The sequence below is a fragment of the Chrysemys picta genome, chromosome 13, assembly GCF_011386835.1.
Source record: "Chrysemys picta bellii isolate R12L10 chromosome 13, ASM1138683v2, whole genome shotgun sequence".
Classification (NCBI taxonomy): domain Eukaryota; kingdom Metazoa; phylum Chordata; order Testudines; family Emydidae; genus Chrysemys; species Chrysemys picta.
The window spans coordinates 34965263-35108314 of record NC_088803.1 but is presented as its reverse complement, the minus strand read 5'-3'; the positions used below and the strand labels follow the sequence as shown (position 1 = coordinate 35108314).

Below are 143052 nucleotides of genomic sequence, written 5' to 3'. Positions count from 1 at the left end.
TTGATTGGCGCTGCCATTTACTTTGGTGGCAAAACTCCTTTTGAATTCACTGGGAACAGGATGGTCATGACTGGCGTCAGGTTTCGTATAATCTCTCCTGATCACTGATCCTGTATGAGGAGCTTACGTGATTGGGCCAGGAGCTCTCCCAGCAGAAATGGATCCAGTCATATAAGTGCCAACTTTGTGGGTGCTCCGGGGCTGGAGAACCCACAGAAAAAAATAGCGGGTACTCAGCACCCACCAGCCACAGCTGTTTGGTGCAAGATTGGCAGCTTGGGGAAAGGTGAAGAACAGCAAGCTGGGGCCTGGGGGCGGGAAAAGGCAGAGTGAGGGCAGGGGGTGGAGCCTCATGGGAGGGGCCAGAGCACCCCTGGGGAAAGTAAAAGTCGGTGCCTATGGAGCCATGCTTCAGTACTGGGCTGCATGGGGAGCTCAGAGCTACTTCTGTGTTATCCCAGGAGTCACTTGAAGAAGCTGTCTAGGAGCTCAGTTATTCATGTGGTCGCGCACAAGTTGCTGGCTGCAGCCCTGGTGAGATGTGGTCCATAAGCTTTATGTGAAGCAAGCAAGAGGCACACAGCAGTTGCTCCTGCTCCATGCAGTGCGTGCTCCTCTCTCTCTCTCTCTAAATGACTAATCCTGAAAGCACTCCCTGAATGCCAAGGTGGTTTGGAATGTCTTTATCTTGCAGAATTTCACAAGTGAGGCCTCGGCTGCTGGGTAGACAAACTCTCCGTGTGGTTTTGAGAACACGTTTCCTCAGAACAGAGGTGTCTCAGACTCCACCAAGCTGTTTCATAGACTACGATGACAGCACAAACTCCCCCAAAAGACCTCCTCCCTGCACTTTGAAAGGAACGAGTGTATGTACCCCTAACACAGCACTTACACAGATCAGATGGCACGGCAGCCTGGGGAAATGGGCAGGAAAATTTTCCAGTCCAGACACAAAGCTCAAATATTCCTAACTGCATGGGCAAAAGTGCATCGTTTGCCCATGGGATTATGCATAGCCATTTACACATACAATTACTGCTACTGTGCACACATGCTTAGTGACTAGATGTACAAGTTGTTAAAATCTACTTTAACAAGTCTACTTGCTCACCTACACCAGGAGGATGGAGCCAATGTATATGCCCACAAAAGTGTTACTTGCCCCAAATACAATTTTACAAGGCTGGAATTTGAGATGAGCCAATCTAGATTATGCTGATTCCTCACTGTAGTGTCTAAACACATCTAGGGCTATGAGATGGATAATGGGATAGTCAAGCCCACCATCTTGTCACAATAAAGTACGGCCGTCATTTCCATTAGCAGCAATCTGTGATGAGCAGACTGGTGAAGTGAGAAAACAAATCCAGGGCAACGACTTCGTCGCACCAGTTCCCAGATTTTCACTGGGGTCTCAGGGGATTCTTGTAAGTGGGTCACAAGCAGAAAGGAATGCCAGAAGACTGGGGAAGTTTTGTTCTATGGGAGATGGCAGTCACATATTACAGAGACTGTTCTATCGGAGTCAGATGGGAGGGAGGAAGGACGAGCATGTGTCTAATTTACTGTGACTGGAGGATAAACAAATCTACAAGAACTCTGCAGATTCCTGATAAGGGTCTTGAGAGACTTTACCAGAGGATTCATATTTTCAGAACAATGTTTCAAATGAATGGATAACTTGAGGTTTTTTTGAAGGCACATTTTAAGAGATGGTCTGAGTTAACAAAAGAAACCCAACCACACATCTTCCAGATCTGAACTCTCCACCTTAAGCATGGGGAAATTCAGATCCACTGCTAGTCCCTCCCTGCACAATGGGCTAACCCAAAACCTGGATCCAGACCCCTCACCCTTTGGTGGCTCAGGCCATCTCATGACCCATTTTGCAGGTGTTTTCACTCTGTATAATGGTGAACTATGGTGCATCTGCAGGTGCACCAATACTGCCCTGTTAGCAAGCACATCTATTTACAAGGCCAGTGCAGTGGTGTTTAACATATTTGTGACAGTCACTTGTCCCAATGAAACTGTCCACACAGCAGCTTTTTCTAATAATATGACCATGTTTGCATCTACCATGCTGCCCAATAAGATCTTGGAGCACTGAGAGAAAGTGACTTGCCCACCTGCAAAATAGCACTGCCCTGTCTCTCAGGGGTGTGACATACACATACATTGAAGGTTGTGAGGTGCTTAGATAACACAGGAATGAGGGCCAAATAAGTAGCTAAGATAGATAGCAACAGTGCATTCTGGGAAACTCATGTCAACTATGCCATCCTGCCTCAGCAGAGGCTACAGTGCCAGAGGAGATGCATGTAGAGCAATCCAGAGGGCAATGCACTCTGGGAGCTCTTACTAAAGAGGGAGGAGGGGATAGCTCAGTGGTTTGAGCATTGGCCTGCTAAACCCAGGGTTGTGAGTTCAATCCTTGAGGGGGCCACTTAAGGATCTGGGGCAAAATCAGTACTTGGTCCTGCTAGTGAAGGCAGGGGGCTGGACTCAATGACCTTTCAAGGTCCCTTCCAGTTCTAGGAGATCTCCATTAATTTAATTTAATTTAAAAAGAGAGCTGGGAGGCCTGGCCAAACTGCTTACACACCCATGATCGGGATCCAGTCTGCACTGCAACACCCAGGACGATGGCAGATGGTGGCATCCTACCAAACTGTTCCCTAAGTAGGTAGGTGTGCTGCCAGTGGGCCACTCTGAAGAGAGATCCCTCTCCATGGAAAGGCATGGGGAATAGCTCAAGGGATTCCACACTCCCCCCATGCCACGGGTCCGTGCTGTACTGAATCCATTACAGGGGGGACAGAGACTGGGCAACGAGGATGAACAAGAGCTGGTTGAAAAGTGAAACTGATGGGAAATTCTGAGATTTCAAAATTTGGTTTATTCTGGCAGTTCTGAAGCAGGGGCGGATTTCTAACCACATCAAGTTTGGGCGATCCAATTATTCATATGGGGGGGACATTATTTGGGGGGCCATCTCTACAGTGCGTATCATGAGCATTTGAAATGGTCCAGTCAGCCCTGACATTAACCTCTCATTAAGGGGTGGTAAATGGAGCGGGGCAGCTCTCGTTGCAAACTTGCTGTGCTATTCCACAGTGACTTTGGCAGGCCCACACACCTTTTATACGAGCTATGGCTATAGGCTACCAAAGCTCAGGGGCAGAGGAAAGGCCTTGCCACTTACTATCTTCCCAGCTTTGCAAAGGTGTAGTCCCCTCCTGGCTAGGCACCTGTCTCTCTCCTCAGGTCCCAAAGGGGTCCACGCAATAGTCCTCTCTCACTCCAAGCATATGGATCCTTCTCAAGTTTAACTGAGTCGAAACAAGGTCAGCGACTCCAGAAGAAAACTGCTGAAGACACCGAGCTCTGTGTGGTTTCGGAGCAAACCTATAAACCAACCCAGATTGACTGAAAACCAAGCGTGGGTGGGAGTTTGTAACCCACGCAACCAGACACATTTCACGAGAGGTTACATGACTCTAGTTCCAATACCAAAGGGCCTGGATGTATCGCCAGGCAGGATTTTCCATCTGCCACATATTTTTCTAATGATACTTTGCAAAAGGAAAACAAAATGACTAGGTTTCGGGCTAACTGCATTCAGAACATGTGGCTAGAATGCCAGCTCTACTGCTAGGTCAGCGAGAATGCTTGACAAGATGGGTGGTTATCCCAGGAATGTCTGCACATCTCAGTGTGTTAGGCAGAAGATTACGTTTTTTTCAATCATCCAACATGTATAGGTTAGTCACTCCCCTAACAGCACTGCGTGAAGCTGCTTTCTAAAGGTGTTTTTTAACTCTGATAAAGTGAAGGTCACAGCAATGCGGTTACACTGGATACTGTGGGGTATGTTGTTTGAAACTGATGTCTTTTCTCCTGCGCACTGCACCTTAAAAGTTCCAAGAACTTTACCCACCCTGCAGAGATAGCCATTTTGTTCTCAGAGTTCCTGCAGCATGTACAAAGGAGACACACGTACTTTGGGATAGTGAGCAAATGTCATTCAGATGGAAAGCAGAGGTGCCTTTTGTGCATGGGAGTGGGGGGAACCTCCCCCAGATATTTGCACAATCCAGAATCCCCAATAGGCAGATTCCTCCTTTTAGGAGTACTCATTAGAAACCAAAGCTAGTGTTAGTACAAAATTAAGATTCCAAAAGTCAAACGTTCAAAAAGGGGTCAGGACACTCCCAAAGTTAAGGTTTCTTCTGCAACATTGAACTCCGCCACTTCGCACATTAGATTTTATGGCTTGAGTTAATAACCAAAAACACACAGGAGTTGGGAACTGAAAAATTCCATTTGGGTAACACTACACAAGTAACATAGCAGGAGAAACCTCACACGCAGGGAGTTATTGGACCTGCCAGTGCTCGATGTTGCAATCTTTAAGTGTTCCCTTCACATTTTAAGTTTCCTTAGTTTTAAGAAAGTGGCAGGGGAAAGTGTAAGAACCCAGACTGATGCGTCTCCCACAGCACAGCCTTTGCCAGCAGAGCATGCACATTCCTTGAAGCATGGTTATTCGGCCAGTGCACTTTAAGAGCTCTGAAATGTACCTATTGATAGGCTTGTCTGTGCATGCACACTTATTCAAAAGCACATACTTGGTTCCAATGAAGAACAAATTCAACACCTCTCCTACAGCAGCCCTTTGCACCATCCTACTTCCAACTGCATGCAATGAGCTGGCAAGAATGGCCACCAGGGCAGCTGAAGTGATCAAGGGGTGCAGCGCCAGGAATTTCAGAGAGGCAGGGTGAAAGCAGTCCTCACTTGGTCCTGCCTGCATCCCCCATTGCCATTGGAAAGCAGGGTGCACTGGTGGCTTGGATGAATGGGAGAAACAAAAAAGGGGGAGAGAAAACAAACAAGTAAGAAGTGCTTTGTTGGGAAGGGATGAGGGAAGAAGGTGCCAGACCTGGATGAGAGGAGGGGACTGAATTCACACCACCGCAGTATGGGCACATGGATTTAGGCAGGGCTATTTAGTAGTTAGAAAATGAACCTATAAAAGCGTCACTGGGGGGAAAAACAAAACAAAGGGGCCCAAATGCAAACTGTGACCGACGACCATAAATGGACCACAAAACAACCCCCTCCCCAGCTGCCCTTTAGCTCACCCGGGAAGGAAGTTGGCTTTAAACAAAAAAGTAAAAACAGATACACACCTGACATCCACTTTTCTCCTAAATGAAAGCATGTTGTGCAGGAGAGAAAGAGACAGGGCTTAGATTAGAGGTACCGCACAGGCGCTGGCGTGGCTGGACAGTGACTGGGAAAATTGTGCGTGGAGAGATCTCACAAGGCAATCGAAAGGGATTTGAGATCCTGTCGCCTCGAGTGAGGCTGTCAGCAACAGAGTCAGGAAAGCATAATAACCCCCCTGAGAGGTGTGATTTATTTAAAGACGGGGGAAGTTGATGCTACTAGACAGAGGAGAGATTTGGCAGCCAAGGGGCACCACGAGTAACAGGACAATACCTCCCAATGATAGTTTGTTTTGGCGAGTGGTGGTGGTAGGGCAGGGAGAGTGGAAGCCAGTTCTGGCTCACCCTAGAGGCCTATTAGGAAGAGGCCTGGCCCCAACACTAGGGCAAACTAAAGCTGATCTGGACAATGCAACTTTCAATAAGAGCCTCTAGGTCTAGCTCACCCCAGAAAGCACCTGCCACAGACACCTCAGATGCTTCCAGCAGCCAGAGAAACAACCAACAATCCCTCTCCACAGCGTCAGCAGCAGAGGGCTGTTTCACAGCTTATGGAGGGGAACTGTGAAGTGGTCCGAGCACAGAACTGGGAGCCAGGGACTCCCGAGTCACACGCCAGCTCTCTCTGTGGCCCTGGGCACAGCACTTAACCTCTGTGCACCTCGCTTCGAGGGGACTGTGGTGACTTTAGTGATTGTTCTAAGGGAAGACGCCATTTGCATTCTATCAGTGGGCCCTGTGCATGCTCGCTGCTCACCTCCCTTGGCTGTTCCCCTCCAGGACCTTCCCAGAGCACAGACTGCCTCTAGCTCCATACCACCAACCCCGCCCGAGCAGTGGGGAGAGCAGGCCAGATGCAGGACCCAACTCTAGGAAGAGAGCAGGACTAACTCAGTAACCCCCAGGATTTCCCAAATGCCTCATTCTGCTGCCCAACTCCTGCAGCGCAGGCTGCCTGGGTTAATGCGGTTCCCTTGGCACCTAAACCCCCCCACCCTGCAGGGCGTCACATCAAGACACAGAGGGCTTCCCAGTCTTCCCAGTGGATCCTCTTGCAGGGCTAGCAGGTGTTTGTTACCCACTTCCATGGGAGACCCTCTGCATGGACCATAGGATGCCTGTCAAACTATCTGAGGTGCATTCACTGCCTCTGCCCCTAGATACACATCACATCCAGTGCTCAAGGGATGGGCAGGACGCTGGGGACTGAGACCTGGGGGCACCATTATTTCACAAAGGAGAAGAGAAAACACCACATGACTCCAGTCACAGGTATGCTCCTTAGAGCAGGTCAGTTTCCTTTCACTGCCTCCTTGAAGGTTGGGACTGGAGCCTCTCTAGCAAGACACCTTTGGCCAGCGCGCTGGGCAGCGCAGCAGGGAACCATACCCAGCCCTCCCCAGTCCTGGGGCGGAGGGCTAGGGAGGTAAGAAGGGAGGCTGCTTGAATGGGGCAAGTTGGAGGATCTCACCAGCTGCCCATCACCACGTAGTGCTGCACGGGCTGCTACATAGCCCCCAAGCTCCCTGGCTGGCAGCAGCCCCAGGAGACAGAAACGGCACCTTGTGGTGCTCTTGATAAATCCCCTGGGTCTAGCTCAGGGGCTCTTTGCTAGCACAGGAGACACAGCCCAGCCCTCCTCAGGCAGACAGCCGCACCACCGGGCTTTGGGAAGGATCCCAGAGGAACCACGTGCAAACACCAGGCAACAGACGTGACCAGCCGGGGGTTAAACATGGAAGAAAGGGGAGAAGCAAGAGGGAGAAGAGCAGTTTTGAGGCAAGAACGTTACCAGCGGGGCTCCCCTGAGCAGCAAGGGTCAAAACCCCTCCAAGGGAGACGCCAGCCCACGCAGCACAGGTGTCTCCAGCCCAGCGAGCAGGCAGACACACTTACGTGTTGTTGACAATTTGGAGGCGCTCCCCTTTCTTGAAGGAAAGGTCTGTTTCCGTCCGTGACTCATAGTCGTAGAGGGCCACAAAGGTGGTGACTCCACCTGAAACAGACCCAAACTCATCCTGTTAGCCACCCTCCTGCTCCAGGAAACATTTGCCCCTCCATGGCAATTAGCCATGAGCCGGGTGCGCACAGCCTCTGCTTTCCCCATGGCATTTGCAAGTCTGGATTCTCCACTGCAGCCTTCCTCACACCTGGCAAAAATGGCCCCCACCTGCCATACGCCCCCTCCCCCCCCAGCCTAAGGCTCACGGTTCTTCCTCATCGAGCGCTTGGCTCCCTTCTAACACCCTCCCTCCTCCAGATGCCCCTCCCCCTCCGGCAGGTCAGAGCTGACGTCATACTGACCAGCTAAAGCCCCTGAGCGCTGCGGGGACATGACTGTGTCGGATGTATTGAAGCCTCCGAAGAGCTTCGGCTCAGCTGCCATGCTCCCAAAGGAGCGGTTGGGGGTCCGATGGGCGTCTGGGACAGGCGTCTTGCTGGGCGTTTGAGAGGAAGGGTAGCCACCATGGTGGGCGTTCTCAGCAGATTCCAGGCTGCGTCTCCTCTGGCTGGGGTCTCTGGGTTTGCTCTTGCTGCTCCCCATGGTCCAAAACTGGAGGAGAAGACAGTGGGGTTAAGCTGATCCCTGTGGTCTGGGTGACACGAACGTCTGCCCATTAGGGTCTGGACTGAAGCCTCCAGACCCCTTGTGTGCTGGCCAACCAACCACTGCTCAGCTGGCAAACCTCGCATCACTATTGCCCGGGGATGGGCTCTACTTCATTATATTCAGGCACAGTCTCCCACTTCCCTGTATTAGATAATGAAACAGACCCAATGCACTCGGTAAGCGATAGTCCAAGTACCAAAGAGAGGCAAACTCAATAGCATTACAGTAGAATGAATAATGCAGAGCACACGCCTTTCATGAGTAACCAATTAGACAGAGACTAGCTACAAAGATCTGGTCCAGAGTCCAGGAGTGTTCAGATCCCTCTGTAGTACATGGGGATCATTCTCCACCCAAAACTGCTGAGAGCCATCTCTAGGTGGGATGATGCATCAGCAAACACAGAAGAATGCTATAGAAGATCTAATTTCACACTGCAGCAGGCACTTCAACTATGCTGAACGTACTTACCAGAGTTCAAATTTGGCCCGGGCAATAATAGGACTAGACACTCCAGGAACTCTATGGGAAATGTAAGGTCTACAAGCAATCAGGACTTCAGGTAGAGGATCCGAAGACCATCTGCCCTCGCTCAGCTAAGGGAAAAAACAAGTCCTAGGCTCCAACATTAGACAGCTCTGAACTCTGCTGCTCCCCTCGGACCACCCCCACTCAATAGGTGAAGTGTTCAGACACCAACTCCCTTGTGGGCCCACTTTCCCTAGCACATCTCCTCATACCCACATCCTGCAGCGGGCCTGCGGGTCCCAGCATGTTTGTGCATTACTCTGTGGGAAAACTGGACAGCGAGAGCAGATTCAGAATGGTCAGCTGATGGCCAGAGGTTCACCATTTCCTTTGGGGGCAGGTAGGATAGCCAGCACCCATTGCTCATAGGGCATCAGACAGGCACTGGTCTGCAGATCATGCCAAGGCTGGGGAGGTGGGTCTCTAAAATCCTAGAGTCATTCAAGATGTGCTACCACTATTGGCTTCCAAAATAAGCCTTTTCCATAATCCTCCTTTGACTTTCCGCTCCCCCAAAGCTCGCCTGAACAGCAGCGAAGGGTCCTGCCTGTCCCATAGCTTGCAGAATTATCCCAGTTTCAGAGAGGCATTCTGAAAGCAGGGCTCACAAGACCACAGAGGCATCACTAGCACTTCATATGACGACAGTCATTCCACATCGCAAAGCAGCATGGTGTCCGACAAGAACGTTACATGAGACACAGCAAAGGGTGATACAGTAATCGCAACCAGCAGGAGACTTATGTACAAACGCTCCATCCTATGTCCCTATTAGGGGACAGGCAGGAGCAGGGGGGCTGGAACAATTTGTATCGTGGGGGTGCTGAGAGCCATTGAACCAAACTGTAAACCCTGCACATGATGGAAACCACTTTAAGCCAGGGGGTGTGGCAGCACCCTCAGCGCTTTTCGTTCCAGCACCTATGGGCAGGAGGAGAGGAGTCTGATCAACTTACACAAGTAATAACTGCATCAGAAGTTCAGACACAACTGCTGGATCATCACTGGAAAGATGGGATTTTAAAAATTCCTAAAGATTGTGGGAGAGACCCTACTACCCATAAGTAGCCCATAAGATGCAATAGTTGAGCATTAACACACATACTGCGTGCAGATGTGGTCACCCCATCTCAAAAAAAAAAAAACAAGATATATTGGAATTGGACAAGGTTCAGAAAAGGGCCACAAAAATGATTAGGGGTATGGAACGGCTGCCATATGAGGGGAGAATAAGAAGACAGACTTTTCAGCTTGGAAAAGAGACAACTAAGGGGGGATATGATTGAAGTCTATAAAATCGTGACTGGTGTGAAGAATTATTTAATCCTTCACATAGCACAAGAACCTGGGGTCACCAAATGAAATTAATAGGCAGCAGGTTTAAAACAAACAAAAGGAAGTATTTTTTCACACAATGCACAGTCAATCTGTGGAACTCCTTGCCAGAGGATGTTGTGAAGACCAAGACTATAACAGGGTTCAAAAAAAGAACTAGATAAATTAATGAAAGATAGGTCCATCAATGGCTATTATCCAGGATGGGCAGGGATGGTGTCCCTAGCCTCTGTTTGCCAGAAGCTGGGAATGGGCGACAAGGAATGGATCACTTGATGATTACCTGTTCTGTTTATTCCCTCTGGGGCACCTGGCATCGGCCACTGTCGGAAGACAGGATATTGGGCTAGATGGACTTTTGGTCTGACCCAGTATGGTCATTCTTATAGTCTTAGGTAACACACACAGTGTTCTGATTCTGAGCATTTTAGGCAGTTAGTGGCTGAGCTCCTTGTATATATAAAAACCCTCTGTCAACTCAAGATCACAGTCTATAAATACCTTCTAAATAGCTATATAAATGAAGGACGGGAATTAGTTGTGGTCTCTGAAGATGGCAGGATACATAGCAATGTCCTGAAGCTACAGAAGGAAGTATTTAGGCTAGATCATTTGGGGGAGGGGGCGGTTCTTAATAAGCTGAGCAGTTGAGCAAGGGCCAGAGAAGATGGCAGAGACGTGTGGTGCAGAAATCTGAGAGCAGGTTAGATGAAGCTGTGCAGGAGGAAGTAACAAGGGATCCTGCAAAATGCATGGGGCCAGGTGGGAAGCCCAGAATGATCTTTTCTGAGCAAACTTCTCTCTGACAGAAGCTTAAAGAAGGGTGTGAGCCAACAAGTTCAAGTCTAGATTGTTATGGTCATGTCAGACAGAGAAATTCGATAAAAACAAAATACTCTGGCTGGAAGGTTGCAATGTAACACTACTTTATGTCTTAGAATTCAGAAATAACGCACAAGAACCCAAACAGAGAAGACGGGCTGCTCCCTCAAGGTAGCGATGCACAACTCAGTGCCCTTTACTTTAAAACAGACTGACACCAAACAACTGCACCTTTGCAGTCACATGCTTTGCTACAGAGCTCCCTAGCCTGCAAGCAGGATCAGGAACCCTGTCCATCTCCCTTCTCTTAAAGTGACAGCTTGCAATTCCAGCACTGTCTTCAATACACAAGACACCTATACAGAGCCAAGGAGGTTCTGAGCCAGTGTTCCAGTTGAGGAACCTCATCTCCACTTATGATTTCTGCGAAGTGGGATTAGATAGGCGTGGGTGTATGGGTCTTTGCTTTAGGGAGCTACCTGCACCTTAAATGGAAAATCCTTCCTTCTAATGAAATGAGTTCTGCTTCTGGTCTTTATTATTAGATCCTGTCTTCAAAATAAACTCCTTTGTTTCTGAAAAAGCCGAGGTTGTCTGCTCACTTCCAACCTCTAGATCGAGGGAGCATTTTTGTTTTTCTACAAAAAAACAAAACAAAAAACAAAAACAAACAAACAAACAGACACACACACACTTACACATTATTAACCTTTACTATCATGAATAACTCCACTGATTTCAATGGAGCTACTGATGGTAGTAAAGTGGAGCATACATGTAAACATTTGCAGGATCGGGACCCTCATCAATAGCTAAGGAACTAGGTGTCAGGAGATGAGAGTTTTCTTTCTGACTCAGACACTGGGAGACCGTGGGCAAAGTCACTTCCCCTCAGTTTTTCCTCCCCATCTGGGAAGTGATGATAGTATTTCTTTACTTCAAACATTAAGCTGCGCAAAGTGCTTGGAGACCCTCAGGCTGAAGGCACAACAGGAACACAAAACAGAGTCCTTGGGCAGGCCAAGAGATTTCTGTGGCAATGGCATCTCACAAGGGAGGCATGGTCATGGCAAGGTCACAGCTTGCCCTGTGCGTGGAGGGAAAACAGGAGACAGACCAAGGGAATAAGGGTCTTTTAAAAATAAATAAATCATGCAGAAGAGCGATACAGAAAATATGATCTAGGACAGTGGTTCTCAAAGCTGGTCCGTCGCTTGTTCAGGGAAAGCCCCTGGCTGGCCGGGCCAGTTTGTTTACCTGCCGTGTCCACAGGTTCGGCCAATCGCGGCTCCCACTGGCCGCGGTTCGCCGCTCCAGGCCAATGGGGGCTGCGGGAAGGGCGGCCAGCACATCCCTCGGCCTGCACCACTTCGTAGTTCGCCACTCCAGGCCAATGGGGGCTGTGGGAAGTGGTGCAGGCCGAGGGATGTGCTGGCCGCCCTTCCCGCAGCCCCCATTGGCCTGGAGCGGTGAACCGCGGCCAGTGGGAGCCACGATCGTCTGAACCTGTGGATGCAGCAGGTAAACAAACCGGCCCGGCCCGCCAGGGACTTTCCCTGAACAAGCAGCGGACTGGCTTTGAGAATCACCGATCTAGGAGACTGCTGTTCCTCATGCTCTGGAATACTTGGCATGAGGAACGGCAGTCTCCTAGATCAGTGATCAGACAGGGAAAGACAGAAACATTCCCTCCTCTTGCCCCCAGTTCAGCCTTTTGTTTTTTCCTACCTCTGTCTCAGGTGATTCAGGTCTCCCGCCATTTGTTCCCATTACTGGATTCTGCCCTGCTAAATTCCATCTATGGGTGAAGGGAGGAGGAGACACGCACAATGCAGGGCAGGGCCTAACCGCACTGCTTGTTTTCCACCATTACATAGGCAGTCACAAGTACCCAAGTCGGCTCAGAATTTCCCCTGGAAACAACACTTCCCCAAACGGAAAAAGACTAAGTCTCGTAATATGGTCTGTGTGTAAGCGTAGGGATTTTTCCTAATCATTCTGAGTCACTTTCTTTTAGCCTGGTGAGCGAGTCTCTGAAAGACAGACATAATGGGCCTAACTTAACCGCGCTATAATGCATTGCAGTGTCCCTTTTCAGAGTCCCGCAAGAGCCTAGTGTCAGAGTATTCACTGGGACTTGCCCAGATCAGTGTGTAGTGGTAGGAGAAGATAGAAAGACAATGGGCCAAATTCTTCCTCGGCTGAAATCACTTACACTAGCAGTGAACTTGGCCCAGCCAGATGACTCCTGGGGAAGACAATGGGCAAAGGGACAGCAATTGGGTCCCACAGGAGCTCGTGTGTACATCACCACCACAACTCATTGAAATAGGCTTCAGAAAAGGACCAGGCCTTTTACATGAGTAAGACCGGCCCCTGCAGTTGCACTAGCTAGAATACAATTGAACAGGACCAATCATCCTCTTGCTTCAGGAGCCAACCCCCCACCTTGTATCAGAGAACTGGTGTATTGGGGGGGGTGATGGAGGCCTTCATCTAAAGCACCCAGAAATGGCCACTCATGGCTAGTCCCATGGTTACTTGTCACCTCTGGAGATACTTTCTGATCTGCTTAGGCCCCCACAGGCAGCACAAGTTTTGATGCCCTTGTTTCAGACTCCTGGGGATGTTTCTTTCCCCCGCCCCGCGTCCATTCACAAGTGGGGCACGCTACGGCAACCCTACTCTCAAGAGAGTGCTTGTCCATCTGCAGGGACTTCTTTGGGAGAGAGGAGTCCTGAACTTTCCCTTCCCCCACCCACTTCGAACCACTGCCCCATGTCATGAGTCCTGCTGGTAGGCTCCAGCTGAGAGCGCTGCCATGCCAGGCTGGCATACCTGGCAGCATCCGTCGGGAAGTCGCCTATGAGAGCAAGAAGCTAGTGGCAGCACACTACCCACTGTGGAAGTGTATCAGGCGTCTCCAAGTCAGGGACTATCCAAGTAGCCTCTAGACTAGAGGGAGGGCTCCACCCCCAGTACACGGTTTGTGCGTTGGCTTAGAATCCCGAGTGCTGGAAACCCCCACCCCTCCACGGGTTTACCCTTTTGAAAAAGGGATCCTTCAGACTCCTCCTGAATCACAGCGTGCACTGCTTTGATGAGGCCTAATTTGGCCTCTCGCTCACACAAGCTTCTAGGGCTTTGGCTGCAGAGCTAGAACACACAGACCAAAAAGGAAGTGCTGTAGGGCACTGCCCTTCGTTATACTGCTCCACTGGAGAGAGGGAAACAACGGCACATACAGGGCCACTGGCCATGAGACACAGAAGAAAGGTAAGTCAGACACCAGGCTCAGAGTGGGACAGAATTCAGGGGTGTGGAGGCTGAGAGGTGAGCAGCTCAGACCTATCCTGGGGCCGTCGTCCTTCCTTTACTTATGCTACATACTTCCCAAGCTCTCCTCTGCCCTGTGTTCAATCCTATCCCCTACTCACCTATCACCAGCTCAGCCCCGCTTACATTGGCTACCCCAACTAATCCAACAGCAGGTCCTCTCTTGGAGCCCAGCCTTCTCTGGCAACCCAAACTAGAAGGAGGGGCGACAGAGAGGAGGATTGAATGGCAAGTTCACTCAGGTCAGGTGTGCTTTTTATAATGCCCGATTTGTAAGTCCTATATGAGGTGCAGGCAGCTAGCCCACCCTCCCATCCCCCACTCCCCTCCTCCCAGGAAGTCTCCGCCTCTTACGCTGTAGGATCACAGCATAGATAGGGAAGGGCCATCGGCATAGATAGGGAAGAGCCTCAGCGTTCCTCATATACCCACTGGCTTCTTAGCAGGCCCAATGTCCATCCCAAGGTAGTGCCCCAACATCACTCTTCCCCGCTGGAGATGCCGCCAAAACCATTTATCTTCCTCCCCTCCCTGTGCAAAACAGAAGTCATAGAATATCAGGGTTGGAAGGGACCTCAGGAGATCATCTAGTCCAACCCCCTGCATAAAGCAGGGCCAATCGCCAATTAAATCAGCCAACAGATTTTTGCCCCATATCCCTAAATGGCCCCCCTCAAGGATTGAACTCACAACTATGGGTTTAGCAGGCCAACGCTCAAACCACTGAGCTATCCCCCCCATGTTGAGTCATCCAATCAACCTTCGGGGAAAGAGCTGTGCCTCTGAAAGAGTGAGAGGCAATGCCAACCCTCCAGCTAACAGTGGCCCATCAAGAACTGGCAGTGGGCAATAAGTTGCCACATTGGCAGAAACCTGACTGCCAACAGCTGGCAGCAGCCACGCTTCCACTCTCAGGCAAGGGCAGGGTTAAAATTCCAACCTCTGCCTGCAATCCAGGAGGATTCAGCAGCAGTACAAGGAGATCTCCAGCCACCCCCTCCTGATAAAACCAGGAGGGTCAATGCCTATTCACTAGTCTAGCAAAGGAATTTGTATTGCCAAAGAGTGGCACAGGGGAGGCCTGGGGGAAAGGAGTTATTAATGACCTGTCCGGGAGTGTGCTGTGTACAAAGGTCTCGGGGGTGACTGTGAGAGATCAGACACACTCTGCCAGGAGGGGGAGAGAAAGAATGAACCACGAAAGAAAAGGGAGGAAAGACAGGCTGCGGGGAGGAAGGAGAGAATACAGCTAGTTGAATCCACTGCCCAGTTAGCCTAGAGCCTCCAGGAGGCTGGCTCCTCCGCTCCCTCCCACAGCTAGTTCCATCTCTTCTAGCCTTGTTAAATGAGTTACTGGGCTTAAAGGAAGCTACCAAGCTAAGCTTGTAGTATCAGCCCCAGCAGGAAACAGATATTGGACGCTTCCCTGGGGAGCCTTTAGTCCTAGCCACAACAAGATCAGAACTGTGCCAACTTCAGTGTGGTTGCAGCTGAACGTGGTTGCTTTCACCTCATGAGAGAGGCCTTTTGCCTTGAGAGCACGGCACGTTACAGGCAGAAATTGGGAGACAAACGTCTGCACAGCACCACGCTCTCTGCACTGGTTTCTAGTACAGTTTTCCAGCCTCCCACTACACTACCAAGGAGACCTGCTTGGATAACTGGAAGCTGCAAAAATGGGTCCAAGCTTCAGGTGCAAGAAGGAAGCTGCCTAAATCATCATCATCCCCAAAGCCGTTCCTACATCCTGCCTTTATTGCGGTAGCACCTGGGAGCCCCAATCCTGGAGCAGCAGCCCATTGCACTCGGCACCGTACCACACACAGAACAAAAAGATGGTCCCTGCCCCAGAGACTTTACAGCCTGAGTCATCCGGGTTCCAAACCACGTGCAGAGCCATACAATAAGGAAACAGAAAAGCATATTGTGGGGTGGGAGAGGGAACAAAGTGCTGTCACTTTTCGGGAGAGGGACCAGAATCTGTTGACTTGTACATTTCCTGCCTCCCACACCCATCCTCCCCCCAAACAAAAACCCTATTGTTTTTCACATCATTTCCCCCAGTTTAAAAATAAAAACAAACAAACAATGGCAGCACTAGATTGTCACAGGGAAAAACATATTTGTGGTTCCAGTTCACATCTGGTTTGTCAGCGATTAGGATCTCACAGAATCTTTAATTTGAAAGCTCCCGTTCCCCCTCCACACCGAGTGCAAAAGCGGCCAGCATTCCCAAACGCTTGCTCCTGGCTGATTAGACCTGGTATAAGGCAGCAGGCTTTTCCGCGACTGGATTAGCAGAGAAGGCAAGTTCAGGCACACAGGAGCTCTCTGATGGTTTCAGCTCAAGGGAAGAAATCACAATGGATGAGTTTGAGGCCATTGGTGGGATGAGTTTAAGGCTTCAGCTATGTGTCCAACAGGCCAGTTAGAACTAAAAGCATCATGCCCAGTTTAGCACAGCCAGTGGGGTCTGCTCTGGAAGCACCAGCTGATATGGAGACAAACCAAACCAATAGATGTACTTTTCTCCACAAAGCTTCCACACCGGGCAGGACCAGGTAATGTGCGTCATTCCCATGCACTGGGACGAAGTCCACCCAGCTAAAGGTGCCTATTGCTTAGGGATCTAAGTGCCTCAAAGCAGAAGATTTCGGTTTCACTTTGTGACCTGTTGAATAGTCACTGGCAGAACTCTCAGACCCTCTTCTCCCCTCTGCCCAAAAAGGAAAAGGTCTTACCTCGATGTGTCCAGCTACAGCCTTTCTACAGGGGCAGTGTGGCCGTGTGTGAAGTCACCTCAGCTCTTCAGGAATCTGAGACACAAATGAAGTGAAAGGTTACTACAGAATTCTCAACATGCTGCTCACTGCATGCTGCCTGGGCACCTTCCCAGCACAGATAGCCCCATGCTTGCAGCTTTCAGTACTCCAGCTTGAAATCCGTTTCACACCTCCTCCCTCTACTCCAGTCCTCCCAGGAAGGGGGCTTCCCATCAGACTCCTCATCGGGGCAAGAAGAGCTCATGGGAAGGGCTAATTAAACCCAGTGAGACTGTGATCTCCACCCTCCTCACCTTCCCCAAGAACTTTCTAGCTTGGTGGATCTCTGAAGTCCACAACAGCCAGCCAACATCTGCTTCTCTGATCGGTCACGTGTAAAGAGGGGACAATTCTCTGCTCCACTTAATCAAATCAACAGGGTAAGGAAGGGGAGGTTGTCAGTGGGCAGCCCAGGGCTATCCAACCGAGCTTGCGCCTGAATGGGTATCTGAGTCGTCACCAGTGTGAGAAACTGCTCCCGGCGTGAGCTAGGTGGGCCAGCGCAGTACCCAGCGCTGCTGTGTCTCTTCCGAGGAATTGTGGGTTTCATCTCAGAGGGTTTAGACACAGATCCGACCCCACCCCCCAACTAGCCTGCACAGATCAGCCTGAGCAGCCCTGTGCACGGATGTAGGTTTCCTACTGGGCTGGCTGGGGGAGGACATCATAGTGCTTGTGAGAGATGCCGCAAGTCCTGCCCCCAGATAGAGCACAGGGACAGCACAGGTAGCGGCAGAGCAGATAGGCCCAATATGCCATCCAAAACATCCCAAAATCCCCGGGTGAACTGGAGGCTCAGGTTTTAACTGGTTTCTACCACCTAGGTTCCCTTTCTTGAGCATGCTCAGGCTCTTGGACCCCTTTCAGCTGAATTTCTTCTAGTCTGAAAGCAAATCCTTTCAGAAGCGTCACCAGTGCTCTCACTGACATGATGTGGGTCCAATCACATCATTGCCACACAGGTCACTCCTTGGAGTAGTTATTAGTTGGAGTTCCACCTTCAGAGAGTTATTCCTCTAACCCTCACCCCCAACAGGGGCACAAGGAGTTTAAAAAAAAAATCCACTAAGTCACTCATTTTGTACTTCTATAGCAGCTTTCAGAGGCTCCCAAAGCAACACACACACACACACACACACACACACACCCCTTCAATCCATGGGCAGGAGGGGGGGGGGGGAATATACCAAGAACATATATGCTACCCTGAAATGCAGCCACTTCTGGGATGAACGCCGCAGCTATTAACAATTTAAGGCTTAGTGGAGGTACAACACCACTACCTATTTGAAAATTCAGGGGAAACTCAGATTATAATTACTGAATTTGGGGTTTAACTAGGGCATCTCGAGCAACATCCTTACTCTTAAAGTGCTGTGGGATCATTGAGCCCGAGAAATGGCCAGGCCCATGATTTCACATTTCATCCAAATGACAAGACCTGTATCAAAAAAATCTAGTGTAGACAAAGCCACAAAGTGCCATTGATGTTAGCAATGGTCGGTGAACTAGAATAGATCAGTCACTGGTGTATTTACCACAGTATCATCTAACTTGGCTCAGAGCTGGGCTCAATACCAGTGGCTGCCTGTACCTTTTACCTGAGAACTCCCACCAGCAGAGCTGCACAGGTCAAAGGTTTTAGAAAGAATCGGTGTAGACAGGGACCAAATGAGAGCACACACTGCTTCTGAGCATCTAAGATTGCCTTTGAAATCTTCCATCAAAAACCTGACCCAGCCCCTGCTTAGCTTGAGAATTAACAGGATCCCAAGACAAGGGGGTATGGCAAAGGCTAAAGTTGTGGGGGGAGGGGAGGGTGTTTTTGTTTTTTTAATATTCTGTTGCACTGGGGTGGATATGAACAATGGATTTTATTGCCAGGATCTAAGCAGACCCGGCCAACCAAACATCTCCTCTCAGTCCCACAGGGGTATTTTGGCTGGCAGTTTCTGAGTACATTGCTTAACATGCAGCAGATGCGCTACAGTGCAGTTTGATATCCCTCCCTTCTCCCTGCTAATAAGTTTTGCCACTATTTTTAGTGAGGTTGATTAGAAGAACAAGCAGCATTTGACTGACAGCTCTCTAAGACAGAACAGTTTGTAATTCGTACTTGACTAATATTTGCTCGATGTAATTGCACAGCAGGATGCTTGGATTTCAAGTTACAGTCTCAACTCAGGATTGCAGTACATACAAATAAGATTCCCTTCCCACACCCATACTCCACTGCATTTGACAGGTCTACGGAGGCTGCATCCCTTGGCTCTGTCTGATTCTGTTAGAGCCGCAGTGAAGTTCTGGAAAGGGAATCTTCCTAGTTGCATTTTTTTTGGCTGATGCTCAGTATTTGAATTTCACTGTATTTAGCAAGATGGGTGACTAGTCTGAATCACATTAAAAAAAAAAAACCCTCATGGCTTGAGCTGCTCAGCATGTCTGATCAGATGAGATGCTACCAGTGAATGAGGGGATATTAAAAAAATTCCACCAAGACACAGAAGAAAAGCATCCATGGGAAAAGAGATGGATTACAGGTCTGGTCGGGAAGATAGACAAGGTAGTAACAATTCAGGCACTGGACTAGGACTGTAAAGATTTGGAGTGAAGTCAGTTGGGCCAAGACGTCATCCTGGGTTCTATTCCCATCTCTGCCACCGACCTGCTGTGTGACCTCTGGCAAGTTACTTCCCCTCAGTGTCATACCCCCCTACCCTATGTCTCTTGGCTGGATGGTTAGCTCTTTGGGGCAGGGGCTGCCCCTCACCAAGTCCATACAGTGCCTCTAAGTACTCCTGTGGTACACAATATTACTAAGGGTGGGAGGATGGCAAAGGAAGGGAAGAAGTTACAGGAGGAAATATTGAAAACCCTAGACAAGCTGTACAACACCTCCTGCCCCCAGCACTGCTGAAGCCTCTATATGAGCACGTAAGCATTGCCTACCCTAGCTTTCCGGGGTCTCTCTCTGTTTGGCATCAGCCACAGTGGGAAGTGTTTGGGAAGTTTGTCTGGCATAGACCAGGCTAATCATGTTCTGGAAGCGGACACCCTTAGGGCTCTAACTCCTGGGTTAGGTGGGCTCATCCCAGGGCAGATGGTAACACCTTTTCAGAATTTCCCTCTTGCTAACATTGTACTGTCCACTCTTTGCAGGTCAGGTTGGAGGTGTAGAAACAATTTTTGCACCATCCTGTCTGGGGATTTCGAGAAATTCTGGACTCTTCTTTAAGCTCAGCAGAAGCCAGTGTACAGAATATTGCTGCCTGCATCTATGGTGCCAAGTGACAAAAGCCCATCTCAAGATCTCAAAGCACTGGAAAGTCTCCCCCATCCCCCCCGCTTTAAAAAAACAAAAACAACAACAACAAAAAACCCAGAAGGGGACACAGAGGCAGTGAAATGACTTGCCCAAGGTCAAACACTACATCAGTGGCAGAGTTGGGTTCAGATACGCACTCAAGGACTTTGAATTCCAGCCCAGCACCTCTCTACCAGACCATGCCACAGATGCAAGTTGGTCTATGCTGAACTTGAAAGACCTCCATTCTAATTAGGGATGGTTGATAAGCAGAGCAGTACAGGTCTGTCTCATCTTACACTGGGGTTATGTTCTGCAGTCAGCGCGTAAAGCGAAAATCGCGTATAGTCAAAATTACATTGAGGGTAATGGTGGGCAAAATCGCCCGCACTACAGGTACAGTATTAAAATTGTTATTTTTCTCTTTTTTTTTTGGTTTTGTTTTTGCCGACCGCGTAAAGCTGAAATCGCGCATGTTAAATGCGCATAAGATGCGACAGACATTTTAATAAATACTGTACCTGTAGTGCGGGCAATTTCGCCTGCCATTACCCTCAATGTAATCTTGACTATATGCGATTTTCGCTTTACGCGCTGACTGCGGAACATAACCCCAGCGTAACATGCCGCAGACCTGTACTAACAAGTAACGCAGGCCCGTCCCTAGCACCTTCCACCCAAGGATCTTAAGCACTTCAAACTAACAGATTAGTCACCACCACCAGGTTTAAGCACGATCCCCATTTCGCACAGAAATCTACGAGGCACAGACGGGTTAAGAGACTTGCCCAAGATCACAGTAAAGCAGTGATGGGGCCAGGATTAGAACAGGCAGTTGCCCAACTCGAGTCTTGTGCTCTAACCAGACAGACAACCATGCTGCCACCCTGCTTGGCATTAAGTCATCAGAGCCTGCTCTGCCCATCTTTACTCTGCCAAATAATGGCAGCTTGCAATCCCCTCTTCAAGAGGCTTAAAACGGCCCGCTCCCATAGACACCGTTGGAGGGGCAGGAGGGAAGCGAGATACCGAATAGCGAAGGCGTTTGTGATCCATGAGATCTGCCCTTTCCTTGGAGCTTTGTAGCATTTTCCAGCAGCCAAGAGGAACGTTTCCCAAATATCCAGTTCCAGGTTTTCACCACAGCTCTTCCCTCCATCCACTACCCTCCACCCACCCCAAGCTGTGGCACTGATTAAGACCAAACAGAGGGGAGGGAGCTGGAGAGGGAAGCGATGGATAAGCTGAGACATGCAATTCCTGCCCTCAGGAGACAGAACAAGACAGATCTTAGCAAATGGCCTCCACCCCCCCAAAAAGCAATTAAAAACAAGGCACTCAGCTGCATAGTTCAGCTTGGTTCAGATCATGGTGCTTAGACAGCATTTCCTCCTGCCCGCCCCCCGGCCTCATCCACAGCAAATCTGGAAAGCTGTGGGGTTGTTAATTGAATGAGCCACAGGGTGTGAAAAGAAAGCGTTGGCATATGGAGAGTAAAAATTAACTGTCGGGGAATGCCTCCAGACCTGGCCAGCGCTGCTTCCACTCCTTTGGATCGGCCAGCCCCCGGAGGCCCTGGAGCGGGCGGCGTTTCGGTTTGTGCTCTGCATCCCATCTGCAAGCCCATCGCCGCATTTGTTCTAGAGAGATTCCGTACACGTGGCACGGAGCCTCCCGCCAAGGAGAAGGGCGCACCGAGCTAGCGCCTGTATCGTGCGCTCCCCTCCGACAGAGCCAGGATAGCCCAGGAAGGGGAAATGGTGGAGAGGGCGAGAAAAAGAGCCCTTTGACGTGAAGGCATCACTATCAAATCCATGGCCATTAGCTAGGTGTGTTGTGGTAGCACGTAAGAGTCTCAATCATGGTCCAGGACCTGCACGAACATGGACAAGGCAGTCTCCGCCCCAGAGAGCTTGCAATCCACTGCTAAGACAAGAGACCCCAGGCGGATGCAGATACAGGAGAACCTATAAGTTCTGGTGTGCAGCATGCTGACAACGGTCACTGGTGGGGTCAGAGCCTCCTGCTCCAAAGCAGAGCCCCTGCCACCTGAACCTAGGGGAATCTCCACTAGCTGGTAACAGAATGGGGCCTATGGCACAGTGCAGAGGGCAGCAGTCTGCACTCTCACACTACAACATGCATTCATCACAGGGGCAAGAGGCTGGCTAGGTGCCTATGGGTCTCATCTGGTGCCTCCTACAGGACCCATGGGGAAGAGAGAATTTCCCTCACAAGTTGAGAGCCACCCCATGGTGAGGCAACAAAAGGGAGAGCCTCCCAGCAGTTCATACCGAGCCAGGATCTCCTGTCCTGAATTCCCCCTGGAGCTGCTACCCCGGGAGTTTAAAAGGGGCAAGAGAATGACACCAGTGACTTACGTCTCCCTTGGCAGAGCAACACTTCGCCAGCTGCAGCCCGAGGAAATCCAGCTGCATTGAAGCCAGTCTGTCTCCTTGAGAAAGACTCGCCCGCCCACTGCTCCCGAGTAGAGAGGCTCCTTGTACCCAAATATCTCAAGGCCAGAGTGCTATCAGTGTGGCTTTTACAGCTTTCCAGACTGGTGGAGGAGGGGAAGCGGTCTCCTTTCCAGAAGGGCTAAGGAGAGAGACACCCACACACCATGTTACCAGACCAAGATCTGGAGATACCACATTCTTGTTTCTATTACAGGAAAGCAGAGGCCTTGGCAAATAGTGTCATCTACAAAGCAAAAGTCCCAAAGTCCTAGGAATGGTGGGGCTCAGGCCCCACAAAGGATGAGATCATGCTCCTCCCCTTGGGGTACTGTACTTAGAGCAGCGCGCTAGGCTGGAGGTGTGAATCCTAGCACTAGTACGCGGATCCTATGCAGAGCATGAAAATCCCCTCTCCTCATTACTGGCAAGTGCAACCCGTGCCTTCAGCCTGTGCAGAACTGAAGCTTTCTGCTAACCAAAAGTCCACGTTTCTAGCCCCTCTGGTTGGCAGGGACATTTTATATATGGGAGCCAAGTGTGAACGGATGCAGTGTTGCCTTCCTGAGTCAGCAGATAAGCAGCTTTAGTGCCTCTGCTGCAGCCTGGGAAAGCTCTGAGCAGCAACAGAGTGAAACCGTACTAATGTCTTGCTGTTTTCATGGCTGCTGTTCAGAAGAACCCTGTAGTAGGCAAAGGGTCAGTTCCACTTGGAAATAAACACCCAGCAGTAGCTGAAGCAGGCACTGGAGAGGACCTCTAAAATGCCACTGCATTAGCAAAGACACTGCCTATTAAAGCAGCCAGGAGGCAGGGGAGGTGGGGGGAAATAGAGATGGGGAAACCCTCTGCCCTCCCCAGTGCCGAGGAGATCAGGGAATGAGACCACCCTCAACCTTTCCAGTTGTTGGGAGACAGCTGGAGGGGAGGAAGCTTTTGAGTCAGCACACATCTGCTAGCCCCAAAGAGGATGGAGGCCCCAGTCAGGTCCAGCGCCAGCACCCTGGTAAGAACCACAGCATCTCCCTCTTTTCAGTAGCTTTTTTGTGAGGAGATGGAGAGAAAAGGGAGACTTCTCACAAGGGCAGTGATTGCCCCTGGATAGAGCTGGTTGGGAATTTGACAAACCCCTCTTCACTGAAGAGCGTCAATTCCTCGACACTGAAACTGACCCGGTTTCACAAACAAATAATCAGGTGACTTGGAAAAACTTTTTGGAAAGAGCTTCAAGATTGGAAAACATCAGAATGGGAGACTTTGACAAACAGCTTGGTTTTCGAGTCAATGACTTTCTGTTTTGAAACTTCAGTAAATTAGACAAAAAAAAATCAAAACGGAGATGTTTTTATTGATCCAAATTAAAAGCTTATTTTTGGATTTTCAGTGCGAGGTTGAGTTTTTGACCCAAATTTGGATGGTTTCAGATATCTCAAGATGTTCACAGAATGGGACAATAGTTTCCAGCACAGCTCTACCCCAGTACAGTAGGCTCTGGCTAATAGGGGCAACTTCAGCTCTTTGGTTAACTGATGTCTGGGAAGTTTTGAGTACTGATCACATGGCTGTAATACTAAAGTCACAATACTAAAATTAGAGCAGTTGCATCCTCCTATCTCCCCATCCCTGGGATGGGCGGTGGGGAAAGAACAGTGAGCATGGCTCCTAGCTAGGCCCTGTTCAGAGCCTAATTCTGAAGGTAAATATAGTCAGTCAAACGGAGACAGGCTTTCCCCTTTAATGGTTTGCAAAACCAGAGGTTAATAAATTCACCTGCTTCATGCCAGACTAAGAAGTGGATCTTTTAGGCTGGCAAGAGGGACAGAAGAGACTATAGTTATGTCACACTACAAGCGCTATGCAGACATTTCCTACATCGCAGAAGGGGGTTTTACTGTCACTGTCCATCTCCCTCAGTGGCGGTGGCTAGATGAATGGAAGAATTCTTCCATTCATCTAGCTACATCTATGCTGGGGTCCAGGGCAGCATAGCTCTGGCTCTCCGGGGTGTGAATTCTCTCCCCCCCACCCCACCCCCGCCTCCTGGAACGACATAGCTAGGTTGATCGAAATTTTAAGTGTAGTCCAGGTCTCCACACAAGAGCGAGTGAAAGTACAAGTCTTACACATCAGAGAGTCTGAGGCAATAGAGATTTGGGGGGGGGGGGGGAGGGAAGAAGAGAGAAAGTATTTCTCACCCACACACTCAGAGTGCTAGAACTATACAAGAGAGAGTTCCAAATGTTGCATGGCTGATCTTGTCTATTCCATCTCTAAATCTTGAACTTTTGCCTGTTTGGGTCTCAGTCTTCACAGAAGAGGCCAGAAGAGAGAATTGCATGGAGCAACTCTAGCCTGTCAAAGTGGAACGGGTGTAATTAAAGGGCAGGATTTCCGATTACAGGTGGGCATGGTGCCAATCTCCCCAGTGCAACTCTTGCAACATCCAAGGCAGTGGCTCCAAGGGAACAGACATTTTTATGTCTTCTGGTCTTGCAGACCATTTGTTAGGGGGAAGTGCTGCAACTGGAAACTTGCTATCCTGTTTCAGGATGCTGTTGGGATTAACAGATTTCAGCGTTAGTCCCTAACATTTCAGGGTCTCTCACCTGCCACATGAAGACATCCTAGTGCTTGCAGTCAAAGAAGCTGGATGGTTCTCAACCAAATGCTCGGATCTAAGCTGCTGCCAAGACCTTTGGGCAAGTTTAGATCCACACTTTGCAACCCATAACCAGGGGAAGGGCCACACTGGCCCCATCACAGTAAGAGACAAGACAGCATGTTAGGTCAAAGGGTTCTCGTGCCAGAGTCATCTGTAGAGTGGGTTGTTCCCAACCTCTCTCGCATCATCATGATGGCTAGCTCAGTCCAACAGGAAGGATGGGCCAGTAGTTAATTTTGCCTGGGTCTTGGGAGACCTGGTTCAATTACCTGCTCCACCACAGACTTCCTGTGTGACCTTGGACAAGTCATTTAGTCTTGGCGCCTCAGTTTCCCAACATGGGGGGGACTAGCACTGCCCTGCCTCCCAGGGGTATTGTGGGGATAACTACATTACAGATTGCGAGGCGCTCGAGTACTATGGTGATAGAGGCCACGTAAGTACCATAGATAGAAGATCACATTGCCTCACTTGCCACACAGGCCTGATGAGATTCCACTCTGACCTTGTGAGCTGACTGGCAGGGATGCAAATCTGTGCCAAGAAACATTACAAACCAGGCCATGACGGTTCACAGCATGGCCAACCCCAGGCATTCAAAAAAATTCATGAGTCAGGCTCCAAAATACCACAAGGTGTTTAGAGAGGAAAAATTGCTTCTTTCTCTTGGCACATTACAGGCTCAGACCTGAAGGCACTCAGGGCACATACCAGCTTTTCTCCACAACCATAACAGGCTAGAAACTTTCTTTTTCAAATGCAAAGTGATTCGGGGAGACTCTGCTGACTCCAGGAGCTAGGGTTTTAAGAACACACCAAACATCACAAAGCCGCAAGGGTGGGCAACAGTGAGTTTAAACAGCCAGCTTCCTGATGAAGCCCACCGTTCCCTGTGCTGCTGCCTGGAATGCGAGCTTGGCTTTCCGTAATGTTCAGCAGTTACCCAGCGAAGAGGCGAGCGAAGGAACCCCATTCATTACTCATTCATGGCAATGTAGCTTTCCTCCTCCATCCCCCTTAATCCAGCTACAATTTCTCCATGATAAAACAAATAGACGGGATGGGGGAATATGGTAAATTACGTTCCTGGAACTGTCTCACCTCTCACAAGACCCAAACTAGTGTATTCAAGAGCCAGCCCCACTCACCAATCCTGTCAGCTCCTGTTAAATTTAAAACCATCTTAATTAAAGCTACATAACCAAACCTAGCAGGGGCCAATGGGTCATGGAAAGGAAAGGGATAATTAAATTAACAAGCAAATTCACTCCATCCCCTCCCCCATGGAGGGAGAAAGAGGGGCATTCAGAAATGGGAAGGAATTAAATGCCTTAAAAAAATAAAACTGAAGATTGAATCAAGAGTTTTGGATGCTTTATCTGACTAAGCAAACCGTGAACACAAACACACACAAATCTGCATATTCAGGCAGCAACAGATTGGAATCTTCCTCTATTGCATGAGCATGTGTTGTCTTTGTAGGTTCTGGGCCAATCCTGGCAATTATTTTGGCTTGTCGAGTAAGTTATGAAACTACTTGCCTAGGCGGGCAGGGTTCCATGGAAGTTATCTGTAAACACCCAGCACTGACTGCAATTGGCAGAGGCCCAAGTGAAAACAAGAGGCAGGGAAACATGCACTATCCTCCTCTGGAGGAGGGTTCCTTTCCCAGCAGGAATTTGTGGAATGAGAGTCCCAAAGCATGGGCCAGGTGCGTAAGACTGCAAGGGAGAGGAAAGGGTTTTGAGTGGCTCATAGGAGTTTTATTGTACACAATATTGCCAAGCCTATACAAGCAAAGATTATTAGCTCAGACCCTAAAGATCATGACATTTAAAAAACCCGGGGGTTGCTTTCTGCTTTCTGAGCCCTTAGGGGTTAGAATCCAAGTAGGGACCGCAAGGGGCATCTAGTTTAACCCCCTGCCAAGTTGCAGGATTTATTGTGTCTAAACCATTCAAGACAGACGGCTATCCAGCTTCCTTTTGAAAACCTCCAATGAAGGCGCTTCCATGACTTCCCTAGGCAGTTTGTTCCAGGGTTATATTTTGAGCTTTACTTCACAACCATGCAGGCCTGACTTTTTAGGGATTTGGGGGGCGGGGGAAGAGGCAGGAATACGAGATTCTCATATCCCATGACTCCAGGAGCTGGGTGTTGTGTGTTTGTTTTTTTTTATTAAAGAGCTCTGAGTGGCTGGGGCTTGTACAAAAGGGCTGTGCACACCTGGGAAGCAAGGATAAAGGGGACAGCCAGAGCCCCACCATCCCATTCCCTCACGCCCCTCCCCCCCAAAAAAACCCCAAAACACTGTCGGGGGAGAGGGGAAGAAATATCTTCAGCCTCTCTCTTGCGATAGGGGGCAGTGTCACTCCCTGTCACAGTGGCAGGGCAGCTGACACAGGCCTGGGATACAACGACAGCCGTCTGTCAGTGCCTCTGTTTCTCTCCCCCCTTCCCAGGGCTGGGAGCTAGGGTTCTGGCAGCTGTTGATACAGGGGAGGGACAAATCGGGTCTCTTTCTGAGCCACAACGTCTGCTTGCAAAAATCCCAGACGTTGCTCTTATTTGAAAAATCCACCCGACCAGAGGATCAAAAAAGAGGCAATGTCCAGGAAAACCCGTATGTCCGGTAACCCCACCTGAGCCCTTTGCCTCTGAAAAAAATCAAGCCCCTTTAAAAGGAACCTGAAGTTGGGTCCCCAAAATCATTTTTGAAAATTTAGGACAGGGTTTATAAACCCCACAAGTGCCAAGGAGTGTCACCTAACCAGGGAAGCTGCTGTATTGTGCACAGCTGTTTGGAGAGATGCTGTGGGAGAGCTCACAACTTAAAGAATTTTTTCACTTGACCACAGTTCGGAGCAGAACGCTAGGTGAGAGAACTTGTCAGGATCGGAGACCACAGTTCTTCCCTCCTTAGTCCTTTTGCCACTGTGAAGTGCATACAGGCAGATTAGAGACCACAGGAGATTCCATGACAGCTAGAAAACAAGCCTTACTGGAATTGCTTATAACGTATGCAAGTACATCCAACCCTCACCTAGAGCAGCCACTGAGTCTCTCCCCCTCCTCGTAAGAGCCACCATGCTGGTCAGACCAATGGTCCTTCTAGCTCAGTATCCTGCCTTCTGACAGAGGCTGGTGCCAGATGTTTCAGAGGGAATGAACAGAACAGGGCAATTGACTGATCCATCCCATCATCCAGTCCCAGTTTTGGCGGTCAGAGGCTAGGGATGCTCAGACCGTGGGGTTGCATCCCTGAGCATCTTGGCTAATAGCTATTGATTGACCTATCCTCTGTGAACTTATCTAATTCTCTTTTGAACCCTTTGGCCTTCATAACACCCCATGTCAATGAGTTCCACAGGTTGACTGTGTGTTGCACAGAGAAGTAACACTTCCCTATTCATTGCTCTGCACCATTCATGGTTTTATAGACCTTTATCATATTCCCCCTCCCCCCCCCCCCTTAGTCATCACTTTTCCAAGCTGAACAGTCTGTCTTTTTAATCTCCTCATAGGGAAGCTGTTCCATACCTGTACCTTTAATCATTCCAATATTGCTTTCTGAGATGGGGCAACCAGAAACGCATGCAGTCTTCAGGATATGGGTGTACCATGGATTTACGCAGTGGCATTATGATATTTTCTGTCTTATTAGCCATCCCTTTCCCAAGGATTCCTAACCTCATTAGCTTGTTTGACTGCCACTGCACATTGAGTGGCTATTTTCAGAGAACTATCCACAATGACTCCAAGATCTCTTTATTGAGCAGTAATAGTTAAATTAGACGCCATCCATTTGTATGTATATTTGGAATTATGTTTTCTCAATGTGCATTACTTTGCACTTATCAACATTGAATTTCATCTGCCATTTTTTGCCCAGACACCCAGTTTACTGAGATCCCTTTGTAACTTTTTACAGTCAGCTTTGGACTTGGCTATCTTGAATAACTTTGCCACCTTACTGTTCATATATGATCTGGAAAAGGGAGTGAATATGGTGAACAGTACTGGTCCCAGTACAGATCCTTTGGGGACTCTGCTATTTACCTCTCTCCACTGTGAAAACTGACCATTTATTCCTGCCCTCTGTTTCCGGTCTGTAACTGCATAGTGATCTGTGAGAGGACCTCCCCTCTTATCCCATGACTGCTTAGTTTGCTTAAGAGCCTTTGGTGAGGGACCTTGTAAAAAGGCTTTCTAAAAAGTTCAAGTATGCTATATCCACTGGATCACCCTTGTCCACGTGCTTGATGATTCCCTCAGAGAATTCTAATAGATTGGTGAGGCGTGATTTCCCTTTACAAAACCCATGGTGACTCGTCCAACACATCATGTTCATCTGTGTCTCTGACTGAAACTACAGTGAAACAGATTTATCAGTTTGCCTAGTACTGAAGTTAGGCTTATCAGCTTGTAACTAGCAGGATCACCTCTGGAGCCTTTTTAAAAACAAAAAAACAAAACCCCCACAGTATTACATAGGTATCATCTGGTACAGAGTCTGATTTAAGTGATCGGTTACAGTAGTTTTGCAATTTCTATGTGAGTTCCTTCAGAACCCTTGGGTGAATCCTATCTGGTCCTGGTGACTTATTACTGTTGAATTTCTCTCCTTTCAACAGAGTTCAGAGAGACCGATGGATGGAACGCTGGAGCTAAAGAGCAATGAAACAGTGGAAGCTAGGCCATGGGGCCACTCAATGGCCCTTTGTGCACTTAACAAGGGACTTGAAGATGGAAGGTTTGATGGAATGGTTTTTGAAGGGGGAAGAGAGGCCCCTGGGGTCTCTATGAGCCAAAGTGCGGAGACTGAGCCCCTCATACTCTGTAGAGGATTGAGTCAGTAATCACTAAAGGGAATCCAAGCAGCTGGCTGCTGCCGGGTTTACAGGAAAACAAGCCATAAACTCTGCCCGCTTTCAATTGTACCAGGTCAGAGCGGCAACACCAACACATTTTCACAGCAAACAGCCAAGCTCCACTGAAATGGCCCCCTGGGTGCGAATGTAGAGACTGCGTTTCCCCTCCAGGGGGGCTGTGTTCTGGCAAAGCAGTCTATGTGTAACACCGACAGACCCTGGTCATCGGCAGGCGGGATCGAACCTGGGACCTCTGGAGCTATATGCATGAGCCTCTACGGCATGAGCTCAAAGCCATATGGCCTTTAGCTAAGGCTCTAGAGCAGACTCATTAATCTCGCTCTCTAAGTGGGCTCATGGGACAGAACACCACACCCAGCAGGTGTGTGGGTTATATATGCAAAGTGCATGCAGCCATGCAAGCTCTTTGCAGACACCAGCTAATCTAATCCACACAACACCCACACGTGTGAGCCAGACACAACTGGATGCCACATAGGCGGGGAAGATTAAGAGTAGGTGACGAGGTCGGCAATAGGGAGGGAGAAGAAAGAGGCTTTGCAGAGTGAGATAGTTACTAGGCACAGATTTGTGGGGGGAGGGAAGGTGGGGAGTGGGGATTTCCCCCATCACCAAGCCAAGCAGTCTTTGGGCTTGAACCAGGAAGGCTGTACAGCCACAAGCTTTGCTTGGAGTTCCAGGTTTGGCCACACGACTGAACAATTTCAACACAAAGCCAGGTGAAACTCGGCTGGCCACTTTGGCCAAGCCAGGAGTTATTTCAGGGTTCTGAAGTGAAACCAGCCCAGTGATCCACAAGGATCTGAGTTTCACCTGCCTCACGACGTTCTGAAGCAGTCCCAGTTTCCTGCAATTCACTATGAAAACATTTTGCAGGGCTCTGCAAAGCCCAGCTGCCTGGGAACAGCTGACGGGCCAGCAAAGCTATCTTTAAAGAGCATCATCTCAGGAGACAGGCTTTAGCAGCCAGGAATGGGAAGCTATAAACCTGTCTAAGAGCAGCTCTGGAATGCCAGGAACAGAAACGGCCCATTCAGACCACCAGAGAGCACAGGCGCGCAGTGGGTCCTGCACTCAGGATCCTGTAGTATGCAGCTATATTTAGAAAAACCTCCATTTTGTTCTTGTTTCTCTTCTAGCCATTTCCTTTCCCCAGTTTTTGCCTTCCTAATAATAAGCTCCTATTCCCCATGTCTTCACTCCTTCAAGGGCCTGCCCAGCTCCTGTCACACCTCAAGCAGATGGTGCAAGCCAGTAATGCCAAGGATACCACAAGGTTTCCAGGAAGAACAAGAGTGTGACTGGAAAACACACAAACCCAGAGGAAAAGCAGGAAATGTGACCTGGGACCTTTAGCCCCAATGACATGTTGGTTACTGCAGCGTCATTAGTCCAGTGCCAGAGGGGAGGGTTGAGGGTAGATGGCTTTAGAGCCTCCGTTACTGAGCTTTTCCTACCCAGTTGGTGTTGATTTGGAGTGAGGAGGCGTCTCACCTCTGCTTCAAGTTCCAACCCCTTCACACTAGGTGAAAGGGCTAGAGAAGCATCAAGGGGCTCAAAAAAGTCTCCGAGGTGGCTAGGCAAGGATTCTCCCAGTGAGGAGCTGCAGCGGACAGCCTTCCAAGGATATCCTTGCAAGCCCTGGCCTAGGAAATGCAGCACTGTTGAGATTCTGAGCAGCTGAATTCTTAGGGCAGTCCAGGAGTAGTCCACACCGCACACAGGACACCCCTCTGTCTCAGATACCAATGGCAGGGTTAGAGGCCACAGGTAGGCTGGGTCCTGGAGATGAGGCTTTCCTCTCCCATAAGCAGTCCTTATAGGGCAGGGCTAAGGCGCACAGATGGGTTGTGTCTGGGGAGGGAGCCCCTCCCAGCACCTGTTCTAAGAGAAAACCACAGATCTCAGGACTGAGATTTTGGCACTCTGTTCCCTTTAGAAAAGTGGTTCTCAAGCTTATTTGATCAGGCTCCCCCCTTCTTTGTGTGTCTGCAGTCAGTCATTCAGCCCCTCCCTCCCCCACCTCAAAGAACATAGACCACCACCCAGCACTGAAGGCAGTGCCATGCCAGCAGCAGCACAGAAGTAAGGGTGGCAATGTGAAAAGTGCTATTTGTCAATATAACTTTTCACAGCTGACTTAGCACCCCATTGCCACCTTTACTTCTGCGCTGCTGCTGCCACTCCAGGGCAGATACCCAAAGCCCCTCCACCTCCCGGTGAAGGAATGTGATGGTGGGGCTCTAGCTGTCCCCTTTATCCTTGCCCCCCAGGTGTGCAAAGCCCTTCTGTACAAGCCCCAGACACCCAAAGCTTTAACAAAAAAAAAAAAAACGCAGCGCGCACACCTTATGCCTCCCTTGACACATTCCGGTGCCTCCCTTGAGATGCCCACCCCATAGTGTGAGAACCATTGTTTTAGAAGAAGGAATCTCTTGGTCACCATTCACACCAGAGAGAGCACACTTCCCTGGCAAGGCGTCCCATCCCCCTCTCCCAAGAGCGGACAAGTGGCACAGATAGCAGACCCATGTTTTGGCACTTTCCACCAGTGGGCCCATCAGCTTTCCCAGCCCTCCTGTAAACAGGCCCATCAGCAGGCTCCAGAACCAAGCCCAGAAAGACTGTCAACTCAAGGTCGAGAGAGGAAATAAGAACATCAGTGGAAGCTTTGAGTTTAATACCGGTCCTTGTGGCACATGGGGAAACTGCTGAAGCTCCAGTGAGCTGTATTTTACATGCTTGAGTGAGGTAACAGACGTTCACTTGGAAGTGGGGAGAAGGTTGGGGAGCAAATCCAGATGGAGGTTCCAAGCAAAGCGAGTTCAGTCATCCCAGCCCAGCCCACAGCAGAGACACCCCCTGCCCCCCAAACTTCACCAGCCAAAATGGGGCCAGGCAAGTTCCAGGGACCTTTCCTTCCTGCCACTTCCCTCATCCTTCAGGCCAGGGTGTGCCTGCAAGCAAGACAGCACAGGGAAGTGTGCACTGCAGCTGGGTCAGCTGCACCACCAGGCCTGGGGATTTCAAAATAAAACAGAAGCACTTTCAGTTTCTGGCCATGGAAGTCCCTTTGCTGCCAGCGGCACTAGTTTGCTAAGCAAGAATCTCACACGTGTGTGAAAAGCCAAGAGAAGTATATCCATTCAATGCAACCCACATCATTTTAGCTGGTGTCCACTGATTATGATTAGCATAACAATCATCTTACTGTACTCTAGTGCTCCCCCTTCCCCTGGCTGTCCGTATCCACCTGCTGTCTTGTTTAGACGCAGATTGTCAGCTCTTTGGGGGCAGAAACAGTCTTTTCGTTCTGTGTTTGTACAGCACCTAGCACAAGGGGGTTCCGATCCCCAGTTAGTGCCTCTTGGTAGTACTGTAACAATATTCCCTTCCCAGGGAGGGTGTTCAATTGCAGAGACCTCTTCCGCCCCCTTGCTCCTCCCAGGGAGTTGTGTGAACAGCGAAGCCTATGGAATGAGAGCTTGTAGCAGCCAGCCACACACAGAAATCAAACCCTGAATCACCTTGATCCGACACACGAGTTTAACTCTCTAGCGCTGGTAAAAAGTGACCTCATTTACTCGGTGCAGGCAGACCAGCTTCTCTCTAATTCACCAGTTCAAGCCTTCTTATCCCTCCCCTTTCATTTTAATGAAGCTTTTGTTGAGTGGAATGCATTCAGAGGGCAGGAAAGAGCTCCTTGAAGGCTGCACTTGATATTTTGAGGCCCTCATAGACGAGCTCTGTGGAGGAATCCTGCTGTGAGCAATCTGGAGCATCTCCTCTTGCTGAAGGCCCGGACAATAGGGCTTTCTTTCCCTTGTTTACTGCAGAAGATTAAAAGAAAAAAAAAGGGGGGGGGCTCACTCTGTCCTTCCCCTCCTCCCAGCATGCAGGCTTTGATCTCTGAGCTGGAATACAGAATTGAAAGGCAGGCCATAACCCTACTAATGTGCACAGCTCAGCTAAGCCCAGATTTCACTCATGCCACCTTAGAGATTCCACTCCCCCCCCCGCCCATGAATGGTACCCATCATTGCTGCTTTCTTGGCAAGGGTTCCCATCACCCCTCCTCCGCCCCCCCCCAAGAGAACCCCCTCTTTTCCAGCAGGCTTGGCACAGCCTCACTTACACTCACGCTCAGGAAGGGAGAGAGGCTAGAGCACAAGCACGGCAAGCCAACCAAACGCAACATGGCTTTTGCATGCAGACAAAGTCAGCTGCAAGAGGGGACAGTTTGTTGTGCCACTGGCTCACCCCATGCAGTTTCACCCCAGGAAAATTCTGACCAGCTCATTTCCAGCGACAGTCAGAGTGATTGAGATGGAAGAGCCCTATTGGAGCAAGCTAGCCCCTTCCTAGAAGAGAGCATCTCCACTAGCAAGTTGATGCTAGGTTTGATCTTAGCCAGCTGAAATAAGTCCCATGTACTTCTACCACGCGGCATGTTTAAAGCCCTTTGCAAACAAACTGTTTTTGCAAACCACCCCCCCCACCCCACCCCTGTGAGGCAGGTGAATATGGCATCCTCCTCCTTTCACAGATGGGGGAAGTGAGGAAAAGGTTTATGGCCTGGTTTAGGACAGGGCTGAGCTCCTGCGGAGACTCACCGTGGCCCATACCGAGCCAGCAGCAGCATCGGAACAAGAAGCCCGACTCCCCACTTCCAGGCCTGTGCTCCGAACACTGGACTATGCTCCCTCACAGAACGCCACCTCGAAGCTCCAACCATCCCGGAACCTGGGCTCTTTCGAGGGTTTAGTCCATTCTTTCCATTAAGTTTTTATGCCACACCCTTTGCTATGGTACCCGATTCCCTTCAGCCTCCACCCGTTTCCATGGGGATCCCACTGGGTGACCAAGGCCCTAGCTAAACTAACAATATTCCCCCTCCCCCAAAGCCCATGGCATCTACAGTGAGGATCCAAGGGGCCTGTGCTCTTTGGTGCGCTCGCTCCTTGTGCATTTCGTGGTTCTCTTTGCTAGAGCCCTGTGCACATATTCATCTCTCCCTTTGCTTCGGCCTCAGAGGAGTCCAATGCTTGATTCCTCTCCCCCCAAGCCGCTTTCTCTCTTCCACTCTCAGGAGTCAGTGTCAGAAACGCTGGAGGGGCGTGTGAGGTGCTGCTGAGAGCTGGGTCAGGAATGGATCCACCCTTGGAGCTCACCTTGACCTGCTGTTGCTTCTCCCCACTTCCCCCGGGTTTGCATAGGCAAATGCAGCTCGACTGTCAGTGGTAAATTAAAGCTTTCAATGCACAAAGGGACACTTTGTGGACTAGTCCTGCCTGGCAGCCGGCACCTTCTGTTTCACTTCTGTTTGCTGTGCTGAGCAGCTGTGGTGCTGCACCCATTCCTGCTCCTCTAGGAGTGTTCTCTTGCCCTTCTGGGTAAAGGGTGTTGTGTTGTATTTCCGCTGGTGACTCGTCCTTCCTCACCCCACTATCTCTTGACTGCATGCCAGTGACAAGGTGTATCACTCCTGTTTGGAGCCAGATCTCTCTCTCTGCTCATGTCAGCACAAAACTGCTCAGAGCTCCCTTTGATTCCTGCTAGTTGGCACCTGCGATGGGATATCTTGACCCGATGAACAGAAAACGTTCTCCATGCCCCGGAGGGGAATCCAGTATGGGTTCAGAAATCACCTGTCTCTGCGGTGACCTCTATTTGGATCTGTCACCTGCTAACAGTGAATGCAGCACTCTTATAGTGCGGTGCATGTGCAACACAACAGCTTTGAGATTCTTTGAGTGTTTTCTGCTGATGGAAGAAGAACAGGAGTACTTGTGGCACCTTAGAGACTAACAAATTTATTAGAGCATAAGCTTTCGTGGACTACAGTGGGCTGTAGTCCACGAAAGCTTATGCTCTAATAAATTTGTTAGTCTCTAAGGTGCCACAAGTACTCCTGTTCTTTTTGCGGATACAGACTAACACGGCTGCTACTCTGAAACCTGTCATTCTGCTGATGGGTGGCCTTGCAATCCTTATACAGAGGGGGAAACTTATCTGGGCCAAGGCCACATAGCAGGAGAGGCAAATAGAGAAGTGACTTGCATTAAACCCACGTGACAAGGAGGATGGAGCGCTCTGAGAACAACTTCCCTATAGAATGGAATAATCAATAACCTTATGTCCTTTGGGGATCATCTTTATCACTGCTATGGGTTTTGAAGAGTAATTCCTATAGATCCCTATTGCCTTAATCCCCATTAAATTCTATAGGGCTCTTCCATAAGGGATCAGCACACTTGTGATGTATGTGTTCCCCCATCTCTGGATTCATGTCTCTAAGGGCTGGTCTACACTGGGGGGGGGGGGGGGGGGGGGAGGGAAATCGATCTAAGATACGCAACTTCAGCTACGTGAATAGCGTAGCTGAAGTCTAAGTATCTTAGATCGATTTACCTTGGATCCTCACGGTGCGGGATCAAAGACCACGGCTCCCCCGTCGACTCCGCTACCGCCGCTCGCTCCAGTGGAGTTCCAGAGTCGACAGGGAGCGCATTCGGGGATCGATATATCGCGTCTTAACGAGACACGATATATCGATCCCCGATAAATCAATCGCTACTCCCCGATACAGCGGGGGTAGTCTGGACGTACCCTAAGAGCTGGAGTTGCCAGCAGAGGATTTTTTTGAAGCCTGCAGGAGTTCCTCTCCTTGTCAGACTGGCCTGGCTGGTTTCTGGTATGGAAATGCTTGGGCAGTGACGCCAGCACAGCTGGGGATGGTTAGCACTTGCTCAGACCTGGAACTTCTCTTCTACGTGGCCCTGTTCTTCTTCCCCCTCGAAGGATTCTCCCGCCTGGCTGAGCTGGTATCCTTGCTCTGGCCCAAGGCTTTCAAGCACACAAAGTGGCTCCAGTGATCACTAGTGTGTCATTCCCTCTTGGCACTTCACCTCTGCTTAAACAGGTAGAGAGCAGCACTTTGGCTGCCCACAGGTAATACCGCGGCTGAGTCACTTCCGCCCTCGTTTGGAGTGTGTGCTCCCCATAGCTCTCAGGTGTAGGGAGGCATCTCAGACTGAAAGCAGACACTTCCCCTGTGGGTTCCTGTCACTGCAGTAGCCTGTCAGTAGCTCTGGGAGAGAGCTTGCTGGCATGTGGGTCTCGGCTCTGTCGAAGCAGCTGCAAGTGGAATTTGCTTCTCTCCTACAGCTGGGAACTAGTTAGCGCTGGAAGGAAGTTTCTGCCTCCAGAACAGAAGTCCACTCCCCTCCGCCTAGAAATCAGATTCTAGTTGCTAGGTTGCTCAGGTCAAGCTGTCGTGTTGCATCTCCATGGGCCACATCACCACCCTAAGAAAGGGATGGCTGCAGTTGGTTCTAGGCCCTGGCAAGCTGCCAATATTATCCCTTACCGTGGGCAAAACTGGGCTCTAGATGGACTATTGGTCTCGTCTGACCCACTATGGCCATTTTATCTATATCTATGGCCTGATTTTTCAGTGTCTCTTATATCCTATACATCCCTAGCCTCCAGAACACATCAGAGGAGCCAATATCGTACCCAAGTGTAATTAACAGATAAGTCTGGCAACGGATATGGGCGCAGTGAAGATTTGAATGGCCATGCAGTGCAGCACAGAGACCACCGAGTCCCTTAAGTGGCCACTGATTCTTTGCATAGTGATAGCAGAGAGAACACAGATCCTCCAGCTTCAAAAGGACAGGCCTCTGCCACTGAAACTAGGAGGAGAATCTTCACTGGCTGGTGGCAGTGTAAGGTCTATGGCAGAGTTTCGCATATCCAGTTCAGGGCAGTGGTACACAGGCATAACCAGCCAGTTTCAAATCAATATTGTACATGCAGAGAGAGAAAGGGAATCCGATCTAGGTGTTTGCAGGGGTTCTACTGCACCCCCTGGTTGGAAGTAGTTTCCATTCTATGCAGGGTTTACAGTTTGGTTCAATGGCTCTCAGCACCCCCCCCACCCCGTACAAATTGTTCAAGCACCACTGGGTATTTGTGTACAAAACTACATAAGCCAAGAATCCCATGGCTGCAGACTTCAAGGGGGTTCTAGGCACGCAAGTGGCTGGGTAAAAGTGAACATCTTGCCCCTGATCTCGTGGTAATATGGAAGCAACATTACAACAAAGACAACACAATGACTGCCTGTTGCAAGGCTGGAGCTAGTGAAATCAAATTGAGGAACAGCATGAGCCAGTGGGTAAGAGACGCAAGTTCTATTCCCAGCACTGCCACCAGCCAGCTGTGCAACCTTGGGCCTCTCTCGGACGCTGCTTCTACGCCCACCTGTTGTTTGTCTTATCGATTTGGATAGTACACTCTTTGGGATTGTCACATATGTATTCGTACAGCACCTAGCACAGAAGGCCTGATCTTAGCTGGGGCCTCTAGTGTCCCTGATTTGCATCGTGTTTGTTGCCTATATTTCCCCACATGTGCAGTATTTACTCCCTCAGACGCTGTATCAGGGAGGGAATCTTTTCCTATATTGCAACAATAGCACAGATGGACTTGTCTGAGCTAGCTTTCCTGCCTTGGTGATGAATTGTTTGTTACTGAGACAGGACAACTCAGGTGCGTAGGCCATCCTGGCCCACCAGCACCTGCATCTCTAGCAGATCATGCTTGCTCATAAGATGAGCAAATCAACTTCCTGGTTGCATCAGATTCCTCAGAGCTGCTCTGGCTTAGAGAGCCTTGAATGCTGTACCAGAGTGTGGCCAGGCCAACCTCAGAGTAAGAGACAGTCAGAAAAGCTGAGAGTTCGTTTCTTTTCCTCCCCACCCTTCCTCCAAGATAAGTCAGCTCCATGCACTTCCCAAATGCAAGACACACAGGGCTCCCGTGCCAGCCACAGCCGTGAGTCAGCCAGTAGATGCCGTGGCAGGACCTAAAGGGGATCCAGAGGTTCCAGCAGCACAGGGCTGCCTGGAACTGAAGAGAGGGGAGGGTTTCTCTGAGTGACGTGAGCCGCACTTAACCAGGAGAGCTTTCACCAAACTAGCAATGGCAGCAGCTTGCTGCATAGGGGCTGGCAATGTGCTGGAACCTGTGGGGTGATGAGAGTTGCAGTGACAGGCTACAGACATGGCCTCTCTCCCGGACAGTCCCTGTATTTAAGGCTTTCTGCACTAATTGGGCGACATGCTGCGGAGAGGTCACCAGCTAACAGGGCACCAGCGTGGGTGAGGAGTTTGTTAGACCACTCCCAAGCCAATCCCTCAGTTCTACCACAGTGTCTCCTTCCATGTCTACTGCCTTCGTTCATGGTGTCCATTGTGCCCAGCACAGTCACACCCGCACCTCTTGGGCTTCCAAAAAAAACCCTGCTGACCCATGAAGCCATGCATCCTGTTTGCTTTGGAAAAGCAGGCACGGCAGGGCCGAGACCCGCTCTTTGATCTCTGTGCAGCACCATGCACATAATCTGCAGCCACTCTCCTCCCAGCCTGGAAGTTCTACTGTGCTCTCTGAAGAGAGAAAACTCCCACCTTCCCCCCATTCATGCCTCACAATTTCAGCCAGTCTCTCAAGGGTGAATACTGCTGCCTCAGTTCTCCCCCACCAGTCTGCAGCTGGGTGACAATGGCTCCTTGCAGGCCAGGAGTTGAGCTGCTCAAGCACTCGGAGGGCTGTGAACGCATTAAGATTTCCATCCCTTCTCGTTTATGCACCGGTATCACTGATGAGCTCTAATGAGAGCACTTTGCCGCTAGCGCTGTTGAAGGTGAACGAGGGCACCCAGTACTGTTTTGGTGCAGGGCAGACAAAGAGCAGCGTTCATTGGCGTTTCTCAAATACCTACTACAAAAAATAACGCTAACGGGGCTTCCCACTCAGACCTCTAAAGCACAGTTAAAAATTAACCCTTATGGAGAAGTCTATACAATGGCATAGGATTTTCAAACCAGCCTATGCAACCTATAACCGGGATCCAATTTCCTCAGAGTCCACAGGATGGTTCCGGCTCATTTCCGTAGAACCCTGTTGGGTCAATCTCAATCCTCATCACAATCAAGGGGATTTCTCCTTAAGGGAAGGGCCCAACTCATTGCAGTCCCTTACAAGCTCAGGGATAGGAGGAGGGGTGCAACATGAAAGGCAGGCGTGTCAAAGGCAGAGCCGTCTACTCAACCACTGCAAACAGGGTCAAACCTGCCCTCCTGTTTATAGAAATCAGATCTGCTACACCTCTCTGGAGCCAAACACGGCTACAAGCAGCAAGCAGGCTGTACCCACAGGAAACCTTCAGTCCCACTTGCTCAGGGATGTCATTTGCCATCAGGTACTTCCAGGGCTTCTGCAGTGTCAGAGGATTGCACAGAGGATCATGGTGCAGAGCTGGAATAGGCAGAGGAGGACAATGCTGCACATGGCTGCGTTCCAGCCCCAGTTACCTCAGTACCTCTATCCACCCTCACTCATTCTTTGCTGTAGTTCCAGGTCTCATGAGGAGAACAGATTCCATCCCCCCCAGACGTTATGGAAGGACCCTATGCAATGCCAAGCATTTCTAGAGCTTCGTCAGGAGGCAGCGAAGCATTTCTGAGTCGGCAGGTACTGGCCCTATTTCACAGATGGGGAATGAGACACAAAGGCTAGGTCTACACTACCGGGGGGGGGGTCGACCTAAGATACGCAACTTCAGCTACGTGAATAGCGTAGCTGAAGTTGCGTATTTTAGGTCGACTTACCTGGCTGTGAGGACGGCGGCAAGTCGACCGCTGCTGCACCGCCGTCGACTCCGCTTCCGCCTCTTGCCGCGGTGGATTTCCGGAGTCGACGGCAGAGCCATCAGGGATCGATTTTATCGCGTCTTCACTAGACGCGATAAGTCGATCCCCAATAGATTGATTGCTACCCGCCGATCTGGCGGGTAGTGAAGACGTGCCCAAAGTGAAGTTAAGTGACTTGGCCACAGTCACAAACCTGATCAGTGTCAGAGTCAGGAATTAGAAGCAAGGTCTCCTGGTCCAGTGTCCCATCCCCCAGAAAATGATTATAGGAAGAGTGAGATTCAAGCCCACCAGGAGGAATTCTACAAATGCTCAAATGCTGTAGCTGTTTCTATAAAGTCAATTGGTTTTCTGCCTATTAGAGTTTCTCCTATTGCATTTCCCTGTCACACAGCCAGCCAGGGCTCAAAACACCCAGTACTCAGACAGAAGGGACCATCATGATCATCTAGTCTGACCTCCTGCACATTGTAGACCACATAATCTTGCCTACCCACTCCTGTAACAGACCCCTAACCTCTGGCTGAGTTACTGAAATTCTCAAATCATGGTTTAAAGACTTCAAGTTACACAGAATCCACCATTTACACTAGTTTAAACCAGCAAGTGACCTGTGCCCCATGCTGCAAAGGAAGGAGAAAAAAGCCCAGGGTCAAACAGGAGAGAACAGGAATAAAGCAGGGCAGGGACAGGGGCAGATGGGTTTCACTTCCAGTGTATGTTTCATGTCATACAGGCCCAGTTTCATGCTGGCCTGCGTGAGAAGAGGGCATAGCCACGCACAGCAGAACTGAGAATGATTCCACAGTTTGCAGAAGTCGAGGACACATTTCTGCACTCCCCAGTTTTGATTCACAAGAGTTTCAAAGTCGGACAAATGCAAAATAAAACTCAGTTGCAGCTGCTTCACTTCATTGCTTCCACATTACAGCCACAGACCAGCAGTCATGCAGTGTCAGTGAGAAACCACAAGCTGAGAAGGAGACATGCAGTGTGGAAGCTATTTCTGTAGCGTGCAGTCAGGTTTTCCTCCATTTGTTTGCACAGCACAGCAAACCTCATGCCAGTAAAGTTTACAGTCACGGAAATGAGACCATAATAGGTCAAACATGAGACATGGCTGGGAAATTTAGAGCCAGCCTCCAGGATTTTCCTACAGTAATAGAGGAAAGTCAGGGAGTAATACTGCACAGCAGAAGTCACAAGCAAGAAGAGAAAATGACCCAGCAAAACCCAAGCAGGAGACGAAGTCAGGATCACAAGAGATCAGAACCTTCACCTTTCTCCCACCCACCTGGAACAGGGGGTCAACCCCAAAACAAGCTCCTCCCACAAGGATATCTGAGCACCAGCATGCCTCTCATTGGGAGGCGAGCTGACATTTTCCTTTGCAGTTCCCCTTGGACAGCACGCCAGGAGCCAGCTATTGTACTGGCCTTGGGGAGAACCATTTACATTACGGAATGTGTAACCTGCAAGGTTAGGGCAGAGAAGCAAGTTGGACTAATCTTTACTGAGCAAGTCCCTGGAGCTAGCCAACCTGGGGAGTGCCCATAACAACATACATGGCACCAAGGACAGGAGTATCTTCCCTCCCCTCAAAACAACATGAGGACCCCATCTTCATTTCTGTTATGATTTAGAATAAATATTCAGGATCCCTCAAGCCCCAGAATCTCTGTCTGCCTCCTACCGCAGTTCATCCCAGAGCGGGAACAGCAGCAAGATCTAGTCGGCTAAGACTGGTCAGACAGGAGCAATGGTGATTACAGTTACCTCAGCGCATCTGGTCATGAAACCAAGGGAGATCTGAGCAGAGATGTTCAGACCCTCAGACTTCAAGGAAGGAATCTGGGGGTGTGGGGGGTTCAAATTGGAGGCCAATGTTTTCTCCTCCAGATGCTCAATGGCATTGTGTTTCCTCTCCATATTCTGTTGCCCCAAGCAACCCTGTCCTCAACTAGTCCAAAGAAACCACCTCAAACAATCGACACGGCCGGCTATTCCAGTTCCAGGCTTCCTCAGTTTCTGGCCACTCACTTGGGATAGGTCTCAGGGAGCAGGCTCCCCAAGACCAGTGGTGAGGAGGGAGGAGCACCAATGTCCTGTATGCAGGATTAGTCTAACCAGACTCCCATTTGGAGCAGGAGTCTCCCCAAGCATGATGTTTTGTAGGTCCCTCCACTGGATAACTGGTCACCTAAATGCCTGATCCTGCAGGGTACTGGGAACCTCCCAACTAGGGGCTCTGTGGAAGCTGAGGGTGCTGAGCATCTTGGCACCCTACGGCATTGGGACCCCATTCTGCAGAGGCCTCAATAAAAACGGACGCCTGCTTTTCTCTTTCTAGAGTCACAGTTCACTGCATCGGCCCCACCACATGGGGTGGCCACATCCCTGCTTTACGCTAAGCCAGCAACACAGTAACATTCGCAGCATCACACCTCGGGAGTCAGGAATCTGCCTGGTTTAATTAAAGAGATTTGGCAAATGGAACAAGAGCCAGACAGAAAGCAAGCATGGGCCAGCTGGTTCTCCCAAAGGGGATATTCATGCTTAGCCTTTATCTGCAAAGCACTTCACAAACATTAATGAATTAAATCTCACCGTGCCCCTGGAGCATCCCCATATTACTCCTGGGGAAGCTGAGGGCAGAGAGGTTATAAATGACCTCCAGAGAATTTGGTGGCAGAGCTGGATTTACATCCCAGGAGTTTCTGGTTCCCAGCCTTGTGCTCAGACCACGCTCTCTCAAAATACCTCCCAAGGTTTGTTTTCAAACCACACTTTGAACATCAGAATCCGCAGCCCAGGCACAGTTTGCTGCAGGGTAAAGGCCTGATCCTGAAATAAGATCTTCACAAGTTGATGTCTACGCCTGGGCAGCCCCAATGGAGCGCTGCCTGTTGCAGGATTAGGGCCTTGATGGGGGTCTGGGCATCTAGGTGAACCCCCTGGGGGAAATGCTGTCAGGCGCAGCTACTAGATGACCTGCAGCTGCATTTCAGAGTTGAATCTCAACTAATTTCTCCCTCCCCCACACAAAAGAAAGAAATCTACATGTGATTTTACTACAGTGCCACGGGCTTACTCTGTTCTTCTATGGAGAGCTCGGAGGCTTCTAGTTATTTTGTGGTTCTGTGCCATTAAAAAAAATTGAAGGCAAGAGAAATTATTTTTGTAAAGTTTGGTTTAAATAGCACCACATACTTTACATTTTTTGCTCCCAGGCAGACTTTTGCTAGCAAATTTCAGCCTGGAGGGATTTTTTTGTTTTGTTTTGTTATGTTAAATGACCCAAAGTTATAAGCCTCAGAAAACAGGGCTTTATTGGAATGGAAACACTGACAATTTTAACTAGAGCAGCATGAATAGCATTAGCAGAGACAGTTATTTCCATGTTAAGTGATTTAAGCTCCTATTTCATTTACAAGCATCAACTTAAATGAATCTGCCTCTTCCCTGTTAAAACAAAACACAACACAACTCAGCAACTTGGGTGGAGGTACCTCATGTGCTTTCTTACGGAGGGGAAGGTTTGGGGGCGGGGGGAGGCAAATGGCCAAGGCAGGGGGGAAGAACTTGTTTCACTCTGGGATGTTCTGCACCAGAGTAAGTGAAATGCATTGGAAGAATTTCCAACTGGGTTCTATGAAACGAGACGCCGCATGTTGAGGAAGTGAGGTCATATGGGAAGTTGTTCCGAGAGATAAAAAGGAGCATGTTAAAAATCAAGCAGTAAGACAGACAGTACAGGAAACAATAGTGGTTTAGATAGGCTTTCAAACGTCCCTAGCAATGCCAAAAACACAGACATGATGTTGCCCTTTATAGAAATGATGCTGCCTTTTTGTGTTAAGCACTCAGAGGAAGCAGACTAAGAAACTGAAGTCGTCCACTTCAGTCTATGGTTCGCCTCAAACTCCTTTCTCAAAACATTTGCATTTGTGGGTAATTAAGTGAGACTTGGGCCCAGGGGTTCTATTCTAGATCATGTTCAGAGAGTTTTACCAATGACTTCAAAGTCCAGGGTTAATCCCATCATTAGCCCTAGCTCCCACCAGGAATAGTGCAATCAGAGACTGGGCAGCTCTCAGCCATCCCCCTCCAGCCACTCTTCTGCCAATGCACAAATGGGCAGCGACAGCCACAGCTCCTCCAGCTCCAGATGCCACAGAGCAGGTTTCATTCTGCTATTCAGAGGCTGCACAATCAAGTCCAACTGGGGAACCACTGTGGTAAGCGGACAAGTGCCCACTAAGGCCTGGTCGGGCCCACTTGGGAAACAAGCGAGGCTTCAGGCATCAAGTGCTGCTGTGGCAGTGACAACAGCATCACTTTCACATGCTATTACATTTCAACACGTGTCCACCAGCAAAGGCCACCACACGCTTCAGTACAAGAGAGTACGTGACTTTGCCTATTAAGCGCAGATTTCATTTCACACGCTCAGACCTTTGAACATACACCCCTTCCCGGGTAAGCAGACTACAGAAATGAATGAAGCAGCTCCTCTGGTTTGTCTCACCAGCCAAGCTTCCCATACACATTGGTCATTTCTAACTGCATACCCTCTTTCCAGGTCTCAAAAGTGAGACTATCCTCCAGGTCTGTATCTAGGTACTTGCTGGCTCCCCCCCGCTCCAAAGCACACCTGGGCAGTTCATCAAGTTGTAGAGCTACTTTTGAGGCAACTCTCCTGATTCTGCACAGTGCACTGGAGTTTCGCATGCCTGCCCAGTGGAAGACAATCCATCGGTAGGACATACCATATCTTTCTCTTAAGTCCAGCACATAGTCACACACAAATCAGCCTCCTAAAATGTCAGCTGATCCACTATTTCAGCAGCAGCCACAGAGAGAGATTCCCCCACCTACCTCCCTTGCTCACAACTTGGAAGCAGATTCCAACTCCAACCTCCCATAGTTCAAAGCAGTTTGGCTCAGGCCATCTTTTTGTTTAACATCATAATCATTAAAGGCCTGAGTGCAGAGTAGCCAAAACTCTCATCAGGCTGGATCCTCAGTTGGTGAAAATGGTATAACTCCATTGACTTCAATGTCTCCAGAGTTCTAGCTCTGCTTGTTGGGAGATCTTGGGTGAGCCTGTGTCACTATAGACCAGCTAAGGATCCGGCCCATTGACTAACAAGTTGTAGGTGCAGAGCAATTCTCAGGACCAAGTCCCCAAACTTAAACATGACATATTTATATTTAATTGACACAGCTTCATCTTCAGATGCCCAATGATCTGTCTTCTTTTGCACCTCCCCCAATCACAGGTAATGGCATTGGGATCATCAGACATCCCATACATCTTTGGGGGCCCCCATTCAGTAAAGGTGAACTTCATAATGTACTTGAGTGCTTTGATGAATGACGGCCTTAGACATTTATAGAGCTATCACCTGCTGAAGGGGAGCTCCAGGCTTGGCAGATAGTTCAAGAACGGCTTTCCAATACAGTATTTGAAAAGAAATAATAATAATAATAAAAAAACAAGAACTTTGGTTGCTTCTATACTGAAGAAGTTGGTAAGTGGTTACCTGCCCTGGTACTGCCCACCATGAAGGCTGTGGTGTAGACAGGATGCAGGCATTTCACCATCATGTCCCCTGATCTAGCTCACAGAGTAGCTGCAAGATGTGCCTGCATTCTGTCCATGCTACAGCTTCCACTCTTGGAAACGCTGGGGCAGGGGTGTGTGTTGACGGTGAGAGGGTGGGGGAGGGGGGAAGAAGGGGGAAATCACCAACAAGCTTCACATGCTTTCCCAGTGTAGGCAAGGTCTTAGACAGCACTTCTTGGAGGTTCTCAAGTTGTTTTACTAGTGTGGGTTGGGTTTGTTATCCCCCCCGCCACCAGCACTTTGTAGGTGGCACAAAGAAGTGCCTCGCCCATGATCCCATAGCAAGCAGGGCTAGAATCCTAGAGACTTCCAAGCAAAGCAGCCAGGTTGAGTTCTCCACCCTGCAGCTCCCACACACAAGCCCGGCATGATGGGGAGCATTCAGAAAGCTAACACTCACTGGCAGCAGACAGGCCTGCCCAAAAAGAAAGCCAACCCACACACCTCCAGGTGAGCATTCTGCCGCATGAGCCAAGAGCAGCTACCTGTTTCAAGCCAGCAGAGGCAAACTTTACCAGGGATGTGTTACATTCTGGGATGACCTAAAATACCCTTCACGGTCTGGTGGGTCACCTGCCATTTAGCTGTTTTGCGGAACAGGTAAAATAGTTAGCCACCTCTTTTGGGGAAGGAGAACACACACACTACAATCACTGACCATCTCGTTTCTTTATGAACAGTAGACTACTGGATGGCTGTTCCTAGTCTATACTAGTACAAAGAAACTGTGTGAGACAATTCTGGGTTCCCAGTGCAGCCTATTCCCCCAAGGGCATTCAGTCACCACAGGCCAAGAAACTAACAAAATGGGCTTCTAAAGCTCTAGGTTTTATAAAAATGGAAACCTATTTGGGGGGGCTTAACATCTGCTGGTCTCTAGGTAAGTACCTCAGCAGAACTAGGGTAAGTCATTGCACAAGTACTCGGGGATAGGGGAGGGGAAGGAATGGGGGAGCCAAGGGAGTGATCCCAGGGTAGAGACAGCAGCAGGTTCTCATTCATTTTTTGCAGAAAGCCGTACAGAAGTTCGCTGGCAGACACCACACAGTACCAGGAACATCCAACGGAAGAGGCACCTCACGCCTTGCCAGGGTCAAGATGTATTAAGCACCTCCTGACTGCCCCTTCCATTAGGTCTACTAACACATCTTCTTCCAACAGGTACAAATAAGTGAATCAAGATGACAGCTGGAATTCTTACAGTGTCTCAGAATGATAAAGCAGAGCATGTGTACCACCCACATCGCATACACCCAGGAGAGCTAGGGAGTAAAACAACAACAAAAGCCAATTGAAGTTTGCCCGCTCTGATCCCAGGTGTTTGGCTTCAGGAGGAGGACTAGGACTCTGTGTCGCTCTAAAGCAGAAGTCAGCCCAATAAAATATATTACCTCAACCACCTTGTGTACCTAGGACTACAGTATTTTGCATGACAGCATCTGATTACTACAGATATGATAGCTCTAAAGCAGAAGTCAGCCCAATAAAATATATTACCTCACCCACCTTGTGTACCTAGCACTACAATATTTTGCATGACAGAAACTGATTACTACAGATATAGTATGAATTATAAAACCTAGCGTGTTACTTTCTTTTTTATATTGGTGTTGTACTGATCTGAAGAAGCCGAAGTTACAGGGCTGGTAAGTAATAAACAGCTTTCCAGTCTTCCACAAGATAAACCCTAGTTAAGACAGGGCCAGGTTAGAAGGGAAAAGAAAGAAAGAAAGAAAAAAAAAAAAAAACTGAGGAGCAGAGATTCTCCTACACTCCCCAAAGTGATGTAAACACACAAACCCCCGAAGAGCACCTACGTGATTAAAAACAAACCACTGAAATGAATATTTAACAAATAGTAAAAGGGAAATGGATCAGAAGACATCAAAGCAGCCGAGTTATTAATATTTCATATTTTGGCCTACATACAGCTCCTGCTCCCTCCCCCCTCTTGCTTCCCCGAGTGGTTTGATTAAATGAACTACAGAAAGTCTTCAGCTAGACAGAGAAGCCCCAACCTGTCAGTCAGCCCTACACCACCACAACAAAAGAAAGTGAGGGGATCTGAACAAGTCCCACATCCCCCGACCGTATCACCCTCCCTTCCCAGCCCCATCAGACAATACCTTTCCCATTTAGCTGCTTCAGCTAATTCATCCTCAGCCGTAAGGAGGCAGCTCCAAGGTGCCACACACAGGGATTGCTGCTGCTGCTGTTGTGTTGTTCAGAGGAGAAGTGTAACGCTCCTACACAACCCCAGCAGACACCCACACACACCGCCAAGGCAGGAGGTTAACAAAGCTCCGGGTCAGTTTCATCCCCGGCTTAGTCAATATCCCCGAGCGTATCACCAGCCCCTTTCCCTCGGCCAGTCCCTATCGCAGGGCAGGCGGCAGCCGGGCGGTTTCTTACCTTCTCTCTCCGCGGAAAACTCCCAGAGCCAGGCGGCTTCCTCGCTCAGCTCCTTTCTCCCAAGCGCCGCAGCCCCCACATGCAAAGCCCTCGGCGGCTCGCAGGCTCCCCGGCCCCAGCAGTTACACGACTCGCCCGCGCCGCTGCGAGACACCATCGCGGAGCGGCAGAGAGCCGGGCAGCCGCGCCGGGGACACACGGCTCATGGTTGGCGCGCCCAGACAGACACAAAAACCCGGCTCTGGCTTTGTCTCTCTCGGAGGGGGGGGGGGCGGAATTAACCCCCTCGGCTGCTCAGTCCCCCGGCCCCTTCCCGGCGCGGCTGCAACGCTAGCAAATGGCTAGAGAGCCGGATTGTAACTTGGAGCCGTGATGTCAGCAGCGGTTCACGCCCGCCTGCGGCTGAGACACCTTCTCCCCACAGTGATTCATGCTTCTGCCTGCTTGGATTTAGCATCGGGGGCCAGGCGAGGCCAAAGCAGTAGCCCCCTCCCTTTCCCTCCAGGTGCCTGCCTGGGCTCGGGCGCTCACGGCCGGGGCGGCTCCTGGTCCAGCCCTGTCCTTCCTCCTCTCGCTGCTGCTACCACCCCAAAGCTAGCATCGATTCCTATTTATTTGCAAATGCTCCCCTCCCCCAACCCACCCCAAAAGGGGGAATATGGCAGCAAACCGGAAACAGATTAAGGAAAAAGAACCAGCCCTTCCCCCCCTAGATATTTTCTTCTTCTTTTTTAATAAGGAAAAAAAGGCTCCGGGCGCTCTGCCAGCGGCTGGAAACGGGCATAGTCCTGAGCGAAGCTGCGACGTTTGCAAGACAGGGCTTGACGTCGCTTTTCTATGTAGAGAATACGGAGCTCCGGCCCCCAGCCCCGGCCGCAGCTAGATGGGTGGCGAGGCTGGAGCTGCAGCGGCGAGGAACAGCCCGCCGAGCTGGGGCGAGCTATGCCCAGCCCTCCAGCCTGCGGGCCATATAGCCCCCAGAGCAGCTACATCTCTGCTGGCTCGCCAGAGCTGGAGGGAAACCCCGGTACTGCTCGCCTCCCAGGGTCCGCAGAGTGGAATTATTATTGTCATTATTGTTGTTGATTTATTGTACTCTCTTAGCAACTAGGAGACCCCGCCGTCATGGACTGGGGCCCTCATTGCTCTCAGTGCTGGAAAAACAGAACAATGGCTTATGCTCCAATACCTCTGTTAGTCTATAAGGTGCCACAGGACTCTTTGAGCTTTTTACAGAACAAAAAGACTGTCCCTGCCCCAAAGAGTTTCCCCGGTAAATATGAGCTGTGCCAGACTAAACCCATGCAGGAGGCCTGTGTGCTTGCCTCTAGGTAGCCTTCTAGAGCACAAATAAATAGTTGTATTTAAAAAAAAAAAAAAAAACCTACCTGCCTGCAGATGAGTCCCCACTGTTCCCTGAGGCATCTAGAGGTACCCCAGTGATTACTGAGCTAAACCTGTGTCCTAAAAGTACTTCCTGTGGGGGTATTCCTGGGCTTTTCTGTGGCACTCATCTGAGCCCATCACAAGCATTAATGAGAAGGCCTGGAATTGTTGTTATAATGCCTCAAACACCTTTAGGGCCTAGAGACCCCTTTACTCTGAGAATTTGCAATTTAAACAGATAAGACTGACAAGGGAGGGGAAATGAGGACAAAGAAAGTGACTTGTCCAAGATCACACAACAGAGCAGGGACTAGAACTCCAAACTCCCAGTTCTATGATGTACTTACTAGATTATGCTACCTCCCCTGAAAGGGCCTCAGCTACCTGTTCCCCAAAAAGGTGGGTGGGTGGAGGTTCTTTGCTTAGAATTAGCATGCCAAGTCATATCTGGTTTTTAACACAAGAAGCTCTATGGGCAACTGGAGAACTAAGCGGTTGATGATATCCCATAAAAGTGGAACCTGATTAATGGAGAAGGGAAGTGATTTCCATGCAGTCTGTTTAAAATTCTTTGGGTTCATTTTTATTATTGAACTCTGACACCAAAAATCAGTTGGAAGCAAAGCTATTTTGTTACTTACTCCAGCCCTTTCAGTTAAGAACTGAGATCTAAAGCCTCCTCTGCATCCTCCAAGAAAGGCCTTCAACAAAAGAGGGAAAACCAGCTTTGATGCTCCTGATATTTCTAAAGTAAAAAACAAAACCTCCCCTCTAGAAACTAGCATACAAAAATAAACCTTCTTTATTCAGGCCTTCTTTATGCATCATAGAGAAATGGAAAGAAGACCAGTCCTAATTGTATGTTATTTTGCAGCTACCTTTAAGGTAGCTAGGGAATCTAGCGCCACCATATTTTGAAGCAATAGTAATGGTACATATCTGAGTGATCTCTAAGACCACTGCTTTAATAGTCTTGTAAGTCACGCTCTATCTCCACTTTATTCTCTTTCCCCACTCACCTGGGATCAGGATTTAAAGAACCTGGAGATCTCATTGCTCCCAGGAGGCTGAGGTCTATCAGTAAAAGGTTGAGCTATCTTTGTGACTCCACAGGGGGAAATCATAAATTGCTCCATAACCAAATTCACAGGCTTGAGTAAACACTGAGACTGCATTCCCCTCTCTGCCCACGTGGCCCCTTCAGGTCAATGTTTGGGAAGGTTGGTAAATCACTGGTGGGAAAGACCCCTGCAGTCAGGCAAACCAACTTCCTCTTGGCCCTGGAGAAATGGCCTTTTTGGAGCCAGGCAGAAGCATTCAGTAGATCAACATGAGGAAGTGTAGGGCTGAATGTACAGTGAGAATAGAAGTGGAAATGAAATAGGATTCCACCCACACAGCTCAATACCTTTTCTCTTTTTAATGCACATGCGAACTTCCCAAAGAGGCAACTTTTTCAGCATCCCACCCCAGCCACTAATTGGCACTAATTTATAGATGCAAATTTAGCCAGCTGAGGGTGTTGGCAACCATGGGGTCTCCTGCACAAGCCAAAACATGGACACATCAAATTATTATTTATATGCACTTTGAGAAAGGTACTTGGATTGACAGAGCAGGAGTCCAGATTCCTCTCGTTCTATACAGAAGAACAGGTACAGCTCAGGAGAGTAAGCTTTTTCCCTGCTAACTTGTCTTTGTGCCTTGCTACTGACCTGGACATACTGTTGTTATTGAGGATTCTGGGAGCTCTTTGAATTCAAGCACCGACATCATAATGATGGTATCTACCTACCCTACTGAGCATGTCTCTGCTGCATGAGTATCTATACAGTGCTGACTAACCCCTCCTTCAACAATTCCCTCCAATCTTTCCTTGTCGTATTATATCCAAGGAAGAAATTGGGTCCAGTACTTAAACCACACTTGTAGCTTTTCTATGAACCATTAAATCACAGGCAGAATGAAACAATCTATTGTCCGTAGCAAACAGCACCTCAGGTTAGGAAATCCCATGGAACCCTGAAGTGGTTTGATGTTTAAAAATCACAGTACTTCAGGCAGGAGCTGACACTTTGAGAAAGTTGGAAACGTTAAAGCATTCCAGAGACCTGCATGGCTGATTTTTTTCTTTTTCTTTATTGAAAAAGCATTTCCTGTGACACGGCAGAAGGCCGACAAGCCTGTGAGTCACAAGGAACAAGGAGTCATACCGAAAGCTAATTCCATTATCTGAGTGTCCAGCACATAGTCACTTGGAGCTATTACACTGAGTAGCTGTTCACTTGATAAGTTCCTTATCAGTTTATCATTGGAGCACGCTGTCTGCAATCTCAGTTAATAGTTTTGATCATTGCCATACTGAGGACAGGCCCCTGCCTTTTCACCAGAGAGGGCTGGCTCCCTTACACTGCCTTTAACTTATGGATGTCTACTAGGCACTGATACACAGGTAATATTTAATTATTTGCCTAGCTCACAGGGTTGCTGTGAGGACCAGAACCATAAAGCAATTTGAACATGAAAAGCACCGCAGAAATGTGCTTATTATTGGATAGCAACTGTTACTTTGTTACCAGAAAGCCAACCAACAACCAGATTTATAAAGAGTTTTGGGTTGGGGTTTTTTTGTGGCTAGGATCATATATGCTGTGCTAATTCCAGCCACCACCTCCCCTAGTTCACTGATGCAGGAGTTGATGACCAGGGGTTCCTTTATCTTTTGGTGACAGACTGTTAGGCTACTATGGGTGCCACTAACAAGTATGAAAGTTAGGTGCTGTGAGATCTGAATGATGAATTCTTGGCTGGGAGCCACAGGATCTATGGGGGGAAGGGGGTATCTTGTCAACGCCCCTCCCATGATAAATACTTAACCACTATGGTGATTATCATTAGGGCCATATAAATACCAAGCTAGACAGGATTTTGTCTACATACATTTCAGTTTCTAAATATCTTGGGTACAGGTGCAGAGTTACCATTGTGATAGCAGGCTCTCCATTCTCCACATTCCCTCCAGCATAAGCCACGGCTACGATTCCTTTTCATCCCCCCTCACAACTTTCTGGATTTTTGGTAACAAAAGGCTGTAGGTTAAGTTGGGCCATTTTTTAGGACCAGATTGGGAGTCCCCATCTTCTCACTGCTCAGACATGTAGTCCCAATGAAGTCAATGGGAGCTACTCAAGCAAGTAACTGCTCGCCAGTGAGAGTGAGGGATTCACCCTCAGGCCCAATATGAAGTGGAGTTTGTACAGCCAGGGATGCTGATCCAATTTAATGGAGAGTCCTTTGGGTAGCTGAATTTTATTTTCTCTTTTGTAGCCAAATCTGTTTCTATAGGGTGTGTTGTCATCATAAAACTCTCCACCTCTGGGAGCTGTTCAGTGTTGCTCAAAGGAGAACAGCAAAGGGTTTTGTCCCATTTAACGTGCAATAACCCAGTTTATGTTATGATGAGGGTGATGATGTGTAGACTTAAAAATCTGCAAATATATACGTTCTGAAATCAATCCACTCCTCCTTCTCTGACCTGCTGAAGCTCCAATTCAGGAACACAACGTAGGCACAACAGCACTTAAACACAAAGCATTGATATTAATGGAACTTAAGCATGTGCTTAAAGCTAAGCATGTACTTCAGTGCATTCCTCAATCAGTCCCAAGTGCGGAGGCTGTCCCTTGGAGCTGTTCATGCCCCTACTAGCACCAAATGCCAAGCATTTTTCTTTGCTTTCCATCCTGCTCAAAATGTTTTTCTTGGTCCTTTTAAAATCTAAACATAGATTATGTTACTAATAGGGGACCCTCAGCTCTTATTTGAACTTTTTTATTCTCGAATGATTCTTCTGTTCACCTTTAACTGGTGGCATTTAACATTCATCTAAACAGTTTTTCATCACTTATTTTTAAGGCCTCTGTCTGACCTGAAGTGCACAGCATCTCATACACACTACACCTAAGAACCATGCTCTCCCCATGCAGGAGGAGCCTTCAAGGTCAGGAGTGAACTAGAGAGCGTAGATATGTGAGCTTTCTTCACTCATTGTACAAAGTGAGTAAGAGGAAGCCTGCTGAGTAAAGTAGCTGAGCGGAGTCCCGAGCTCTCAATCCACAGCTGTGGATTTACACAGTGCATCTATTCTACTCGAGCCAGATTAATTTTTAAGCATCTTGGCAAATTTTAAAGCTTTGGTCGTGTGGATCCAGTTCCTTGGGCTGGTTGTGTTTTGCTCAGTGCAAAGTCCAGACAGCTCTGCACAGATTGTGATGATTATTTAGAGTGTGGTAGTGATGGAGATGCTGGACAGACATTGAGGTAGACAAAGTCCTTGCCCCAAAGAGTTTACACTCTATAATCCTGATCCTACAAAGACTCATGCACATGCTTCACTTTTAGCCCATGAGTAGTTCTATTGAAGCCAAGCTGAGTAGCTGGACTTGTCTACATGGGGAAATTGACTGGAATAGCTTTTGCGGAACATGCTCCACAATTTCTCCTGTGAACTCTTATTCTGTTCAGTTTCCCCAGGGACAAGAGCTATGTTTGCAGGCTCAGGGCTTAAAAAGACAAACAAAAGACAAAGGATAAGGGATTACAACACAGAAGCAAAGTGCTCAAGAAGATGGTTGATGTGCACTTGTTAGTTCCCTTTTTACTTTTGTATATGATATAGAAATAAAACATCCCCCATGACCCTGTACTTCACCTTTATTGGTTTGTTGCTGTCTTGCAGGCGTTGCAGTAGAAATGGGTCTTTAGGAGCAAAGTGAATGAGGAGTGTGGGGCAGCCCAGGAAGGGGTAGGATGAAGGGAGGCTATCATAAGCTTCAGTGGCATGACAGCCCACTCTGTTCTTTCTAATGTCATTAGCAGTACTTACAGGTGGGAAAGCAGTAAAGGGTCGTTACCTCAACAATGATGTTTCACACGGCAATATCAATAAGAGCTGGTGGAAAATTTTCCAGTGGAACATTTTTCCATCAGAAAATCCTGAATCCACAAAATCGAAATGTTTGTGGGCCTGTCGATTTCACTGACATTTTTGATGGGAACGTATGAAAACATTTTGTTTCAATAAGACCAAACCAGTTCATTTGGTCTTTCCCCTGACACATTACAATAACATATAAACCTCAAAATGATAGTCAAACCTAAACATTTCAATTGGGTCAAAATGAAATATTGCAGCTTGCACAAAAATCAGAGATTTTGATTTTTTCATCCTAATTTGAGACAAAAACCAACTTTAAAAATCTCAGAATTCCCTGTGGGACAGAAGTTTTATTTATTTATTTATTTTGACCAGCTTTAACAGGGCTAGAGAAGAGCAATAGCAGAGCCTCAGGAAAATGTTATGGGCCAGATCTTCACCATGTCTGGCTGATTTGCAAACAGTGCAGCTTGGGAGTCCTCTGGGGCTGGAATTGCAGGGTGGCACAATGATGGTGAAGCCAGCCTACGTGACCATCACATCCAGCATCATGGATGTGTCTAGAGTGCATTGAGCTCCAGCAAGCCTCAGACAGCAGAGCCATCCTAGACACAGTTCCTATCAGTATAGGGCTGCTCCGAGTTATGGTAGTGACGGTGTCAGGGAGCAAGAGAGTGGGTTAAAGCCAATTTCCCTCCCATGTTGGGTACTGTGCCAAATGCAGCACAGGCAGGATGTTGCCCCTGAACTATTGTATATTGTTCCTTTGAGCTAGGGATGGGTTGAGGAGACTAGATTCTGGTTCTGTAAACTTGAAACCAGGTGTGGTTTGGATCCATGGCTACTTTCATCTGAACTACAATTTGGGGTGGGGGGAGGGTATATATATATATCATTCCAGCTTTTCCCCATCGCCCTTCTGAACCCAGCACAAATACCACACATCTGCACGGGTGCCTAATCCATGCATCTCCCCACAAGGGTTTTTATCAAGAGACAGACATGTATTTCAGCTACTCAAATCAGTCAGATCCATGGCACCACGGGGAACACAGCCTCAAGGAACTTTCTCTACACAAACCCCAATAGCAACAGTAGATCCTTGCTGCTATAACATCCATCAATTAGTAGATGAGCTGATTAAACAGTTGCCCTCTGAAAGGAGGAGAAATGTGTCCTAACAGGCCCCATACACGTGACCCAGCTCTGTGACTGTACCAGCTCCAGCAAAGAGCACAAATAACAACAGGAAGTTGTCAGCATTGGGACTTGAGTCAGCATTAGTCCAGTCACAGAGTTAGGGAGCAGCTTTGTACTCTAACTGCACAGGGACCTCACATGATTCATTGCATTGGATTTTGCTGGTAGAGTGAGGGGTACGTGGTAAGACAGGAGGTTAGAATGGATCTCACAGCAGCTGGAAGCCAGAAGGCAGTAGCAATGTAAGCAGGAGAGAAGCCTGGCCTGGCCTAGGCACAGGACTTGGAGCTAGGAACTCCTGGGTGCTAATTCCCACTTGGACAATGACTCTGCAACTGGGGGCAAATCCTAATTTCCTTCTTTGACAAGGGCGGGGGGAGCACAGTAGATGGGATATAGCTTGATTTTACTTAGGCTTTTGACACAGTCCCACATGACATTCTCATAAGCAAACATGGTCTAGATTAAATTACTAAAAGGTGGGTGCCAAACTGGTTGAAAGACTGTACTCAAAGTATTTATCAATGGTTCGCTGTCCAACTAGGTGGGGTCCCACAGGAGTCTGTCCTGGGTTCAGTACCATTCAATATTTTCATTAATGACTTGGATAATGGAGAACATGCTCATAAAACTTGTGGATGCCACGAAGCTGGGAGGATTTGCAAGCACAGTGGAAGACAGGCTTAGAATTCAAAATGACTTTGACAACTTGGAGAATTGGTCTGAACGCAACAAGAAGAAATTCAATAAAGACAAGTGCAAAATGCTATACTCAGGATGGAAAAATCAATTGCACAGCAATAAAACAGGGAGTAACTGGTTAGGCGGCACTACTGCTGAGAAGGATCTGGGGGTCAGAGTGGGTCACAAATTGAATATGAGCCAACAATGTGGTACAGCAGCGAATATCGTTCTAGGCTGCATTAACAGGAGCGTCGTATGACGACACAGGAGGTAATTGTCCCGCTCTACTTGGCATTGATGAGGTCTCAGCTAGAGTACAATGTTCAATTCTGGGTACACACTTTAAGAAGAGGTGGACAAATTGGACACAGTCCAGAGGAGAGCAACAAATATGCTAAAAGGTTTAGAAAACCTGACCTATGAGAAAAGGTTTAAAAGAACTGGGCATGTTTAGTCTTGAGAAAAGAAGATGAGGAGAGGGGGGTCTGATAACAGTTTGTAAATAGGTTAAGGGTTTTTATAAAGAGGACAGTGATCAAATTGTTCTCCATGGCAGCTGAAGGTAAGACACGAAGTAATCGGCTTAATCTGCAGCAAAGACAATTTCTGTTAGATATTTGGAAAAAGCTTCTAACTATAAGGGTATTTAAGCTCTGGAATAGGCTTCCAAGGGAGGTTCTGGAATTCCCATCTTTGGAGGTTTTTAAGGACAGGTTAGACAAACACCTGTCAAGGATGGTCTAGGTATACTTGGTCCTGCATCAGTGCAGGGACCTGGACTAGAATCAGTGTTTCTCAGCACCGGGTTTGTGAACCAGCATTGGTCCTGTAGATCTCCCTGACAGTTTAGGAAGTCAGCAATCCGGTCCCTGGTATCAAAAAGGTTGAGAAACACTGGTTTAGATGACCTCTCGAGGTCTCTTCCAGCATTAATTTCTATGATTCTATGAAGTCACTTAGCTTCCCTGTGCCCCAGTTAGTGAAATTGGGGTGCTGATACCCCCTCACAGTGAGGGCATGAGGCTCAATGAGCTATTTGGACAGCACTGCGATAATGGAAAGTGCTAGTGATCATCAGGGCATTTAGGATCAATGGGACTACTTGCAAATTCAGGTACTACTCAGCATGAACAGGGGTGGCAGAATCTGGCTCTCAGAGTAAAGTCTTGGCTAAGCAATAACCGTGAGTTGGAGAATGGTAGTGGGAACATAACAGTTAACATATATTGGATGAGTGGAGACATCAAGAGGGGGACAGGAGTTAATTAGGATAATGCAAATGCAAGGAAGGTTAAACTAGGAGGAAAGACATGAAACTAGGAGACAAAATGTAGGTGAATATCAGGGAAACTTTGAGCTGGTGGGAGGTATTAGACTGTAAGACAGTCTCCCGAGGGAAGAGCTTGGAGCCCTATTACTTTGGGGACATTTCAGTCTAGATGGTAGTCAAAATATTAGCAATGTACAATAGGGAACGATTCAGCAGTGGCCCCTGGGAGAGACAAGATCACTAACCTGGTCTTTTCCCTGTCTGCTTTCTTATGTCTCCTCATTTCCTCATGCGTATCACCTCCAGGCCTAGCACATCCCAGCATTTGAGTCTTATTTTTACATTCCTAGCAGCAGAAATGTAGGCTGGGAAATTATCCCAGGCCATACCTTTTGATTGGGGAAGGGGGCGGATCTGGGCAGACATCAGTCTTCTTCAAAGATGGCCCGAGGCAGTTCATTTCCTATCAGTGGGGAACCTCACCAGGGTGTATCTGAGGCGAACAGAAGTGTGTGCATTAGAATGAAAGTAAATTAGGTCTGAATAAGATTAATAGGGATTTAATTGAACTGTGTGAACAGAGACTTCGGTCATGAGCTACTTATTAGCCAGCCTCAAGGGATTGTGCTACTTGTACTGGAGAAGTACAAGGATGTATTGTTTGTGTAATACCTGCGTTCAAAGGGACAGCAACCACTGTAGCTCTAAAATGAGGGGAGGAAGCTAGGATGGATTTGCTCTAATACAACCAACTGGCAAATTAAAAACAATCCCAACTCACAAATGTATTTCTACAAAACACAGACCTGCCCGATGGAGTGAAAGGAACTCAGCAACCACAATTAACTGAGGGCATCCAGCTCCTACTTCCTGGGCTTTGGGCTCCCAGGACACTCTGGTGCTGACTAGGGCTCTGCGCAGAGATCGATATTTGGATTCAGGCGTTTGGACCAATATTCCTATCTGAAGCCAGGCTCTAAAAGTTTCCTTTAAATAAAACAACAGTGACTTAGGTCGTCAGCCCTCTTTGGGAGGGTAATGACAAACCCACCACAAGGAAAGACTTCACCGATTAAAGGATTTACCACAGAAATGCAGTTGTTCTTTGTACCCTCTCTCTTAGCTTTTCTGCTGAGGGTTTGAGAGGTGATGATCACCAGAACCTTGGCTGAACTACCTATTTCCATCCAACTCAATGAACCGCCATCAGACAGGACTATACTTCAGCCACTATTAAACTGGTCTAGATTCAAACCAGGGACCTAGAGGCAAAAATCCCCATTATCAATCTACTGAGCCATCCGATCCCAGTCAGTATCATTAACAAGCAGTGTTTTAATCATTACTACACCTTCCCTAGAGCTCTCAGAGCAAAAATATCCCACGAGACACAAATTAATTTAGTCATGGTATCGTTTCCTTTCTCGGGGGGGGATGTATATTAAAGGACCGTTTGCCATCTTTCAAAAGGAGTCAAACACAAACATCTACAGTACCTTACAGTATCAATTAACTAATTCCTTACAGGTGAGGAGATCTTAGCAGTTTTTTTCTAACAGTCAGACTATTCTTACGACTAACATTATTTATGCCCCTATCCACTCACTCCCAAATCAGTGGCTATTTTCACACTGAATGCTCAAGGGGAGGCAGCAAAGTTTAAAAAGTCTGTCACTGCATTTTCCCCAGTTATCTTTATTACATACACATTTCAAGAGAAGTTAAAATACAATACATATTGTGACAGGTTTCAGAGTGGTAGCCGTGTTCGTCTGTATCAGCAAAAAGAACGAGGAGTCCTTGTGGCACCTTAGAGACTAACAAATTTATTTGAGCATAAGCTTTCGTGGGCTCAAACCCACTTCATCGGATGCATGCAGTGGAATAGATCTACCAATGTGATATATGCCATCATGTGCCAGCAATGCCCCTCTGCCATGTACATTGGCCAAACCGGACAGTCTCTACACAAAAGAATAAATGGACACAAATCAGACGTCAAGAATTATAACATTCAAAAACCAGTTGGAAAACACTTCAACTTCCCTGATCACTCAATTACAGACCTCAAAGTCACAATACTCCAACAAAAAAACTTCAGAAACGGACTCCAAAGGGCAACTGCAGAATTGGAATTAATTTGCAAACTGGACACCATTAAATTAGGCTTGAATAAAGACTGGGAGTGGATGGGTCATTACACAAAGTAAAACCTATTTCCCCATGCTAATTCCCTCCCTCCCCCCCCCCCATTACTCACACCTTCTTGTCAACTGTTGGAAATGGGCCAACCTGATTATCACTACAAGTTTTTTTCTCCTGCTGATAATAGCCCACCTTAATTGATTACTCTTTTTATAGTTAGTATGGCAACACCCATTTTTTCATGTCCTCTGTGTATATATATCTTCCTACTGTATTTTCCACTGCATGCATCCGATAGCCCACGAAAGCTTATGCTCAAATAAATTTGGTAGTCTCTAAGGTTCCACAAGTACTCCTCGTTCTTAATACATATTGTATTACTCATCTGTGAGTAGAGACTATATGTTTAGCTAATCAGAGGGCTGAACTACGTTACCCTAAGGAATAGACTGGAACCTCATCTATTTTTAAAAAACAACAAACTAAATCAGGGCTCAGCAACCTTTCAGAAGTGGTGTGCCGAGTCTTCATTTATTCACTCTAATTTAAGGTTTTGCGTGCCAGTAATACATTTTAACCTTTTTAGAAGGTCTCTTTCTAGAAGTCTATAATATAGAACTAAACTATTGTTGTATGTAAAATAAATAAGGTTTTTAAAACGTTTAAGAAACGTCATTTAAAATTAAATTAAAATGCAGAGTTCCCCGGCCTGGTGGCCAGGGCCCAGGCAGTGTGAGTGTCACTGAAAATCAGCTCACGTGACCAGTAAAATTCTGACTGGCAAAAAAATGATGGGTTGATGTGGAGGCCTGTCATTTCAAGGCAATGACTGTACAATCCCCATTAACTAGCATGCTATTTAGGCTGCAACACAGCCCCTGCCTTTCCAGCAATATGCATGTTACCACAAAATACTTTGTGCTTCTGTTATAACAAATCAAAAACCCCATCAAATCACAAGGAGAGGGACTGCTTCACTGGGCTAGGACACATGACAAGTGCTGATCTGTCCTCATTTAAAAAAAATGGCAAAACTTAACTGCACCTGTACTGGGACAGCAACAATTATTTTCATTCCCTTGGAGTCTCTGGATAGGAATATGGAGCATACCAAGGAACTCGTGGCCTACAAACAGCAGTGTTCTCTATCATCTGTTTCATAACATTTTTTTGCTGCATCGAGAGATCATTCTAGCTATGGAGTTGGGGTAGAGGGTGGGTGGGGTCTTCTTTTGTCTATTAGTGTTTCATTCGGTACTCTGTTGAAAATTGTCTTTAGAACAAATAAAGAGTGAATTCACAGAGGAATTCTCCATGTCACATTTTAACTACCACTAATGTGCTTCCAGCAACCAACGCCAGTGACAGGCTGTGTAAGCAGGGAGACAGAGCATCTGGGACAGTACCTACAGCACAGTTAAGAAGCCATCAGAAGTTTGAGTCAGACCCCTTTGAGGCCAAAAAACCCCAGAAACACAAAAAGGAACAGGCGGTTCAGTCTCTCTCCTCAGCAGTGGTAATTTGTAGAAGTGCAAACATATTGTTTTGCTTATGTTGTAGGACAAATGCAGTGTAATATCTGATACCCACTGACAGGCATCAGTCCTGCAACTGGATCCATCCTGTGTCCAATAACATCAGAGAGATGCATCAGAGTGGCAGGGATCTGTCCATGTGGCTCTGACTGCAGGACTGGAGCAGTAATCAATAGAACACTTTCCTTCAAAGCAGATCCTAGTGCTGCTCTGAATTCTGAGTGCATTTAAGCAGCGGTTCTCATACTAATGACCCGCTAGTGATCAAACAAGCTGACATGTGAGCTATCATCAGGAGGTAGTGCTGCCCTATTGAGGCTCTGCCACTTTATCACCATGTATGTTTCCAATCTTTTCTAGCCACATTTAAATCTAACATTAGGTCTCTGGCCTCAAAGTGAGAGCCTGAAGGTGCCTGGCTATACAGCAACAGACATGATCATCTCTGCTGTGTTTCATAGCGAGCTTATTGTCCCGTGGATTTTGCATAGTCTCCCAGGGCAGGATAATAGTTAACTTCAGAAGATGTTCAGTGAGAGGAGACACAGGATACCATGCTAGGCAAAGCTGCATGCACACCCAAAATTTGCCTAAGAGCACTATAGATGGGAGGACTGATAGAATGATTTCCATGCTTTGTTAGCAGCAGAACGTGGTACACAGAGTTCTGTTTGTTGCGGGCAGACAGTTTGCAATACTCCTAACCTCTCTGCTGCTGCTTCCTATAATGGAACATCTCCGTATTTTTAAGAGCCCGGTAATCACTTAGTCCTTGCATTTTTTCAGCCCCTCTGACCACAAAAAGTTTTGAAGTTTCCATATTTCTTTCAGGCTGGAAGCAGAGAGGAAAAGTGTTTACATGACTAGAGTGGCTGAAGAAAGCAGTCACAGAGTGCTGGCAATATAGGGGCAGGTGAAAGCCCTGAGCTGGGCGAGTCTGGACTCGGGGTAGTTATTACCTACGGAGAATATTTTTTAAAAAAACGTAACAAAGCCATTACTACTAAGGCATAAAATGCAGTGATGTATTTTAGATGTAACAACAATACAAGTGAATACAAAGCTGGGTAGCGTGATGTCCTTAATCCATTTGAACCGTCTGTCTTTAAAAGAATGACTTAGAAAAAGGTATCCTCAGGGGCACAACACATGCCCCCCATTCCATGCGTCACTTCACATCCCAGCCAGCATGGAGGAGATGCAAGTGTAAGCTTTCCCTCCCCATCGGAGGTGAGATGATCCATGCTGACTAGGACAGTTAAATTAACCATCTGGCTGTGTGCAGTCCACTTGTCTTTAAGGCTCCTTTACAAGGCCTTTTATCTCTTCTTCTTGGTTTCCTTCTTGGGTTTCTTGCTCAGCTGCGGAGCAGCCACCTTCGGCTTCTTCACCACCTCTGAACTTTTAAACTCAAAATTGTCAGAGTCCTACAACAGTCAATTAAGAAAGGAACAGTCAGTAATGTTTTCAGGCATGAGATTTGTATTTCACATCTCATCCCAGTTCAGAATCTGAGTGTCTATACCAAAAGGAGCAAGCAACTAATATAAGGCCTTGTCAACACACACATCGCACCCGTTGGTTTAAACCTGGTCATATTGTTTTAAACATGCAATCTGTAAATTACTGATGCAAGCTAACCCCATGTTATCCAGATTTAATTTGATTTAGGAGTATCCATCCTGTTTCTTACACTGGTTTAAACCACACACTGTTACTGATGCAACTCTGGGTATAGACCAGACCTCAGAAGCCAAGCAGAACCACATTCCATTACCCAGTGAAGTTGTTACACCCCTTAGGGAAGATTTTGAGAAGGAAGAACAAAAGATAGCTGTGACGGAGGGCAGGAAAGAGAGAAGTGAAATTAAAAAAAATTCCAAATGGGAAGAACAGAAAAAGAATCCTGAAATCAGCTGCACATGTGCTTTGAAACATTCAACAGGGATTTTGCAAAAGTAAAAACATCATCATGCAGCAGACAACCCCCACTCCTCCAAAAAAATCCCAAACAAACCAGCAGCAGGAATTTAAAGCTCAGAGTTTGTAATCAAGCCCCCAGATCTAGGAGAGAAGTTAGAGACAAAGGTCTCTTCACCTGGACTAAGAAGGATAGCTTAGAGACATCCCAATCTCTTCCTTCAAGGGAGATGATAGATAACATTTCTATTATGGGAAACAAACTCTAGTCATCTTGGAAAAATGCAAGGGAACAGAGCCAGTCTCATCCCAGAAGGCACACACACGCAGATTGCCTCATTTCATTAAATGAGTTTGGATATAAATATTGCTTACGCTTCTACATTTCTCTCAATCAATATGTGCCAACTGGAAAAGGACACACAAAAATGGCAGAGAAAGATGTGTTAGTTTTAAGCTTCCAAGAGAGAGTTACAGATAGTGCAGGGGAGGGGAGTAGCTGACAGTATCCTTTTAATCAATGAGCTTAGTTCAAATGTTTCTCAAGTTGCTGTGCTATTACTATTCATATCTGTGTGGCCTTCCAAGGGAGGAGTCTTGGCTGGCTTGTTGAAGGATGTAATCGGTGCATGGGGAGCTGGCAAACAGTGCGGCAATACTGTGGAGAAATAGAGCATTATGCAGTTCCTATTCAGGGACACAGAGTTCACTGCTGCCGTATGATGATCACTGCTGCCTTCTAATGTTCAAAGCAAGGTAGTCTTCAAAGCCTGAAGCCTCCTCAAGTGAGAGAGGCTGTTCTGAATTCTACACAGACTCAAGCAGCTGGTGTAACTCCCGTGACCAGAAGACATCTATTCTTGTTTATTAGCTTGTAAATCGATCATATGGGACTTGTCTGCAGCTTCTCTAAGAGGGCAGAATATATGTGTGGAAAATTTAACCACAGCATGTGCACACCACAGGATGGTTTCTTAAGCGTTACAACTCCCAATCAGTGCCTGGCTTTCAGCTCCCTACGCCAAAGTGTGAGCTCTCCTTATTGTTCACTTTCAAAGTTCAGGCCATTAAACGTTCCCCCCAAACATAACAGGGTCAAGAAAATGAAAGAAACCACATCTCCCCTCAAGCTGCAGCTCGCTCTCACACACACAAACACACCTTGAGCAGGTTCGGCATCTTCCAGCTTAGAAATATATCTATAAATCTGTTAGTCTTTAAGGTGCCACCGGACTCCTTGTTGTTTTTGTGGATACAGACTAACATGGCTACCCCTCTGATACTATCTATAAACAGATTCTTTACATTCAATGCATTATTGCAGCATTCCAGGCTTCAGACACATATTGTGGTAAAGATACCCCTCATCTTTTCACAACAAGAATCAGATTTTTCTAAACAAATCTATTGCCAGCTGTAAAGAGAACAAAACTTCCCATGTTAAGTTGTTCCTGTAAATACTGGCCTCCACCCTACACAGCAAGACAAATATAAAATCACTATGCATTGTGGTCTGATTGCCATCAGGAAAAGTTGGTGTAAAGACTGAAGACCCTACAAATACAGGGGTTTCCAAGTGCATTTGAATCTTGTTCTATCAGAATAGCCAGTTGGACTTTGATCACTCCAGTTTAGCCCATGTTTTACATTTTAACTCCATCTCACATTTGCTTTGTGCCCTGTAGTTTACTTATCATCCCCCTCTTGTGCTGACTACAGCCAGGTGGCCTTCCACATGTCTGCACAGAGGTGGGGGTCGGTTCTGAAAGCTGTATTGCTGGTGCCAACAAACACCAGGAAATTCAGCTGTATCGCATGCAGTGATGCCCTTTATCAAGGATTATGCACAAAGAAGAGCTAGCAGTCTCTTGCTGAAAAGGCAGACTCTACTGAGGGTACGCCTTGATTGGCTTCTTGACCAACAGGGTAAAGAATGGACCAGACCCATACTAACATGGCAATATAGATTTGAGACTGAGGTCAGCCCTTTGTTTGTGTTCTGGAAGAAACTGGGAGCAATGCAGAGGCAAGTACACTTAGCCTGCATGGAAAGTGCTGATCCCTTGTGCTGATGCTCAGAAAGGCCCTGGCAGGTTCAGCTGTTCCCACCTTCTGTGGCTGGGAAGTGGGTTGCAGTGACGTGGGACTGTTAAGGCAGAAGAGAGGTAAAGGGAACCTTGCAGGAAAGACAGGAAGTGCAATGAACTACAGAATTACTGATCAACCATTAGGTTCTGGCTACCACCACTCGATTGTGCCCACGCTTGCTGGTACTGAAGAGAACAACTTACCGTCTTATGGGACTTTGAAATTGGGAGGATTATGGCCAATACACAGATCAGCTGGAAAATGGCTCCAAAAAAGAGCCCATAGCGCAGCACGTTCTCCAGGAATGTGGGCTCTGGGACTTCAGGGGGAGAGAAATCCAGCTCGGCAGCCATGGCAGAAGCGTCTTCCTCCTTCACAAACACTCTCAAGAAGTCTGGTTTCTACAGTGAAATAACAACAGCAGATTGTTTATTTTGAGTCATAGTTTCTAGAATTCAGTGAATTTTATTTGCAGTAAAAAAACAACCCCACAGAATAAATTATGTTGGTGCCTCTAAAGGCATTGTCAGGCTACAGAGCCAATAACAAGGAGGGGACTGAAAGTCACACTTTAGATGCTGTAATCTTTTGCAATCTGCTGACTACAACAGACTTCCGATGACCAGAATAGCTTGCTTATGGGTGGGAGGAGGCCAAACAAAGTGTGATGTTTGTGCTGGCCATACAGTGATGGGGGACAGCAATGAGCAAGTATATATTTACTCCTGAAACTGAACATGTGATAACATAACTGTCTATTGTGGGTTTTTAGCATCTTCTGCTAAAGTATCTACTACAGGCCACCGTCAGAGACAAGACACTGGTTTAGATGGACCCCAGTTGGATCTGATATGATAATTCCTCTGTTCACAGAAAATACTCATTTTCCCAGGATAATCCATGTTCTATCACCTTGAAGAACAGATGTTGATTTATATTCACTCCCCCACCCCCACCAAAAAAAAAAAAAAAAAAAGTCCATAGCTAAGAAAGGTGACAACTCCACAGAACTGGGACAGGCTAGAGAATTTGTCTTTGCAGTTAGGCAACCGGTTACAGAGGCCTTCAACTCTAGGGAACAAGTTCCAGTGTGACTAGGTTAGGGGTACTAGCTAGCAGGGGGGCAGGGAATAAGATAAGGAGCATTTTGCACCTAAGGCACTGCATCAGATCCAGTCTAGTCCCAGAGCAGGCTGGAAGGTGACCCAAAAGGCCCCCCTCTGTCGCTGCCCCATGGCCTGCGTGAGGCCAGTTGGTGGGTCGCAGTCCTGTCAGTTCTTGGTGGGCACATGTCCCATTGCAGGCAGCACTAACTCCCCGGCCCCAAGGGCTGATCAGGCCAGAGCAGGGACTCCCGCTGCGGAGAGCAGCGTGCAGACCCAGAGCTGCCCGCAGCGACGGGACCAGAGCTCCCAGCGACTAGGTCCAAAATGGTGTCAAGCAAGGATGCTCAGAAGTAATTTGTTTCAACTTTCTTATTTTAAAATCTCCACCCAAACCAAGCAAAGTCAGCAGTTTTAGTGAGGAACAGAGGCAGGGCAAATTTTAAACTTCACTTATTTTGTATCTGACTTTGTTTAAAAAAGAAAAAAAAAAGTTAGAACTTTTTTTTTTAAAAGATTGTATTCCCTGCCCTCATCCTTCTCATCAAATTGAAAAATAGCAAAAAGGATTTTTGCTCAAACTTTCAACATACAACAACAACTTTTTTTATTTTTAAACACACTCCCACTAACCCCCACTCATACGTCAACCTACCAAAAATAAATGTGCAAAAATAAACCAAAAAAGGGAACTGATACATACAGTGTGAAAATAGAGAACTCCTAATCTCATACTGCACAAATCTCCCTTCCATTCCTACTTATCTATTTCATATCTCATTGTGGCTTAGGGAAGTTTTCTAAAAATTTCCCCGGGCTGTTAGCAGTATCAGGAGCCCTAGTGTAGAAAGTGTATCAGCTGCCACCACCATTTGAAGCACTGTGCCGTTAGATCTGCTCACAACAGATCTAATTTATACAGTAAAAAAAAAAAAAAAAAAAAAAAAATCCCACCACAGAATAGTTTTCTAGTGTAGATAGGGCTCCTGCATCTAACATAAAGCCCAAACCTGCAAACATGTACACATACGTTTAATTTTACACACATTAGTACTCCCAAAGGGTCTAAGTTAAATACATGTCTAAGTCTTTGCAAGATTAGGGCCTTACTGCTGGACAGAACACTTCCAGGCTTTTGTCTTCACTGCAAAAAAAAGTGAGTCTTTACCCCAAGTGTAAAGTCTTTATTTTACACCATGTCTTTACCTCAGTGTAAAATGCTAGTGAAGACAAGGCACAGGTAGTTTTTATCTCAAAAAGCAAGTCAAGCTAAACAGTAGCGGGACATGGGGTTGACTTCAACTAGCTACATCAAGCAGCCACATCAAGGTAAAAACTAGCTGTGCCTTGTCTCATAAGAACGGCCAGACCGGTCAGACCAAAGATCCATCTAGCCCAGTATCCTGTCTTCCGTCATTGGCCAATGCCAGGTGCCCCAGAGGCAATGAACAGAACAGGTAATCATCAAACGATCCATTCCCTGTTGCTCATTCCCAGCTTCTGGCAAACAGAGGCTAGGGACATCCCTGCCCATCCTGGCTAATAGCCATTGATGGACCCATCCTCCATGAACTTGTCTCCACTAGGATTTTACATCAAGCTAGCTATCTCAATGTAAAAACACACTATTTTTGCAGAAGCGAAGACATCGGCACAGAGTTGTAACCCTGAAGCTAACTAGTCACAGTAGTGGATACCATGGGCTTAATCTGGCACCCACTGAAGTCAATGGAAGGTATTACAATTGACTTCACTGAGTGCAGGATCAGGCCCTGTGCCCAATGGTTAAGAGTTTTCAGGATCAGGGCCACAGGTTGTAAGCTCTACAGAGGAGGGAATGAATTTGACTGTCGTTTATAATGTTTATACAGTGCCTAAAACAACAGGGAGGAGGACAATCCCTCATTTGGGGCCTACCACAATATAGCTATACAGCAGCATGCACACCAAAGCCACTAAAAACAATACATCATAAATCCATCTTTGGGTAAAGACAAAGAATGACAGTCTCAGAGCAAAAGGTGAATGTTTCCAGTGATCAGCCAAACTGGCCAGATCTGGGTGTATTTGAAGCTAGTCAGTAGGCCCCTCAATAGAAACAGCCTGAACTTCAAGAGTGCTGGGAGCCAGCAGCTCCCATTGGCTTCAATGGGATTTCAGGGTGCGCTGATCTTCTGAAAATGAGACCACTTCTATTTACAGCTATGGGTTTAGGGGCCTAACTTTAGGTACCCATATTTGACAATTCTGACCTGGGGCTTTAATGGAAACAGCTGAGCAGCCTTATAGCTGAGTGACATGCTTCACGTTCAGGGTGTCTATTCCCTCTTTGATAATGTCAGTTAAGAGCACACCTGGTCCCAGGAAGATTATAAAGAAGAAGCGAAGCAAGGGGATTCATTTGGTGCATGTTTTCAATTGTGAGCCATGCACGGGCTGGGCTGGGCAGGAGGCTTCCCATTAACCTGATGAGACTCCTCCTGTCCATAACACACAAAGGGGAGCCATTTTCCACTCCCCAAATCCCTACTTAAAAAAAAAAAATCCCTTCCTGATTTAGCTCTGGTGACTCAGACCCCTTCCTTACTCCCTGTTCTCCTGCCAGGTGCAGGGCTCTCCTCTGCACTCCCAGCTGCACAAAAACCTTTCTGAGCATCCTGAGTTTGTATCTCACCCTCCCAACTTGTCCTGAGCACCCCCCATCCCTACCCCAATCCTCTGACCCCCACTCCATCCTCTGAGTCCCCCATTCCTACCCCGATGCTTTGACCCCCATCCCATCCTCTGAGCCCCCTTATCCCTACCGCAATCCTCTGACCCCCGTCCCATCCTCTGAGCCTCCCTATCCCCACCCCGATCCTCTAATCCCCGTCCCATCCTCTGAGCCCCCCTCATCCCTACCCCAATCCTCTGACCCCCACTCCATCCTCTGAGCCCCCTTATCCCTACCGCAATTCTCTGATCCCCATCCCATCCTCTGAGCCCCCCTCATCCCTACCCCGATCCTCTCACCCCAATCCCATCCTCTGAGCCCCCCATCCCGATCCTCTGAGCCCCATCCCCTCCTCTGAGCCCCCTTAGCCCTACACCGATCCTCTCACCCCCATCCCATCCTCTGTGCCCCCCTCATCCCTACCCCGATCCTCTCACCCCCATCCCCTCCTCTGAGCCCCTTCACACTCCCCCTCCACCCCCGCGCCTCTCACCTCCCGCTCCAGCGGCCAGGCCTCGCCGCCCCGGGAAGTGATTCCTCCCAGCGCCGCAGGAAGCGCTTCCTCCCTCCGCTCCCGTAGCAACCAGCTCCGGGCCGGCGTTGCTAGGGCCCTCCCACACCCCGCCGCGCCGAGGGGGCGGGACAGGGCACATGTGACCCCCTCCCCCCCGCGTGCATTGGCATTTACCCGCGTTGTGCCCCCACCTGAGCGCTGGGGCCGCCTGGGGGGAGCGGGGCTGCGCATTGAGCGCACAGACCCGGGCCGGTTCCACGAGCCGGAGGGCAGGGAGCGGCCCGGCCCATGCCTGCAGGGTGGAGCTGGGCCTAGGGCGTCACGTACAGGGCTCGGACTCAAATGGGGCCCCGATCCTGCAGCCAGCTCCCCGTGTGTGCTAATGCTATTCCAATAGTGGGGTGTTTTCAAATTAGATATTTGAGCATGAGCTCTCCTCACCCTTGTCCTGGCCCTGGAGGTCCAGGGGACTCAGACACTTGCAGGGATGGCCAAACTGGCTCCTTTAAGTGCGGCTCACAGAGCCCCATCCCACTGCTCCCTATTCGCCACCTACCAGACTGGGGCAGGGGGAGCTCAGGGCTTCTGCCCTGTGAGGATGGGGGAGGGTCTTGGGGCTTCAGCCCCATGGCAGGCACCTGCTGGGGTTCGGGGCTTCAGCAGAAGTGGGGCTGAAGCCCCAAACCGCAGCAGGCGTGCGCCCCACATGGCTGAAGCCCCGAGCCGTGGCAGGTGCACCCGGCTCTCGAGCTTCTGAAGATTATCGTATGGGGCTCGAAGGGTCAGTGAGTTTGGCCACCCCTGTACTATGGTAATGGGGACACTAGAGAACCTGAATAGAACAAAGAGTTTAACTTTCTGCTCCATAAATATATTATGCTAAATCTAAGTGAGGTCCTAATTATTCCCCCCACTCTATTCCCTTCATTTTGGGGTTACCATTTTTTTCTTTCTTCCTACTCCTAATTCCTGGTCCCTCCTCTCTCTTCCTTCTCATAGGTTTGCTCAGGCTATTCTGCAGCTGGTGGGGTTGCTGGAGTTGGTGGCCATTTGACTGGATAAGCCTGTCCCCTGTAGGTTTATCATCTCAACCGATTGTTCTGCTTCTGCAATCCCTTATCTCACCATCAAAATATTTAGCTGTCATTTAAGTTTATTTCTACTGTTTGCTTCAGTGGCCTCAGGCAATTTATTCCAGATGTGTCTTGTTCTGTATATAATCGGCAACCTGTTTAATGTTACTTTCCTGATTTTCAGAAAGCAGGTGGTTTTGGAAACCCCTTCTAGTCTGGCTCTGTCTTATATCAAACCCTCTCATAATTCTGAATACCCCGGTAAGGTCACTTTGAAGTCCCTTTGCTTCTTCACATTCAAATAGGACCCCTAGCTCAAGACTTCTCTTTTAAACCATGCATTCAGCCTGAACGCTCTACCTTGGGGCCAGCTGTGGAGCAGTAACATCTAGAAGGGCATGTTTCCAAATACCAGGTCCAAAATAGGTTTTGATTCTGTTGTCTATTCAACAGACTGTCTAATGAAGCAGTCTTGCACAATGCTGCCCCCTCTATCTGCATGTTTCTCTCAAAATTGGTGCAATTGTTATTTAAATAGATATGAATAATTAACAGAGGCCACCCTGCCATCTATGATCAATCATCTGGCTTTTCTGTTTTCACAGGCTTCTTTTTACCTGTAATTTTCCTGCGCTTGTCTCCTTGAAGTGCTTAGGCACAACAATGATGAATTGCACTTCAGTCTGTGCTGTGTCCAAGGAATCTCTCTGTCATTTAGCTACCCCGATTCAGGGCCCAATCATGAAAGGTAAGATGATCTGCAAAGAAAAAAAAATACTTTCCCCCTTCTTTGTCATGTATAAAAAGTCTGGAAGGTTTTTCTTTTCCTCCCTACTTTTTACCGTAGAAATATCAGTAATGTCAAATCTAGTTTTCCTTGTTTTTTTTTTTTCTGAGAACTCACTGACTATCCTAAATGGGTGTGGGGAGTTTTCTCAGCCCTGTGAAGGGTCAGACAACTGAGTCTGTAATACATGGATTTTCTGACTGCTTATCAAGTTTGTGAGTTCAATAGGTGTTAGTAAAAACAGGCGAATAAAAATCACTTCCTCCCTCATTTAACAGGTTTCACTTATTTGGTACCTGAGATGTCATAGTCCTACTAGCTCTCTGGTTTTCCATAGAGACATCCATGTTAAAAAGGGTTTACAGGACATGGATGTCTAATGTGAAAAACATTCAGGAAAAAAAACCCATCTTAGAAACGATTCAGGGAACTGACATCACCCATGGCTGCTTACATTTAGGGTTGAGCTTGGGGAAGGCTGTGAGATCTGCCACTATTGGTCCAAAACACTGAATTAAAAAAACAGTCTCAGGGACTGAAAAATCCTTTTACCAATAATTCTGTGGAAATGGACATCAGGGGAGATCCTGCCAGCCTGGCAAAGGCGGCCAGATGACTTTCCTGACAGAGAAAAGACTCAGGGTCAGGTTGTTAGCTGGTGTAAAGCTAGCTAATCTATTGAATTCAATGGAGCTCTGCAGATTTACACCATCTGAGAATCTGACCCTCAGAATCAGAAGTTTCTGGCTAAAGGGGGCAAAATACACTATTGTGTGCTTATGTTCAGCCTGATACAAATAGGTATTACAGGCGAAAGGTCTTTTTTCCAAAAAAGAATTCAACTAGATGTTTTGAAATATCAAATGGAAGTCAACGTGGCTCAGAAAAACAAAGACTTTACCTTTCCAGGTCTTGCATTTATAACAATAATCCACACTCTGGATTTATATAATCCCTTTCATCCAAGGATTTGAAAGCCCTATAAAAACTAAAACTCACACCTAGATGATTATCCCAATTCTACCAATGGAGAAACTCAGGCACAGGAACTTGTTTATTCAAGGCCTAAATCCCATTTTTAAAAGTGAGTTATGCCCATAGGACCCTAAATCTCATTAAAAGTCAGTAGGATTTAGGCTCCTCAATACCTAAGGGCCAGCTCCTCAAAGATATTTAGGAACCTGACTCCCCACTGATTTCAATTGGTAGTTAGATGCCTAAATACCTTTGATTGAGCATCTGGGCCTAAGTCACTTTTGGAAAAAGGATTTAGGCTCCTAAATTCACTTCGGTACTTTTGAAAACTTTAACCTGGATCTCCTGCTCTAAAAATTTCCACGGGATCTCCATGTTTCTATATCAACTTAATACCATCAGAGCTCTGTCTGGTAATAGCATTTCAGATGCCTGTAGAGTGAGATCTCTGAGCAGAGGCACCTATATACAGCTTCCATGCTCTGTACTTAGGTCCGCTTCTACTCCCCCAGGCATTTGCCATGCAAAATATCAAGACAACAGCTGCAGGTTTTGGAAAGGCCCCATCCACTCTGTAAACTAGCAGCCTGACAACCACCAAACACTTCAATAGAAACCCAAACATTGACTAGGCAGGTGGTGCTACTGGGCAGGATTGGGAGCAGCTTGGATAGCATGATACCTGCCACCATTATACATAACCACCTATTGAAGTGTATTTTAAAAATATAGAAAAAGGGCATTTATCAGATTGAATATACTGTGTGAATGATGGCTTAGCAAAGCCATGGGAGATTTGAGAGGATTCCCTGACCATAAGATGACTTTTACTTTTCAGACACTTAAATAGCACCTTTCATCTGAGGCTCTTAAAGCACTTTCCAAAGGTGGGTAATTTAGATCCACATTTTTACAGATGGGGAAATTGAGGCACAAAGCAGTTATGCCAACATCTTAAAAAACAGCCTGTGATTTGGGATGGGGCTCCATTTCTGATTCCCTAGCCTGAGACTTTTGGGGCCTGATTTTTAAACGGGCTGAGTACCCATAGCTCCCGTTGACTTTCAGTTTGTATATGAGGTTGTCAGTGCCTCTGAAAACCAGGATCCGAGGCCTTTCAATCTGGGTTCCCAAAATCTGAGGAACACAAAATCAGAGGCCAGTTTTGAAAACATGGGCAAGGTTACAGAGAAAGAGGAACTCAGATCTCCTAGCTCCCAGTCTAGTGTTGGAATGTGACCGGTCAGCTTTTTGGAAAATTATCTCTCAAAATTGCAAGAAGAATGAAGAGTTAAGAACAATTCTTGATCATCTGGGAAGCATTTCCAAGACCTGAATTTTCTCTCCTTCCCTGAGGAGGAGAGGATACATGCAATGAGTCATTTTGAGAGGCTGAAATACAGAACTGACTGTAGAATAGTGACATCTGCTGGCCAATGCTGGGGGCATTTCCCCTCTGCTGGCGAAACATTTCTATGGTTCTCTCCGAAAACAAACAGCAACAGACAGGCACAAGCGCTAAAAATGGCATCTTGCTCACACTGCCACGTCAGGGCTCCTGCCAGATTCACATCATGCAGGCTGGTGCCACTTGCTCTATTGTAGTCTAAGTGAAATGTTAACCTGTGAAGATTAAGCAGGTTTTTCAAACAGGTTTTTAAATGTATGGGACAGTTCTTCATTTTGCTAGCACCTTCTTTTACTTTTTGCATGCCACCAGTTTAATCCATCTGTTTTTAATCTGATACGTTGCTTCACATTCATGCTTCCAAATGCAAAGTATTTGGCCAAGAGCTGGGCTGCTTCTCTTCCATGGGGACCCTTTTCTAAGGAGATTATTTTGATAAATATTTGTATTCAGTGTGCTCCAGCCCCAAACTCCTCAAGGGAAATATATTGGTGTTCTAAGCAACAAATCTGGAGACTCCAAAAATCCACAGCATCAAATCCTGGCCCTTTATCCTTCCAAAGTAGAGAAACTGAGTCCCGTACAATTTACCAAGGAAAATTTTTTTTTTAATTAAAAAGAAGACATCCTGCTTGCTGTGTTTAGACATTACAGATTCTGTGGCTCTTCTGGAAGAGCAGGGGGTGGTTCCCAACGGCCCTTGCCAATATTTCTTCTTGCTCCTTTTGTTCTTGTGTGCTGGGTTGTTGCCATGTCCCCCCACATGTTCCCCCCCCACACACACACACCAAGAAGTGCCGCATTGCTACATTCCAATGGCTTGTGAAGAACTTTAGGCTCCCTTGGATTAAAGGTACTATATAAATACCAATTCACTAGAAATATTATTAAATTCTTGATGATGTGCAATAGCTCTACCATTTGTAGTCGCATGTAAGATGAGAAATGTATGCTAAAATAGGTCTCCCAGTCAGCTTAATCGGCGCTGTTTAGGCTAACAAGTCAGTTGTGGTAACCTAACTGCCTCACTAACTGATGAAAAGAAAACCACATGGGGTTTGGAAAGTCCTGAGGTGCTGCATAGGGGGTCATGGGGACCAGAGGACACATGAGCCAACAGCCATGCTCAGGAAAGCTTTGGGGAGACTGGAGAAAAGGCTAGGGCAGCTGGAGATCACAACGAAGTCCAGGGAAGTTTTTTTCTGACCTTTTAGCCGAATACCCAATAGAGTTAGTTCCAACATCACTAAGTGTGTGGGGGGGTGTCCATCTAACATGCAGGTGAGCTAATCTGGGAGTCTATATGGTATATAGGGAGTAGACAGCAACTATTTTTTAAAACATGGAATGAAGGATGTAGGCGACAAGGCTAAGAGGAAATCAATATCTAGGGAATTGCATCAGGATTTTCGGGCTCTGCCCTTTGTCAATGAAGGACTGGAAATAGAATGTAATAGCAGCAGATGTCTGCCTCACACTGTGGGCCACAGTCAGACTGGGTGTAAGCAGATACAACTTCAAACTTCAGCAGAATTTCAATCAGAAAGGGGGCCAGATCCTCTGCCAGAGTAAACTGGTGTAGAACCATTAACTTCAATGGACCTAATCCAATTTACATCAGCTAAGCTGGCCCATTGTGTACAGGAAATAATATATCCGATAACACCCACCTAGCCCTGACTGCTGGATTATGGGAGGTAACTTGCTGTGCCCATTACATCATGCTCTGGGGTTGGCTGTAACTCTAATGAAATGAAGGAGATCAAGAGAGAGAGCGAGGCGGGGCAAGAGAGGAAAAGTTCTAGGTACAAATGCAATCGTACGACATACAACTCTCTCTAAAACTACTTATCAGGACAAAATACATTAATATCTCTTTTACATTTAATGGTCAAATTTGCACCTACTGAAATAAGTGGAAAAGCTCTTATTGACTTCAGTGCTTGCAGGATTGATTTCTAAACCCCTTAAGCAGGGGTCTTCCTATAGGTCTGTACGGTGCCAGATCCACCTTTGCCACTATATTAGTTAAACACTAAACAGTGATCATAAAATGCTCTCAGGGATGAGCATCCACTGACTGCAGCAGGGATGAATGCAGAACAGGCTCTGAACCACATCACATCCTTTCATAGACTGTGGTGGATTAAGACAAAATGAACAGATACTTGAGATCCAAGCCCCTGTTTGGAGAAGCCCCAACTCAAGAGCGAAGCCAGAACATAAGAATGGCCATACTGAGTCAGACCAAAGGTCCATCTAGCCCGGTATCCTGTCTACCGATAGTGGCCAATGCCAGGTGTCCCAGAGGGAGCAAACCTAACAGGTAATGATCAAGTGATTTCTCTCCTGCTATCCATCTCCACCCTCTGAGAAACAGAGGGTAGGGACACCATTCCTTACCCATCCTGGCTAATAGCCATTAATGGACTTAACCTCCATGAATTTATCTAGTTCTCTTTTAAACCCTGTTATAGTCCTAGCCTTCACAACCTCCTCAGGCAAGGAGTTCCACAGGTTGACTGGGCACTGTGTGAAGAACAACTTCCTTTTATTTGTTTTAAACTTGCTGCCCATTAATTTCATTTGGTGGCCCCTAGTTCTTATATTATGGGAACAAGTAAATAACTTTTCCTTATTCACTTTCTCCGCACCACTCATGATTTTATATACCTCTATCATATCCCCCCTTAGTCTCCTCTTTTCCAAGCTGAAAAGTCCTAGCCTCTTTAATCTCTCCTCATATGGGACCTGTTCCAAACCCCTAATCATTTTAGTTGCCCTTCTCTGAACCTTTTCTAATGCCAGTATATCTTTTTTTGAGATGAGGAGACCACATCTGTATGCAGTATTCAAGATGTGAGCATGGATTTATATAAGGGCAATAAGATATTCTGTGTCTTATTCTCTATCCCTTTTTTAATGATTCCTAACATCCTGTTTGCTTTTTTGACTGCCGCTGCACACCACGTGGACATCTTCAGAGAACTATCCACGATGACTCCAAGATCTCTTTCCTGATTAGTTGTAGCTAAATTGGCCCCATCATATTGTATGTGTAGTTGGGATTATTTTTTCCAATGGACATTACTTTACATTTATCCACATTAAATTTCATTTGCCATTTTGTTGCTCAATCACTTAGTTTTGTGAGATCTTTTTGAAGTTCTACACAGTCTGCTTTGGCCTTAACTATCTTGAGCAGTTTAATATAATCTGCAAACGTTGCCACCTCACTGTTTACCCCTTTCAGGCAAAAATACAGATCACAGCCAGTTGTGTTCAGGCACCTACTGCAGCCTGCAGTGCCTGGCCAGAGGGTAAGACCAAGGATTCAAGAAAGGGTGTTTAGGCTGACTCCTTTCAGTTCTAGGAACATGGAAGGATTCTGAGTACAAGCTGGGACAGGAAGTGCGGATAATATAAGAGCTACAGCATTTATATTGTTTGTTTAAAGACGCCTAAACTGCATGAAGGGAACATGGCCAGAGACCCTGTATGTTTGTTTTACTTTCTTTGGAACCTGTACATCAATCTGAAACCCTTGAGGGGGTTGTTTATTGCTTAACTTGGGCTCCCAGCTGGGTTCAGCAGTGCAGAATAAGACCATGAACCTATGACAGCAAGGAAACACCTAGAACAGTGGGATTTTTAACACCTTCCTTGGAAAGCAGTTGGGATCTGAAATAAAAACAGAGGCTAAGCCCCCAATCCAAAATGCTTGGTGGATAACTAATAGTATGGCAGTTAAACAGACCATACCCTTCCTAAGCATGGATTCTCCTTGTTCAGAGGGGCAGTGTACGAGTCAGTTATCTGCAGCAGCTTGGTCTTGGGCAATAGGCAAGGCTGATATGAAACTCCCTCATAAAATATAATGGTCGAGAAGCACAAATAAATACCCTGAGACAGTTGATAACTGCTCCAGCGTGGTACAGGGCTTAACAAAATAGCATGATTCATGTGTGAGACAGGGAAGCGTAGCACTGATTTACAGCCGGGGAAAAACAAGTTGTGCTGAAAAATTGGTGCTACCAGCCTCATCCATGAAAGAGCAGGAAGTTTTGTTTCAGAAACATTAGCAATGAACGTAGAGCTGAACGATCTCATTGCAGTGCTGAAAGACAGCACACGGCTGCGTGGCCCAGCACATTGATTTTTAAAGCTCTGCTGTGGTATTCAGAACATTTTCCTTATTTGGTGTTAAAACAACAAGAATATCTATGTACAAATGCCTGATTTGCACAGCAAACCTTTTCCTCCTGAACAGTTTTGTGTGGAGGCTTCTTTAACTCAGATCTGGAATAAAGAGAATAATCCTTCCTGTGGCTCTTCCCACAGTTGCTTTGCAGCTGAACCACATTTTAAGAAATAAAATAAAAGGGGATGGGGAAGGGGGGCGGGAAGTGTTGGAGAAGTGTGGGAATCCCAGGGGGCGGCGGTGTGGCTAGGGGTCAGGAGACGGGGAACAGGGGGAGTTGGATAGACGTGGGGTCCTGGGGGCCTGTCGGGGGCAGAGGTGTGGATAGGAGTCAGGGGGGCAGTCAGGGGACTGGGAGCAAGGGGGTTGGATAGGGGGTGAGGTTCTGGGGGTCGGTTAGGGGACAAGGAGCGGGGGGGGTTGGATGGGTTGGGTGTTCTGAGGGGGGCCATCAGGGGGCAGGAAGTGGGAGGGGGCAGATAGGGGGCTGGGGCCAGGCTGTTTGGGGAGGCACTCCATACAGTTTTGTCACCCCAATGTGGCCCTCGGGCCAAAAAGTTTGCCCATCCTTGCATTAGACCTTTCTCTGCTAGACTGAAGAGCCCATTATTAAATATTTGTTCCCCGTATAGCTACTTACAGTCTGTAATCAAATCACCTCTTAACCTTCTCTTTGTTAAGCTAAAGAGAATGAGCTCCTTGAGTTTATCACTACAGGGCATGTTTTCTAATCCTTTAATCATTCTCATGGCTCTTCTCTGAACCCTCTCCAATTTATCAACATCTTTCTTGAACTATGGACACCAGAACTGGACACAGGATTCCAGCAGCGGTCACACCAGTGCCAAATACACAGGTAAAATAAACACCATACTCCTACTCGAGAGTCCCATGTTTATGCAGCAGGTTCGTATTAGTCCTTTTGGCCACAGCGTCACACTGGGAGCTCATGTTCAGCGGATTATCCACCAACCCCCCAAATCTTTTTCAGAGTCCCTGTTTCTCAGGATAGAGTCCCTCATCCTATAAGTGTGGCCTGCATTCTTCATTCCTAGATGTAGACATTTGCACTAAGCCATATTAAAACACAGATTGCGTGCTCCCAGCTTACCAAACAACCCAGATAGCTCTGAATCTGTGACCTGTCCTCTTGATTATTTACCACTCCCGCAATGTGTGTGTCATCTGCAAACTTGATCAGTGATGATTTTATGGTTTCTTCTAGGGCATTAATAAAATGTTAAGTAGCCTAGGGCCAAGAAAGGATCCCAGCAGGACCCCACTAGGAACACCTGTTGAATGATGATTCCCCATTTACAATTACATTTTGAGAGCTATCAGCCAGCTTTTAATCCATTTAATGCGTGCCAGGTTAATTTTGTATCTTTCTAGTTTTTTAAATCAAAAAATCATGCAGTACCAAGTCAAAAGCCTTACAAAACTGCAAATATATTACATAGATCCTCTTTAGGGACAGATCCAGCTCCTGTTTAGGCCATGGGAGCCTTTCATTGATTCACTGGGAGTTGGACTGGGCCCATGATGTCGGTTTGACCGCAGTAGGGATGGAAGCGCTATATTTATCTACAGAGCAGGTACAGTCCAGGCAGTGGCAGTGCAAACTTCCCTCACACCACCCTGCCAATATGCATCAACCCTGACAGAGGGACTGCCTCTAAGAGCAACAGAGGAGTTTCATCCTTGCCCTCTACCATAGCTGCCAGAGAAGACTGAGGATTAGTGTCTATGGGGATGGTGTGTTTTGAGAGAAGGCTGCAGAGTTAGGCCAACACTGAATGCTTTTGAAAACCCCCACCTTCCATACCAGAGAAGACCAAGTGGGACATCTTGTCCTGCCATCCTGTCTGACAGTAGCCAGAACACAGCTGCTCCAGAGGTGCAAGAAACTCTGCAGGAGGCAACTCTGAGATAACCTGCCCCACAGAAAGTTTCCTCCAAACACCCAAAATAGCTGGAGGTTGGCTTATGGTCTGAAGCAGAAAGGTTTAGATCCCTTCCGATCTTTTGGTAGTAACAACTTTTCCAGTCTGGGTTCACACTGGTCATGGAGCAAGGAAAGTCTTATTACCAGCCCCCAGCGCCATCCAGTTCCCTCCGAAACGAGGCTTTGTAAAAAGCATTTCCCGAACGGTTCCTGCAGGAATGGAACAGGCCACCGGAAACCAAAATGGAGGGATGACATGGCAAATGGAGCAGGACCTCTGATTTTTCCAGCACACATGCACAGAGTGAGGCTCTTCAGAAAGATGCTTTGCTTGCCTGACGTGAGGCTGCGATGTTTGCGAGGGACTGAAGCATGAACTGCCCTGCTAACGACAGCAGGTGCCAACAACAAAGGGGAAGGAGGAAAAGCCTGATAATCAGGAGGAAAAGAAAAAGGCCAAGAGATAAACCTTCCTACAAAGGCAGCAGGAACGAATATTAATGGTTAACTTTCCCCCATTGTGGGTTACAAGGAAAAATGACATTTTAAAGGGAAAAGAAGTTTACCTTGTAAAGCAAATTTGTCATTCATTGTGCCAAATTATTGTTGTTATTCTATATCTGTAAGATAAAGGGAAAGCATGCAAATCATCCTCAAACTGCAGGCATAGCCCCCCCTTGCCTCCCACACCTCCCTGCCTGCATCCTCGTCCGCAAAAAGAGGGGATGCTAAACACAGCCCTTTGAACGACTGGAGGGTAATTGATCCTCTGACGTTGAGAAGCCCACAGAACTCCTAAGGGAGCACAGGTATAAAAGGAGAAGGTGCACCTCTCGCAGCAGCAGCAGAACTGCCACGGTAGTTGGGGAAATCTGAACGAGTCTTGGTCCCAGTCCGCTGGGACCCTGCATAGGTAAAGAACTAAGGAGGAAGGAACCCAGTCCAGTTCGCTGAAGCAACAAAAGCTGGCAAGAGAGCGAGAGAGAAAGAAGAAGTATTTTTAACAGGGAAAGGAAATCACGTAGCGAGCTGGGAAGATCCCATTTCCTCAGGGAACGGTAAGTTTGATCCTTTGCATGTGTGTTTTAACAAGATACCTGCTATTTGGAAACTGGGGGCAATTCAGTTACCCTAAAAACACAATCAGATTTGGCATTTATCAGCAGCCTCAGTACTAATCTCAAAGGGCTTTATGGATTAAGTTATAGACTGAAACAATTATGAATAACTGAAGTGTCTGATACATGTAAATATACAAAGTAATGTTATAGAACAGCCTTGCAAAACAGTCTGGAAATTTACGAGCCCAGGCACAGAATCTGGCACCCTGCTCTTACAACACTGATGATGAAAGCCACCACAAAACTAATATTTTACTCATCCATTAATAACTATTTAGTTGAGCCAAACAAAGGGATGAGTAGAAATTTGAAAGACTTACAGGTAATGCACAACCAATTACAGGATAGCAGAGGAAGCAATTGGAAATATCTTTGTACTTTTAATTGCAATATTGTACAGTATAAAAATCAACCTTACCAGACTGCAGGAGTAATTAAGGTTTCATTGCATCCCCTCAGCAGTATTTTTAGGACTGATTAGACACGTATCCCAGACACAGTAAGGAACAGAAGGAGTGATCGATCTAATCTATCCATCAGTATTTTCACAAACACTGCAACATTAAAATTGCATGAGGGGGTGTTGGGAAACTGTTGTGCTTTATCTTTTACAATCACATTAAATGCTTTTCATCTTAAAGGGAATTTACTAATCTCCCCCACCCTCCCCTCGCTAGAATGCAAAGCAAAGAAGTGAAATTAACCCTGTCATAATTAAGACGGGAACAAGATTTTCCAGGGCTGTCAACTTGGCCATGTTCAGAGAGCGAAACTTGAACATTCTTCTGTTCACCCTCTGAAATAACGGCCACACTTGAGGAAGGTGAGCAGGACTCCATGTTCAGTATCCCTTGTGTATGGGGTGGGAGAAAGACCAAAGGAGAAAGGACCAAGGGGACAGAAATGAAGGGATATGAGAGAGAGAGGGGAAAGAGAAGATAAGGAAGGTAAAAACAGATGAGAGAAAAGGAAAATCAAAAAAGCTTCTTTAAGAAACTAATGGGGTCAGAGGGGGTACAGAATAAAGATTTCAAAAGGGATGAAAACAGTCTGGAGGAACACCTGGCACTGAAAGAAGAGGAGCTGGGTATAGAATGAAAGTGGGGATAGTAGTGTGTGGTGGGGTGTCTTACCCTAGGAATACAAACGGGAAGGAAGGGAAAAGCAAAGGGCTATATTCTCCCCTGGTTGCACTTGTGCAACCCCACTGCCATTTCACTGCTATGCTCTCACAGTGGTTTTGTTGTTCATAATATAAAGAACAATGATTGGCACCCAAGTCTGGGACAGTGCCAACGCTCCTTTTGGAGTGTCTAGATCACCCTCATTTTCTTTATCAGAAGTTGATGGATATGATTTGGGATTCATGTTGGGGTATTGGGGTACCAGGGTGGGGGGCATGCTTCCTCCATTAAACAGCAGTGTAAACCTAAAACCAGAAGCCTTATAATTCTGTCCCACAGGAGTGTCACTGGTTCGGTTCCCTGGCATTCGGAGGGTCTTCATGGGGCTGACATGATGGTTTCTAAGAGGCAAGAATTCTTTGGGAGGTGGATTCAGTTCCCTCTTTTACCAACAATCAGCTCTGTTCTAAAGTTAGGTCAAGCTGCTTCACTTCCAAAAGAACAACCGATGGAAATAGTGCTGAAGGCTGACCCAGCCTGCAGGTTTGAAGCATAAACAGCTGTAAACTGGGAAACCAGAAAGCAGGCTGGGGAACTGTTTACAGTAATTAATAGTACAATCCTGCTCCCTGGGAGTCTGATTCTGCACTCACTGAAGTCAGTGGGGGCTTAACTTTGGGGCAAGGACTGTCTTTGTGTTCTGTGTTTATACAGCACCTGCCACAATGTGGTCTGGTTCATAAATGGGACTCCTAGACACTACAATAATAAATAAACAACATCAATAGCAGCGAGATCAGCTCCTATGCCTGGAACGCCTTCTTACTCATTTTGCCCCAAACAACTTTCCTCTCCTCCTTCAAATAGCAACTTAAAACACAATTTGTCCATGAGGAGCTTCAGTGATAACCCACCAAACACAAAACCCCTTTTGTGTCTATGAAAAACTCAAACACACCCAACGCTCCTGTGTGTCATCACCGTGTTGTCAGATTTCAATTTTGAGCACCTTGGCCTAGGGATCATATCTGTGCAGTGCCACGTGCACTGATGGCACTCCATCAATGATCAACAGCAGCAACAATGCCCAGTCCTTAGGGATAGACACACCTGCCTGTGCTGGTCAGATATGCAGCCCAGTCTTACAGACCTGGCTGGACTGGATCGTGTTCACACAACTCTCCACTGAATCTTTGAGGTTCACTCTCCTTCACCCACACAGTCCTTTGAATTATTTTGCATTTCCATTTCATCTCCCATCCCTGATCAAGTCCATGTGCAGTTAGATTCCTTCTCCTTCACTGTCAGGCTCCTGCTGCCTGTTTGATCCTTTCAGGCACTGGAAGAGAGGAAGGATGCTTTGTGCCTATGGCACAGGGCCAGAGATCTGGGTTCTATCCCCAAATTTGTAGCAGGTGATAAGCCATTTAGGGCTTGACAGTGGCATACAGGTGCTGCAGCCTGTTGTGGACAGCACAGAGGAGTACAGCCTGGCAGGAGCTCTGCAGGGAGTTGTGCCAGAGCTAGCACAATATGTCCCAGAGGGCAGGAGGAACTCTGCTGCTGCTCCACCCAGGGAAAGGGCACGGCATCCTCTCCTCCTGCGGATGCCAGTGCAGAGAAGGGAATAGCCCCATCTCATGTCCTGCTCCTCATTGGTCACTTTATCTCTTTCTACATTCAGCTCTGCACCTTCTTTCATTCCTCTGCTTGTAACAACTTTCCCCTCCCTGTGTGCCATGCACCCTTCTTGTTCTTCTTCAGATCCCTTTTCACTCACAACAGCTTCTTACCTGTATTTTCTTGCTGACAATCACTCCAGGCTCTCCTGTGTCTTGGGCGAATACCCTTCATATGAGATCTATCCCAGCGAGCCTAAAAGCTTTTTGAAGTCAGGACTGTGGCTTCTTATGCACTTTGCCAGCAGTTGTCTAAGTTCACAGCTCTAGAAATAAATATGTATTTGGATTTTTTTACTAAACTACAATAGAATAGCAACCATCTGGTATTCCGGAGCCCCAGGTAACAGATTAAACACACACACACACACACACACACACACACACACGAATAAACAGACCTGTCAATTACCTCAGATCAAATAAAATAACCCAACATTGTAACTAAACTAATCAACTTCCCCCAAAGAATTCCCACCAATGCCACAACCCAGCTCTACCCGACCTGTGATTGACACCCAACTAGTTTTTTTTTTTTTTTTTTTAAAGCAAGCATTTTTCCATTTTGGAATATGGTTGTTGATAAATTTCCATCCAAATGATAACATTTTGCAAACATTTTTATGTTGATCACAAAGGTACTTTCCATCAGGAAAAAAGATTTAATGGAAATTTTCTTCCAGCTCTAATTTCCACAAATAAAAGCACAGAGTTCAGTTCACTTTCGTCCACAGACTTGGATCATTCCTGTTCCCAAGTATCCAGACAGCTGCTAAACAATCATGAAAGTGTTTGCCTATCTTGAAACATTCATAAGAATGGCCATACTGGGTCAGACCAAAGGTCCATCTAGCCCAGTATCCTGTCTTCCAACAGTGGCCAATACCAGGTGCCCCAGAGGGAATGAACAGAACAGGATCAAGTGATCCATCCCCTGTCGCCCATTCCCAGCTTCTGGCAAACAGGTTGGGACACCATCCCTGCCCATCCTGGCTAATAGCCATTGGTGGACCTATCCTTCATGAATTTATCTTCTTTTTTGAACTGTGTTATAGTCTTAGCCTTCACAACATTCTCTGGCAAGGAGTTCCACAGGTTGACTGTGTGTTGTATGAAAAAATACTCCCTTTTGTTTGTTTTAAACCTGCTGCCTATTAATTTCATTTGGTGGCCCCTAGTTCTTGTGGTATGAGAAGGAGTAAATAACACTTCCTTATTTACTTTCTCCACCAGTCATGATTTTATAGACTGCTATCATATACCCCCTTAGTCATCTCTTTTCCAAGCTGAAAAGTCCCAGTCTTATTAATCGCTCCTCATACGGCACGGTTCCATACCCCTAATCATTTTTATTGCCTTTTCTGAACCTTTTCCAATTCCAATATATCTTTTTTGAGATGGGGCAACCAAATCTGCACGTAGTATTCAAGATGTGGGCATACCATGGATTTACATAGGGGCAATATGATATTTTCTGTCTTATTATCTATCCCTTTCTTAATGATTCCCAACATTCTGTTCGCTTTTTTGACTGCTGCTGCACATTAACTGGATGTTTTCAGAGAACTGTCCACAATGACGCCAAGATCTCTTTCTTGAGTGGTAACAGCTAATTTAGACCCCATCAGTTTATATGTACAATTGGGATTATGTTTTCCAATGTGCATTACTTTGTATTTATCAACATTGAATTTCATCTGCCATTTTGTTGCCCAGTCACCCAGTTTCGAGAGATCCTTTTGTAGCTCTTCGCAGTCTGCCTGGGACTTAACTATCTTGAATAGTTTTGTATCATCTGCAAATTTTACCACCTCACTGTTTACCCCTTTTCCAGATCGTTTATGAATATGTTTAATAGGATTGGTCCAGTACAGATCCCTGGGGGACCCCACTATTTACCTCTCTCCATTCTGAAAACTGACCATTTATTTCTACCCTTTGTTTCCTATCTTTTAACCAATTACCAATCCATGAGAGAATCTCCCATCTTACCCTATGACTGGTTACTTTGCTTAAGAGCCTTTGGTGAGGGACCTTGTCAAAGGCTTTCTAAAAATCTAAACACACTATATCCACTGGATCCCCCTTGTCCACATGGACTGTTATCGCTTCAGAAACATGTTGTTACTTGTTTTCCCATGTCAGGTGTTGCAGCCATCCATTATGGGAGGAGAACCACTTACTATGCAACTAAGCTGACCAACTGCACAACACAAGTAGTGTGTCGGCAGAAGCTAAGCTAATGCTCTAGAACCCAGGACACCTTCCTAATTCCACCTGTGAACTTAGGTGAATCGCTCTGCTTACGAGGGCCTCCTTTATCCCCTCCCACTCTTTGTCTATTTACCTGTAAGCTCTTCCGGGCAGGGACTCTCTCTCTCTGTGGTTGTATAGGGCTTGATGCAAAGGAGTCCCAATCTCAGCTGGGGCCCCTAGGTGCTCCTGTAATCCAAACAGCTCCTCAGAGGGTGAAAGTTATTTGTGCAAACTATCAGGCAAATATTTACAAAGGGCAAATCCATTCAGACGAAAATCAGGATTGGGTTCACTAGCCTGAAAAAAGAGCTCGGCTCCTAACAAAGTAGTTCAAGCAGCTCTAATTAGGACAATCCCACACTCCCTGCTTCCGGTCTCTGACTCGTCTGGGTAAAACGTGCTCCAATAGTGGCGGGTGAGAGCAGAAAGGCCTAGTGAGAGGGGAGTATGTTCTGATCCCAGCTCACAGGCAGGGGGTTATGGATTCAAGGCCGGCGTTTGTATCACCATCAGCATTCCCTGGAAATGGGCTCTAGAGTCTGGCCATCAGTCACCAAAGGCAGGGAGTCAACTTGCTGGGACAGCGTTCCAGGCAGAGGCAGGCATTGGAAGGGGCTGCTTTGCTGAGATGGTGGCTGTTAATCAGGTATTTATATGATAATCATCATGCAATGCCAAGACACGGATATGCTGAGGCCGCTGTCTTGCAAGGGGAAGTACATGTTGGGTATTATAAATATAGGCCGCACAGGGTGATTTCTGTCCCATTGATGCTGATGACACAGGGATGCAGCGACTTGAGTCTGACTGAGAAAATGAAGATGTAGCTGAGAGTTCCCATGCACATTCAAGAAGCTTTCTCCCAACACATTGGCAGTGGTGTGCTCAGGGCCCCCAACTGTTGCTATGAGGTCAGGAGTCACTGTCTGTTACCATCACTGATTTGGATTTCTCTTGATTTCAGGTCACTCCAGAAGGGTGAAGGATGCTGCACAGGGCCATCTTCCTCCTGTTCCTCCATTTAGTCATGTGCTCCATCTCTTCTCCTCTCTATCCAGCTCTCAGGTAGGCTCCAAGCCCCTTTAGCTTCCTGCCTGCCCAAAGATCTCCCCCCATCGCTCTGACTTTACTCCTATTTTCTGGCCTGGGCATTTGGTGGATTTTCATACCAGGCTCACGACACTGCAGGCAGCATTTTGCAAGCTCCCCCCCCCCCCCCCCCGACAGCACATTCCATGCTGACTGGCAAAGCCCTCTGCATTTTCAGACTCCCCACCACCACAAGCTGTGGCAGCTCTTAATCCTGACTAGCAACATCCTCTGCTATTTCAGTCCAGGGCTCCAGGGTCCCCACGCAACTCTGACAGTTCACCTCATCCTGACCCGTGGCACCTGTGCTATTTCTGTCCTGATCTCTGCCCCTTGCCTGTAGCCCTGTCAGCTCACCTCAGTCCTGACCCACACCTCCTCCTGCTATTTCCACCTGGAGCGCCTCCCACACATAGCTCTGGCAGTACAAGTCAGTCGTGACCTGCAGCACCCCCTTCTATGCCGGGGCTGAAAGTCTCCTGTGCCGACCCCGCAGGTTGTGCCAAGTTGTCTTGTTTAAACATTACTTTACGCTTCAGTGAGAACAAGCTTTTCCTCCTCCTCATTCCTCTGGCTGGGATGAGAAAGCGGAGCCTGCAATGTCTCCATGAGCAGCTGTTTACATTGCTATTATGGGACCTACAGCTTTCGGATTCATCTGGGTCCTTGGCTCACTGAAGACGCATGGCACAATGTTGAGTCCAGTATTCACTCCATGCCCGCTCTTTGTTGATGGGCGTGAAGTCAGGTGGTGGTATAATGGATCACAATGGTTTGCTGTCATTGTGTCTGACAGCGTGAAGGGTTAAATATAAGGCCCCTGAGGAGAAAACTGGATGCAGTCGAAACAAGGGACAGCCAGGGTCAAACGGCCTAAACAGTTTTAAAGCAAAATATGTGAGTTCAGGGCTGGTGATAGCAGCCAGGACAGCAGCCCGGGAGCCCAAGCCCTCTGTTTACTCACAGAACAGGTACATGAACGACAGCACAACAAGCTTACCCACTCACTGCCACAGCAACAGACCTCAGGTCGACCTAGAGACCCCTCCTCTACTGGCAATAGCAGAGTTCAGGCTCCACTGAGCTGGCCAACTGGGGAACCAATGGTAGCACTAGACGCTTGCACGGTGCTCAGATACCACAGGGCTGGGTGCAGGATAAAAATCCAGATAGAGCCAGAGGACAATGCCTAGAATCACAAGCTCCTACATATGAGCCAAACTGCCATCAGATAGTAATTGTTTTTTGTTGCAACCACGCCATGCTGGATTTGAACTGGTGACCTAGAGTGGACTCTCTATATAGTTCATTAGCAGTTTCCCAAGTCATCAGGCAACATCTCTCTCTCACTCCCGACATTATTAAGGTTGCAAAGTCAAGCACTCAAAAGTTAGGAAGTGCCAGAATTCGGGTGGCCGGTGTAGCTTTAACTTGGCCCCACTGTGCGTATTCATTAAGTACTCACATACTATTTTTTCCATGTTGGATAGCAAGCCCATAGGAGGAAGCTAAGCCCCGATTCCTGTTCCCCTTCCCCCCAACTCGCAGCCTCTTCCACTTCTCCCACCCGGTTCCTTTGCCCAGCCAGTCCAAGTTCTCCCCCACACCAAACTCCTTGTCAGGGCCATCTCTCCTACCCCTATTGTGCCCCCACACTGGTTCCTAGTCCCAGTCAGAAGCCAGTGCCAGTCTTCCCCCATCCAGTCTCAGTCCCCACCGCCATGTTCTCCACTGGTTCCCAGTCTCAGTCTCCTTGCCTAGCTAGTCCATTTGTCTCCCCACTCCCTGTCCCAATCTACTCCTTCCCCCACCCCCCATCTGGCTTTTGTCCCTTCTGCATTTGGACAGCTTCTTCCTCTGTGCTGGCTGGATGCCAGCAGGGGATCACTGAAAGCACATGAGAGATGGACTTCCTGCTCTCAGTCCCAGTGCCTTGCCGCACCCCAGCCCACAGCACTTGGGAGCAGCCATTACTGGAAAGAGAAAGTCCTTCTGAGCCCCCCATAGCCCTGGGCTGAAACAGGCTCAGTGCTCGCATACACTTAAAATGCTACAGGGCACAGTTGCACCATTGCAGCTGCTCTGCTGCAGTGCTTCAGTGTAGACACTTCCTGCACCGAGGGAGGGATTCTCCCATCGGCGCAGGCAATCCGTCTCCCCGAGAGGTGGTAGCTAGGTTGATGAAGAGCTCTTCCATTAACCTAGCACTGCCTACACGGGGACTTAGGTCGGCTTAACTATCCACTCAGGAGGGTGGATTTTTCACACCTCTGGCCGATGTAGTTAAAGCAACCTAATTTTCTAGCGTAGAAAAAAGAAAGTCACTCTGCAGGGATGGCACATGGGCAGTCTGGTCATACACAGGAGCAGCGAGGGGCTGGAGCATGCTTAGTGAGGACAATCTTTGGAGATCTTAGCTGTTCAAATCAAAGATGTCTCTGATCATTTACAAACCCCTGTTTTTCAAATGCTTATAACTTGGCCAACTTTGAAGTGGATTTTTATGGGAAGGGCAAAAGACACATCCCTGACACAAAGGCCGCCCCCTTGCCAAATTTTGAGTACAGGCGTGCTAGGACATTTTAAAGAAAAGGGCTCACAAATTTTTTAACAGGGGGAAAACAACACATTTTGCCCTTGCCTCGTTCTTGGAAATAGCGGAGCTATTTTGGTTAAATTTTTCAAAACAATTCAGCCTGGCATGGAAAATTTCAGCCTAAATGGTTGACGTTTGGCAAAATTATAAACAGTTGAAAACAGGGTCTTATAATGGGAAGTGTTCAGCAACCGTAATAATATAGATGGTACAGCCAGCCCTGCCTTTAATTAAAAAGTTGTAAGTACAGGTTAACTGTCTTTGCTTCTTCTGTATTATTGTCCACTTGCATTGAAGTGAGAGGTATAGGAGCTTTGGTATTATATGGATTGAAGGGTTGTGTACTAAGGCCTCCTTGTAATTCACTTAAGTATCTCTCTACCACCCGTTGAAATCTTATTTTTGTAAGTTCACAAATCAGTAGATCTACAAAACTTTGGGCTTTGCTTTCAAGAACTGGCACAGTGAGAATTGGTTATGTTTTGCCTGGGTATGTTGGCATTTTGGAGAGGGGGACCTGTCTGTTGCTTTGTGCCTGGGACTTCTGGGTTTCTAATCTCAAAAGGTGCCTAGCATATTGGTATAAGTAGCATCTAGGCAGCTTCCAGAGCTGGAGGACAGCAGTACAAAGACAACCTGCGCTGTCTCCATGAGACAGGGAAGGGAAGAATAAGAGAGAAGACAAGCCACACCGAGGTGAACCCAGCAAGTGCTACTTAAGGACTGCTGGTGGTTGGCCCAGTGGAGAAGGCTATGGTGGTGGGGAGATGGTGTGGATTGCAGCTTGGTTGTGCTCAGAGCTGCTGGCTCATTCTTACAGGTACAATCCACTGCCCATCTCTAGCAAGACGGTGAGCTTTCAGCTACAGGATGGCAGTCCAGTGCAGAGCAACAATCTCTCTGTGGAGCAGCAGCAGCAGGAAGAGGAGGGTTTTCTAGCCAACCCTGCTGAAAAAAGGTAGGTGCCTCCCTCTCCAACCCCAACACACAAAGGGACCCTCAGTTAAGTTCTTCCTACACTGCAGCCCATGAGGGAAACAGCAAGAGGATTTGAGGGCACTTGTGGATATTTTGCAAAAATTACAGAGAGGATTGAGTTCTAGGGCTGGTTGAAGTTTTTCCAGCCCAACTGTTTTTCGATGCAAAATTGGGTTTTTGATTAAAGTAAAGTTTTTTGCAAAAATTGTCTGCTTTCTATAGAAGATATTAAAAACCCAAACATTTGAAAATTGAAAAGCTTTCACCTGAAAATGAAACAAATTCAATTTGGAAAGGCAGCGAAGGTGCCTCCTGGGAGTTGTAGTAGGGCTGCCTCTTGGTCTCATTCTCTACTGGACTACATACTTCCCCCCGTGATGCACTGTGGTGACTCGGCAAGAAAGGAGATCATGGTGCATTATGGGAGATTTAGCTCAGCCACCAAGACCTGCCCACAGAAAAGAAAGGGGGCATAATGCACCTAAACGACAACTCCCACGAGGCACTGCAGCACCATTTCCATAGAAATGTGCAGGGCCTTTTTTTTTTTTTTTTGGCAGGGAGGGGGCGGTTTTGGCCAAGGTTTTTCGGGTTTTGATATTTTGCCAAAAAGTCAAACCATTTTCCAGCCACCTTCACTGATTTCTCTAGTGGTTTAACACACAGGAATCAAATTGAAAACAGCCATGCTCTGTGGCTACCTAGGTCAGGAACAGAAGAATTTTAAGTCCAATTGAAGCCATAGAGGGAAGGGTAGGTAGGAAGCATGTAATTACTCACACAGGAATTTGATCAAGATGCTTGGAATTATCACCCCAACTCTTGCCAGAAGTCCTACAGCATCTTTACTGAACTGATGTGGGCAACAGCATAGTAGCGCGTACCCGCTGACAGACTTCGCCAGCGACACAGAGCCCCCTCCTAGCACACTGCCCCATGGGTCCAGCGCTAATGCAGGGAGTGGAGTGTCACGATGCCATTGACATATCTGAAAGTGCCGGTATCTTCCTTAAAAGGTCTCCCCGACCTGGTGCTGACTGGACAAAACCCTGCTCTAGCAGATGAAGTCTGTGCTCATAGCCAGACAACATGTAGTCAGCAGGCTGTGTATTCTCTCCACTATTATAAGGCTGTCTCCCTACACCTGAGGAAGGGGTTAGCTCTTCCAACCTTTCCAAAGAGACAGTTAGCAAAATGAGGCACAAGATCAATACTCCTTTCCCGCCCTATTTCATGCAAGCAGCAATTCTGCAGAGCTCTAGGCATCTCTGGGAATTGTGGCAGCATCTGTTCACCTCAAAAACATTCACGAATTCATCCTCACAGCACCCCCATCAGGCAGGGAGGGATAGTTAGTCCTGTTTAAGCAGGTGAGGGAACTGAGGCAGACAAGAGCAATGGGGTTGGGCTGGTGGATTCATCCCTGTCCTTGTACAGAGCCAGAATGTGGGGACTGAGTGGGGGGCTTGCACTTCCCCTCTCCTAGGACTTCTGGGACCCAGATCCCAGTGAACATTAGAGCACCTCTGAGGCCGTCTCTGAAACTCATGTCCCAGCTGCATTCACCCCGAACGGTCCCATGGTGTTGCTGGGGAATAGCCAGGGCATAGGAACATCCTAGCCACCTTCCCGCTCACCGCTGCAGCCCAGCTGTCTCCCTCCCCCCCCCCAACTCACAAACCTTTGGGCCCTTTACAACATTTTTTTTATTTAAGTGTGAAGCCACTTTTCCCCAGCAGTTCTTGATTGGTTGGTAGATTTTTCCTGCTGTTTCCATGTCAGGACTTTTTAAAAAAACAATTGCTTTTCTGGTGGAGAATAAAACGTGTCAGACAGATTCTGGGATGGTTGTTTGCCCCTTAATCAGCTCCTCTCTCAGCACTATCAGATGTGAATGGTTTTTTGGTATTTTTAAAGTTGATTTCTTACCAAAAGGGTGTATTATCCAGGGTGTTTTATGCATCTAGCGTCTGTCTCTTATCTTTAGGATGCAGCGTCATGCTGATGCCATATTCACTGACCACTACCGGAAAGTCTTGGGGCAGATCTCTGCCCGGAAGATCTTACAAACCATTATAGGCAAACGGCTGGGGTAAGACCACTTTTCCTATTCTTCTGCTGTTACTGGGTTGGGGCTTTGCGTGTTACACCAGGCAATTTCTTCCATGCACATAGCTAAAGTAGAGAACTTTCCGTCCAGTCCGATGGAATCATCATCTCTCCTAGTCACATGCATTTCTCACTGTTTCACCAGTACAAGAAAAAGCCTCTTCTTCTGTGGTCTAAGAGAACCCCGCATCCCCATATTTTTTTAATGATCCTGACAATCACAGTTTTCTTTGGTCATTGTATTTAATCCTTTCCTTCCCAACCTATTAGCTTCAGGGTTATTCTTAATCTCCACCACCTTAGGAACCGGCTAGAACCTTTGCGGGAAGCATTAACTGCTATCAGTCACTGAAAGAAAAGCTTCACCCTGCACCACAGCAGGGGGGCGGGGGGAAATCAAAATCTACATTGCTGCTCCCTCAGCTTTGACCACATACACTAGTGTTGCTAAACAAGACAGGAGACACTTGTCAACTGCAGCCTATCATTGGTCTCCCACTTGACCAACCTCATTCCTACTCAAGAGACTGTGAGCAATGAAGTCAGTTATTTCATCTTAGCAATGGATGGGCAAATGATTTGCAAATCAAAAGTAAGATCCTGCAACAACCTGATCCATGAGGCAATAGCTAAGCCACCCCTGCAAGTGCAGCAGATTCCCCATCTTTCCAGCAAGAGATGGAGAAACTGTTTGTAAAGCCCCTGTTTGCAGAGAGCCATTCTAGCAGCCCATTCTTGTTCTTTGCATAACCCAACCAGCGAACGCAGTCCAGGGGAAGGGGAGCATGAATTTTTGACCAGACGCCAGTCTGAGAGCATCTTGATGGACAGCCGCTACCACCAGCAGATGGTATTAAAGAATTTCTTGGGAGCCATATTGCAGAATCAAAGGTAGGTAGAAAGCTTTACCTTGAAATGTAGGGCCCTATAATCTTAACCCCATTTCAGTCAATAGGACTTTTGCTGTACACTTCAATGGGAGCAGGAATAGGTCCTTATTCTTATCGGACTTATGTGGGTGAAAAATGGCAGTAGGTAATATTTCTCCAGTACATTCTGGTCAGAATAAAGCTTCTACTGTGCATCAAAGCCTGCATCTTTCTTTCCAACGGTAAGCATGGCACAGCTGCATTGGGGGAAACTTGGATGGAGCCTCCCCTCCACAGCATGGCTGATACTAGCCCTGTACCTCATCAACTTGTCTCTTCCCCCAACTCTATTTTCTGAGAGCAATCACAACAGTGAGTTGTTTTCCACACAGAATGATGTCACAACCTACCCAGCTCTCTCCTCTTATTCAGGCCTCAGGATGTCAACAGTGATCATGTCAAGGACTTTGCCAACACCCTGGCCAAGCTCATGAAACTGTAAATCTCTCTCCCTTCTCCCCACCGTGCTCTGGTGAGTAGCAATCCCTAGCTGCTGAGCTTTGTGCAACATCCTGCTTTTGCAGTGCTTGTAGTGGGAAAAGAAAGGCTTAAGACCAGCGTTACTGTGCAGAGAGATGATTAAGCTTCCATCTCAGCACAGACAGCGCCCACTGAAGTCAATGAGTGGCGAGTTCTTATGTACCTAAACATGGATTTAGAGCCTAACTTTAGTTTGAAAATGGTGGCCATGAAGACTGGTACTGTTTAAAAGAAATGCTTCAAAATCAAATGCTTCCATGAATGGAAAGCTACAGCAAACTTGGGCACCTTCCTTACCCACCTCACTTCCCTTCGATTCTTTCGCCTGACTTACTTACGTCTGACTCTTGCAGCCAAGTGATGACAGCTCTGGCGAGCCTGTGGTTGACGTAACACACATCTGTTGTCTTTATTCACAAACAGCTGCCTCATAATTTTCTTTTTTTTCCCTTCTGCACAGGAGTCATTCAGAGATCATGGACCCAGCTGTAGAGTAAACAACCCACAGCAGCAAAGACAAGATCCTGGACATGAACAGCTGTAATTCATGCATATCCTTCTTGGAACCTAGAGACATTTCATAAAGGAATAAGATTGTTTTAAAAGTTACTATGCCCAGGTTAATTTGAATCAGTCCTTAAATTAATTCCTCCCTACTTCCCTTCAGGTGTACTTGATCAAACAGATCTCTCACTGTTATCTGCTACTGGTCAGTTCTCTGTATAGGGCTACTCAATCCTGTGCACACCTAGCCCAGGGCCGAGATTTGATTATCTACAATCTCAACATAAAATTTTTGAATCAAGTGCTACTGAAAGAAATCTGCTGAGTTACTGCTCTGTCTGAAAGTTTGTTTACTCAATAAACATGCAGGCTACTAAAAACTACCTTTTGGTATCCATGTCGATTTAGTCTATACATTGATATGACTCCTCCCCCTTATGGATACATGTCCAATGGAGATCAGATCAAGCATTACATGATTGCACACTAATGAACGATTTATTTCTTCTTTAGAAAACACACACAATGTACTGGAAACATCGCTGGCCTAAGACATGGCTATTTTGTCCTGTCCAGAACTCTTGCAGCAGGGTTGAACTCACCAGCAAGTCCAGCCTGGGGTTGGTATGATGTAAATGAGACTCCTGTGCATCATCAGAGGGGAATTTCAGATTATACTGGTCAATATATTTCAACTTTCATGATGGAGCATTATTAATTCTTCTCCTAACTCCATTGCAACATTATTTCACATACAGGGTGAGGCTGTGTAACTCCTCACTGCCCTTTAGAAGGGAAAATATTTTAGTATGTTCCCCCAGTGCCACAAAACCCCTCTCTCCAGTGTCCAAAAGGCAGAGGAAGAACATTATTCTGCTCCTACTTTTGCATCACGATGCTCCTAGTACTGCACATGTAACAGTTATGCCTTCAGATGACATGTAAATAATTCCGGGTGGGTTTTGCTTTTCCATCATCGCAGCAGAAATAAAAGTTGTTCTGAATAAACCTGTCCAACAGCAGGTCAAGATTCCTCCTTGTCTCTTGAGATGTGCCCGTTTCTTGGTCATGAGCTACATTTTCTGTCCAACGCACATTAAGGACCCAATGTTTGCCAACTGGTTTTGCAGCTGTGCTAGACTATTAAAAGAGCACATAGCGGTATCTGCACTTGTCAACTCCAGGCATAGGTATAATTTTGCACATACATGAGTGGAGTTGAGGTCTTTGTAGATGTCTCTCATTATATTAGACCTTTGCCTAGGTCAAACTTGGGGTGGAGAATTTTTTCTTTGCTTTTCTTCATGGCCCTCTGCTCAGTGCAGTTCATGAGGTGACACATATGAAAATGGGGTCCAGCCTACATGCCTGAAAGCGAATATTTATATCATACATTGTGGACACTAAGGGCTAAATATCTGAAACGGGCTTCAACTTGGCCTCTAGTTTTGTGGGAACAATTTTTCCTTTCCAACTAATAACAGCCACATTCCACTGTGGGCATTAATGGCAGACAGCTAAATTCTCACTCGCATGTGCAATCAAGGAGGTAGGAAGCTAAAGCCTATCAATCATCTGCTCCCAGTTATGGATGTAACTGATGGTGGATGCAAATTTAGATGTCCCGTCTAAAAATGTAGCCTGAGGACCACCCTGATCCTTGGTGTAGCTCCATGTAAGTCAGCTGAGGTGTTTCTACAGAGTGTTTCTCCAGGCATCCCATCCTGCCCTGTGCTAGCTGGGTGACTCCTGGACCCCTGGCCCTACAGCTGCAGTGATAGGCAACAGCTGCAAGAAGGGAAACGGAAGAATCCAGGCAGAGTACTAACAAACAAACATTTTCAAAACAGAGAAAAGGGGGTCTCTCAAAATAAAAAAAAGACAAAAAACAAAAAAAGGGTTCAGTTTATTCCTATGCTAGGAGTTGCTGATTGAAGAGGAAGGACGGGGGTAAAACTCCACCCAAAACAGTTTTCCAATTCCATGTTTTCACAAAAAAAGGTTGAGATAATGGAGCTAAAAGATCACAGTGGTAAGTCACTATGGGGGTGTGGATTGCTAGGGCATCACTCAAGTATTTAAACTTTTCTAACCTTTGGCCTTCCAGTACACCCAGGCTGGGCTCCAATGGCCCAGGAATATAAAGCCAGCGTGGCTTAGTGTTTAACCAGTCCTTTAGACTTCAAAACAAATCCATCACATGTCGCTATGTCACAGCCAGCAAGCCCATTGCAGACTCTTGACATTCATTTAATTTATCAGAAAAACGCTCTCTCTCTCTCTCTCTCTCTCTCTCTCACACACACACACACACACACACACACACACACACACACACACACACAGAAATTAACCTACTATAAAAAGACACAAAACAAAGAAATCACCCTTGAAGTGGCAAGGTCTGTACCCAGTATTGGAACGGAAACAAAGCTAGGCTAACAAAACTGCTCTGATGGTAGAGATTTAGGCTGAACATCCCTCACTGGAGTTTCATTGACGCTGCATGGGACCTATTAAAAATAATTAACAATTCAGAGTAAAAGGGAGGATGCACGTTAGTCTTCATATTTCAGCACCATGGACAGTTTCTCCCTCAGTTTAGCCAAAGAACTGGCTCTTGACTCTTTTGGTTCTAGGATCAGGGAATCTAACATTAATACAAACAGAGGCCCTGTCTACACAGCCTTCCAGTGTGAGCAGCAGGAGAAATGCAGATGTGGGCTTCCCAGTTGTATCCTCTGCAACCATCATTCAAGACAGCACAAGAGTAGAAAGTCCTGCTGCACAAACTTCTTTACACGAATAGAATGGGGCGAGGCCAAGGAAGGACTTGAAAGCAAGTGCCAGGCACACTGCAGGAGCAGCATCATGAAAAGAGAAGCTTCACACAACAGTATGCCTTGCCTAGAATAAAGAAATTATGGGCTAAGCAAAGCCAGTGAAAACGTGTTTCACTCTCACATGGAACCCAAAGTTACATCATAGCCTCTGAAGCAGCTGGGAATAAAACATTGAACCCTTCTTTCCTCTCATCATCCTCTTTATTCCACAAGGGGGGAAAATGTCAGAATTACAAAATTTGTACTGTCAGAATTTAAACACTTGGGGGGAGGGGGTGAAGAGGGAGGGGAAGAAAAGACATGGCCTTTGCTGGTTTAATTCCAAAATTGCTCAAACAGCCACTAAAAACAAGTGAGGGAAAACATTCAAAAAAATAAAAAAGTATAACCACAATTCTCTTGACTTCATAAAAAAAATTCTTTTCTGCCTTCCAACTTCTGGCCTTTGGACTGTTTCTTGGCCACTTTTCTGTGTAGATTTGAGTTTTTTCCCTCCTATTTCATCCATTCTTCTGGTACTAATGTGTCCTGAAAGGAAAGAGAAATCCAAACAAAATTAACATTTTCAATGCAAGGTTGAAATTCCTTGCTCATTAAGTGTCCCGTGCTCTTTTGAAGGAAGACACAGGATTTCTTTTTACATGGCAAAGATGTAATAAACCGTATCATAACATAACAAGGGGGGGCAAACAGAAGGAGCAGTGAAATGTCCAGAAAACGCAAAGGTGGATTTCTGGCAAATGGCAGAGGTGACCAGCCTTGCAAAACAAAAACTGAATTAAAAAATGGTGGCTGAGTGCAAAGCTTTCAACGGGCTTAGTCTAATTCTTAAACTTACCAAGAAACTGCTGGTTTATGCAATTAGAATGAGTGGGTTTGGATCTTTGGGCTGGTTTACACTGGGGGGGGGGGGGAAATCACTCTAAGATACGCAACTTCAGCTACGAGAATAGCATAGCTGAAGTCGATGTATCTTGGATCGATTTACCTTGGGTCCTCATAGCGCGGGATCGACGGCCGCGGCTCCCCTGTCGACTCCGCTTCGGAACTCCACCAGAGCGAGAGGCGGGAGTCGGCGGGGAGCACGTTCGGGGATAGATTTATTGCGTCTAGACGAGACACGATAAATCGATCCCCGATAGATCGATTAATACCCGCTGATCCGGCGGGTAGTGAAGATGTACCCTTAAAAGGAAGACTTAAAATGTCTTCTCCAAATTAAAACCTGAGCCAAGAGAAATCTAACACATACATGACAAACCCACGTCCTGGGAAGGGACAAGACACCTGCAGGATCCACTGACTTCAATTAGAGCCATGGATGCTCAGCACTCTTGAGTCAGGCCCCAACACTCTGCAGAGTTCAGAGCGTGCACGTACACTGAACTCTGTTACAGGAAAGTGCAAACTGATGCATTCTTGGAGTATCAGAGCAACCCTGGCTGTGGTTTTGAGGGGCTGGCAAAGACAACTGCCTGCAGCTGACAGCATTTAGCTCTGGCTAAGGGAGAAGTGTTCAAGGGACACACAATGCCATTCCTTACCTACTCCACACTGGGGCACCGAGAATTTAATGTTACGAACATTCATCAGCCAAAGCAAAGTGACACTAAGCTCACATATGGATATCAAGCCAATTCCTCTCTAGTTATGTCAGCTTTTTCGTGTGTGCAGTCCAAGTTTCAAAAGCACCCGCGAGGGAGTTGAGAGGTGGTGATAGGGGTGTCTTGAAAGGGTCTGAAAAGGGACATGAGGCCAAATCTTCAATGTTGTGGACAGTAAATGTACTCATGCACATGTAACACAAAGCATACTGGATACAGATTGGGCAATTACAAATGTAAACAGGAATTTGTACTCACAAGTAACAGTGCTATGTTTTAAGGATACGGTTCCTGTGCCTGTACTTTTGTACATAAAATTTAGTCCCCCTTTGAAAATTTGAATCCTTGGGTCCTAGTTATGTGTGCCTAGAGCACTGGGTAGGTACAATTGTATATACTTCAAAACAATCAAATAGAAGCTTGAGAGATCTTTCATCAGTGTATTCTGCAATGGTTTCAATTCCATCAGATGAATGGTATTACAGTCTGATTCTCTCTCTCAACCCTGAAAGAGTGCAGAGTGTGGGAGAAATGAAGGATATCACACATGCACAGAAACAAGAGACATGCAGAAAGACAGGCAGCATGCTGGGCAGTCTGACCCCCACAGGACTATTGCATGGTAAATGGGAACCTTCCCCATTCCAAATTAACAGCAGAAATGAAGGGCTTTATTATTGGGAAAGTGATGTGGGGGAGATCTGAAAATGATTTCATTTTCGGAAGGGACTGACCGCTGATGCAGGAAGCCAGGAAGGGATTTTCTTCCCATAGTGTTCTGGGAGTTTATTTATTTATTTTTTTTTAAATGCATCTCCTTCCTCTGAAGCATCAAGGGCCACATGGCTGAAGAGGGGACATCAGACATGGGGGCCAGGGCTTTGAGCTGGCATGGAGCATTCTCTCTCGAGGTGCCTGCCTGCCTGCCTGGTTGGTTTTGGCTCACATGCTCCAGGTCTAACTGCTTGCCGTGTGGGGTCAGGAAGGAATTTGGGTTTCTTTTCCACCTTTCTCTGCAGCATGGAGGGCAAGTCACTTGCAAGATTATCTGACTATATCTTAATTAATTATTTCCCTGCCACTACATAGGCCATGAGCACTGGTGGTCCTTGGTCCTGCCTGTGGCACATAACAGTCTAGTCTCCTGTGGGCTGTAACGCTTTGGCCTAATTTGGGTTGTTGGGTTTAGCGTGTGGGTGTTGGTGGCCTGTGTTATACAGGCAGTCAGACTAGATGATGTAGCAGTCCCTTCTGGCCTTAAACTCTATGATGCCACAGAGGGAGCCATCAAATCTAGTCTGATTTGATACTTGGATAAATCACAGCTTGGGTCACAAGTCAAAAGAGGTGGGTGGTTTGGCCTTGCTTCTACTGGATATCTGATTACCCACTCCACAAAGCCACACCCAGTTCAACTGGACTCTCAGTCTCTGGTAAAGATGCCCAGGAATGAAATAGCAGAAACAGTGCAGGTCAGTGCAAGTTTGTACAGCGACCACTTCCACTACGCTCACCTCTAGACTACATTTTCCATTCACTTACAGGCATGACAATCCCCCCTCCCCCACGCCGGGTTTCCGTGATTAATTTAGCTTTTGTTTCATTGTCTTATAGAATCCCTAGACCCACAATAAAAAGGATGCACGTGTGTTTGTGTATGTATGTGTCACATAAACTTGGGAGAGTGAAGGCTTCACACTGAAGTCGTTTTCTCTTAATGCACGTAGATAACAGAACAACATCTAAAGACAGCTATAATTAAAAATAATACACCCCCACCCCAGATTCAAAGCCATACGTGACAGGTTGGAAAGTGGCTTCAGCTAAGATTTCTTTTGGCCGAGGAGTGAGCGATGAGAATGAAATGAAGTAGCCAGAATGCCTGGGAAAGGCAAATTCCAGAAGAGCCCTTACTTCTAGGAAGAGCAACCCCCTTTTACCGCAGCGTTCTATACTTTGCCAACCTACTGCTCTGTTCTGCAGCAATCCTGCCAAAAGGAGAGAGGGAAAAGATTCAGAGGACAGGAGGAGGAGAGCAGCCCAGCTCCAGGAACTGGAGCAGATGAAAGAAAAAGCAAAAAGCAAAACCAGGGCTTCCAGTACCTTCAATAAAGACACAGGGATAGGCCAAGCATTACTGCTGCTACTTCTCCTGTGCTGCCCACACCAGGAGAGTGGCTTTGACTCAAAGTCTGTGTCAGGTAGCCATTGCTCTGAGTATCTGACATAGGCTAGTAACAAGGGTTAAACTAGGCTGGCAGTAAGCCAGCAAAAGATGCCTTGTAGTAGCTTATTCTCATATGAGAACCTGAAGGATGGGCCACCTCCACAGTTAGGTGGAAGTTCTATTTTAAAGTTGGCATTTTGGTAAAAGCTCTTACGTGTCACAACCAATGAAACTGTATGGCTCAACATGGAGAGGCTGTTTAGAGAGGTAGGGAGTAAGCCATCCCCCATTTATCTGCTAACAGAAGCCCTGGTAGAGCTGAACCAGTCAGAGATAAGCTTCAATTAATCTCCTTTGCCTGCTTCTCCAGATTTCTTAATATAGACACTAACAATTTCTGGTTTTACTTTTACCATTTCTATTTATTGTCTTAGCAAGAAGCAAACTTCAGACTTACTAACAATTGAAATACAGGAATGAATGACAAAACACAGCTCCATCAGAAAAGAACTCCTGCTAGAGAACTCTATGCAAAGAAGGAGAGGGGAAATACCACATTGAGCATCCCGAGCATGGCTGGAAAATGCTGATTTGAGAAGGGATTGAGCTCTGACGATCTAGCTGATTATCTTTGCCCAGCTGCAGTCTCCGCATACTGCTTAATTTTAAAGGTAATAAATCAGTATAAAGTTACTGAAAATACTATTTTTCTCTCGGGTTTTATGGGTCAGATTGCTTTGTAAAAAATGTGTGAACATGCATGTGCAAACTCCTTCCAGGGGACCAACAAGGGCAAGGTAAAAAAAAGAGGACAAGTTTGACTAAAAATGTGTTAAGGGGTAAGCCCAGCAGCCAGGTATCGCACTCACAAGACAGGGATCAAAGCCTGAATCTTTAAATTAGACTCAAAGTGACAGCAGTTGAGTGTGGCAACTGAGGGGACTCAAGGCTCTGAGCAAGAAAATGGCTGAGACTCAGTCTGTAGTGATGTTGGGGTCAGGGAGCAACAACCTGAAGGCAGCCTAAGTGCGTGTGTGTTTGAAAGATGACTTTGCAGTAGCGAGGTATGTATGAGAAGGATCTATGGATACTCTGATTAGAGGGCCAAGGATACATCTACGGGGTGATGGTAGCTAACTAAGCTTTAGATTCATGTTCTTATAAAGGTTTGCTTTCACTAGGAAGGTTTGTGCTGATGGGTAAGCCACAGGGAATACCGACAGCAATTGTGCAGGCTAGGGAAGGTCTTGCATGGGGCATCAGGAAAGTAGCTGGTTACATGCTCGCACTCCCACCTTCCTTGAAGAATGTCATCTTTATAATAGTGGGGAAGGGAGGGAAATTCCACATGCACAGCAAGTTAGAACTGTAGTCTCATGGCTGATATCTTTTAAAGGCCAATCCCACAGGAGTCTTTCCAGTGGCTTTAATAGGAATTGAATCAACCCTATAGTATAGGGAAGTCAAAGCAACATCCCCTTTACCACAAAAGCATTTACCACCCAGTAAGTGGAGATGTGGAAGGTTGGAACTTCAGAGTACCCTTATAATGAAAGTTACTGTAAATGTTTGATACACCATAGAGTGAACACTCTCTTCAGAGCATGTGCTTTGTTGTAAGTACAGTTCTTCCAAGGAAAGCCTTATGACCTAGACTTTCAAACTTGGATACCTCAAATTAGGCTCCCAAGTCTGCATTTAGGCATCTAAATGAGCAGGCTGGCTCTCAAAAATGCTAAGCCACCAGCAGCTTCAGTGAAATCCATAGAATCATAGAAGTGTGGCGCCTAAAAGTGGACACAGTTCTCCAGCTGAGGCCTCACCAATGCTGAATAGAGCCGTACAAATACCTCCCGTGTCTTACATACGACACTCCTGTTAATACAACCCACAATGATATTAGCTTTTTTTGCAACTGCATTACATTGTTGGGTCATCTTCAATTTGTGATCCACTATAACCCCCTGATCCTTTCCAGCAATACTACCACCTAGCCAGTTATTCCTCATTTTGTAGTTGTACATTTGATTTTTCCTTCCTAAATGAAGTGTTCTGCACTTTTCTTTACTGAATTTCATCTTGGTGATTTCAAACCAATTCTCTAATTTGTCAAGGTCATTTTGAATTCTAATCCTGTCCTCCTAAGTGCCTGCGGCTTGGTGTCATTCACAAATTTTCTACACATACTGTCCACTCCATTATCCAAATCGTTAATGAAAATAATGAATAGTACCAGACGCGAGAGAGACCCACCCTGTGGGGCCCCACTAGTTGCAGCTTCCCAGTTTGACAGAGAACCTTTGATTACTCCTCTTTGAGTAGTTTCTCAATCAGTTTTGCACCCACCTTATATTTCATCTACACCACACTTCCCTAGTTTGCTTATGAGAATGTCATGTGGGACTGTGTCAAAAGCAATACTAAAAATCAAGATATATCGCGTCTACTGCTCCCCCTATCCACCAGGCTGGTAACCCTGTCCAAGAAGGAAATTAGGTTGGTTTGGCATGATTTGTTCCTGACAAATCCATGCTGGCTATTCCTTATACACCTCTACCCCGATATAACGTGACCCAATATAACACGAATTCGGATATAAGGATATAACGCGGTAAAGCAGTGCTCCGGGGCGGGGGGGGGGGGGGGGGGGGGCTGTGCACTCCAATGGATCAAAGCAAGTTCAATATAACACAGTTTCACCTATAATGTGGTAAGATTTCTTGGCTCCCGAGGACAGTGTTATATCAGGGTAGAGGTGTAACTCTATTATCTGCCATGATTGCTGTGGCTGTTCTGCACTTCTGAGAAACAGCTCATTCATTTAAGTGCCTTAATTTAGGCCCCAAGTTGAAAAGTCTTGGCCTGTGACTTCAGGAAAACCCATGTTCTGTCAATGCCCAAGGAAAAGCACACATTCCCTCTCTCAAGTATCAGAGGGGTCTTGCATCTGAAGAAGTGAGGTTCTTACCCACGAAAGCTTACGCTCCCAATACTTCTGTTAGTCTTAAAGTGCCACAGGACCCTCTGTTGCTTTTTACAGATTCCCTCTCTCAAAATTCAAAGTATTTGATCAAGTCATTGAGCTGCTTTATAATCCACTCTCCTCAAAACTCCACAGCTGGTAATTCTCCAGTGACAGCCACCCCTACTGCAAGCAGCTAGACTACTTGCTATTTAGCACTCCATTAGGTGTTTGTGCTGAAAATGGCCAGTGGAACATGGCCTCCTTCCTTCCCCCGGCTTTGTAGAAACCAGACCCTACAGTTACATCCACCTCTCTTCCTCTTACCTCTTTACTGCTTTCTGGGCCAACATTCTGTTGCCTGCCAGGAATGTGACACTGCCCAAGATGGCCAGGTACTTCAGAGTCTGGAACATGTTCAGTTGAGTCCAATAGACATACATGAGCCCCAACATGGCTATGAAGAGACAAGACAGAAAGTCTCATTTCAAAGCAAGACCCTGGTTAAAACTGTTCATAGCACTAGATGGTTTAGAAGTAACATTGTGCTGCCACTCCTCAGCCTTGGATTCCATTCTCTCTCTGGCTCCTTGGCCTAGGAGAACCAGAGAGACTCTGCAGTCAGTTCCATGGGAACAAGGGCCTTATGCCATTGTTGTTGATGAAAGAGCAGCACTGGTGAGTTATGTCCAATTCTCTTCAAATGGAAGATTGGTGGATGCAATATGAAGGTTTGTGAGTGTTAGAGGAGGAGGATCTTCCAGGGTTCTCCGAGGGACCAAAAAACCAATGAGAACTCAGAGCTCTCAGAGAAAACTAGGTCCCATCCATTCCTGATGAGGACAAGTTGGTCTACGGTGTGTGCATGTGTGTATAAATAGACTCAAGAAGGAGTATAGGGAGACCCCATAGGCCTTCATCCCCACTCTACTGCCTCAAAAAAAATCCCCCATCTACCAAAGGGTGAATACACAATAAAAATAGTGACCTCTGATATGAAGAGTGCTATTAAGTGTAGGTAAGTGGTGTGCAAGAGGAGCCTAGTATAATGACAGCTGTTATAAGCTGATGGACAAAACAGGTTTGTTTATCACCATATTAACAATTCTGAAAGGCAGAAAGGAAGAGGAAAACGAGAGAGAAACGTTATGCTATTAAGTCATTATAGTTAATAGGTTGTGAGTCCATTTATCATCAGAGTACATCTGTAAAGTCCATGTGGGAAGGAGGTCATACAAAGCAAAGAGCCTCTGGCACTTACCAGCATGACCCAGGTGAAAGATAATGGTGCTGGGAGCGAAGCTGAAATTGGAGATGTTGGCACCAATCTTTATCCACTGAAAGAAAAAATAAAACCCCAATCACAATGGATTTATTAGACATTAGCTTTTATTTGTCATCAGTTAACCACAAAGTTCTTCAACATGCCTTTCAAACTGGAGTTACTTCAAATTCCTCATAAATTAAAATGATGGCCAAGACTGCAAAACCAACTTGTTTGTTACTGCTTGTCCACATGAGGAAACAGCCTGGAGTAGTTACTGCAGAACAGCTATTCCACAATAGCTTGCCACACCGCACTAACAGTGTCTTTGTGTGGTTTAGCTTCAATTCACAGCTGAGTTTATTTCACAATAGCTTCCCTGTGCAGACAAGCCCTTAAACAGTGGCCAACCACTACTTCTGCCAAGCTTTTAAGGCAGAAGACACTGCTCCTAGTTGCAATAATGAGTCTGTTTCATGAAAGCAGTCAGTTAGCTGGTATTTAACTCTTAAAGAAATAATATCTTGGAGTCTGCAGGATCTCACAAGTATTTTGCTAAAGCAAGCCTCCAAACCTATCCTTCCCTCAGAAAAATCTGATTTCCCTTGAATTCATATGAATAAAACTGGTAACTGTGAACATAATGTTCTGTTACTGAACCCAGGATGAAACTAGCTACAATTCTAGAAGAAATAAAAGGTTATGAATGACCATGTAGTAATGTCAGTTTGAAGGGAGTAGAAGTGAAGATGAAAAGGAGAAGCATCACTGAGGGAGTGCTGGCTAAGTCATCAACAAGTGCACCATGGATTCCCAAGGTAACTGGACACGGCTCTGTCCGATTGCCCCCAAGCCGTCAGAAGAGGAGAGGTTGCATTTGGAACACACGATGAGGTAAGGATGAGGGTTCAAAGAGGAGCCATATGTTTATCTCACCAAACCATGTATAATTTAACTTGATGAGCAGAGAGATTTTAAAGTATACCAAGCAAGTTCTAAAGTGGTGTTTAGTTGATGACAGGTGCTTGGCTGATGCTGTACATTTCACCTGTCAACATGGACTCAAATGCTGATTAGGTCCACAAGTGGGAATCAATCTGGTGGTCTCTCAGCCAAGTCCTTTAGCATGTGAATCCACATCACAAAAAATTGCCATGCAGTTTGGTATGACTGCCTTTGTTCTGGAAGAATCTAAGGCTGGAACAGCAGGGGCAGCTGAGGTCAGAACTGAGAATGTCAGCAGAGCCATGTGGGAGAAGCTTACACTGTACGATGCCTCATCCTAATCAGTGCTCTTAGTTTTCTAACTGGAGCATGAATTCAGCAAAACAATTTAGGGACAGGAAGTTAGAACTGAAGCTAGTCCAACCCTTTGCACCTAGATTGAGCCCTGAGTAGCTCCATTAATTTGCTTGTAACATCCCATTTCCATAATGCCCTGCCTTAACATCAGGCTCTTTCTAAGGACTGGAGAGAAGTTATATCAGCCAATAAGTAATATTGCTGAGTCAGGCAAGGATTCCTCTAGTCACCTGATAGCCTCTCATTCGATGTCTGGGAATCAAAACTGCACTTTTACCGAGGCTAAGGGGCTTTATTACATTTTCCTTAACCTGTTCAGTGCCTTAAGGTGATTTGCTGGAAGTCTAGCATAGAATGAAACAGAACCAGAGAGTTATCTGAGTTAGAAGGGACCTCTAGGAAGACACTGTTCTTCCCTCTGTATCACAGCAAGACTGGCTTAAGTACTCCTAAACAGAGTGTAGGGAAGACGTGTGGCTGTAGTTGTTTACTGTGCTAGTTTTGGGTTGTCGGGCAGAAGAGAAATTCTATATGGAATCTATTCAACTTACCAGAATGAACAGCAAAAACAGCGGGGAGAGGATCAAGGCTGTGAATGTGTTGGACACCACTGTAGGAGGCCTCTTCTCAGGTTCCCTGAACAGGTGCTGTGGAGAGAACTCCCTTTAGAAGCACTTCACAAGAATAATTTCAGCTCAACAGGTGACAAGTTTCTGTCCCAGCAACAGGTCCCACACACTAATTTTGATTGGGGTGGCCCCTTTAAGTATCAAAGGCCCAGTCCATGTCTTCCTTGTGGAAGTGTCTCCCCCTCCCAAATGTAATTCCTTGCTTTCTTGCAATGTCAATTTTTCCTTGTAGTCGGTAAAACAGGGAATCTCTGGGTACTCAGCATGCATCATGGATGCTACTCTATGAGCTGACCTCGAGGGAGAGGTAGGGGGAGAGATCTTTAGGAACTGGAAGCTTTCTTTGGTCTCCACTTGATGAAGCATAGAAAGTGTGATCTCTAACAGAGATCAGAGACAGAGTGTGTTCTCATTGCTCAAATATGAATCTCCTCGATGATGGCACAATATTTTGTTGCCACACCACCGGGACACAAAGTTTATTTCTGCCTACTGATAAGTAATGTGACCCCAAACTCCCTATCCACCAAGAAGTTATTTTTGTTTTCCTCTAATGGGCATCACTAACATGGCAAAGATGCTCTCGTATGGAAGGCTACTTTTTAAGGACTGTCACTGATAAGGGTAAAAGTGAAATATTCTATCAAAAATAGAATTCATTCCCAGCTTTTGAGCTGTACCTGGATTTCTGGCTTGGGAATGAAAAGCTTCTTTGACTGGACTGCGGATGGAGCCTCTTCCTCTGGGAATTTGATAACAACATCAGCCTGAAATGGAATTGAACAAAATTACAAAGCCATGACCCTGGTGTATGACCTATAAAGGCTATTACACCCCCCTTCCCCCACAGAGACAGATTCCCCAACATAATGAAGGCATTAAAGACGACTAAGCAATTCAGCCACACTACAATGAACAACTCACCACATAGACCTACTGAATTGCATTTTAAACTGACATTTCCTTTTCTGAACAGGGAAGGGAATGCCCTTCATTTAGCACTATACAGCTGGATATGTTCAAATCCCAGCTGGTACACACAAGCTACTTCCAGGGACAGCTTGCTTCTGAGCCTACGCCCAGTCAGTAAAGGACTGATCTCAGAGAGCCTGTTCCATGGCTGCTCTTCCATGACACACAGAGCTGAAAAGTCATTCTAGTCTTGCTTTTGCACCGATTCAATTTTTTTTTTTTTAAACCAAGAGTCTACATATGCCATAAAAGGAAACAAGATCAGCCACACAGAACTACAGCGTTTGTCTCTTTATTCTTCTAGGCTTCTATTATTGCTTCTCACTACACTGTCAGTGATCCCACAACCATGTCACTGCACAGTCGGCAACATACCACATTCCAGAGGATTGGATTTTCCAGAGTGGCATCTCCAATTATCAAGTAAAGGGTGTAGGTACCAGAGGCAGAATCAAACTCTGTCTTTCTCTCAGCAGTGTCCAGTTCAAACTTGTACACATTCTTGCTGTCTGGTTCTGCGACAAACACCACCTCCTGCCCAGTCTTTGGGTTGTGAAGACGGACAAATGTCTAAGAAGGAAAGTGATAATGGCTTTATACTTATAGAGGGATTTTCATCGCAGGAAGAAATCCTGGTTTTGACACATTGAGGCAGGCAAGTATTCATATTTTACAGATGGGGAAACTGAGGCACATGGTGGCAAGTGATATACCTAAAGTTAGTGATTCAGTGGCACAGCTAGAAATAGAATTCAGGAGTACTGACTACTGGACACCTTACTGAATCACTTGAGCACAATCCTTCCCACAGTAGCCACACTAATATAGGAACCAGTGCAGTTCACAAAGTCTCTTGGGTGCTGGGCATTTCCTGCTGTGGCTGCAATGAGCACTACTTGCAATGTATTACTATCATCACATGCCTGGTCTCTAGACCGTGAGGCTGGTATATCGAATGCAACCTTAGGCGTGAGAGTTTCAGGGAACATTCTGTATCCAGGGTAGAAATGCACTTTTACAGCACAGGATGTAGCTTCCTCCACTCTGTATTTGTTTCTCTAAATAAGCCATGAAGCAAAGCTTAGCAGAGGCTTATTTAAAATGTAACAAAAAAAAAGTAAGAGAATTGGATTCACTCTGTTCAGATCCAATCTTCTTTCCCTCCCTTTTGGGTGCACAAAGTATTTATCTACAATTTTCCCATCACAGTTCGTTTCAAACACAGACAATAGGATGGTTTTCAAAGCCTAAGAAAGCTTTTCAAAGAGCAACTGCTGCCTAAGATGCCTCAAGAGGCAGCATCCAGATGACAGGATAACTACATAAATTCATCCTGACCTGGTGAGGGATGAGCTCGGCTCCACTGTTCACATCCACCAGCTGGAAGGACAAGGCAAAATTCTGATGGCTGTCAGCTGTGAATGATCCTTTGGCTTTGGCTGGATAAGCTACCCTAAGGAGGAGGTGGGGGAATAAAAAGAGATTAGAGATGGTTTTCCAACAGAGGGTTTGGAGTCACTGACATGTAAGTCTGGCTAACAGTGTCACGATTTACTCATGGGGGACTTACTGTAGATTACTTGATAAAACAGACCATCAGTTCAGAGAATTAAAATGCCTCTCTGTTCCATCACTGCCCTCCCACAAAACTGAGGGGGAAAAATTAATGATTTAGCATGATTTATTTCTGCAAGCTATTTGTGTATATTAAGGGGAAAATATTGGATTTAAAGAAACCCCACAAAAACTGATTTATAGTTAGAGCTGTGCAAATAATGGATTTCTTGGTTTGCTGGCAGTTCAAAAAACAAAACAAAACAACACAACACACCCTGAAAACTAAATTTCCAATAAAGTGAAAAGTAAAAAAAAAAAATTGGTTTGGGTTGAATGAAATTATTTGTTTGACCGGAAACAAAATGTTTCATTTGCAGTTTAAAAAAATAAAACTGAAGAAAAATTCAAGATGAAAATTTACCACTCCCAACTCAAACATTTTGTTTTGAAAATGTCAAAACAAAATGTTTTAAACTTTCAGAATTTTTTGGCTGAAACAATTTGGCAAAACAGACAATTTCACTGAATCTGCATTTCCCCCTGAAAATAAAGTCTCAGCTGACAAGTTTCAGCCAGCTCTATTTGCAGTAACATTACCTCACACCACACATTCATCTTAGAGGTTCCTCTAGATGAAATCTGCCAATACCATGAGCACTTAAGCAATTATTTTAACTACTTATATCTGCTAACTTGAGCACACTGCCAATATGAAGTAGCTGCATGGAAGTAACGGAGGATTACGGGGCTTGTCTAGCTTCTGTCAGCACTTTCTTCAGTTTAAAAAAAAGCCACTTTTCCCCAATGAGCTTTCAAGGATTTGTGAGTTGAAAGGAGAAGGCACAGATACACTTCTGATGACGTTTAGATACAAAAGACTACTTGAGCTTCCATAGCAGCAGATCAGGAGGTACTGAACAGCAGCCTCGGCTCAATCTTGTCATTTGTCAGTGCATCTCACACAATATTGCCTTACCTTGTGGTTTTTGGTGCAATGCTTTGATCCTTATCCACAGTAGAAAGATCCACATTTGTAATGCCAACTTCTGTGGAGACCTTTACTTTCAACTGCAGCCAAGCATAATAGGGAAATTAACAGTACACCCACTCACACAAAGTTCATGCCAACATTTTCCTTTAGAAGTCTAGAAATCCCCCTTACTCCCAGATGCATAAGAGATAAATCGAGAACAAGTTTGAAGTACCCTTTTTGCCAGAATTTGGGGGTGGGTTGGAGACTGATCATTCATTTAGAATATACTCCCATACCAACCCCCGCACCCATGCGCCAACAATCCAGACCTCACACTGAGATCAGTAAAGTACAGCTTGTCTATTATGGTCAGATACTTGACCGTTTTTAGATAATAGTACCCCTCTCCAAAGAACAGCGTAGGAAGATGGTTCAAGCAACTAGATCCTGCTATACGTTTTTTAAAATTAATGGAAACGATGTGTGTTACTCTGCTCGCAGTTTTGAAAATACATTTCTACTTTTCTCAGTTCCTATTAATATCTAGCTAACAAGTCTGACAGTAACCTGCTACATTTTTCTTGCCTTAGACCTCTGGTAGGTCTTTCTGCACAATCTCTTACCACCAGGCAAAACCAAAGGACTCACAAATGCTTCTGGCCTCTACTTCAATTTAGCAAATTCTCCTTTATGATTAGAGTCAAGTTATTATTTGTATTGCAGTGGCCCCAAGGAGTCTCAGTCATGGGCCAGGACCCTGCTGTGCTAGGTGCTGTACAAACAGGACAGCCCCTGCCCCAAGAGTTGACAATCCAAGTAATCAATCAAATCAAGTGGGATTTACTTCCAGCTTCCTCCCAATCATAAATAGTTGCTGCAGAGTATAGCTTTTAACTGGCACATTTGTTCTCCTCACATAAGAATGGCCACACTGGGTCAGAGCACTGGGTCTATCTAGCCCAATATCCTGTCTTCCAACAGTGGCCAATACAAAGTGCTTCAGAGGGAATGAATAGAACAGGCAATCATTGAGTGATCCATCCCGTCATCCAGTCCTAGCTTCTGGCAGTCACAGGCTAGGGACACTCAGAGTGTGGAGTTGCATCCCTGACCTTGTTGGCTAATAGCCGTTGATGGACCTATCCTCCATGAACTTATAGAATTCTTTTTTGAACCCTGTTATAATTTTGGCCTTCACACCATCTTATAAAAGCATTCCTTGGAGAGTTAAAATCTATTCATTGCCAAGATGTTTTCCCATCATGTACTATGGTTTGTTACTGTAGGGTTGCTCTGAGTTCCAGACCCTGCCACACAAGAGGATTTCTCTTACATAAAGAACTTCATTTGCAATGTTCAAAGCAAAAAAGAGGTAGGTTAGATTTTGGCCCTGCCAATCTTGACTCTGTCCCTTTACAACTGAGAATGAGAGATTTCAATACAGATGTTACCCATAAGATTTCTTGTTAGTGGATCCTGCCCCAAACTAGCCAGAGAAGAGAACTTCATATTAGTTCTAGGACAGGAACAAAGGAAGCGAGAATCTGATCCACTTCCAGTTTGAAAGGCAACTGAGAGCACCTCAGTGCTATTCCATAAAGCTCCCTTTACTGACTATTACACACAAGCCCATCTCACAAATATTTTAATGCCAGGAAATGCAGTCTTTCCACATGGAGTAATAACCCTGCAGTTTAGCTCATTACAGTCAAAAACTACTATGCATTAGGGACAATTAATGGTAATGACAGCCTCCGAACACACAGCTCCCCCACAGCCCTCCCCGCTAACAATGAGTCTTCTTATTAGGAGACGATCACACAAAGCCATGGGCATTAATGCATTCCCCCGGCGCCACATGCCTCGAGAGAGTTTAAGCAAGACCATCAATCCCTTCCTGACACTCTAAGTGCAATTATTACCACAATTACAACGCCAATTTGATAAGCATGGCAGAGGCCAGCACTTGTAAATAAGTGTCTTCCTCCCCCCATTCTGTGCTGACTGAACTGTAAGATTTTAAATGCTAATTTTTTCATTAGCAGCAACTGAGGGCAAAAAGTTAACCCCCCAGAATACACATCACTTGAGGAGAGTGACAATTGTTCCCAACTGTCACCACTGCAGTGACTTTGTGAATGGAATGTTCTCCCTGGAGCAAATCTGGGGAAAAAGTAGAATCCCAAACATTTATTCACAATTATATTTCCTTGACTAACAGGCAGTGGGCAACTGTTCTACTAGCAGAGGTGTGTTTGAACAAGCGCTTTTTAATTTGCACCCACAACTTGACTCTCTGTCTTGCTCTGACACGAACATCAATGTCTACCTATTTTCAAGATGGAAGGAACATAAGTTTGACTGTAGAGTATGTACAAAGACATTAAAAATCAACTGTTTAATGTTCATGTTATATAAGGAACTGCGTAACATGGCTCTTTAACCACATCCTGAAGTTTATGGACTCAAATTCTGAATAGCTTGGAGAACCAATATTTCTAGTGAGTTCTTCCATCACTTCATAGTAATGGATGTTATGCAAACAGTTACTTTACATCGCCAATGTTACTAATCTTTGTTCTGTATTTGATGTACATATATTACCTACTAAATGATTAATAATCAGTAAAACTACTCTAATTGATCCCCTCCAGATCTAGCTTCTGATCCTGAGGTAGTCATAACAATAATAATACAGCCTAAGCGTTGGGTACTTTTCATCAGTGGATTTCCAGCTACTTTGTGGCCATTTTACACATAGGGAAACTGAAACAGGTGAAGCGACTTGCCCCAAGGTCACAGAGCAGGCCAGTGGCAGAGCTAGGAATTCACATCCCTCCGTCCCCCCGGTCTCCTGACTCCCAGCCCCATGCTCAACCCCTTAGGCTAAATCAAAGTCTGCTGCTTTGCAGAAGATTGTGATAGCACACATTCAGTATAATGGGCCAGATCTTCATATGGGATACATTAAAAGTAGTTCCATTGAACAAACACTTGACAATTAGACAGCAATCAAAACACACCCACCTCAACTTTGTTTGCAATTAATCGACTGTCACCATCGACGCTGATGGAGAAATCATAATATCCACTGGCAGGCTTGGCATTCATGAAGTTCAGCTCAAAGATGTCTCTGTGACAACAAGAGCAGAGATATAAAGAACAGAAAACACACGCTCTACAATATCCATATAGGAAACTAACAAATAGGAAACTTGTGCAACTATACAGAAGTGAAAGGCTCCAAAGAGCAAGGTATACTAGATTTTCCTCTACCACAGATTACAAGAATCAGAGAAGCAGCATATACAAATTGAAAAATATTAGCATGAATTCAGCATTTCTGGTTAAGAAGAGACTTTAACGCTTCCAAAAATAAAAATATCTTCTACATTTAAGTCTGATATTTTCTAGGTACACTGCATCGTAGTTTTATTACAGCATTTTTTCTTGTAGACAAACACTTATGCTCTATCTACAGCAACTGCAACGGTTAACAGTCCTGAGCAGAAGAACAGTAAGTTTATAACAGAGTGAATTTACACAGTAAAATGGAGGGCAGGAATGATCATTTCTTTTGAAGGCGGGGCAACTTCATCTCACCCTCACAAATTCTTGCTGGATCAGTCTGAACTGATGGATTTATGGCAGTAACCCCAAACATGTGGCTTTTAGGGCACCATATGTGGCTCTCGTTAAGTCCACATCTCAGGTGCAAGTCTGATGTCAGAACAAACATAATTATGATAAGCATATACCACACAATCCAAAATAAGTAAGGCAACCCTAAGCATACAGATCAGCCCTGCCAAAATCATTCTTCATCCATCCAAGGAGTTAGGGAAAGAGGAGAAACACCCTATGTTCCCTCCCAGCAGTCAGAAATATTTTTGGGTGGGGAGAACTGCATCAGTAGGGAAATGACATGTGGCAATGATTCAGTATCATTACTAAAGAGCACTCAAAGTCACTACGCTCACCAATAAATCACTATGGTGCCTTGAGTATTCCATCAATAAAAACAAGCGTTTCTTTCTTATGAGAGGCAGAGAAGGGGAATAATCCCCTGTTTTTATAACAAAGGTTGCTGCTTTATGTCAAACAGTAGAAACAGGTTTGTTCCTTACTCTGAAACGGCAAACGGCATCTGGTGAAGGACAGTGGCTTTGGTAGAAGCAGACTTGGCATGGTCTAGCTTTACAGCAGCTTGAGTCAGTGGCTGTGACATGACATTGGTCACTTGCAGCTAGAAAGAGAAAAAGTGATTAGTAAGAGTGAAATCCACATTTCTGGGAAGGCTAACCAACAAGGGAGCTAATTCTTGGAAGATGGAGAAGCATCCAAAGACAACTCACTTGTAGGAATCCCCTGCCCTCTACTACTATTCCCCATGATTTGATGGCCAAACATGTCAAGTTTGAAACACAGCATCCTCAGTCTACCAAGTTCCTTATGATGCCTTCATATAGGGATGAGAAACATTATTAATTCTCCTAATAAAAGCAATTATGCCGAGCACTGTGGTGCTTTTTGTGGTAGTGTCTCTGCTTAGTCCCCAGTACACAGGGATCCATAAGACTCAATTCCTAAATCCACATTCAATGCCTATGTGAAATAAGTCTGCACTTGAGCCCTGGTGCCAGAAGTGAAAGGCGTTATCCAACGCACTCAGCCATCCCATCCCTGCAACACTGCAGATTGAGCCAAGATTATGGACAAATTCAGATCTAGGAGCTCACCCTGAGGATGGGTTGATGATGAGACACGGCTGCTGGCCCATCAGGGACAACGATGACGGGCAAGTGGTAGCGGTTCTGGGATAAAGAACCTGCAGCACAAGCCACGCTGAAGGCCTCAGAGACTGTCTCAAAGTTCTTCTTGCTAAAAATTGCATTCATCAACTGGATTATCTGATCCTGAAACAAAGAGGAACCAATCATGTGTTAGCCAAACATGGGGGGTGGCGGGGAAGGAAGGAGAGGGAGGGCCACTTTCCCCAACATTTGAAAAGGGCCTAGCCCACAAAGTGCCAAAAACCTTCTTGTGCAGGAACAGAAGCCTTGACTAATACTCCGGTGATTTTACCTTAGAGCTCTCTGCAGATATGACTGGCAAAATAGTCTCATTCAAATACAAATACAGTACCCAACAGCCACAAGATTTATGTTTCTTTTCTTTTAAATTCATTTTGTTTAAACTATTATTAGGTCAGCCCTGTAACAATGGAAGGTTAGTTACCTGTTCTTCGACTGGGTCGAACCGTAGGATTCTTGTTCTTGGGTCTAGAGTTCCCAGCACAAGACAGGAGGGTGAAGCCCAAATTAATACAGAATCTTTAGAATTCCTGTTTGTTTCAAACTATAAGACTACCCCTTGATGTAAGCACAGGCATTGGGGCCAACTTCGGGTATGAAAATGGCATGGTACTCAAAGCCAATAAGAGGCCTGTATACACACCTCATATCCCAGAGAGTCCGTCCAATATCCGAGGAACGGATACAGTTCATTTATCATTACAAAACCAGACCAAAAACACCCACCACAATCTCCTTTTAGTTTTCTCAAATGCATTTAAAGTTCCTCTAGTTGCTCAGTTTCCACTGTGTTCATATCTACTGATGTCTCATTTTTCCCTGTGTTTGCATCTACTGATGGACAAGAGACCCCAATTGAAGGCACCCAGATGGAAGCATCAGATCCTCTATTACGTGCCAATCTCACAAAGTGCTTTTCAACAGAACAGAGCATCTTGCGGGATCAGGGACTTAATCATCAACAGATACACTGGTTTAACACCATGAAAACTGTAAGGGGAGTTGTTTTAAATATTATAAACTGGCTAAACTTTAAAATAACTCGGGCAGCTTTCTGAAGAGAAGGTATTTTCCCCATTCAGTTAAAAAGTCATCCAACAAAAGAGCTCCTGACAGTCTGATTTAGAATCAACGCTAAACAATTTTCTCTAATTGGCCCAATTTATTTTTTTCTGTCTTGGGACTCTGACAGTCTGAAATGTGCGACTGTGTTCACCAGAACCTGTGTGTCAAAAGCGACATCCAAATTACTGCTTGGCAGCAGCATGGAAAACGGCCAAGAATGAACTCCGATTCCGTACACAGGCTTCATTCTCAACCCCCTCCATTGCTGCTATTACCTGAATGATGCACCAAGTGGCTCAGCCTAGCTTCTTTTTTCAGGTCCTTACACAAAACAGGTTATAACGGTACACTGAGGTTCAGTGAATTTTACCCTAAAAGATGCTAAGGAAATGATCCTGTAGAGGGCTCGCAATAATGATTTCTATTAGGGCTGTCGATTAATTGCAGTTAATTCACGTGATTAACTAAAAAAAAATTAATTGTGATTAATTGCACTGTTAAACAATAGAATCCCAATTGAAATTTATTAAATATTTTTGTTTTTCTACATTTTTCAAATATATTGACTTCAATTACAATACAGAATACAAAATGTACAGTGCTCACTTTATATTTTTGATTACAAATATTTGCACTGTAAAAATGATAAACAAAAGAAATAGTTTTTTTCAATTCGCCTCATACAAGTACTGTAGTGCAATCTCTATTGCGAAAGTGCAACTTACAAATGTAGATTTTTTTGTTTGTTACATAACTGCACTCAAAAACAAAACAGTGTAAAACTTTAGAACCTATAAGTCCTTGCTATGGGTCAATTTCTGCTCTCAGTTATAGGTGCTGCTTACACCTTTTAATGCTCTCCGGATACAATAATTAATGTTCTTTCACAAGTGTTTTTTTACCAGCTACTACACCTTCTGGATCATAGGATCTGTTACATACCTCCTTCATCGCTGGCTCTGTACCCACATGGTCTGACAGGCCGTAAGTAGCAGCCACAAATAATGCAGTAGTCTCAAGTCCTTCTTCAAACTGCAGATATACCCCACCTAGATCATCCAAGCGGGCAACAAGGTCCTGGCAGCAACGAGTGAGAAAAATTGTATGAAAGGTAAAGACAAGTACCACTGACAGCAGAACTACTCAGATTAATTCCATCTATTAGGCATACATTCATGGAGTATTTGTATTGGGATCACTATAAGAATTTTCTCTACTGTTATCTGAACAACTTTTAAAGCTATGAAAATAGCCAAAACACAAGGCCTGGTAGTAATGAGGGACTTTAACTACCCAGACATCTGTTGGAAAACTAGTAGAGCAAAATAAAAAATGTCCAGTAAGTTCTCGGAATGTACTGAGGAGAACTTTTCATTTCTGAAGGCAGAGGAAGTAACTAGAGGGACAGTCATTTTAGACATGATTGTGACTAACGAGGAGGAATTGGTTGCAAATCCGAAGGTTGAAGGTATTTTGGGTGAAAGCGATCATGAAATGAGATTTCAAGATTCTAAGAAAAGGAAGGAGTGAGAGCAGCAGACCAAGGCCAAAGCAGACTTTAAACTCAGAACTGGTAGGTAAGGTCCCCTGGGAAGAAAATCTAATGGAAAGGAGAGCTGACAGTTTCTCAAAGAGACAATATTAACAGGCACAACAGCAAACTATCTCAATGAGAAGAAAAGACAGAAATGGTAAGAGGTCAATATGGCTCCATTAGGAGCTCTTTAATAACCTGAATATTAAAAGGATTCCTACAGAAAAATTGAAACATGGACAAATTGCTAAGGGTGAACATAAAAGAGTAGCACAAACATCTAGGGACAAAATTAGAAAGGCTAAGATATAAAAGGGACATAAAAGGCAAGAAGAAGAGGTTCTTTAAATACATTAGGAACAAAAGAAAGACAAAGGGAAGTGTGGGTCCTCTACTTAGCAGGGAAGGAGAGCTAATCATGAACAATATCAAGTAGTCATTTAATGCCTATTTTGCATCACTTTTCACTAAAAGGTTAACTGTGGCTCAACATAATTACTATTAACAACAAAGGGGAAGGAACACAAGCCAAAATAGGGTTAAAGAATATTTAGATAAGTTAGATGTATTCAAGTTGGCAGAGCCTGATGAAATTCATCCTTGGGTACTTAAGGAAGTAGCTGAAACAATCTCAGAATGATTGCAATTCTCTTTGAGAACTCATGGTGGACAGGTGAGATCCCCGGGGACTAGAGAAAGACAAACATAGTTCCTCTCTTTAAAAGGGGGAACAAAGAGGACCCAAAGAATTACAGATCAGTCAGACTAACTCGGATACCTAAAAAGACACTGGAACAAATTATTATAAGCAGTAGACAGGATATATCTTGATTTTTGTAAGGCTTTTGACACAGTCCCACATGACATTCTCATAAGCATACTAGGGAAATATTGTCTAGATTAAATAGCTATAAGGTGAGTCACAACTGGTTGAAAGACCATAAGCAAAATGGTGTTTTGCAGGGGTCAGCTTTTCATTAATGACTTGGCTGATGGGAGTGGAGAGCACACTTATAAAATCTGCACATGACACTAAGCTGGGAGAAGTTGCAAGCACTTTGGAGGACAGGACTAGAATTCAAAACAATGTTGACAAACTGGAAAGCTGGTCTGAAATCAACAAGATAAAATTAAATAAAGACAAGTGCAAAGTACTACACTTAGGAAAGAAAAATCAAATGCACAACTACAAAATGAGGAATAACTGGCTAGGCGATAGTACTGCTGAAAAGGATCTGGGGGGTTATAGTGGATCACAAATTGAATATGAGCCAACAATGTAATGCAGTTGCAAAAAAGGCGAATATCATTCTGGGTTGTATTAACAGTAGTGTCATATGTAAGACATGGGAGGTATTTGTACAACTCTATTCGGCATTGGTGAGGCCTCAGCTGGAGCACTGTGACCAATTCTGGGCACTGTACTATAAGAAAGAGGTGGACAAATTGGAGAGAGTGCAGAAGAGAGCAACAAATGTGATAAGTTTAGAAAACCTATGAGGTAAGGTTAAAAAACAGGGCATGTTTAGTCTTGAGAAAAGAAGACTGAGTTGGGGCTTGATAACAGTCTTCAAATATGTTAAGGGCGGTTAGAAACAGCACAGTGATCAATTGTTCTCCATGTCTACTGAAGGTAGTACAAGTAATAATGGGCTTAATCCGCAGCAAAGGAGATTTAGGTTAGATACCAGGAAAAACTTTCTTATGGGATAGGTAAGCAATGGAATAGGTGTCCAAAGCAGGCTGGGGAATCCCCGACATTGGAGGTTTTTAAAGAAAAGTTAGAGAAATACCTGTCAGGGATGGTCTAATATACTTGGTCTTGTCTCAACATAGGGAGCTGGACCAGATGATGCTTTTAGATTCCAGTCCTACATTATTATGACTCTGTGAAAATACTCTAGTATCATTGTTTTGGGAAAAAACAGAAGTAGTAAATACAGGCATTAATTGGCTTGAACCACCGCTAGTAATTTTCTGGGTTTAATGTGAACTGAAGATCACCTTTGTTAGATCTAGAGTCCACATACTTGTTCAATCTTATTCACAGGGAAGAATTCTGCTTTGAAAGGAGTTTTCGAACAAACTCCAACACTGCAGAGAAGGGAGGGAGTTAGCCAATGCCGCATTCTAAAACAATCTTTCAGAGCTGCAGATTTCTAAAGACCGCCTCGGCAATTTAAGAGTAAAACAAGTTCCTACCTCTATCTCCTCCACAATGCCACTCAGGTCTGCCTGCTGGGACAAGTAGGATGCCGTCTGTAACGCCTGAATGGTTCTGGAACAATGAAAATCAAAGCAGGGATGAGCAAGTAGTGTGTGATTTTACCAGTTTAAAAGCGTAACATTGTTAAAACCAAAGCAACTGAAATGGAAAACAGAGGCAGTTAGTACATTCTGTCAGTCGATTTGTGGAGGTGGGGAGTTCTCAGGGGGCAACAGAAACCTGAAGAGGTACACGGGAAACTGAATATTTAATTTCAGCTATGTCAAGTAAAGGGACACTATTGGGTTAAGGAAAACGCATGTATACAAGAAAAAAATAGTGCACTTGATTACTGATAAAACCTAAGTCAAATTTTTTGCATTTTAGTGCTTAAGGATTTCCAGGGATGATGAGAATCCAGAAGTCCCATTGACTTTGATAGCAGTTGTGCCTGCCCAACACTTGTGAAAAGGAGAACACCTCTATAAGTCCCTAAATATGGATTTGGAGCCTGACATTAGGAATTTACATTTGAAAGTCTGGGCCCTAGATTATTCAAAGTAAATTACAGTGTTATAAATGGATCACTCTCAGGGTATAACACTTTTCACAACCCCCTCTTCCCTTTTTTAAAGATGGATGTTCAGGTCTCTAGTTTCTTGCAACTGCTTATCTGTACTACACAAAATTACTTAGCATATTTTTCAAAAATGAGCAGAAAATTGTTTAGAGTTGGGTGTGGGGAAAGGAATGGATGTAATTACAAGCAAAGTATACAATAATTAGGTCAAGACTCTCAATCAAATGTACTATTCTGACAGGATGTTTAATAGTAAATGTCCATTCTGGTCATGATCTACAAGTCTGTTCACTGGCAAAGTAAGTGCTTATTACATATAGGATATGGTTTTCTTGAGTACATCTCTTGCCTAATAAGCAAACTAAAAAACTGATTGACATGAATGTCACAAGCAAACAAATTGCATTCAAGTTACAATACTGGCAGGAAAGAGCTTCTTATTTAGAGCCTCAGTTGGATGCTCAAACCAGAGAAATTGCTCTTGTGGAGCACACCTTGTGAGATAAAACTGTCAAATGACTGCCAATCAGTGCAGGTAACTTCAGAGGTCTGAGTCATCAACAGGCCCAATACTACAATCTGCTGATGGGCTCAGCTCCTGTTGTCTTTCAGTGGGAGTTGAGGGTCTTAGCACCTATAAAGCTTCCTCTCTTCTTCCGAACAGCTCCATTCTCTTTCCAAGCTCATTGACTCGAATAAAGCTATTAAAAAATTCTTAGGATGCTAAATATCATGATGCTTGTGCCACCGCCCTCCCCCAAATTAGATTGCTCTTGACCTGTGAGCAATGGATTGAGGCAGAACACAAGCCAGATTCTCCAGAGATCAAAACAAATGAATTTTTACTTTCTAAAAAAGCCAGTCAGTTTCTTCCAAGGTCATTGTTCTTAAACTAAAATGAAAATACTAAAAACTGGTTTGCAAAACCTGAAGGTGAACAATTAAGGGAAGAGAGCATATTTTCACCTGCTCATTTACAAGCATTTTATTCTCCCAAGCAGTAGACACTGGAGTGGATAGAAGTCACCGCTGGAAATGCAGTGTCTAATTCACAATCTGCATTATAAAAAAAAACAACCCATACATGTGCAAGTGGCCTTCACTTCAAAAAACCATCTTTACAAAGGATGAATATGCAGCTGAGTGAATGGTTTTATTTTTTTGCAAAACTTACGCCAGGACATTCTCTTCCTTGCTAAGACGAGACGTGAGGGCACTAAGTGCTTCCTGGGATGCTAGAGGAAGCCCAAAGCCACTCAGGGCTCCGACAGCGTGGAAGATCTGGTTGACTGAGGAATCCTCACTGACAGCTGCAAGCAGCAGCTCTCCGGTCTCATTTGAAATGGCAACCTGAGACGGAACACACAGAAAATGTAAGACCACGTTTAAATGAATCTGTCCTTAAGAATGAAAGGGTGCTCAACATTTGACCTAAGAATGGGCAGAATCTGGTAGGGGAAAAAGGTCCTCTGTCATTTGCTATCTTTTAGGTTAAATAATAAAAAAAACCTTATTTGTATTGCAGTGGCACCTAGGAGCCCCAGTCACAGACCAGGCCCCATTGTGGTAGGTGCTGTACACAGAACAAAAATATGATCCTTGTCCCTAAGAGCTTATAAAGTATAATATGACCAGTTTTAGTGAGTCCTACCAGAAAGATAGTGGCTCCTTCTTTTTTGGCTATACAATAACTCACCAAGAGGGGCCCAAACAACATGAGGACCACCCCCACCCCAAAAGAGGCTGGCTCTGCCTCAGATATCATATTACCTATCTGTTCATGCATGCAATTTGCTTGGTCCAGGCATTAGGGGTGGAGGGTGAGGCGGTAACCCTCACAACCCTGAGATCCTCTGACATCAGGAATGATATGGAGGGGAATTTGTGTTGATAAAAGGGGGCGACTGTCCAGGGGCAGAAAGGATATCTGCAGGATGACCAGCAGTGTTGCCACGTGGCATAAGGATACAGAGTAACTGGATGATGAGGGAGGGCTGTATAGCCAGGGGGGTAGCTATATACTCAGGTTTGGGTTGTATGTGAATTTTGAACATATTAAGGAACATTTTGTAACAAGATACATACATAACTTAGCAATCAAGTGGTCTTATGCAAGCATGTATGTTGTGACAGTCTTTAATTATACGACCATATACTGCTTTTCTACAGGGTCCACTGCTGCATTCAGTACACAGGACGGACGCACAAGGGGGCAGAATTAAGGTTGCACGGGTCACTCTAAATCTGGCATTTTCTAACTTTAGAGGTTGCAAAATCAAGCAGTCAATGTTATTTTAATGTAGTTTTTGTAAGTACAAAGTATAAGGGCCTCAAAGCTGTGCCCCTGCCTGAAAATGCTGATAGTGCTGAGGTACAAAAAAAAAAAAAAAAAAAAAAAAAGGCCATATTGCTCTCTGCCTCATTAAAACTCAAGGTGAGGTGAAAAAGGTAAATTTTTGTCCAAATGTTCAAAATTGTTCAGGATCAAAATACTTGTTTATATATCAACTTCTACTTCCCCCTACTGTTAGTATGCTGCAAGGTGGCTATGTTTTTGTTATATTTTATATGTATGGTTTATTAAATGGCTTGGGATCCTCTAAGAAAAGGTGATTTTATATCATAGTCTTTATCCTAGAGCAGCGGTTCTCAAACTAGGACCGCCGCTTGTTCAGGGAAAGCCCCTTACGGGAGGGATGGTTTGTTTACCTGCCACGTCTGCAGGTTCAGCCGATCGCGGCTCCCACTGGCCGTGGTTCACCGCTCCAGGCCAATGGGGGCTGCAGGAAGCGGCGTGGGCCAAGGGATGTGCTGGCCGCCCTTTCTGCAGCCCCCATTGGCCTGTAGTGGCGAACTGCGGCTAGTGGGAGCCGCAATTGTCCGAACCTGCAGACGTGGCAGGTAAACAAACTGGCCCGTCCTGCCAGGGGCTTTCCCTGAACAAGTGGAAGCCCTAGTTTGAGAACCACTGCCCTAGAGGATCCCAAAGTACTTTGTAAACCGTAAGATAAAACACAACCACTTTACAGCATGCTAACATAAGGTGAAGAAGTCGTTTTGGCCAAGAACAAAAGCAAATATTGAAATGACTATAATTTAGGGGCTTGAACTCACCTCACATCCAGACAGAGCCTGACTGGCTTGTGCAGCATAGAAAAGGGAATCAACACTGTTGGGATCCACATTAGACTTGATGAAGTTACATGCAGCCTGTGCAGAAAGAGAAGTCAATTTATGATTTGAGTCACGCCTGTTGCCATTAAACATGGAGTTCAGTTACACTCTAAGAAGACCTTAAATACTCTTTGCAAGGGAGACAACTACATGTAATTCACTTCATTCCAGTATTGACCAAAACCCCAAAGTAGGATAACACACTCTAGAAAGCACGATGATCAAATTATTTTCATGTTGTCTGCAATGCAAATGAATGCTGAATTAAAATTGTGTCCAATTTTACTAACCATATTGGACTTAAAATGTATTTAGCAGAGCCACTTCTTCAAGGACGGAGGAAATCCATGGGAATGGTGATTTTATTGATTAAAAAATGTGAAATGGTTAACAGATGACAATCCAGACTTCCAAAAATAAACAGGAAGAAAATCAGCTCAACAAATACAAACTTGAAGTTAAGCAATATGGATTTTTCTCTGCACTCTATGACAAGTTTCTCACTGACAGACTAAAGGGATAAGTAGAGGTCAGATCATTACAAGGTACATAACTTGTAAAATAGGAGAGAGTTTTCAACCATTTGTAGATGTTATATGAATAGCTGCTCCTTGAATAACTGGAGAGCAAGTCTGTACCACAGGGTTTGGATACATTTATTCTACTGAATGAAGTTAAACAAGATGCAGTATTTTTGGGTATCAAAATATTATGAATTTGGCTAGCATTTTGTTACTACTACTTGTATAACTGGTTAAAATTTTTTTAGGTAAGTTCATGGAGGACATGTCCATCAATGGCTATTAGCCAAGATGGTCAGGGATGCAACCCCATGCTCTGGGTGTTCCTAAATCGGTCAGAAGCTGGGACTGGACAATTTGGGTTGGCTCATTCAACAACTGTCTTGTTCCTATTGCCTCTGAAGCGTCTGCAATCAGCCACTGCTGCAAGACCGTATACTGGCCTAGACCAGTGGTTCTCCACCAGGTGTCCGGGGCCCCCTGGGGGGGCAACGAGCAGGTTTCAGGGGATCCTGGGGCTGGCATTAGACTTGCTGGGGCCCAGGGCAGAAAGCCAAAACCCCACCACCTGGGGCTAAAGCCCAGGGCTCTAAGCTCTGCCACCCAGGGCTGAAGCCAAAGCCTGAGCAACTTCATAGGGATCCCTGTGGCGTGGGGCCCTGAGCAACTGCCCTGCTTGCTACCCCCAACCCTGTTTTTTATATGCAGAAAAAACAGTTGTTGTGGCACAGGTGGGCTGTGGAGTTTTTATAGCATGCTGGGGGAAGAGGGGGGTTGCGGGGGCTCAAAAAGAAAAAGGTTGAGAACCCCTGGGCTAGATGGACCATTGGTGTGACCCGGTATGGCCATTCTTATCTTATTACTCTTAACCATGGAAAAGTATAAGATCTAGAAAAAATAAGTAGAAAAGCACACATACTGGACACATATTGACAGTGTAGAAGCAAAAGCTATGCTACTGCTGACAAAATGGAGAGAGTTCAAAGAACAGCAACACTATCATTAATGGGCTAGAGGAAATATTTATGAGGAAGGATTGAAACAGCTAACTATGTATAGCTTAACAAGGTGACATCTGAGTAGTGTGATGTGACATCTACACGTGTTTAAAAGATGTAAACACTAAAGATGAGGAATTACTCATAGTAGGAAAAGAGTGTAAAAATGCTAGTAGCTTAGGGCATACTGGTGATGCATGCACTAGAAATATATTTATATTAGAGCCAAGAATAACAGGAGAAAATTATGTGGGAGTTTTTCCACTATACCAGCTAAAATGAAGCTACTAAAAACTGGACAGGAGCACACTGCAAATTCCAACTTAACACAACTGCAAAGTGGTCATCTGATTTCAATGAAAGTGAAACGTTTTGAGTAAACCAGCATGACAAAAACCATTCCCCACAGCTGATACTTCAATGACAAAGTGAGTTGAAAGGTATGCTAATACAATTGCAAGCTAATGTAGTAAAATGAATGGTCTTGTCAGTACTGACATTTTCTGAGTAGTAACTACAGTAGATTCTGCTTATTAGCAATGCCTCAGTTGTCAGCAAAATGTTGCTATTATCCAGCAGTTCCCAATAAGCAGAAGGCAGATTTGTGAGGCTGCAGCCAGGGAAGAAAGCGCTGGGATGTGCCTCTCCTGGCTACAGCCCTGCAAAATTGCCTGTGGGCAGGACAGCAGGTGGGCTGCAGCCTGGATGCCAAGGCTTTCTATGGGGAGTAGGAGTGCTGGGGGCCCCTGAAGGCGCATGGCACCTCTCCCTATGCTCTCCGGGGGTTGGGACTCAGCATGTCCCAGCACTTTCTTCCCTGGCTGCAGCTCCCTGGCAGGGCACAGCGTGGAGAGCACAGTGAGAGGTACCACACAGCATCAGCATTCAAGCTGCAGCTCTTCTCCCAATTACTGCCCTGCCACATGCTCCCCTCATAGCCTGCACCCCTTACCTCCTGTGAGGTCCTTGTGTGCCTGCATGCCTGTTGCCAATATCCAAACCCCATTAACAATAAAGTAAATGGCATGGGACTAATTCCCAGCAAGTGTTGCTATTAACCAGAATCTGTTAATATCCGGGTTGTTATTAAGCATGATCTACTGGAGAGGAAAATGTAGTTGTGAGTTTTCCTGAATAAAATGCAGTATAGTACTATAGTATGGTAGGGGTAAAATTCACAATCAGTGTTACTGATCACAGATCAACAAAATGCTGCACTTCCTGTATTATATTTGTTTCTACAGTACAACACAATAGCTCAAGAAATGCCAAGAAAACTCAGATCCTTAGCTTGAAAGAAGACCAATAATTAATATTAGTAAGTTATTTCAGGCACCATTCTAATGTTACTGCTTTTGGAAATACTGAGGGCAGCAGGAAGTACCTATCCAAGTTACTGATATGCAGAAATGCTTCCAACTGGTCTCAAAACCTAGGATTTAGCAACATATGAAAAAGATCTCCAGATAAAAAAGGGTGAGAGGGAGAGAGGTGAATTTTTTATGACTATACAATTTATTGCAGCATCTCCTCACTTGTTCATCAGACACTTGCAGTCCCAGCTTGCTGAGTCCTACAATGGAGTAAAAAGCAGCTTCTAAATCATTGAATGGGCGGTCCAAGGAAGCTTTCAGTCTCTCCACATCACGCCTTGTGAGATAATGGGTAGGTGTCAGGGCTCGGATGCTGGCCACAAACGTTAAAGCCAAGATGAAGAGGGTGTGTGAACCTGAAAAAAGAAAGATGCTATTGAACACAGTGCATTTTGTTTCATTAACAGAAGGCATGTTTGGCATTAGTGAATAGTTAGCATTGCTGGACTAGCAGTTACTGTGGTCCACCCAACTTAAAAACACTTCAAATGGAAATACCTATTCTGGCCCATCCACTCCACAGAACTGAGCAGGAGAACTTAGTCTGAAGGCCACTTTTGGTCTCTCATTCTTCTGGATAGCACAGGCTAGGAGCACTGCAGAGGTGATGCTCTCCAATCCCAAGAGGCAACCGACAGCAGCCTCTGAATAATTCCGACAGTTCTGAATAGTGACCAGTAAAACTGTTCAAGTCAGACGTGGTGACATAAGGCTTTGCAAGAATATTATAGACAAGTGAAAGATACTATTTAAGGTGCAGGACTGCTTAGGAGTCCCTTGTGAGCAGTTTACGGTGCTAAAGATTTGACTTGGTTCCTACATAACCGAAAGGGCTCCCAAGTGGGGAGAACTAGACAGAGGGCAGCTGGGGAAACTAAGTGCAGTAAAGATTTCAGTGTGGGATGCACCCCGACTGCACAATTGTGCTCTGTTGACCTTTATTTTCCACTACCAGATGGGAAAATCGCCAACAGCACTACTAGAAATAGACAGTGCTAGCGTAATTTGTCCAATTCTGGCAGCCCTGTGGGAAAAGGCAAGGGAAAAAAGAATGACAAGGGGTGGGACGACTGCATTAAAATAGAGAACACAAGAACAGAGAAAGAGAGCCAGGTCAGGCTAACAGTTCTTGACCTAATTTTCAAAACCATCAATGGATCAAGCCCCAAGTACATTCAAGCCCCATTTCAATCTATGAGCCAGTGTGACTGCCGTGCTCCTCCGGGACAGTGCAGGTCACAAAGCCCAGGGGAAGTGTGGGGATTAAAGCAGGGATCCGGCCATGAAATGCACTTCCAGAGGAGAACTAGCAAGGCCCGAGCCTGACCATCTGTAGGGAACCTACAGAAGCCTCCTTCTGCCAACACAATGACACAACCTACAACCCGGAACCCCTCGTGTCTAGGTCAGGCAGCCCCCGGGCAACATGAAGGGAGGCCACAAAAACTCCCCGGGCAGGAAGATAACGGATCCCACAAGCCCCCCACAGCGGCCCCCTAGGGCTGGGGCACAGGAGAGCCCACACGCCCCGTGCGCCGGGGCGGACCAGCCCCCCTAGGGCTGTCGCGTACCGGCCCGGGAGCGCGCCTCCCCAGACCGTGCGGCCCTGGCCCCACCTGAGTGGGGGGCGGGAGGGGAGCACCCCCGACAGGCGGAACCATCTCGCCCTACAGGGGGAGGCTGGCAGTGCACCCCCGCCGCTGCCCCGGGAAGGGGGGGAGGGGCTGCTCCTTACCCGGGGCCGCCATTCTGCCCCTGGCCGCCTCACCAAGGGAAGCAGAAACGTGTCTGCTTCCGCCCAGGGCGCCGGCCCGTACCACCCAGCTCCGCAGGGAGGGGGGGCGTGGAAGGAACGCGGAGGGAGTCAAACAGCAGTGGGCGCTGGTGAATTGATCCGTCTCGTCCCTGCCGAACCGGGAACAAGCACAACGCGCCCTGGGAGGTGGGTGGGGGTGGGAGCAGCGTAGAGACGATTCCAAATGATCCCCCCTCCCTAGTGAGGCCGCGTGGTTCACTCCAACCGGGTCGCTTCGGGAGAGGGGCGGGGCCCTGGCTGGGATGTGTATTTCGCTGATTGGTTGGATGCCCAGCCACTCAAATGAAGGGAGGCAGGTTTAAAGGGGCAGTAATAGGAAAAAGTTAAACTCGTGGGGAGCAATGGCTAGAGCTTTCCCTGCTGCCCCCAGGACCAGGCCTGCTGGGAATTCCTGTCCAAGGAGGATCTAGCCACGTCCCCACGCTGGGGCTGCCCATGGGGCGGGGCTCTTTGCCCCAGGCAGGGGTGCCCCACTGAGCTATAGTGGAGGTGGCTGCTGAGTCCTGGGTGAAGCTGAGCCTGCAGGGGCTGCTCTCGATGCCGCAGCCAGACCCGGGCTGAAAGTTCAAACTAGCCAGTGATAACAAATGGAGCTAAAGCAAAACCTCGTGCTGGTGCTCCCCCCAGGATAACCCCGGGGGTTAGGAATCACAAGCCTTAAATGCTCAAAAATCATGAGCCAGTCCCTCTCCCTATGTTCTGGATTTTGCTGAGAAATCACACGCTTTATAAAAATAATCAATAACAGGTTCTTTCTATTTGCCGTCTGGTTTCTGAGCACTCAGCGTGCACTTGCTTCACATCTTCTGGCCTTTTTCTGCAGCACTGCAGGTTAGAAACTTTTTTTTTTTAAAAGGCAAAGTTCTTATTTTCATGCATTCTCTTGATTCCAGCAACAAGGGCTTTACAGAAATCAACAAATATCATGAAACTCATCATAAAGTTGCGAGGGGGGGGTGAAAACTGCCCCAACAGACGGGGGACATGGAGGGGTAGATTCAGAGACAGTTGCAGCAGAGAGATGGAGTGCAGGGTAAAGAGGATTCAGGGACCATAGCATTGGAAAGAGCTGAGAATTGTTGAAGGGAGATGAAGTTTCTTGGCAAGGGCCTGCAGCATCATAGGTCTGGCAGCAATGAGATGGGGACAGGTGGTGGCTGTGGAAAGAGAAAGGGCAAGAACCACCAAAAGGTAGTGAGGGAATGCAGAGATTGTTGGGATGAGGACTACTGCAGGGACCACTGCATGGATCAGCATCGTCAGAGCTGTCCCTTGGATTGGTCAAATTGGGGTGACTACTCTGGGCCCCGTGCTTTGGGGGGCGCGATGGGCCAGTGCAATTGGCCGGCCCGGTCGGTCCTGGAAGATGAATCCGTCACTTCCGCCTGGGCCCCGCCCCGCACATTGGTGAAATAATGAATGGTATAGAGAAGGGAGATTTCTCTTCAACTTCTTTCATAGAACAAGAACAAGGGGACATTGAATGAAATTGAAAGGAGACAGACAAATCTAAAGCTGATGAAAGGAAATACTTTTGCTTGCAGGGTGCTGGAACTAGGGGTGCTGGCTGTACAGCAGCACCCCCTGATTGAAGTTGTTTCCATCATATACAGGGATTAGAGTTTTGTTCAATGGCTCTCAGCACCCCCACTATAAAAACTGTTCTAGTGCCCCTGTTTGCATAACTAGTTTGTGGCACTCATTGCCACAAGATATGATTGAGGACAAGAGATTAGTATGAATCAAAGAGGGACCAGCCATTTATATGGATAAAAGAAATATCCAGAGTTAGAATAACAATGATTAAAACCAGAGTAGTTTGGGAAGGGATATAACCCCCAAGCTTTAGGCATAAGCCCACCTCTAACTGTGGAGAGCTAGAAGGAAACTTCCTGTGGAGGTAGGTTAGCCCATAGATGCTTACTGCAGAATTTCTCACCCCTTCCTCTGACACAACTGGCCCTGGGCATTGCTGGTGACATGATACTGGACAAGATGGACCACTGGGCTGATCCTGTACAGTATGTCCCTGTGTGTTCCCTTCACCTATAGGAGTTGTCTCTCCAGGTTACGATAGAGGCTCATTGCTGGGATGGTGGGGGGCAGTTGCACTGCTGCTGTGGTGCTGCTCTAGCACATTTTTCTGCCAATAAAAACAGGAGGCTTTTGGGGCTGTCAAGCCAAATAATTACAGTACTTAAAAGTCATTGTTTGACTGGCAAAGAAAGTTTGATTCTTCATCTGCCCTGCAGAGGGTGCTGGAATCTTATATTTTGTTGTTGTTGTTTCCCCAAGCTATTCATAGACCTACTGTTCAGAATCCAGTTTCACATGTACCTTCAGCTTAAAAGGCATCTGCATTTAAACAATCAGGTTCCGGAGGCTATTACTCTCTCCACTGTGGATGATGATTTTGCTCATTCAGAAAACAACAGCCCTGAAGTTATCCAAGCGTGTAAAACAGCCACTGGGAAGGCAGTGCCCTTCTTTTCATAACTTTATTCTGATCTACTTTTCTTCTGCCTCACATATTGTTCACACTATTGGACTGAGTAGAGAGACTGGCTTCCGGATGGGTTCTCACCAGCCGCTGGGATGTAATGCCCTTTCCTTGACTTTTGTGTGTTAAGAATATGCAGTATAATTAAGATGTCAATGGAAGAACTGACATGATTTCTCTCTCACCGAATCAGGCCCAAAGTTCCTGGGGAGCTGACACAATCTGGGGGTGTCAGCTGTCTTGGTGCAACTCTCTACTAACTGGTCCCCTTCAATTCATCTACCATTAGATCAGGCTATAAACTCTTAACTTAGGCCTGGTCTACACTACGAGTTTAGGTTGACTTTAGCAGCATTAAATCGAATTAAGCCTGGACACGTCCACACGACGAAGCCCTTTCTTTCGACTTAAAGGGCTCTTTAAACCGGTTTCTCTACTCCACCTCTGACGAGGGGATTAGCGCTAAAATCGGCCTTTGCGGGTTGGATTTGGGGTAGTGTGGACGGAATTCGAAGTTATTGGCCTCCGGGAGCTATCCCACAGTGCTTCATTGTGACCGCTCTGGACAGCATTCTCAACTCAGATGCCCTGACCAGGCAGACAGGAAAAGCCCCGCGAACTTTTGAATTTCATTTCCTGTTTGCCCAGCGTGGCGAGCACAGGTGACCACGCAGAGCTCATCAGCACAGGTAACCATGATGGAGTCCCAGGATCGCAAAAGAGCTCCAGCATGGACAGAACGGGAGGTACGGGATCTGCTCGCCATATGGGGAGACGAATCAGTGCTAGCTGAACTCCGTAGCAGTAAACGAAATGGCAAAATATTAGAAACGGTCTCAAAGGCCATGAAGGACAGAGGCCATAACAGGGACGCACAGCAGTGCCGCGTGAAAATTAAGGAGCTAAGGCAAGCCTACCACAAAGCCAGAGAGGCAAACGGAAGGTCTGGGGCAGAGCCGCAAACATGCCGCTTCTACGTGGAGCTGCATGCCATTCTAGGGGGTGCAGCCACCACTACCCCAACTGTGTGCTTTGACTCCGTCAATGGAGAAACACGCAACAGGGAAGCGGGTTCGGGGTATGCAGAAGATGATGATGATGAAGACAATGAAGATAGCTCACAGCAAGGAAGCGGAGAAACCGGTTTCCCCAACAGCCAGGATACGTTTATCACCCTGGACCTGGAACCAGTAACCCCGAACTCACCCAAGACATGCTCCCAGACCCTGAGGGCACACAAGGGACCTCTGATGAGTGTACCTTTGTAAATATTACACATGATTTAAAAGCAAGCATGTTTAATGATTAATTTGCCCTGGCAATCGTGGCCAGTACAGCTACTGGAAAAGTCTGTTAACGTGTACGGGGATGGAGCGGAAATCCTCCAGGGACATCTCCAGAAAGCTCTCCTTCATGTACTCCCAAAGCCTTTGCAAAAGGTTTCTGGGGAGGGCTGCCTTATCCCGTCCGCCAGGTAGGACACTTTACCACGCCAGGCCAGTAGCACATAGTCTGGAATCATTGCATAACAAAGCATGGCAGTGTATGGTCCCGGTGTTTGCTGGCATGCAGACAACATCCATTCCTTATCTCTCTTTGTTATCGTCAGGAGAGTGATATCATTCACGGTCACCTGGTTGAAATGGGGTGATTTTATTAAGGGGCATTCTGAGGTGCCCATTCCTGCTCGGCTGAACAGAAATGTTCCCCGCTGTTAGCCACGTGGTGGGGGGGAGGGGTGAAGTGATCATCCCAGAGAATTGTGTGTGTGTGTGTGTGTGGGGGGGGGTAGTTGGGTTTGTGATGCATGTTAACCCGGAAATCCCAGCCCCTCCTTTTACATTGCAAACCCATTTTAAATGGCCAACCCAATGGGTCCTTGGTATGGGAAATGAGGGCGCTGCTGTTTGAAACCATTCCCACAGGTTATGAAGGTTAAAAAAGCCAAAAGACTGTGGCTTACCATGGCTGCCTGCAAGCCGAAATCTGTTGCCTGGCACTGCATGAGTGATCTCTTACACCAAACCGGCAGGCCCTCAATATAAGAGGAAAAATGCAACCTTGTAATGAAAGCACATGTGCTGTGTAATGTGAACAGCATAATTTAATGTGAAAGAGTGTACCCATTGTTCTCTAAAATGTGTCTTTTTTAACCACCTCTCCCTTCTCCTCCACCAGCTGCAAATGTTTCTCCTTCGCAGAGGCTAGCGAAGATTAGAAGGAGAAAATGGCGGACTCGGGATGATATGTTCACGGAGCTTCAGATGTCCTCCCACGCTGAAAGCGCACAGCAGAATGCGTGGAGGCAGTCAATGTCAGAGTGCAAAAAAGCACAATTTGAACGAGAGGAGAGGTGGCGGGATGAATCGCGGGCTGAACAGAGCAAGTGGCGGGCTCAAGATGATAGGTGGCGTCAGCTTGCAGACAGAAGGCAAGAGTCGATGCTCCGGCTGCTGGAGCATCAAACTGATATGCACCAGCGTATGGTTGAGCTGCAGGAAAGGCAGCAGGAGCAGAGACCACCGCTACAGCCCCTGTGTAACCAACAGCCCTCCTCCCCAAGTCCCATTGCCTCCTCACCCAGACGCCCAAGAACATGGTGGGGGGGCCTCTGGCCACCCAGTCACTCCACCCCAGATGATTGCCCGAGCATCGGAAGGCTGGCCTTCAATAAGTGTTAAAGTTTTAAAGTTTTAAACTGCAGTGTGTCCTTTTCCTTCCCTCCTCCCGCACCCATCCCGGGCTACCTTGGCAATTATCGGCCTAGTTGTGTGATGAATGAATAAAGAATGCATGAATGAGAAGTAACAATGACTTTATTGCCTCTGCAAGCGGTGCTCGAAGGGGGGAGGGGAGGGTGGGGTGGTTGGTTTACAGGGAAGTAGAGTGAACCGGGGGAGGGGGGCGGAGGGTTCATCAAGGAGAAACAAACAGAAGTTTCACATCGTAGCCTGGCCAGTCACAAAACTGGTTTTCAAAGCTTCTCTGATGCGCACCGTGCCCTGCTGTACTCTTCTAACCGCCCTGGTGTCTGGCTGTGCGTAATCAGCGGCCAGGCGATTTGCCTCAACCTCCCAACCCACCATAAATGTCTCCCCCTTACTCTCACAGATATTGTGGAGCGCACATCAAGCAGCAATAACAATGGGGATATTGGTTTCGCTGAGGTCTATCCGAGTCAGTAAGCTGCGCCAGCGCGCTTTTAAACATCCAAATGCACATTCCACCACGATTCGGCACTTGCTCAGCCTATAGTTGAACAGGTCCTGACTACTGTCCAGGCTGCCTGTGTACGGCTTCATGAGCCATGGCATTAAGGGGTAGGCTGGGTCCCCAAGGATCACGATAGGCATTTCAACATCCCCAACGGTTATTTTCTGGTCCGGGAAGAAAGTCCCTTCCTCCAGCTTTCGAAATAGACCAGAGTGCCTGAAGACGCGAGCATCATGTACCTTTCCCGGCCATCCCACGTTGATGTTGGTGAAACGTCCCTTGTGCTCCACCAGGGCTTGCAGCAGCATTGAAAAGTACCCCTTGCGGTTTATGTACTCGGTGGCTTGGTGCTTCAGTGACAAGATAGGGATATGGGTTCTGTCTATCGCCCCACCACAGCTTGGGAATCCCATTGCAGCAAAGCCATCCACTATGACCTGCACGTTTCCCAGAGTCACTACCCTTGATATCACCAGGTCTTTGATTGCCCTGGCAACTTGGATCACAGCAGCCCCCACAGTAGATTTGCCCACTCCAAATTGATTCCCGACTGACCGGTAGCTGTCTGGCGTTGCAAGCTTCCACACGGCTATCGCCACTCACTTCTCAACTGTGAGGGCTGCTCTCATCCTGGTATTCTGGTGCTTCAGGGCAGGGGAAAGCAAGTCACGAAGTTCCATGAAAGTGCCCTTACGCATGCGAAAGTTTCGCAGCCACTGGGAATCGTCCCACACCTGCAACACGTTGCGGTCCCACCAGTCTGTGCTTGTTTCCCGGGCCCAGAATTGGCGTTCCACGCCATGAACCTGCCCCAGTAACACCATGATTTGCACATTGCTGGGGCCTGTACTTTGTGAGTGGTCTATGTCCATGTCAATTTCCTCATCACTCTTGTCGCCGTGCTGCAATCGCCTCCTCGGCTGGTCCTGCTTTTGCTTTGGCATGTCCTGGCTCTGCATATACTCCAGGACAATGCGCGTGGTGTTCATAGTGCTCATAATTGCCGCGGTGATCTGAGCGGGCTCCATGATCCCAGTGCTATGGCGTCTGGTCTGAAAAAAGGCGCGAAACTGATGGAGGGAGGGAGGGGCGACTGACGACATGGCGTACAGGTACAGGGAATTAAAATCAACAAAGGTGGCTGTGCATCATGGAGAAACACAAACAACTGTCACACAGAATGGCCCCCCCAAAGATTGAACTCAAAACCCTGGGTTTAGCAGGCCGTTGATTTCACGGAGGGAGGGGGAAGCAAATGAATACATCTATTTTTTACATCTTAAGCTGGCAGCAGACGGTACAGCATGACTGATAGCCCTCGGCATCTTCTGGGTACTTGGCAGAAGATACTGTACTATGACTGCTAGCCATCATCGTCAAGATGGTTCAATAGGACTGCCGGCAGGACTGAGTCTCCAGGAGACAAAGCATGTCTGCCCAGGTGCTTCTGATTGAACTGGAATACGACGATGACGGATACCAGTCATAATACACCATCTACTGCCAAAAGGCAAGGGGCTGCTGCTGTGTAGCAATGCAGCCCCACGTCTGCCAGCACCCAGATGACATATGGTGATGGTGAGCTGAGCTGAGCTGGCTCAATGCTTGCCATGGTATGTTGTCTGCACAGGTAACCCAGGTAAAAAGGCGCAAATCGATTGTCTGCCGTTGCTCTGACGGAGGGGGAGGGGCCTGACAACATGTACTCAGAACCCCCCGCGACACTGTTTTGCATCATCAGGCATTGGGCTCTCAACCCAGAATTCCAATGGGTGGTGGAAACTGCGGGAACTGTGGGATAGCTAGCCACAGTGCAACGCTCTGGAAGTCGACGCTAGCCTCGGTACTGTGGACGCAGTCCGCCAACTTCATGCACTTAGAGCATTTTATGTGGAGACACACACAATCGACTGTATAAAACCGATATCTATAAAACCGGCTTCTATAAATTCGACCTAATTTCGTAGTGTAGACATACCCTTAAATTGAGTCCACCAGTCCTTAAGCTCCAGGGCTTTCAATCTCCTTTTGTCTCCATGTTAATGTCTCAGGGTCTCCTGGCAGGCTGCCTGTTGCCCCTCTGCCATCCCAAGCCTTTCTGCCTCCCTTTTCCCTCTCTGTTCTCCCCCTTTATAGTTGGGCTTGTTTTCCTTATTGATCCCAGCTGTGGGTGCATGTCTCCACCCTTGGCAGTTCTGATTGCCTGTAAGCAGGGAAGACTCTCCCACTCCCTTCTGTCCTTGCCCAGTATGGGGCTTGTAAACCCCACTGCAGGTGATTATACTTAGAAAAAGGGACATTATCAAGTTCCATATTTATTCCCTCCTGGCTGCCTGCACACAAAAACTTTCCCCGTACAAGCTGAGCATTTCCAGCATCCTACATTCCTGGGATCTGAGAAGTAAGCTGTGTTCTCTTTCCACTTTTACTGAATCCGTTTCTGGCCTTTTCAAAGTGCCTGTCATGGTGCTATCTGAGCACTGATGGTAATAAAGACGACTCTGCCGTTAGGCACCAGCTGAGAAGGTGCAAAATCTCAACTTTGAGATGGAGTCATTTTTAATAAAGCCCATTATGGCACCTTGATAGCTTGATTAGGAATGGGATATAAAGCGTTTTATCTCCATGTTGCTGGTTCAACCCCACACAAAGTCAGCAGATATCCAGATTTAGCATCTGCTGGTTGCTCACCAGACTGTGTGAAATGAGGTGGCTGTCTCAGCTCCATTTTTAGTGATAGGTGTCCACAATCACAAAATTTACTCACTGAACAACAGCCTTGCTGGTCAGACAGGATGGCCATGCAGACGGATCTACCTTCTCGCACTGGGAATTGGTTGCTCCAGATGAGGGTTGAGACCCATTAGCAGGGGGCAGAAGAGGTACATTTGCAGTGTGTCTGCCTCCTTTTTGGCTGCACAGAGAACTTCCGTCTACAGGGCTGTTACTCCAGCATGTTTCACCAATGACACTTACTCACACACATTTATTAAAAATATGAATAACCCCCACATAGTTTGCCAGAGCTCAGACCCTGTGCCGGTCCTAGGTGGTTGGAAAAACTTAGATGGAACCATTTTCCGTCAGAAAATGCAGCTTCATTGAAATCAAAACACTGAGAGAAATTGGGTCAATTTTGCCAAAATTTTGTTTGAGGGAAAAAAAAAACCAGGAAAAAAAAAGTTCCTACGATGTGGAAATGTCCAACTTTGTCAGAACAAAACACTGATTTCTCACTTAGAAATGACTTTTCGTTCTGAAGTTTTTGAATTTGTTATTTATATTATAATATATAATTTTAAAAACTCCAGTGAACTATTGTGATTTTGTCAAAACTAATGTTCTGATCTATCCAGAACAAATTTCATTTAAAAAAAATTTTATGGAGAATTTAGAAATGTTCAGGTTTCGTTCCGAATTGCATCAAAACCAAATTTCAAAATCTTGAAAGCCTTTGTGAAATGGAATTTCCATTCTCCCCACAGTTCTAAGCAGACGTGTAAAGAGCTTGGAGTCTAATTATAACCCCAAGTGGACATTTGTCCAAATCACAATACTGCTATAAAAATTCGTAATGAATGGCAGCCTCTCCTTTTTTTGAGCCCACATCTGAACCAGCAGAAATGCTGCAAGTTGCAGGGGACATGGGGGTGCAGTGGTAGGCTTGTGCAATGAGCCCAGAATATCACAGGTTAAGGCTGAGGTGCATTGGCAGATAGCACCTGTGTGAAGCTTGCAGTGCGCCTCTTTGCACCCTGCCCAATGCTATCCCTTGCTATCATGTGCATGGAAATTCATTCAACATTTCCCCAAAGCTTCTGAGGTAATTTGAAAGCTCCAGGCTGCAACCCTCACAACTTATCCTCAGCCAGGCCTCTGGTTCTGATGAGACTTGAGCTTTGAAACCAGCAGTAGCGCCAGGAGGAAGACATCAATGTCTCCTCGAAACCCACTTCCTATTCTTGCAGTCCAGCATTGTCTCTTCTCTGGGTAAAAATGCCAAATGTGCTTATGGCCCATGCATGTGAGGGGATAAAAAAATTCCACAGTTGAGTTCTTCCACCCGTCACCAATCGAAAGGAGCCTTTTATGAGATGAGAGAGAAAAAACCAAAGGCCACTTGTGCAATTAAGTGCCTTAAATGCAGCTTTTATTTCTATTTAATGGGATGGCTATTGCATATAAAATAAGTGCCAGATGATTGTTAAAACCTTATTTACTAAGTTTTAATAACTGTGCACTTGATCTGTATCCTATTACGGAGCCGCTAAACCTCATTATGGAATAGCTGCAGAGCCCTGCACACAAATGGAGCGTTCTGATTGGTCCTTGATGAAGTCATACCCATGTCAATAATGCCCAGTAAGCGCACTGGGTCTCAGTGTGTATAAATTCCACTTCATAATAGCAATGAAACTCCCTGCATGGTGCACGTGGAGGGCATTATTGTTCTATTTGGGTAGTTAAAGTCATTCTGCCTCATGCTTTATGCCATCACCCACGGTCGTCTTCTTTCGGATGGCTTGGGTAGGTAGCAACAACTACAAATTTATATCTAAGTTTGATAGCCAGCACGTTGCCGCAGGTGTAGTCTTGGGTCTGACTGGGAGCCTGGAACTCCTGGGCTCTACATCGCCTTTCATGCTGACTCTTTGGGTCATGGGCAAGTCATGTGGGCATACCCGAGCTAGCTTTGATCTAGCTGGCTCACTAAAAATATCCGTGAAGCCCAAACAGCACAGAAACAGCATGGCTAGCCACCGGAGTATGAATCCAGGGTCCTGAGCAGGGTGGTACTCAGGGGTCTGGCCTGTGCTGCCATGGCTTCACTGCTAGTTTCAGTGAGCTAGCTAGATCAAAGCTAGACTGGCCATATCAACCCCCCTGGTGGCTATGGGGACATACTCTTAACCTCTCAGTTTCCCAGTCTGTAAAATGGGGATATTAATATTCATCTACCTCCCAGAGACCTTGCCAAAGTTAATTAGTTAGTATCTGCAGAGCTCTTTGAAGATGCTATGCATTATTAGATTTAATTGCTCAACTATCCCTCCTGGTTCTTTAGTTCCTGCCATATTAAGATGTTGCATGGATTATATCTAAATTATTATGATGGGGGAGGGGCAGGAGCTGCTCCATCGTTAAGGTTTTGGTTGTTAGCTGGCCTCCACTGAAACACACTCTCAGTCTTAACTTTTTTTAAAGGAGTTTTCTTGTTTGCAAAGAGGTAAGATTCTCTTGCATTGTTACTTTATATTTGTTTTTGTATTTTCTTGTTATTGTATAAAAGAAATGTGAAAAATCACTAACAGTACTGAAAGCACAAAGTAAAGTTCTGCTTGTGTTTACGAAAGCAGGGTGCCAAATGGCTTACTGTATCCAGCCCTGAGCACCAAGCCTGTAGCAACCAGCCTTGGCCCTGGCTGGGAACTCAAGGGCAACACCTTGTTCACATGAATTGAGCTAGTTACAAGCTGTTCTTACCTTTCCAATCCAGGTATAGCCTGCAGAGACATTAGGTTCCAACAGCCAATGCGCCATCTAGATCGGAGTGGGAGATCAAGGCATACATGCCAACTTTCTCCGGCGCTGGTGGGTGCTCACACCCCGCCCCTGGCCCCGCCTCCATTCTAACCCCTTCCCCAAAGTCCCTGCCCAAACTCCGCTCCCTCCCTGCCCCTATTGGATCCCTTCCCCAAATCCCAGCTCTTCCCCCAGAGCGCTGCGTTCCCCCTCCTCCCTGCCCCACGAAACAGCTGTTTCATGGCACAAGCGCTGGGAGGGAGGGGGGAAGAAGAAGCAGGACTTGGCAGCGCGCTCGTGGAGGAGGTGGAGGTGAGCTAGAGCAGGGGGGGCGGGGCACCCACGGAGTCAGCGCCTATGGGTCCAGGCTGCAGAGAGGACAGATCCCAGCATAGAAGGCACCATTTTGGATCCACACACTGCATGCTGGGCAGGGCCTGCAGTCTCAGTGGGTCACAGCTTGGGGATAAAGTGGAGGGTGGCTGCAGCCTGCATTGTAGAACTATCTGGGCCATTCCTCTTGTTTTATGAATGATGCCACTTTTTGGCAACATTCTGGCCACCACCACCTTCTTCAAGTGACATCTCCACCTTCCGTCTGTCTTAGTCAAAACAAATTTGTAAAGCTTCCCGTCTCCTTGGGTCCAGTTGGTGATGTTTACAATGTAGCTGGGATGATTTTTTTTAAGAGATGGTCTCCAGAGCGCAAATGAAGAGAAGGTGAGTGTAACCAAGTGGCCTCCTCCCTGGTGCCCCTTTGTAGCCTCAGGGCAGCCCTACAAGTGGCACCCTCACCTCAATTTTCCTTTTGTGTCCCCCATGACTCCATGGATGCGTGTACTCAAATCCATCAACATAAATTAACCAAACATAGTGCAGAAGTCCCAAAGCATAGTTCATAACACCCCAGTGCAAGTAGTCCTTAAAAAAAAAAATCACATACCATCTTGGTCACTTACATAACACCTACCATGTTTCGGCATTTTCCACCACATCCAGACTCTTGGTCAGTCCTTCTCTGTCCCTCTATCAGGGCAGCCTCCCAAACCCTTCCTTATGGAGTGCAATCTGCCTCTTCCCAGTGGGGACTCCCAGAGCCTCTCTGCTGGGAGCCTCTCATGGTTCCTCTGGGCCCAGCTCTCTTGCAAGGAGATGCCACCAGGTAAGCCCCTCCACAGCTCCCCTTTCTGTCAGCCCTCTCTGGCCCTTGGCTCTGGCTCTCCATCTTAGAATCAGAAGGCATCTCCTGCTGCTGCTGCTCCTGCCTTCAACCCTCTCCTGTCCTGGTTCTCTGGCTTGGGGATATCAGCCAGGAAACCCCTTGCTGCTCTCCTGCCTTCAGCCCTCTCCCAGGAACCACCTTATCACTCTGGCAGCTCCCATCTCCTGCTCTGTCTCCTGACAGTCTGTCTGCTCTGACACCATGGCTCTTGCCAGGCCCCTTATAGCTCCCCAGATGCTGCCTTGCCTTCTCCATTGGCTCAGCTGGGAGCTTCTGGACTGGAACAGGAGTGCTGAGCCCAGTTTCACTGAATTGGCCAGCTACCCTGTTACAGTGAGACAGACAAGACTGGATGAGCGGCTCGGTCCTGTTGGCAAGATCTGTGTGGAAAAGCGCCTTACTAGTAGCAGAAACCAGGAGAAGATGCTTTTATGAAGAGCACAGTGTGGCAGAGAGGAGATAGAAGGATGATGCAAAGAAGGAGACGAACCATGCCAGCAAGGAGATAGGAGCAGAGGAGGCTGTGGACAGATCGCGGTGGAGAAGGGGTCTGTAGGAGAGTGCTCCTCTTCAGCATCTCCCTGAATGGTGACTTGGTGCCCACTGCACTCTTCATAATCAGCATTTCAGATGCCTCTAGCTTGGGATCGGAGATGAGCAAAGACCAACTGGTTTTACAAAACTTGGTTGGTTGGAATTTGTTTTGCAACACTCAACCCAGATCCAGGGTT

The 143052-nt window shown here is 46.5% G+C and overlaps 4 protein-coding genes across 14 annotated transcripts in view; 1 reads left to right on the top strand and 3 right to left on the bottom strand.

Annotated features, from left to right (window-relative positions):
- SRC (SRC proto-oncogene, non-receptor tyrosine kinase) overlaps positions 1-50211 on the bottom strand; it is a 70450-nt gene extending 20239 nt beyond the window's left edge. Inside the window, exons 1-5 of one of the 6 annotated variants that reach the window (XM_065565912.1) lie at positions 50150-50211; positions 16608-16682; positions 7539-7788; positions 7131-7230; positions 5196-5213 (exon numbers count right to left, since the gene is read on the bottom strand). In XM_065565912.1, coding sequence (XP_065421984.1) covers positions 5196-5213; positions 7131-7230; positions 7539-7779 — 359 coding nt within the window. In that variant the 5' untranslated portion in view covers positions 7780-7788; positions 16608-16682; positions 50150-50211. Of the gene's footprint in view, positions 1-5195; positions 5214-7130; positions 7231-7538; positions 7789-16607; positions 16683-22373; positions 22399-48475; positions 48567-48761; positions 49184-50149 lie in introns of those variants that run through there. The other 5 variants (XM_005295319.4, XM_042858309.2, XM_042858310.2 and 2 more) reach the window with 5 other exon arrangements.
- A 12710-nt stretch (positions 50212-62921) lies between these two features.
- On the bottom strand, positions 62922-70561 carry MANBAL (mannosidase beta like). 5 transcript variants are annotated; one of them, XM_024105057.3, is made up of 3 exons: positions 70447-70466; positions 66129-66326; positions 62922-63344 (listed from the first exon to the last, which is right to left on the bottom strand). In XM_024105057.3, exons 2-3 carry the CDS (start codon positions 66276-66278, stop codon positions 63237-63239), a joined length of 258 nt encoding a protein of 85 aa, XP_023960825.1. In that variant the 5' UTR covers positions 66279-66326; positions 70447-70466; the 3' UTR covers positions 62922-63236. The 5 variants fall into 5 exon arrangements, with proteins under 5 accessions (XP_023960825.1, XP_042714242.1, XP_065421960.1 ...); XM_042858308.2 differs by having other exon boundaries at positions 70430-70449; XM_065565888.1 differs by lacking the exon at positions 70447-70466 and adding an exon at positions 70235-70369 and having other exon boundaries at positions 62922-64495.
- A 10923-nt stretch (positions 70562-81484) lies between these two features.
- Positions 81485-96530, top strand: GHRH (growth hormone releasing hormone). Its single transcript, XM_005295322.5, has 7 exons — positions 81485-81702; positions 87789-87889; positions 91330-91467; positions 93475-93579; positions 94356-94487; positions 94898-94997; positions 95466-96530. The coding sequence occupies exons 2-6, from the start codon at positions 87810-87812 to the stop codon at positions 94965-94967; spliced, it is 525 nt and encodes a 174-aa protein (XP_005295379.1). The 5' UTR covers positions 81485-81702; positions 87789-87809; the 3' UTR covers positions 94968-94997; positions 95466-96530.
- Positions 96531-98534: 2004 nt separating this feature from the next.
- RPN2 (ribophorin II) lies at positions 98535-130029 on the bottom strand. Of its 2 annotated transcripts, XM_005295324.5 has the most exons (18): positions 129783-129932; positions 128210-128403; positions 125096-125191; positions 123156-123331; positions 121398-121473; positions 118604-118738; positions 116522-116698; positions 115910-116028; positions 114810-114915; positions 111786-111877; positions 110591-110705; positions 109628-109822; positions 108961-109047; positions 108203-108298; positions 106347-106422; positions 105413-105542; positions 101871-101944; positions 98535-98880 (listed from the first exon to the last, which is right to left on the bottom strand). In XM_005295324.5, exons 1-17 carry the CDS (start codon positions 129793-129795, stop codon positions 101893-101895), a joined length of 1935 nt encoding a protein of 644 aa, XP_005295381.1. In that variant the 5' UTR covers positions 129796-129932; the 3' UTR covers positions 98535-98880; positions 101871-101892. The 2 variants fall into 2 exon arrangements, with proteins under 2 accessions (XP_005295381.1, XP_005295380.1); XM_005295323.5 differs by lacking the exon at positions 101871-101944 and having other exon boundaries at positions 129783-130029.
- Between the last annotated feature and the right edge of the window lie 13023 nt (positions 130030-143052).

Coding starts and splice junctions, on each gene's coding strand:
- RPN2 (XM_005295324.5), bottom strand. Junction 121,474..123,155: donor AAGGAAGAGAATGTCCTGGC/GTAAGTTTTGCA, acceptor TCATTGTTCCAG/AACCATTCAGGCGTTACAGA. Junction 108,299..108,960: donor TTCCCAAGCCAGAAATCCAG/GTACAGCTCAAA, acceptor TTCTCTCCACAG/CACCTGTTCAGGGAACCTGA.
- GHRH (XM_005295322.5), top strand. CDS start 87,810: ATGCTGCACAGGGCCATCTTCCTCCTGTTCCTCCATTTAGTCATGTGC. Junction 91,468..93,474: donor GCCAACCCTGCTGAAAAAAG/GTAGGTGCCTCC, acceptor TCTTATCTTTAG/GATGCAGCGTCATGCTGATG. Junction 94,488..94,897: donor GCCATATTGCAGAATCAAAG/GTAGGTAGAAAG, acceptor CCTCTTATTCAG/GCCTCAGGATGTCAACAGTG.
- MANBAL (XM_065565887.1), bottom strand. CDS start 70,545: ATGGGCCGGGCCGCTCCCTGCCCTCCGGCTCGTGGAACCGGCCCGGGT. Junction 66,327..70,446: donor CAGGCGGCCCCAGCGCTCAG/GTGGGGGCACAA, acceptor ATTTCACTGTAG/AAACCAGACTTCTTGAGAGT. Junction 64,496..66,128: donor TTTCAAAGTCCCATAAGACG/GTAAGTTGTTCT, acceptor ATTTCTCCACAG/TATTGCCGCACTGTTTGCCA.